We start from the raw sequence: 144,179 nt of genomic DNA on the forward strand, positions 1-144,179 counted from the left end.
CTTACATAGTAACATAGTTAGTAAGGCCGAAAAAAGACATTTGTCCATCCAGTTCAGCCTATATTCCATCATAATAAATCCCCAGATCTACGTCCTTCTACAGAACCTAATTGTATGATACAATATTGTTCTGCTCCAGGAAGACATCCAGGCCTCTCTTGAACCCCTCGACTGGGTTCGCCATCACCACCTCCGTACCAAGCAAATAATAATCTTTATTTTTATATTGCGCTAACATATTCCGCAGCGCTTTACAGTTTGCACACATTATCATCACTGTCCCCGATTGGGCTCACAATCTAGAATTCCTATCAGTATGTCTTTGGAATGTGGGAGGAAACCGGATTGCCCAGAGGAAACCCACGCAAACACGGAGAGAACATACAAACTCTTTGCAGATGTTGTCCTGGGTGGGATTAGAACCCAGGACCCCAGCGCTGCAAGGCTGTAGTGCTAACCACTGCGCCACCATGCTGCCCAAAAGCCATTTTGCTGGCGATGTTTTGAATTCACGAGACAAACTGGAGAAAAACCTTCTGGATGAGATAGGATAAACAAAACTTCCTTCGAGCCGGAATTGAACCAGCGACCTAAGGATTGATAATTTAGAGCTACAGTCCTCCGCTCTACCAGTCCTTCTGACTACATTTTGATTAATCTATTGATCAGTGATCAAATGTAATTTCCAGTGCTCATTATTACTAATCTGGTCCCTTCTATCATTTGTTTTTACACCATCTATGCACTCAGTAGCGCTTTGTGTCTGTAATTATACAAATACTGGCTTGTGACGGGTTTATGCAGCTTTAATGAATAGCCTATTTATTATACTGATGTCTGAACCTTAGAACACAAGCACTTTTTACCTACGGTGGCCTGCGAAAGTAATCACCTCCTTGGATTTTTACCTATTTTATTACATTACAACCTGTGTTGTTTCTGATGCAAGCAATTGCCTTCATAAGTCACATGAATAGTGAGAGGAAGTCCACCTGTATGCAATCTAAGTGTCACATGGGCTGTCAGTAGATGCACTTTACCTTTTCTAAAAGGACACGGAGGCTGCATCAGGATGAAGCAAGAGGCACCACTAACCAAACAACATGAAGACCAAGGAGATCTCCAAACAAATCAGGGACAAAGTTGTTTAAAAAAAGATAGCCCAATCTTTGATGATCCCCTGGAGCACCATCAAATGGAATGATCATCAAATGAAAGTACATGGTACAAGAAAACTGCCAAGAGAGGGCCAGCCACCAAAACTCTCAGCCCGGGCAAGGAGGGCATTAATCAGAGAGGCAGCACAGAGACTAAAGATAACACTGAAGTAGCTGCAGAGTTCCCAAGCAGAGAATGGAGTATCTGTCCATACAACCGCAATAAGTAGTGCATTCCATAGTGGTGGCCTTTATGGATGAGTGACCAGAAAAAAGCCTTTACTTTCACACAAAAATTGTAAGGCTTGTTTTGGCTTTGCCAAGAGACATGTGAGAGATTCAATGCAATGTATGTAGAAAGTTACTGTGGTTAAATGAGATCAAAATTGAACTGTCTGGTGCCAAGTCAACATAACTCATTACCCCAAGATCACCATCCCCACAGTGAAACATGGTGGTGGCAGCATCATGCCATGCAGATCTTTTTTGGCAGCAGGACATGGTCCGAGTTGAGGGGCAAGAAGGATAGTGCAAAATACAGGGATATTCTTGAGCAAAACCTATTTCAGTCTGTCAGTGATTTAAGACTGGGACGGAGGCAGGGACGGACAGGCCCACAGGTCGACCGGAGAATTCTTCGTTGGGCCCAGGCCCTGGCATCAGCTGGCACAGTGAACATTGCTGCATTTACTGCTATGTAATGATGACCATTGCCACTGACCTTCGTATTGCAAGGATGAAATCGGTAGTGAATCGGCATAAATTAACACATTGGTCATGTTAAATCTGTGTCAGTCATTTCACTCCGTGGATTTTCTCAGCGTATGGATGAGATGTCATGAAATCCCATCCTATAAAACATTGGCTTAGTGGTTAATAAACACCAGGGAACATTTATCATTGAGTTTGCACCAAAATGTGGGCGCCAACCCCTGATATATCATTAAGACGGGTACTACCTAATGTTATGCCCTGATATTAATGTGTTTTACAGCAAAATTGGGGGTCTTGTATTTATTTCTATGTAGCTATATATTGGGCCCCAAGAATGATTTTCTCTGGTGGGCCCAAGGTTCTCCAGTACAAAGCTGAACGGAGGGTCACCTTCAAACAAGACAATGAAAATGTTGGGAAATATGTAAATGTTTTGGAGTAGGCTAGTCAAAGCCCAGACCTTAGTCCAGTTAAGAATCTGGTCAGATTGTTGTTCACCAGAGGAAACCATCTAACCTGAAGGAGCTGGAACAGTTTTGCCTTGAGGAATGGGCAAAAATTCCAGTAACAAGATGTGGAAAGCTCATAGGGACTTATGCAAAGCGACATGCAGCTGTAATTGCTGCAATAGGAGGCTCTACAAAGTACTGACTTTTTCACTTATTTTGTCTAATTTGTTGCTTACTTCGCAATATAAAGAGCACCAAATGTTCACAGTTGTAGGACAGTCTTTACATGAACTCTCAAAAAGAAACAGTGAAATTCCAGGTTGTGAGGTAGCAAAGCATGAAAAATGCCAAGGGGGTGAATATGTTTGCAAGCCACTGTATTGTGTCCCTCCTATTTCTTTATAGATTGTAGCTTATCTTGTTATTTGTGCTATTATGTGTTATTTTGTAATGTCTTTATTATTCTGTAACATCTTTATTGTCTGCACAAGTCTCCTCTGAATTGTAAAATGCTGCGAAATATGTTGTATAGAAATAAAAAATATTATACTACTACTATGCAGTGATTTGAAGAAATAAAAGACATGATTCAAGAAAAAAAACTTTATTGACGAAAAGATCCAATTCACTGATACATTTACATTATTGTTTTCATAAAACACTTTAGTTCCTATTATAAGTTTCAAAAATGATGGTCTGATTAAGATATTTAGAATTCTAATAAGGATAAAAGTGCCCCATTCTGGCAGTCAGCCGGATTCCCAGAGGTTGGACCCCCATCAATCTAAAGGTTACGACCTATCCTGTGGATAAGTGACTACTTGTTCCAACCAGAATACCCCTTTAATGCTGACAATTGCCACATTCCTTCCTACGGATTCTGAGAATCTATAGATCTCTATGCCGGAAAACCACCGTGTGTAACAGCATTATGTGACATGACCATTGACCCAATCATGGCATCTGGCTAAAATATTGAGCCATTTACATATGGGCATCACAACTAAGAAAGAAAAAAACTGAATTTTAGGAAGGTCGGAAAATTGTCGAGGGAGACTGCGATAAATTATATTATAGTCTACTGTAGCTAGTGTGGGATACATTGTACTACATGGTAAAAGAGCCTAGAAAAACATCATAAAAAACAAAATATGCTGCAACTAAAAACGTCATAAAAAACAAAATATGCTGCAACTAAAAACATCATGAAAAATAAAATATACTAATTTTGAAAGAAAAATAAAAAGGGATTCCCTGTAATATATGTATGACTAATTATGAAATATTAGGAACATAATTTTCTATCTATAAATGTGATGCTGACGTATTGTCATGAGCGTGGAAACTAATAGTTCTAGAAATAGTAATAATTTGTGCTAAATACATGCTAAATATGTTACTGATTAATTTTTTATATCTTTATGGGATCAGAACTCCATTTTTTCTAAGAGCTGTAAATCCCCAGCATAGTCATAGAGTTTCTTGATAAAATTCCTACTGTCTGAAGTCACCAGTAGAGGGAGCTCCGGAGTTTACTGCATACTGTGTACCAGGGCCGGACTGGGACCAAAAAGCAGCCCTGGCACAAAAAAAATTCACCAGCCCACATACAATGAATTACATGCACTTCATATAGTCTCACACATCATACATGTACACCACACACATGCTGGACAACACAGGCTCATTACATACACATCAAATAGTCACACAGACACATCATACATGTACACAGCACACATGCTGGCAACACAGGCTCATTACATACACATCAAATAGTCACACAGACACATCATACATGTACACAGCACACATGCTGGACAACACAGGCTCATTACATACACATCAAATAGTCACACAGACACATCATACATGTACACCACACACATGCTGGACAACACAGGCTCATTACATACACATCAAATAGTCACACAGACACATCATACATGTACACAGCACACATGCTGGACAACACAGGCTCATTACATACACATCAAATAGTCACACAGACACATCATACATGTACACAGCACACATGCTGGCAACACAGGCTCATTACATACACATCAAATAGTCACACAGACACATCATACATGTACACCACACACATGCTGGACAACACAGGCTCATTACATACACATCAAATAGTCACACAGACACATCATACATGTACACCACACACATGCTGGACAACACAGGCTCATTACATATACATCATATAGTCACACAGACACATCATACATGTACACAGCACACATGCTGGCAACACAGGCTCATTACATACACATCAAATAGTCACACAGACACATCATACATGTACACCACACACATGCTGGACAACACAGGCTCATTACATACACATCAAATAGTCACACAGACACATCATACATGTACACAGCACACATGTTGGACAACACAGGCTCATTACATACACATTACTCATACATGTGCACAGCACACATGTTGGACAACACAGGCTCATTACATACACATTACTCATTATTACACACACACACACACAAGTATTACACACACGCAAACACTACAGATACCGCACACACATTACACACACTACAGATACCGCACACACATTACTCACACACTACAGATACCACACACGCTACACACTCACCCACTACAGATACTGCATACACAAGTATTACACACACTATAGATAACACACACACAAGTATATACACACACACACACACACTACATATACCGCAAACAAATTACACACACTACAGATACCTCATACACAAGTATTACAGTACAGATACTGCACACAAATTGCACACACACACACTACCGATACCTTATACACAAGTATTACACTGCAAATGCCGCACACACAAGTATTAAACACACCATACACACATGGATTACACTCAGAATACACACACCCCACACACACTACAGATATCGCACACACAAGTATTACACACACCATACACACATGGATTACACTCAGAATACACATAGCACACACACACACTACAGATACCGCACACACAAGTATTACACTACAGATACCGCACACACAAGTATTACACTACAGATACCGCATACACAAGTATTACACTACAGATACCGCACACAAATTGCACACACACACACTACAAATACCTCATACACAAGTATTACACACACCATGCACACATGGAATACACTCAGACTACACATACCACACACACTACAGATACCGCACACACAAGTATTACTCTACAGATACCGCACACACAAGTATTACACTACAGATACCGCACACAAACACACTACAAATACTTCATACACAAGTATTACACACACCATACACACATGGAATACACTCAGAATACACATAACACACACACACTACAGATACCGCACACACAAGTATTACACTACAGATACCGCACACACAAGTATTACACTACAGATACCGCACACACAAGTATTACACTACAGATACCGCACACACAAGTATTACACTACAGATACCGCACACACAAGTATTACACTACAGATACCGCACACAAATTGCACACAAACACACTACAAATACTTCATACACACACCATACACACATGGAATACACTCAGACTACAGATAACACACACACATTACACACACACACACACTGCAGATACCATACGCTCATGTATTACACACACATACACACACACACACTTCTGTGGTGCAGAGGGAGGCTGATGTCCATGTGCAGCTCTTCAGGTTGCAGTGCTCACAGCAGCTCTGGCCCGGCACCTCCCCGGTCTCCTCTGCTGCCTGGAATGAAAGTAGATCAGAGCAGGAGATAATGTCACTGCGCTAACTGTGTGCTTCCAGGGAGAGCTAGGGAAGCAGGCAGGTATTACCTTTAATCTTGCGTGCTGCTGGCTCTCTCCACTCTCTGACGCTGGTACTTGCCAGCATGCGCGGATCGAGTGGCCCCCTACAGGCAACGGCCCTTCTGGCATTTGCCAGAAGTGCCCGATGCTCAGTCCGGCCCTGCTGTGTACACATTGTGACAATTGCTGCTATGCTTCCCATAGTGGTGACCTAAGGCAGCAAAAATTTTGTCAATCAATTCAATTTCAATATTGAGATTTTTAGCTCCATTACTGAAAAACAGAGCTCAAAATGACCCCCAAAAAATCATGTTTTAAAATAAATCATAGAATATTGAACTTAAAGGTGATGATGATTTGTTTGAAAGCTTTATACACAATGGATGAGTCTCAATGTGCTCATGATTTAGTCTAAAGTACTTGCCAATGTAGAGTTCAATAGAATCTATACAAAGGACCATGACGTATGGAACCTATGGTGCCTTGCTGGTCATGTCTACCATATAACAATCTCATCCCTCGCATAGTCTTATCTATTGTGCATAAAGTTTATGATTTACTTTCCATACAATTCTTTTTTTTTTATTTCGAAAAGTGACAGTGGTGACTTTATGCATCTACACGGATTTTTCCATGTTCTCCATGGTAATGGTTTTCTGGTTCTTCTTCAAGGGGAACCTAAACAAAATCATATAGTTCCAATGAAAAACATGCAAAGACTAAGGTATCCAGGTATTATTTCTTATTTTCCAATTATTTGGGGTAATTTGCGCCTTTTTCATTTGCTTAGCTGAACTTATGGCAATTTTACACCCATAAAAACTTGATTCCATCTCACCCAGTTGCTCTACACTCATCCACCTGGGGCTCAGACAGACACCGGCCTCGCCCTGGCCTCACATCAAGGAAAGTAGAAAAAATTGGAGTCCGGCTCAACAGGACAGGATTTTCCTTTTCTTTTTCTTTTTCAAAAGAAATTGTGGTGCATACAAAAGAAAAATTTACATGGCCGACATGACCCGGTCGACGCGTTTTGACTGCACTAGGAGGTCTTACTCATGACTCCATTTTTTCTATTTTCCTCAATTTTACAATCATTTGCAACATTTTCAGTCTAATCTATTTTCATTAATGTCAGGACATTTTTGGACATATGAAGTGGTCGAGTATGCGGGAGAGGTGGTAAGGGGAGATAGTAGAGCGGAGAGGGGGAAAATTGAGAGGTTAGTAGTCAAGAACAGAGGGAAAACGGGATAGTTGAAGAAGAGTATGGAGAAGAAAGGTTGGAACCAAGCAGAGAAAAGGATAAAAAATAACAATAGAATGTGGATTAGTGAGGACAATAAAAAAAATAGAAGAAAGGTTAGAGAAGAGGTAAAAAAGAGGAGGGGTAAGATGGGGAGAGAAAAGGTGCAAAGGGGAGGAGAGAGGTAAGGGTGGTAAAGAAAAGGTGAAAACATCGGAGGAGAGGTAAGAAAGAGAGTGGAAAGAGAGGTAGAGAAAAGGTGAAAATGGGAGAGAAGAGGTGATAGGGGACAAAAAAAGGGAGAAGAGAGAGGAGTGGTGGGAGGTAAAAAGGGAGAGGAGAAATAAGAGAGAGATGTAAAAGGGAGATGAGTGTTAAGAGGTGGAGAGAAGTGAAAGAGTAAAGGGGAGGTTAGAAAGAGAGAAGTAAAAGAGGGAATGAAAGGAAAGAGGGTGAAGAGGTGAAAAAGTAGAATGGAAGAGGAAAAGAGCAATAAAAAGGTGAAAATGGAGGTTAGAGCTGAAGAGAGGAGGTAAGAATAGCTGATTAGAGGGAAGAGGTAGAGAAAAGAGATAAAAATGGATGGAGGGGTAAGTGGGGGAGACAACATGAGATAAAGTGTAGAGTGGGGGGATGGAAAAAGATAAGAAGGAGTGGGGAGCTGATGGAAAGGAATAACCTCATAATGAAGAGGACAGAAGAGATAAAGAGAGGAAAGGTAAGAAAGGGAGGAGAGGTATGAAAAAGAAGTGTAGAAAATAAAGATAAAGGGATGGGAATAAAAAGGGGGAAAAATAGGGGATGATTGGAAGAGAAAGGAGGAGGAAATAGAAGTAAAGAAAAGATGTGAAAGGTAGAAAGAAAGATGAAAATAGAAACAGGAAAATAGGTGAAAAAAGAAAAGGTGGAGGAAGAAAAGGAAGGGGAGTGGAGAGGGAAAGAAAAATAAGGAGTGGACAAGTCATCGGTGTATGTGTATATGCTGCCGTTTAATTCACAGGAAAGTTGCTGTGTTTTCTGGGAATGTGATTCTCTCTTAATTTACAATATCAGATTGCGGAACCAATATATTGTCCGAACAGTCCGGGGAAACCGTGAGGGAGATAACGAAGCCTTGATGTAATGCCTTTTATTAATGGGGTAACTCTACTTACTTCCCAGTACACGGTGTCATCGTAGCAGTTCTCATCAGGTGGTTGCCCCCAGAACGGACATTTTAGGATGAAGCCTATAAAATAGGGCACAAAATGACAGAGAAACGATGGCCTGAAAAATGACTTTAGATACACATTAGAACTCTTTATGAACAAAGCTGATTTTGGACTTAAATTGATAGCCCCAACATAGACATTTATGGAATATTCACGAGATACGCCATAAATGCATGATGGGTGCAAGGAAACGTGGCCTGGTGACTCCACTGTGCCAATTCCAGGCTGTCACACCGTCCATATACATCAATGGGGATGTGGCCTAACACAGACCCCCACTGTGCAGAGAACCAAGTACATCATGGTAAAAGGGTCCCATGGATCAGAAAATGATGCTGGAGCTATAAATCCCATTATATAAAAAAAGCCAATGTCATACAGTAAGGGATCACTTCATATGATGCTGTTACTCACCTGTGATGACGCCTCCAACAACAGCGATAGCGAAGGTTGCGGCTAAAGCAGCTCCTTGAGTAACAGGAGAAAAACTGGAAAATGTGGAAGATATTGTTAATATACAGCAATTGTATTTTTGTAGTATAAGAATTGTATGGAATGGTTATATGTACAGGCCTGACATCGGACCAAGGAAAACCTTGGTAGATTCCGTGGCTGATTGGGCTTGGAGATTCTAAGGAACCTTAAAGAGAACCTAGCAGCAGGTTTTTGCTGTTTAATCTGAGAGCAGCATAATATTAAGCAAGAGATCCTAATTCCAGGGGATGTGTCATTTCATAAGGTGTGTGTTGTACTTTCCATACAATTTATGTTTTAAAGGCAGGAAATTGCACAGGTATGCAAAATCTGGGCTTATGAAAATTGTTACAAATCCAATGACTGATTTTTATGATTTCTTTTTCCCAGATTTAAAAAAAAACAATTCTAATTTTAACCATCACTTATGGATTTTGTACAGAAAACGAGTGAAATTACGTGCAAGCAAAATGAAGAAAAATCTTAATACATATATTATCTTAATATTATATATCAAAAATGATTGAACATTCATTCTGCAGCTTTATAGGAAATGAATTATTGTGCCTTTTCCTTTTTTCTTCAAAGCTTCTCTTGATACCTTTTCTGTTATAGGAAGCCTGTGGATCTCCTCTGTGAAGCATCCAGCAAATAGTCCTCCATCATTTCAAGTTCCATCTACCTTGGTGTTGTCATTCCGTCTCCTTTATATCCAAATATTTCTCCTTACTTTTCACAAACCCCATCAATTTTTTCAGCAAAAATAGTTCAAATGAGAGCGTAAAAACTGTACCGTATTTTTTGGACTATAAGACGCACTTTTTTCCCAAAAATTTTTTGGGGAAAATTGGGGGTGCCTCTTATAGCGAGAATAAACTTACAAGTAGTGTGGCGGCAGCAGGAGTCGGGCGATTCTGAGGTGGTCCCGGTCTGACGCTGCAGGGTGATGATCACACTCCCTTCCCTCGCTGGTGCGGCAGATTCGGCAGTGCTTTGTGGTACGAGGGACTCCGCCGGCATTTTGTCAAAGCCCGAAAGCCCCTGCAAATGCATGGCTGCTATGCGGTGGCCTCTGGGAAAATGGCTGCCGGCGCGGCACATGGTCAGATTGAGATGTCAGCAATGAGATTTATCCCAAGATATCATGAGATGAGATCTTGGTGCAAAGATCTCGTTGCGGAGATCTCAATCTGAGCATGTGCCACCCCCAGCAGCCATTTTCCCAGAGGCCACCGCATCACAGCAATGGATATGCGGGGGCCTCTGGGCTTTCATAAACTGCCAGAGCTGCCCCCACACCACAGAGCATTGCAGAACCTGCCGCACCAGATTGAGATGGGAATCCAATCACCGGAACATCGAAAAACCCCTGTGACCATGCTCCACCGCGCTGCCGATATCCCCTGGTAAGCTGAATTCGAACTGGAAGATGGACCCCCATTTGACACATTAATTTTTTTCCCTATTTTCCTTCTGAAAATTTGGGGTGTGTCTTATGGTCCGGTCGATGTGTCTTATAGTCCGATAAATACGGTAACTTCAAATTGATCAGACAACCCAAGCTTTGAAATGTTGCAGCATGGTCTCCACGATGGACGTAAATTCTGGAACTTTGTTTTTATCTACAAATTTCTTCACATCTTCTATAAAAAATCTCAAGCCTTTTTCTCAACAGATTTCATTTTTGTTTCAAACATTTGGTCCTTCATGAGTTTCTGAAACTTAGTACACATGTACTTAAAAGACTCTCCTTTCGGTAAAGCTTCCACAAACTGCTTCATCAGTCCAAGCTTAATGTGGAGTGGTGGTAATGTGGAATCAACTAAACTTTCTCTTAAGTCCAGATGGCAAAGATCAACTTGTTGGCCAATTTTTGGGGTTTCAGTGTTGTGTGCTATCCTGGTTGTCCCCTTCATACAAAAAGCATGGACACTTTGTGTATCCTCTTTGCTGCCCAAGGAGCAAAAAGAGAACTGCCAGATCACCACATATTGACCTTCCTAGATCCTCGCAGTTACTTTTCTTGAGAATAAAGTTTAAATTCTCATAACTTTCCTTCAAGTGCACAGAATCCCATACAGGCTCTAAAAATATGTCTCTAATGCCAGCCACCTATTCATAGGTACACTTGAAGGAGAGCTAATTTGCATAGCTTTTCCCATAATGCTCTCAAAATCAATTGGATGTCAACAAAGAGAAGCAATACCTCCTCCTCCACGCCCGGCTGGAGAGCTTAGATAAAGGTTTTATAATTAAGCAATATAAACTTGAAGATTAAATACAATAAATTTTAAAATCATAATAAAAGAGTGATAATATGAAGAATAATATACAGTCATGTCCGAAAAGGGCTGCACCCTTGAAATTATTCAAGAAAATTATTGCAATTACACATGTTTTGTTAACCACATGCTTATTTCCTTTGTGTATTGGATCAAAACACAAAAAAAAAGGCTCCAGGTCTCTCATATTTGAAGGGTGCCTTCTCCCAACAGCAATTTTAAGATCTCTCCACAGGATTTAGATCCAGACTCATTGCTGCCACTTCAGAACTCTCCAGCGCTTGGTTTCCATCCATTTCTGGGGCTTCATGAAATATGTTTGGGATCATTGTCCTGCTAGAAGACCCATGACTCACGAATCACGACGCAAACACTGCTTTTTGACACTGAGCACTACATTGTGACCTTTAACCCCTTTCTGACCTCGGACGGAATAGAACGTTCGAGGTCAGATCCCCTGCTTCGATGCGGGCTTTGTACAGCTGACATGTGCCTGCAATAGGGACGGGTGGAATCGCGATCCACCTCCTGCTGTTAACTAGTTAAATGCCGCTGTCAAACGCTGACAGCGGCATTTAACTAGCGCTTCTGCCCATTGGCCAGGAAATGAGCACATCGCTGACGCCCGTCGCGTGATCAGGGGTCAGCGATGCATCGGCATAACAACCAGATGTCTCCTTGAGACCTCTATGGTTGTTGATGCCTGATTGCTATGAGCGCCACCCTGTGGTCGGCACTCATATCAAGCCTATAATTCTACATACTGTAGCAGCGATCTGAGCATTGCTCCTATGTAGCAGAGCCGATCGGCCTATGCCAGCTTCTAGCCTCCCATGGAGGCTATTGAAGCATGGACAAAGTAAAAAAAAATGTTTGAAAAAATATGAAAAAAATAAAAAAATATAAAAGTTCAACTCACCCCCCCTTTCGCCCCATTCAAAATAAAACAATAAAAATAAAATCAAACCTACACTTATTTGGTATCTTCACTTTCAGAATCGCCTGATCGATCAATAAAAAAAAGTATTAACCTAATCGCTAAACAGCGTAGCGAGAAGAAAATTAGAAACGCCAGAATTACGTTTTTTTGGTCACCACGACATTGCATTAAAATGCAATAGCGGGGGAACAAAAGAACATATCTGCACCAAAATGGTATCATTAACACATCAGCTCGGTGCGCAAAAAATAAGTGCTCATCTGACCCCAGATCACCAAAAATAGAGACGCTACAGGTACCGGAGAATTGGCAATTTCATTTTATTTTTTTAGCAAAGTTTGGAATTTTTTTTACCACTTAGATAAAAGAGAACCTAGATTTGTTTGGTGTCTATGAAATTGTAATGACCTGGAGAATCAAAATGGCAGGACAGTTTTAGCATTTAGTGAACCTAGAAGAAAAGCTAAACAAAAAACAAGTGTGGGATTGTACTTTTTTTTTTGCAATATCACCGCACTTAGAATTTTTTTCCTGTTTTCTAGTAAATGACATGCTAAAACCAATGATGTAGTTCAAAAGTATAACTTGTCCTGCAAAAAACAAGCCCTCACATAGCCATATTGACGGAAAAATATAAAAAGTTATGGCTCTGGAAAGAAGGGGAGCGAAAAATGAAAATGCAAAACCGAAGAAAGCTGCTGTCATGAAGGGGTTAATCCTTTGGTAATCTTCAGATTTCATGATAACTTGCACACAGTCAAGGCACCCAGTGCCAGAGACAGCAAAACAACACCAAAATATTTTTGAACTTCCGCCATATTTGACTGTAGGATCGGTGTTCTTTTCATTGTAGGCCTCTTTCCGTTTTCAGTAAACAGGAGAATGATGTGCTTTACAAAAATCTCTATTGTGCTCTCATTTGGGTGCAAGACGCATTCCCAGAGGTATTTTGGCTCACTCACGTACATATTATTGGAAAAATTCTTAATTTTCTGGAGCAATTTCAAGGGAGCAAACACTTTGGGCCATGACTGTTTTTATATTTACAGGAAAGAAATATATCTTGGTACTTTGGTAATTTGTTACCATCTTTTCAGTTAGCCACTAAAAGGGTATCAACCACTGAGGACTCTCAATTCTAAATATTTTTAAATTTACATTAATTTGATGGTTATGTGTGCTTGCAATACAAAAGCGCAAAGGGAAAGAAAAAATGGTATGATGAGCCAAAAATAATAATCAATATAGAAAATTAACCTTTATTAAATACAAACAATCATGAATATGGATCTCCAACAATCGAACTTCTCCCCTTGGCAGTCATGTGGCTTAATATGCACTTTGCAGTCACAAGTCAATTCCCAAACTGCCAGCTCTTTTGTGTTTCCCTATTGGTTTTCTCTATTCTTAGTCCTTTAATACATTCCGTTCCCTTAAATTGTATGTTATCAGATTTGATACTATTACTATAGTGTATTTTTTTCCAAGTGAGCTTATTTGATTCATTCAGTGTGCTTATAAATCCATGAGGAGCTTTGTCTGAATGCAGAAATTGTCAAAAATATTTGTTAGTAGTGGAAGGAGAATTACTCACTTGGGTTTAGCTCCGAGGGCCGTGGCCACAACGCCTGCGATCCCACCCATAACTCCTGGTAAACCGTGGAGATTGTGTACTCCGCATGTATCCTGAACCCTGAGCTTGGAAGCAAAAATTGGCTGAAAGAAATAATGTGGATGAGAACAGAGCTATTTTAAATAATGAAGAACTGTGCCAAACATTGTAGGGATTGGGGTAAAATTTACGTTCATAAATTGAGCTACACATTTCACCATTATTATGCTTTATAAGAAACCAGCCCCAGATTTAATCATTCAGGAATGAGAATTCAGATGTCAACTCACAGTTAGGAACTTGAACCCCAGGGTAGAGATTATTCCTGCAATGAAACCAATAATCATGGCGCCGAAGGGTCCAATGTTCATGTCAGCGCAGGTTCCTACTGCTACACCTCCGGCCAGGGTGGCATTCTGGATATGGACCTGTATGGACAAGTCAATGAGTATTAGACCTCCGGTTTGCTGATTGTGACAAATCAACCATGATATCTAAATAATTTATTTTTAAAACACTAATTTTATGCACATAAAAAGAGTGGAGAGGCCAAAATCCAAGCTGCTGGAGGTCTAGTGTGAAGTTTCCACAATCAGTGATGGTTTGGGGAGCCATGTCATCTGCTGGTGTAGCTCCACTGTGTTTTATCAAGACTAAAGTCAGTGCAGCCGTCTACCAGGAAATGTTAGATCACTTCATGCTTCCCTCTGCTTTTTAGAGATGGAAATGTCATTCTCCAGCAGGACTTAGCCCTTGTCCACACTGCCAAAAGTACCAATACCTGGTGTAAAAACAACAGTATCACTGTGCTTGATTGGCCAGTAAGCTCACCTGACCTTAACCCCATAGAGAATCTATGGGGTATTGTCAAGAAGAAGATGAGAGACACCAGACCCAGCAATGCAGACGAGCTGAAGGCTGCTATCAAAGCAACCTGGGCTTCCATAACCCCTCAGCAGCGCCACAGGCTGATCGCCTCCATGCCACGTCTCATTGATGCGGTAATTGATGCAAAAGGATCCCCGACCAAGTGTCGAGTGCATTTACTGAACATACATTTCAGTAGGCCAACATTTCGGATTTTAAAATCATTTCTTAATCTGGTGGTATAAAGTATACTTATTTACTGAGATAATGACTTTTGGGTTTTCATTGGCTGTAAGCCATAATCATCAACATTAACAGAAAAAAAACACTTGAAATAGATCACTCTGTGTGTAATGACTCTATATAATATATGAGTTTCATTTTTTGTATTGAAGAACTGAAATAAATTAACTTTTTGATGATATTCTAATTTTGTGAGAAGCACTTGTATATCCTTTATAGTCTACATTTAAGGAGAGACTAAGCCAGTGTGAAATAGGAAATGGTGGGAATATCCAGATGTTTTTTTGGATAAAAAATATCCAAAAATGTTATTGGTAGAATTGAATAAAATCAGAACATTACCAGGACTATAGAAAATTATATATGTCAAAGCTTTTCCTACATGTTTCCGACTGAGTTTCAGTCCTAAGGCCGGGGTCACACTTGCGAGTGCAATGCAAGAAACTTGCACAAGTCTCACGCATCGATACCCGGCACTGCCGCTGGCACTCTGGACCAGAGAGTTCAGCTGCATGGAAATATATGCAGACTCCGGTCCCGTGTGCTGGCGGCAGTGCCGGGTATCGATGCGCATATGTGACCCGGGCCTAACTCACATTTGATCCGATACATGTAGTAAAAGCTCTACACACAAAATAAGAGCAAGAATGGTTTATTTTTCTAAAATCGGAATGGGAAGGAATGATGATGGCCAAACAAGGGATTGGCAAACAGCTATTTAAGGTGCATATTTACACGCTATTAAACACTTATGACAGCGGCAAATCAGAAAGAGAACTAATAAATCAGGCATTAACATTCAAACTGCCTCAAACTTTATCTCCCCTGATGTTATTTGTTGGGAAAATTTGTTGATTTGGACCGGTTCATTAATCTCATCTGTATACGGTGCTTAAAGGGAACCTGTCACCCCGTTTTTTCAGTTTGAGATAAAAATACCGTTAAATAGGACCTGAGCTGTGCGTTACAATAGTGTATTTTTTGTACCCTGATTCCCCACCTATGCTGCTGATATACATTACCGGTGGGCGCAGCCATCTTCCTGAGGCCGCGCGTGCGCAGATGGAGTGCTAAGCTGCCCGGGGCTTCAGGAAAATGGCAGCGGAATGCCGCGCGTGTGCAGATGGAGATCGCGGTGGCCATTTTTCTGAAGCCGAGATGCGAACTCGGCTTCAGAAAAATGGCCGCCGCGATCTCCATCTGCGCACGCGCGGCATTCCGCAGCCTTTGTTTCTGAAGCCCCGGGCAGCAGAGCACTCCATCTGCGCACGCGTGGCCTCAGGAAGATGGCCGTGCCCACCGATAACCAGGGGAATAGCGCAGATCGCGCTTTTTTTCTTCACCTGCGCAGTGGATTCGGCAGTTGGACATGCGCAAACCACTATGCCACCAACGGAAAGCTAAGCAAGATCTGGGGGAAGAAACAGCGATGTCTCCACGCCCATCTGACCAGACCAGCCTGATTGACAGGCGAAAACGGCGACTTTGGTAACGTATTTCGGCAGCATAGGTGGGGAATCAGGGTACACAAAATACACGATTGTAACGCACAGCTCAGGCCCTATTTAACGGTATTTTTATCTCAAACTGAAAAAACGGGGTGACAGGTTCCCTTTAAAGGGAATCTGTCACCCGGTTTTTGTCACCTAATCTGAGAACAGTATAATGTTGGGGCCAAGATCCTAATTCCAGCAAAGTATTAATTGTTTGGCCTCTTGGTGTAGTTTTGATCAAATCACTGTTTTATCAGGAAAACAGTGGTTTTATTAAAACTGCAGCAAGCCACCCAGTAGGTTTGTCATAATCAGGGTCTCTGTGCCTGATGACCCTTTTATATAGCAAAAAACCTGGTGAAGGATTCCTTTTGTATGTTTCTCTGACTAAGGAACAATAGACTGTAATGGTGAAGGAAAAGTGAGCGTGCTCTTCTTCGGGAGTGTACACCTCGGGAGTGTGCGCTTCTTCGGGTGTGTACGCATACTGGCGGTGGATTCTCAGACATAGCTGGCTGTGTCTGAGTATCCGCCTGCTGTAGGTGTACACTCCCAAAAATGATGCGCGGCAGAGAGCATGTTCACTCTTTCGTCACCATTACAGTCTATGGCCCTGCTGGTGCATATGTTGGAACCCCATTTTGCATGCGTTTTGGACGTATGGCCCGATGGGGCCACTAAGTGGGCACAGAAACGCAATGTGAACGCATCCCAAGTATTGTGACATAACTTATGCAGTTTCTTACCATATCAAATTTTCCTTTGTGTTCAACCAAACTGGAGAAGGCATACGCAGTGAGCACACAGGCCGCCAATGAGAAGTAGGTGTTAATAATGGCCATTTCCTGATCTGCGCCATGTGCGGCAATAGCAGAGTTGAAGCTTGGCCAAAACATCCACAGAAACAGGGTTCCTGAGAATACATGAGTTTTCGACAATAAGAGCACATCCTTGTGAGTCCTCGAGGATTCAATGATTTAGTAAGGATTCATTGATTGATTCATACATTCAGTCAGTTAATGTATATAACAAAGAATTCAGAAGAGGAAGAGCCTGCTGATCTTGTTGGGACAGTGACCTTTCCCACAAATCTGGTTCTTTGAAGACATGGTTGAATATGAAAGGGAAAATTCCCAACAATATGGGGGTTACAATATAAGGTACACAAGCTACATGTGGCAGACACAAAATCCAGAAATGCACAGGGAAAACATATACTGTACCCAAGGAATTTCCTATGGAAATTATTGTAGCAGCGGGAGATTAGTGATCTGATCTTATAGAAGGCGGTGACCGATTCACTCAAGTGGCAATACGTGACAGGTATAGTCTAAATAAATGGTCAAGGAAAGCACATATTGCATTCAATAAAACTAATTATGGGAATTATTGCAGCATCTGGGGATGAGTTTTCCATTCTTGTGGGAGACAATGGAGGATAGCTAACAAATCTAAATACAGTTGCATGGCTTAGGAGAAAACAGTGTGGTTAAGCGAGAAAGGGACATGATTTTAATTTTGACTTTGTTCAGACTAGATTACAAAGGCAGGAGTCACACTATGGTAGTGTCATGATTCAGCCTGGAGTTTGATTTCTGTTATTCCCTCACTGGACTGGTCATGTAGGGGTTAACACCTTCTCCCTCATTTTGGAGCTGACTGGGCTTTTTCAATCCTCTGCAGTCTGCTGGCCAGCATCAGTGATAGTTCATGCTTCCAGGCTAGAGCAGCTGGCCCGTATACCCTGGTGATCCTCCTGTCTCTGACTTCCCACATTTGTGTGAGACGCATTCCCTATCCCTGACATAGTGTTCGTCTGGTGGTTTTCCTAAGAGTGTATGACTCGGCTTGATCTCTAAACCATGCCTCTTGCATTCCATCTCTGATACCTCGTTCCACGATCAGTTTTGACTTCTGGCTTGTACCCTGTCTTTGTCTTACGTCTCACATTTTGGATACCGTGCTCCCGTTTGGCTCTGACTACTGGCTTGTCTCTGACTTTGTGTATGCTGTGACCTCTGGTACCTCTGCTCCTGACAGTTTCTGACTCTACTCATCTGACCACTTTTTTTTTACCTGTGAAACCTGTGCGGCTGCTCAGTGTTGCTACGCTGTTTGTGTGCAACCTTTCTTCCCTCACCAGCACCCCCTGGTGGAGGTTACACTAAACTGCACTGCAGCCGCATCACAAGTAGAATAAAGCTGAGTGCTATGCAAGAAAACATTGCATCAAACTTTGCCCCGTGTTACTCTATAGGGCGGCTCAGATCAGCGTTTTTTTTGTCAGGCGTATTCGGTATGTGTGTAAAATTGCAGCAGGCTGCGATTGGCACTGAGACTTGGCTGAGAATCGCCAATGCAAGCCTATGGGTGAAAGAAAAAATCACTGCAATAGGACCTTGCAAGTGCTGTCCAATTTTTATGCACCAATCTCCTCTGAAAAGCCAGCAATTCATGTGCCACATACAGTAAAATCACAGCATGACAGGTTTGGATAGATAGATACATGTAGATAGATAGATAGATAGATAGATAGATAGACAGATAGATTTAAAAAAACACTAATTCAGCAGCCACATACAGTAAAATATAGCAGGACCCGTCGGGATAGAAAAGATGGATTACAAACAGTGTATACACATAGAATAGATAGATACACAGATGTCAGTAACATATACAATTAGCACAGTGTGTGTGCGCAGCTTATTGTACACATATTTCATTATTAAAAGATTATTTTTCAGAAAAAAATGGCATACGGTGAGAAAGCTGACAGCTGGGGTCTTATGTTTATAGCCTGGGAAGGCGGTAACACACATGGAGCTTCCCAGGCTATTAATTTAAGATCACAGCTGTATACTTAGTCTTTACTGGCTATTAAAATGGGGAACCCCCCAAAAAAATTACGTTGAACCCCCCTATAATTAATAACCAGCAAAGGCTAGGCAGAAAGCTGTAGGTTATTGCCCCCCAACCAGGCTAAAAACATCAGCTATCAGCAACCCCAGAAAAGGCGCATCTGTAAGATATGCCAATTCTGGCACTTAGTCTCGCTCTTCCCACTTGCCCTGTAGCGGTGGCAAGTGAAGTGATAGTTGGTGGGGCTTGATGTTATCTTTGTCACCTAAAATCTTTATATCTATGTATTCTATGTGTATAGATCTATTCTATCTATTCTATTCTAACCTGTCACTCTGTGATTTTACTGAACTTGGCTGCTGAATTGCTGGCTTATCTATGTAATATATATATATACATATACTGTATATGTGTGTGTCATGACATCTTTCTATCTATATATCTATCTATCTATCTAATCTATGTGTATTTATCTATTCTATCTATTCTGTTCTAACCTGTCACGCTGTAATTTTACTGTACGCAGCTGCTGAATTGACGGCTTTTCATCTCTATCTATCTATCTATTATATATATATATATATATATATATATATATATATATATATATATATATATGCAGTATGTGTGTGTGTTTTGACAAATATTTCCTTTGAAAACGATGTGTAAATGTCATAGAAAATGGCTCTAAATAAAAGCCAATCTGATAGCAATCGCACTGCATTTGGATGTAACTCTGATGGTACGATTGTACTCGCATGACACTCGCATGACACTCGCATTACACTTGTGTGACTCTCGGCAGTGAGAATCGGACCAATTTTTCATACATTTAGTGTGACTCCAGCCTTTACCTGCCTCTGTGACTTTTCTAATCTTTTGGTCATATGACATTGGCAGTTTCAAAAACAGGGCAGAAATAAAATATGCTGTAGTCAATTAGTTTGACTAACATATATAAACCTCTAACATAATATATCTTTATTAATTACTCTTTAAAAATGGGAGGGATAATTATTTGAAACAGACATAACACATATAAAGTAGATATCAATAGAAAATGAAGAAAAAAAAAAGATGTAGATTCGCTATCAATGTCCTAGTAAGGGACATGTTCTCAATGCCTGCCTACCAGCGGAGGTTGGTACCCTGTAATTTTTAGTAAAAGGTAAAATGTAAAGTTGATTTGTTTTGTAAGAACTTTCCGTTTTTACCCATTTATTAAGATGAGACAACCCCTTTAAAGACAAACTGTTCGCACAACAGAAAGTGATCGAATATGCTGCAGCCAATCAAACCAGAGAAATTATGAACGATCTGAACCTTCTGGGGATAGTGACCACAAGGAGTTTGTTAGTGAAGACAAGGATGAAGGTGATGTGTTGAAACAGTTCAGTGTTCACTTTGAATGTCCTGCGTCCTTTCATCAGACATTAACAGAACTCGATGACTATATAAACTTTAGCTTTCACAAATAATTAACATGTCGCGTTTACGATGACTGAGATTAATGCAGTCGGGAAAAGGCGAAAAATGCAAAGGTGTACAAAAACAATTGGCAAAACATCAAGTATTCAATTGTGACCTTTTGTATTACTTTCTCTGACTCTCCAGCCAAGCTTTCTGAAGAGCATGGTCCAGAGAGTTTATTTTTAAATTTTAACCCTGCTGTCGTCTTCGGTCAAAAACGACCGACCTTGAACTTCAATATTCTTTAAAATATTCAAGATACGGCTCTGAAACCCGTGGCCGACCGACCCATCCTCCAAGTTTCAGAACCGCATCTTGAACACCCCAAAAGATACCAAAGTTCAAAATCGGTCTCCCCCAGACCGAAGACAACAGCAGGGTTTAAAGGAATGTTCAATTATCCTCAAATAAATAACTCGTATTCATTGTATACTAAACATTTTCCAATATACATTTTTTTGGCTTTAATTTTTCATGGCATTGTACAGACTGTCATGATGGCAGCATGTCACAAATGTAAAGCTGCTGCCTGCCAAGCTACAGGTTGTGAGTTTGAATCCTGTGGAAGACTTTAAAAAAAATTGCAGAAATGATTTAATTGCTCGTACATTAAATTGCATGTGAATTGTTTAATTTTCCCCTACGTTGTATAGTAGAATGAATGGTGTCATTCAAAACTACAACTCGCCCTACAAAAAATACAAGCCTTCGTATGGCTATTGTGATGGAAAAATAAAAAATGAAGTCACTTTGAAGAAGGGGAAAAAATGAAAGCGTAGAAGATGAAAAATTGCCCCAACCTAAGAGTTAACATCTCGGTCTTTAAAATCCCTTTTTAAAGCGCTTTAGTTTTTTTCTCCCATCTTCCCAGTGCCATAGGTTTTACATTTGTATGTGCACATAGACATGTGAGGGTTTGTTTTTTTTGTCAGACGAGTTGTACTTTTGAATGACTCCATTCATTTTAACCACACAGTCTACTAGAATACAGAAAAAAAAAATCCCCCCCAAAAACGCCCCACAATTCCAACATTCTTTTATGAGACTTGTTTTACAGTGTACAGTGAGCATTGTATGGGCTTTTTTTAGATTAATTTAGTGATAAAAAAAAATCTGATTTTAAAAAAATTGGGCCGAGGGTTGTTGCCATTTTTCAAAACTAAATGACGTTTTCATCTTTCGATCAATTGAGCACATGACGTACCAGTCGTCATAGGTTAACAGAAAATCTAAAAAAAAAAATCAAATGGAAAAATTCCAGACTTTTGTACTTTTACTTAAAGCAAAAATCTTTCTCTTCATTGAATAAGTGTAAGGAGACATATTGGCCATGCAATGTTCATTTGATAAATTAAATATGCAGATTGCCTATTCAGAAAGGAAGAGGACTAGAACTCTAGCGCCACCCACTGATAGGAGAAGTCCTAAAAAGTCAATGTCTACCCTTTGACAAGTCTTGATATATGACTTAGGATAAAAAATAAACCAGATGCTCTACTTGCTGACACATGTTTTGGGGTGTTTGCCCTTCCTCAGGGCAAAGCAAGAGATCTGATTTGGCTTTATGAGAAGTCTCTGAACGGGACCTAAGGAGTAAACTCTCCTTGTGGAGAGTGACATGCCAGTGTAAGGAGACTTATAGGCCATGCAATGCTCCTCTGCAGTTAACCTTACATCCAATGGCAAGATTAACAAGCAACAAACTATACCATAACTTTAGCAAGTTTGTTACATTTTTGTCTCTTTCTCATGATATAGGAGGGTTTTTTTTTGTCTGTACAGTGCTTTTTGCTGATTTTAGGTGTATCCATGTAAAAACATTTTTCCAATATTTAAGGCTGGTTTCACACTTGCGTTTCAAAACGCATGCATTTTAAAAAAAAAACGCATGGTGAAAAACGCATGTAAATGCGTGCAAACGCTTCGTTTTTTTGACGCATGCGTTTTTGCATGTGGTGAAAAAACGCAGCGTTTTCACGCGTTTACATGCGTTTTTTCATGCGTTTGCGTTTTTTAAACACATGCTGAGAAATGTGTGACAGCTGCCAATCATCAAAATAAAGTAAAAAACCCACTATAAACAGAAATAGTTAGGGTTAGGGGTAGGGTTAGGGGTAGGGATCATAACCCTAACCCTAACCCTAAAGGGATCCTAACCCTAACCCTACCCCTAACCCTAAGCCTAAAGGGATCCTAACCCTAAAGGGGTTAGGGGTAGGGTTAGGGTTAGGGTTAGGGTTAGGGATAGGGTTAGGATCCCTTTAGGGTAAGGGTTAGGATCCCGTTAGGGTTAGGGTTAGGATCCCTTTAGGGTTAGGGTTAGGATCCCTTTATCACCTTTATGGTGGGGGGTGGCATATCAGTGTGTTTTCTGTTTTTTTAATAAAAACGCATGCGTTTTTAAAGCAAACGCATGCGCTTAAAAACGCACGCGTTTCCATTGACTCCAATGTATTTTTTTACACAAAAAAGCATGAAAACGCATGTGTTTTTATGTGTCAAAAAAACGCCTCTCAAAAATACTACAAGTTGCATTTCTGAAAAAGAACGCATGCAGCAAAAAAACGCATGCGTTTCAAAACGCGAACAAACGCGTACAACAAAAAACGCATGCGTTTTCAATGTTAAATATAGGGAAAAATAACGCATGCGTTTTTTGTGCAAAAAACGCTGCAGACAAAAACGCAAGTGTGAAACCACCCTAACTACATATTTTCATGTGGTACAAACTTAATACTGTCATTTTGATCAAGGACATATACAGTATTTTGAAGTTTTGTTAGTCTTTCTACTTTACACTTTCTTTTACATTATTTTTATTTAGTGATAAGTAAAGTAGGGATGATCATAACCTGCCCCTGTTCCTATCCAATAGTCCGACCATCTGTGATTACCAGGGTGGAGGGTGAGGAAGGGCTAATAAAATAAAGATTTGTACATTTTTACATTAATTTACTTAACCAATCATTGCAAATAAATCAGAGTGATAAACAGATCCTTCATGTTCATGTCCTCTTTTCAGTCCAGATCGATATAGTACAGCGGAAGCAGCCAGCCCGAAATAAGCTCCAAATGCATGGATGACCATAGATGCCCCAATATCTGTTGCCTGCAAGATAATAAGATTGAATAATGTTATGTTTAAAGGGAATTTCTACCGAGACATATATATACATATATATATATATATATATATATATATATATATATATATATATATATCTACTATATAAAGCTGAATGTGTGTATGTGTGTGTGTGTGTATGTGTGTGTGTATGTGTGTATGTCCGGGATTGGCATCTGCACCGTCGCAGCTACAGCCACAAAATTTTGCACAGTCACACGTCTGGACCCCGAGAGCGTCATAGGCTATATTGTGAGGCAAAATTTTAACCCCGCGCGTTCCAATTCACCAAACAATTTTGCCCCTATCTACATAATGGGGAAAAGTGAAAGGAAAAGTGTTGGAGGCAAATTGACAGCTGCCAGATGTGAACAAGGGGGACTTAAAGAGTGAGAGCGATGGCGCAAAAGAGTATATACCGTACAGTTGCCCCGACATGGGATACTCATCACACACGGGGATATGAACACACACACAAAATGCGCCACACACTACCACGTGCTTGAACACATATACCACCCTCAGCACACATTTCACCACACATACACCAACCTCGCCACATAAAAGTCAAAACACAAAAGTCGCCGCTCAAAACTCACCACGCGCAAAACTCGCCACATGCAAAAACTAGGCTCACGCAAAACTCGCCACAAGTGCAAAACTCACCTCATGGAAAACTCGCCACACGCAAAACTTGCACATGCGGAAAAATTGCCACATGCACAAAATTTGCAACACATGCAAAAGTTGCCTCACACAAAACTTGCACATACTCAAAAGGCACCAGACATAAAACTCACCACGCGTAAAACTCGCCATGCGCAAAACTTGCTGCACACAACTTGCTACACTAACCTGTCACATGCAACTCGACACACAAAAAGTTGCTATACGCATGTTGCCACACAAAACTCATCTCACAAAAGTCACTACATGCATGTCGCCACACACAACTCAACACACACAACTTGACAAACGAAACTCACCCTAAAACACACACAAGTCTGGTATTATCCTTCAAAAATAAAAATCTGATTAATAAGCAGACAAACTGGGGATTTATTATGATGGAATATAGGCTGAACTGGATGGACAAATGTCTTTTTTCGGCCTTACTAACTATGTTACTATGTTACTATGTTACTAACTACAAGAGCAACAAATGTACCATATAGGAAATACGGCAGCTGTCAGTCACATGACCTGTCTATTATGTGTATGTGTGAGCTAATATATACTGCCAGGGGGAGGGCTTCCTGTTGGCTGGGGATTTATCAGGCTGCCAATTTATCTTACAAATACTGAGGTATAAATACTGAGCAAATAACGTGTTAACGAGGTCTAATACAGGAGATCACACAGGTATATACTATATACAGGGGAGATGACACACAGATATATACTATATACAGTAGAGATGACACACAGGTATATACTATATAAAAGAGGAGATGACATACAGGTACATACTATATACAGGAGGAGATGACATACAGGTATATACTATATACAGGAGGAGATGACACACAGGTATATACTATATACAGGAGCAGATGACCTACAGGTATATACTATATACAGGAGGAGATGACATACAGGTATATGCTATATATAGAAAATGACATACAGGTATATACTATAAACAGGAGGAGATGACACACAGATATATACTATATACAGGGGAGATGACACACAGGTATATACTATATACAGGAGGAGATGACATACAGGTATATACTATATATAGAAGGAGATGACATACAGGTATATACTATATATAGGAGGAGATGACTTACAGGTATATACTATACATAAGAGGAGATGACATACAGGTATATACTATATATAGGAGGAGATGACATACAGGTATATACTATATACAGGGGAGATGACACACAGCAGGTATATACTATATACAGGGGAGATGACATACAGGTATATACTATATACAGGAGATGACATACAGGTGTATACTATATATAAGGGAGATGACAAACATGTATATACTGAGGTGAAAATGAAAAGGTGTGAGTGCAAAATGAGAGGAGTGAGGGAAAATAGTGGAGTGATCGGAAAATGACAGATGTGAGGTCGAAATGACAAGTGTTAGGCGGGAATGAGAGGAGTGAGGGAGAAAATGAGAGATGTGACGGGGAAAATTAAAGATGTGATTGGGAAAATGAGAGGCGTGATGGGAAAATAAGAGAAGTGACGTGCTATAACAAACCACAGATATTTACTATGCCCAGGCAACGCCGGGCTCTTCAGCTAGTATATATATATATATATATATATATATATATATAATGCACATAAAGAATATGTGTCACTATAAAAGCACTGTACATTATTGATCCGGAGATAGAACTTGTGTTGGTCTCCAGAGCTGCATTTACAATTCTGCAGTTTTTAGAAATGGAATCTCAGCGCATTCCCTGTTGGCTGCAGAGAGGTTTATCTGGTGCATTGTTGCATATATTAATCATTATTGAATATTGAAAAAATATTTATAGAAAAAGTTGAAAAATATAGAGAGAAATGTAGTCACAATGCCAAGTACTGAAGTACTTTGGTATAGATAGTACTGCCTCCAAATATCTGAATGATGTATAGATAGTATTGCCTCACTGATTTTCCGTGTGAATGATGTAGGCATAGATAGTGCTGACTCCCTGTATCTCCCCTCTCATATTAACACAAATAGTGCTGATTATTTGTTTCTTTCTATTTATCATATAGGCACAGATACAATTGCATTCCTGTTTCTATTTGTATATAATGTAGGCACAGATACAATTGACTCATTGTCTCATTCTATATACTATTTACACAAAAATATGGTCAACTGTATATATATATATATATATATATATATATATATATATATATATACTAATTGATATACTGTGTATCATTTAGGCACAGATAAAGCCAACTCCCTGTCTCTTTCTGTATGGAATATAGGCTCAGACACACCTGTCTATTTCAAGATAACATGTAGGCACAGATACAACTGTCTCCTTGTCTCTTTCTGTATATTATGTAGGCACAGACACTACCAACTCCCTGTCTCTTTCTGTATGTCATTTAGACACAGATAAAACCAACTCCCTGTCTCTTTCTGTATATTATTTAGGCACAGATAAAGCCAACTCCCTATCTATTTCTGTATAGAATATAGGCACAGACACAACTGTTTATTTCCAGAAAACATGTAGGCACAGACACAACTGTCTCCTTGTCTCTTTCTGTATATTATGTAGGCACAGACACTACCAACTCCATGTCTTTTCCTGTATATCATTTAGGCACAGATAAAGCCAACTCCCTGTCTCTTTCTGTATAGAATATAGGCACAGACACAACTGACTCTCTGTCTCTTTCTATGCTTTATGTAGGCACAGATACAACTGACTCCTTGTCTCTCTTTCTGTGTATAATGTAAGCACAGATATGAATGATTTTCTCTCTTTCTGTATATCATGATGGCACAGACACAACTGTCTATTTCCAGATAACATGTAGGCACAGATACAACTGACTACTTGTCTCTTTCTGTATATTTTGTAGGCACAGACACTAACAACTCCCTGCCTCTGTCTGTATATAATTTAGGCACAGATACAACCAACTCCCTGTCCCTCTCTGTGTATAATGTAAGCACAGACACAACTGACTCTCTGTCTCTTTCTATAAAACATGTAGGCACAGATACATCTGACTCCATGTCACGACATTGTATGAAATGTAATATGATTTTGTAGCTTTGCCTGTTAGCACCCATGCTGTGGGCTAAAACCCCCCTTCTCTGTGTATTTCTGTTTGCTGAGATGTGTATGTGTAGATCAAAAACCCCTCATGCCCCTACCAGAAGAATTTTTATGGCGCTTGGAGCTGTTAGCCGATCTCCCTACATTGCTCACTCTCCCTCCTCCCATTTAGAATCAGCTAGAACTGGTATTGAATTTCTCTAACGACAGGAAGTCCTTTGTTCCATTATAACAAGATATTGGGCCACCGATTTGGGCTAGGAAAATGAGAAGTCCATGTTGCGAATCTCCATCGGCGGATCTATCATCCACTGTAAGAGCGAGCAGCTAGGCCCAATGAGTGCAAAGTGCGGAACAACGGAATGAGTGCAACCGTGTGGAACAACTAGGACAAATTTGGTCTCATTAGAAAGCCAATTTTAAAATAAGATGAATGCTGGGTGTGTTATGATTCTGACACGTTCGGGAGCGAAAATACAAGAATTATAAGAATTGTTGGAGGAAACTGTACCGCTGAGGAGAGTGTTATGTTTGCTAATGACAGGTGTTATGAAGGCAATCCAGAAACACAGTGTGCTTAGCGATCAGAGCGCACACAGTGATCTGACAAATACCCAAAAATACAAGAACGAGCTCTGAGACGTGGAAACTCTGTAGACTGCACACCTGATCCTATCCTAAACACAACTAAAAGCGGCTGTGGATTGCGCCTAACAACTACCTAGGCAACTCGGCACAGCCTAAGAAACTAGCTAGCCTGAAGATAGAAAAATAGGCCTGACTTGCCCCAGAGAAATTCCCCAAAGGAAAAGGCAGCCCCCCACATATAATGACTGTGAGTAAGATGAAAAGACAAAACGTAGGGATGAAATAGATTCAGCAAAGTGGGGCCCGATATTCTAGGACAGAGCGAGGACAGTAAAGCGAACTTTGCAGTCTACAAAAAACCCTAAAGCAAAACCACGCAAAGGGGGCAAAAAAAAACCACCGTGCCGAACTAACGGCACGGCGGTACACCCTTTGCGTCTCAGAGCTTCCAGCAAAACAAAAGACAAGCTGGACAGAAAAAAAGCAACAAAAAAGCAAAAAGCACTTAGCTATACAGAGCAGCAGGTCACAGGAACAATCAGGAGAAGCTCAGATCCAACACTGAAACATTGACAAGGAGCAAGGATAGCAGCATCAGGCGGAGTTAAGTAATGAAGCAGTTAACGAGCTCACCAGAACACCTGAGGGAGGAAGCTCAGAAGCTGCAGTACCACTTGTGACCACAGGAGTGAATTCAGCCACAGAATTCACAACAGTACCCCCCCTTGAGGAGGGGTCACCGAACCCTCACCAGAGCCCCCAGGCCGACCAGGATGAGCCGCATGAAAGGCACGAACAAGATCGGAAGCATGAACATCAGAGGCAAAAACCCAGGAATTATCTTCCTGAGCATAACCCTTCCATTTAACCAGATACTGGAGTTTCCGTCTAGAAACACGAGAATCCAAAATCTTCTCCACAATATACTCCAATTCCCCCTCCACCAAAACTGGGGCAGGAGGCTCAACAGATGGAACCATAGGTGCCACGTATCTCCGCAACAACGACCTATGGAATACATTATGTATGGAAAAGGAGTCTGGGAGGGTCAAACGAAAAGACACAAGATTGAGAACCTCAGAAATCCTATACGGACCAATAAAACGAGGTTTAAATTTAGGAGAGGAAACCTTCATAGGAATATGACGAGAAGATAACCAAACCAGATCCCCAACACGAAGTCGGGGACCCACACGGCGTCTGCGATTAGCGAAAAGTTGAGCTTTCTCCTGGGACAAGATCAAATTGTCCACTACCTGAGTCCAGATCTGCTGCAACCTATCCACCACAGAATCCACACCAGGACAGTCCGAAGACTCAACCTGTCCTGAAGAGAAACGAGGATGGAACCCAGAATTGCAAAAAAATGGAGAAACCAAGGTAGCCGAGCTGGCCCGATTATTAAGGGCGAACTCAGCCAACGGCAAAAAGGACACCCAATCATCCTGGTCTGCAGAAACAAAACATCTCAGATATGTTTCCAAGGTCTGATTGGTTCGTTCGGTCTGGCCATTAGTCTGAGGATGGAAAGCCGAGGAAAAGGATAGGTCAATGCCCATCCTACCACAAAAGGCTCGCCAAAACCTTGAAACAAACTGGGAACCTCTGTCAGAAACAATATTCTCAGTAATGCCATGCAACCGAACCACATGCTGAAAGCACAAAGGTACCAAATCAGAGGAGGAAGGCAATTTAGCCAAGGGCACCAGATGGACCATTTTAGAAAAGCGATCACAGACCACCCAAATGACTGACATCTTTTGAGAAACGGGAAGGTCAGAAATGAAATCCATCGAAATATGTGTCCAAGGCCTCTTTGGGACCGGCAAGGGCAAAAGCAACCCACTGGCACGAGAACAGCAGGGCTTAGCCCTAGCACAAATCCCACAGGACTGCACAAAAGTACGTACATCCCGTGACAGAGATGGCCACCAGAAGGATCTAGCCACTAACTCTCTGGTACCAAAGATTCCAGGATGACCAGCCAACACCGAACAATGAAGTTCAGAGATAAGTTTATTAGTCCACCTATCAGGGACGAACAGTTTCTCTGCTGGACAACGATCAGGTTTATTCGCCTGACATTTTTGCAGCACCCGCCGCAAATCAGGGGAGAAGGCAGACACAATGACTCCTTCCTTGAGGATACCCGCTGGCTCAGATAAACCTGGAGAGTCGGGCACAAAACTCCTAGACAGAGCATCCGCCTTCACATTTTTAGAGCCCGGAAGGTACGAAATCACAAAGTCGAAGCGGGCAAAAAATAACGACCAACGGGCCTGTCTAGGATTCAAGCGCTTGGCAGACTCGAGATAAGTCAAGTTCTTATGATCAGTCAATACCACCACGCGATGCTTAGCTCCTTCAAGCCAATGACGCCACTCCTCAAATGCCCACTTCATGGCCAGCAACTCTCGATTGCCCACATCATAATTACGCTCAGCGGGCGAAAACTTCCTGGAAAAGAAAGCACATGGTTTCATCACTGAGCAATCAGAACCTCTCTGTGACAAAACCGCCCCTGCTCCAATCTCAGAAGCATCAACCTCGACCTGGAACGGAAGAGAAACATCTGGCTGACACAACACAGGGGCAGAACAAAAACGACGCTTCAACTCCTGAAAAGCTTCCACAGCAGCAGAAGACCAATTAACCAAATCAGCACCCTTCTTGGTCAAATCGGTCAATGGTTTGGCAATGCTAGAAAAATTACAGATGAAGCGACGATAAAAATTAGCAAAGCCCAGGAACTTTTGCAGACTTTTCAGAGATGTCGGCTGAATCCAATCCTGAATGGCTTGGACCTTAACTGGATCCATCTCGATAGTAGAAGGGGTAAAGATGAACCCCAAAAATGAAACTTTCTGCACACCGAAGAGACACTTTGATCCCTTCACAAACAAAATGTTAGCACGCAGGACCTGAAAAACCATTCTGACCTGCTTCACATGAGACTCCCAATCATCTGAGAAGATCAAAATGTCATCCAAGTAAACAATCAGGAATTTATCCAGATACTCACGGAAGATGTCATGCATAAAAGACTGAAACACAGATGGAGCATTGGCAAGTCCGAACGGCATCACTAGATACTCAAAATGACCCTCGGGCGTATTGAATGCAGTTTTCCATTCATCTCCTTGCCTGATTCTCACCAGATTATACGCACCACGAAGATCTATCTTAGTGAACCAACTAGCCCCCTTAATCCGAGCAAACAAGTCAGATAACAATGGCAAGGGATAATGAAATTTAACAGTGATCTTATTAAGAAGGCGGTAATCAATACACGGTCTCAGCGAACCATCCTTCTTGGCTACAAAGAAGAACCCTGCTCCCAGTGGTGATGACGATGGGCGAATATGTCCCTTCTCCAGGGATTCCTTCACATAACTGCGCATAGTGGCGTGTTCGGGCACGGATAAATTAAATAATCGACCTTTAGGGAATTTACTACCAGGAATCAAATTGATAGCACAATCACAATCCCTATGCGGAGGTAGAGCATCGGACTTGGGCTCTTCAAATACATCCTGATAATCAGACAAGAACTCTGGGACCTCAGAAGGGGTGGATGACGAAATCGACAAAAATGGAACATCACCATGTACCCCCTGACAACCCCAGCTGGATACCGACATGGATTCCAATCCAATACTGGATTATGGGTTTGTAGCCATGGCAACCCCAAAACGACCACATCATGCAGATTATGCAACACCAGAAAGCGAATAACTTCCTGATGTGCAGGAGCCATGCACATGGTCAGCTGGGCCCAGTATTGAGGTTTATTCTTGGCCAAAGGTGTAGCATCAATTCCTCTCAATGGAATAGGACACCGCAAAGGCTCCAAGAAAAACCCACAACGTTTAGCATAATCCAAATCCATCAGATTCAGGGCAGCGCCCGAATCCACAAACGCCATGACAGAAAACGACGACAAAGAGCATATCAAGGTAATGGACAGAAGGAATTTGGACTGTACAGTACCAATGACGGCAGACCTAGCGGACCGCTTAGTGCGCTTAGGACAATCAGAAATAGCATGAGTGGAATCACCACAGTAGAAACACAGACCATTCAGACGTCTGTATTCCTGCCGTTCAACTCTGGTCATAGTCCTATCGCACTGCATAGGCTCAGGTTTAACCTCAGGCAGTACCGCCAAATGGTGCACAGATTTACGCTCGCGCAAGCGTCGACCGATCTGAATGGCCAAAGACAAAGACTCATTCAAACCAGCAGGCATAGGAAATCCCACCATGACATCCTTAAGAGCCTCAGAGACCCTTTCTGAACAAAGCTGCCAGCGCAGATTCATTCCACTGAGTGAGTACTGACCATTTCCTAAATTTCTGACAATATACTTCTATATCATCCTGACCCTGGCACAAAGCCAGCAAATTTTTCTCAGCCTGATCCACTGAATTAGGCTCATCGTACAGCAATCCGAGCGCCAGGAAAAACGCATCGACACTACTCAATGCAGGGTCTCCTGGTGCAAGAGAAAATGCCCAGTCTTGAGGGTCGCCGCGCAAAAAAGAAATAATAATCAAAACCTGTTGAATAGGATTACCAGAAGAATGAGGTTTCAAGGCCAGAAATAGCTTACAATTATTTTTGAAACTTAGAAACTTAGTTCTATCTCCAAAAAACAAATCAGGAATAGGAATTCTTGGTTCTAACATAGATTTCTGATCAATAGTATCTTGAATTTTTTGTACATTTATAACGAGATTATCCATTGAAGAGCACAGACCCTGAATATCCATGTCCACACCTGTGTCCAGAATAACCCAAATGTCTAGGGGGAAAAAAAAAAAGTGAACACAGAGCTGAGAAAAAAAAAAAAAAAAAAATGATGTCAGAACTTTTTCTTTCCCTCTATTGAAAATCATTAGTTTGGCTCCTTGTACTGTTATGTTTGCTAATGACAGGTGTTATGAAGGCAATCCAGAAACACAGTGTGCTTAGCGATCAGAGCGCACACAGTGATCTGACAAATACCCAAAAATACAAGAACGAGCTCTGAGACGTGGAAACTCTGTAGACTGCACACCTGATCCTATCCTAAACACAACTAAAAGCGGCTGTGGATTGCGCCTAACAACTACCTAGGCAACTCGGCACAGCCTAAGAAACTAGCTAGCCTGAAGATAGAAAAATAGGCCTGACTTGCCCCAGAGAAATTCCCCAAAGGAAAAGGCAGCCCCCCACATATAATGACTGTGAGTAAGATGAAAAGACAAAACGTAGGGATGAAATAGATTCAGCAAAGTGGGGCCCGATATTCTAGGACAGAGCGAGGACAGTAAAGCGAACTTTGCAGTCTACAAAAAACCCTAAAGCAAAACCACGCAAAGGGGGCAAAAAAAACCCACCGTGCCGAACTAACGGCACGGCGGTACACCCTTTGCGTCTCAGAGCTTCCAGCAAAACAAAAGACAAGCTGGACAGAAAAAAAGCAACAAAAAAGCAAAAAGCACTTAGCTATACAGAGCAGCAGGTCACAGGAACAATCAGGAGAAGCTCAGATCCAACACTGAAACATTGACAAGGAGCAAGGATAGCAGCATCAGGCGGAGTTAAGTAATGAAGCAGTTAACGAGCTCACCAGAACACCTGAGGGAGGAAGCTCAGAAGCTGCAGTACCACTTGTGACCACAGGAGTGAATTCAGCCACAGAATTCACAACAGGAGAGGGGAGGGCAATGTTAATTCAACCCTTTTAGTGACGTCACCAGGCTGCAGCTATAAGTTTTCTGCAAGGCACCTAGCAGTTAGTCTTACCTGTGGAGCTCTTACTGCCAGCCCTGATGAACTGGGATATTAGGAGCTCCGCCCCCTAGCCTGGTTTTGCCTGAAATGACCTGAACACATGTAAGTGTTAACTTCTCATTTAATCCGTTATTTTATAATTACCTTTGGACATATTTCCAATTGTCTCTTTTGTAACATCCTTGTAATATTTTGATAAACACTGCCTAATCTTTCAGAGTAAAATATTTAAATTACTAGTTTTGTTTTTCCTGCTCTAAAACGTACCCCAAGTCTTCTGAAGGGAATTACGCTACTGTTTTGGGTTAGCTTCGGACCCGTTTAATCGAAGCTGGTGGCAGCGTACCTTGTTCTGTGCCTTTGGGAGTCGTTGTAGCGACGGCGGCATTGATAATTATTGTTCCTGCATGAGTGGGAGCCAGCACATAGCAGGCAGCCTTTCTGGCGACTAATTACCTTAGGTGCAGTACCTAATCTGAACTGAGGGTAAGGGGGGCGCCAGAGAGCTGCAAGTTTTCAAGCGGAACTGTAAAGCGGGATATACATAAATCCCTGCAGTTCGTCTTATATTGCAGAGCAGTGGGATAACTAAAATAATCCCCTGCTGTAAACTGATAGGCCAATAACCTTGTGTGTGTTTTCATCACATTGTAGCAGTGGAGGGATAACTAAGATAAGCGATGTGATAGCCATCTGTTGGCGTAAAGTCACCCCGATCCGTGACGTAGGGGTGACAGTCATGGTGTGAATCGTGACACTCCATCTCATTCTATATACTATATAGGCACAGATACATCTGACACCCTGTATATTTCTGGTTATCATTTAGGTACAGATACAACAGACACCCTGTCTCTTTTACATATCACGTAGGCATAGAGACAACCAAATCTCTGTCTCTACCTGTATACCATGGCATGTAGGCAGAAATACACCTTAGTTCCTATGTATTTCTGAATATCACATAGGCACACATACAGCTGACTTGCTGCCTCACCCTACATATAATATTGACCAGTTGTCCCCAACTCCAGGCCTCGAGGGCCGCCAACAGTGCAGGTTTTCAGGATTTCCTTAGTATTGCACAGGGGTTGGAATCATCACCTGTGCAGATGATCACATTACCACGATGCAATACTAAAGAAATCCTGAAAACCTGCACTGTTGGCGGCCCTCGAGGCCTGGAGTTGGGGACCCCTGATATAGACATAGGAATTATACCTTAATGCCTCTCCTTCCGCATTTTGAAGATGCAGATAGTACTGCCTTTCTGTATCTATATCCAAGTGGTGTAGACATAAATTATACTTACCCTTCTCTCCCTGAAAATGTTGAAAAGCAGAAAGTACTACCTACCCATCTCTCTAAATGATAATGGCATAAATAATCTTAATTGCTGTTTCTCTCTGTCCATATAAATCAAGTAGTCACAAATAGTACCTCCTGCCTGTCTTTGTCTGTAAATCAAGTAGGCACAGCTAGTACTTCCTCCTTGTTTTTTTTAATGTAAATTATGTTGGCACAGATATTACTGCTTCTGGGACAGACGGAGACAGCACTTAACTATCTCCATCAGTCTCATAGACATGATTGGGGCGGCAATGTTTATGAATGACCATACTGCTTCATTTAAACCCAACACATTGATAGACTTACAGTATAATGATAAACTGAAGACTCCTGTTAAGGAAATCTATGTCAACACCACTGGCCATTATTCTATGTGCTACTCATAAAAACTTGTATGGTTTTTCTTGAGAAAGAAGTGTATTTTAATTCCAAAAGTGGGCATTAGGTAAGTATAACTGTGTTTGTTATTTTTAAATAATAACGTAAAAGTGTGTTTTTTTTATTTTAAATAAAGGACTTTATTCTGGCTTTGCCTTTATTTATCATATCGTATCATACAATTATTAGGTTCTGTAGAAGGACGTAGATCTGGGTATTTATTATGATGGAATATAGGCTGAACTGGATGGACAAATGTCTTTTTTCGGCCTTACTAACTATGTTACTATGTTACTATGTTTATTTACCATACAACTATAGGATTAGTAATGGAGAGGTGTCTTATTGATGCCTCTCCATTACTAAGCCGTTGGCTTGATGTAACCTGACAATACAAAGGTGACATCAACCCCACAAATATGAACCCCACTAGCCAACGCTACATGGCAAGTGGGAAGAGATGGGCAGTGTGCCAGAATTGGAGCATTTAATAAATGCACCTTTTTTGGGCAGCTGCAGGCTGCTATTTTTAGGCTGGGGGGCCAATAGCCATGGCCTTTTAACATCCTGAGAATACCAGCCCCCAGCTGTCAGTTTTACCTGGCTGGTTATCAATAATACAATGGAAGTCACACTTTTTTTAATGATTTATTTAGAGTGCAGGCGCAGGCTGATGAATACTCCCATTAGCTACTCCTGCTCTAGGAGCAGTAGTTCCATCAGCCAACGCCAGTGACCAGAGGTAAACTTTTGTTCCTCTGGTCACAGCTGCAGGCTCATGCTATAATTTGACAGTGTGGGAACATCTGCTGTCTTACTGGCAGTAATGATTTTACCCCTTGATTCTAAGCAGTGTTTGCCGTGCTGTCACGCACATGACAATGTGGGAAACACTTGATGTTTGGGCCATCCATTCAACGGAATGGTGCCCTGGTTCGGGTCCAGGTACTGTTCTGGTACCCAAACCCAAAATGTTTGGCCGAACCAGCCGAACCTAAACATCGAGGTGTTCACCCATCTCTAGTGTCGAATAAAACAGTATGTCTAATTAATTTTCTGAAACTGGCATCTTCAATAAAGAGCAGCATGAACAGGTCGACAAATCCTTCCTAGTTTTTATTGCAAGTGGTTTGACGACCCGTAGATCCACAGCAGCTGAATAGCATTCTAAAGCACACAATTCAATGGATCAGGTTAGCATAATCTGCTATTCTTAATTCTGAATGTTTATCTGATAAAACCCTTTTGTGCTATTTTTCCTGCAGCCTATCTACTACTCACGAAGACGACACTTACCCCCAAGTAGTTTACAAGATGTTCGTTACATGCAAATATGGCAATTTCAAGGATGGCCATAATAAGCATCTGCAGAGGACTCGTCTTTCCCAGCACAGCTCCAAAAGAAATGAGAACGGTCGCAGTACTGAAGTCAGCATTAATCATACTAGAAAATAAAAAGGCAAAAAACATATTATAAAATATTCAGATTTACCTTAACTTATGCATCATATTATTACATTGTTACATAGTTAAAACGGTTTAAAAAAAGACTCATATCCCTCAAGATCAACTGTGAAATGGACAATTATAAAGGGATTGAAGAAAGAAACTGATGGGGTAACCGTACTGTAGAAGTGGCCATGTTGACCCTCTTGCTGCTTGCAAAGACTAAAATTAAATACTTTTCCACGTGACACTAAGATAGTTGTTTCAACAAGAACACCAATTTTTAATTAAGGCTTACCCTACAATTAGCAGGACACCAAAGATTCTGGCTTCTGGAGACTCTTAACAATTAAAACAATACATTTACCACTACTGCAACATCTTTTTCTGTGGACTCCCCGCTAACACCCTTGCACCTCTCCAGTCCATCCTTAACTCTGCTGCCCGACTAATTCACCTCCCTCCTCGCTACTCCTCCGCTTCCCCACTCTGCAAATCTCTTCACTGGCTCCCATTCCCTCAGCGTATCCAGTTCAAATTAGTAATAATGACCTACAAGGCCATCCATAACCTGTCTCCTCCATATATCTCTGACCTAATCTCCCGATAACTTCTCTCACGTGATCTCCGGTCCTCCCAAGACCTCCTTCTCTCCTCCACACTTATTCGTTCCTCACCCAACTGCCTCCAAGACTTCTCCCGAATATCCCCCATCCTCTGGAATTCTTTGCCCCAACACATCCGACTATCAACCGCATTCGGATCCTTTAGATGGAACCTGAAAACCCACCTCTTCAGGAAACCCTACAGCCTGCACTGACCCCGCTGCCTCCTCACCACTACCGAAGCTACCGCCTCACCAACACCGGAGCTCCTGCAACCTTCAACCTACTATCTCCTTCCTCACCATCCTCTTGATTGTAAGCCCTCAAGGGCAGGGTCCTCACCCCTCTGTATCAGTCTATAATTGTTAGTTTGCTTACTGTAAGTGATATTTGTATTTTGATGTAACCCCTTCTCATGTACAGGACCATGGAATCAATGGTGTTATATAAATAAATAATAATAATAATTTCAATGTTGTTTTACATGCCGACCATGTGATGTTGTTGTCCTCGTCAACCTGTAGGTTTCCTGCTGTTGGGACACTCCTAGGACATCCTTACAACCTGTGATCCTCAGGACATTTTGAAAGCTTAAGTTTTTTCAACAGAAAGAAAGTCACAGGTTTTGAGGCACACTGATTCATTTCTGGTCACCCGAAAGTACTGGTGAGGCTGTTCTTTTTTGGCAGCTCTCTGCTCTTACTTATAAGCAGAGACTTGAGTGAAGAGACATCCAAAAATTAAGAAGATTGTAAGTTTTGGGTGTGAGGGTCACCGGCTTAAGGTTGGCACACAGATTTACGTAGACATGAGTTTCAATTGGATCCAACATTTTCTCACCTTGAGCCAACGAGCTTTGCGGTTACAATCTGTCAACGAGGCTGTAAACTTGATGGTTATACGTAGTATTAGACATAGAGCTTGGTAGTTACTAAATAAGGAATTTCCTACCTTTTAAACATTTTCCTGCTGCATCAACTGAATCATTTTAGAAATATCAATCGCATTATTACTTATTTTCCGGCACACCAAAGCCGATTCTCCACTCCTTCCCACCGGACTTTGTAGGCATGGCAGGAGTGAGGACATCATGCTCAGAGTTCACCAGCACTTCAGGCAGTAGGCCCAGTGATGGTGGTACAGAACGGTAGACAGCACAAGAAAGCAAAGCAAAGCCTAGAGATTGGCTTCAGTGGTCACATGAAATGATTTCATCACTGCAGACAAGTCAAAAGAGATGAGTGGGAAGCAGCAGAAAGATGACAGGAGGTGAGTGAGGATGATCATTGATTGAGTGCTCTTTTCTGTAAAATATTCCTTCTCTGCAGCTGGCACACTATTTCCAGCCATCTCTCCCAGCAGCAAGTGTGCAGCATTGCTTCCATGCAGACCCTCTCAGCCAGACATTTTGACTTTTACCCACACCCCACAGGAGATAGGATGTTGGGTGGCGCACATACCTGAATTCCCCAAATGTACATATTTACAGAAGCAGGTCTCCCTAGATCAGCAGTGTAGTTCACTGACAAAAGGGGTCGCTCCACTACATTTATACCCAGCTCAGCTGACATGTGCCGGAAACCATGTATGGTGCATTTCATGAAGTGGTTAAATATATCAACATCCGGGATTATTGAATTGGCCCCTACGCGTAAAGTTTTTTCCAGTGTTTTATGGCCCGTTCCCTATGGCTGAGCTGTGAACATCTTCTTACTATTCAGATTTAGCACAAAATGACTGCTGCAATCCCTGCTTCTGCTTTTATACAAGCTATGATAGTGCATCCTCATTGGCTGTTCTATACCATGTGACGTGATAGCTGAAAGGCATTATGGGAAAGCCCATTCAACTGTATCTGAGCTCATGTGTTCCTCCTCTGGCTCAGTGGTTAGACTTAGGTTCATATCCCACCAAAGACAACACCTGCATTGAGCTTGTATGTTCTACTGGTGTTCTTGTGGGTTTCTTCCGGGCTCTCCGTGTTCCTCAGACACCCAAAGAGATAACGATAGGGAATATAGATCGTGATCCCCAATGAGGACAGTGCCAATAATGTCTCTAAGGCACAGTAGAATTAATGGTGCCATACAAGTGAGTAAAAAAAAATATTATAAGATTATTTTGGGCAGCGTTTCCCCTCCAAAATCTAACATTTAGTCTTCCATAGATCATGCGGCTTGTTTCCTTCACATTAGCGCAGATCAAAATAATAATATTCTATCTAACTCAGGCCACCACAAGGAGGCGCTTTACTTACACAAATTACCTTTTGATGCCGATTTCAATCTTTCCGCCATGTAAGTGCCAAAATCCCTGCATTAATGTTCCCCACTGAAGACCGAAAGCTGCGATAAGTAAGTTGATGCCGACGCTGCTGAATCCATATCTTTTCAAAAAAGTCATCAAGAACCCGAAACCAATGAAGATCATGACGTGCACATCCTGAAAAACTGTGTAGAGAAAAAGAAGACTCGATTATCAGATCATGATTACTACAGTATTTCCTTTTCATCCACTTTACTGATTAAACCATGTTCTACATTTTAGCCATTTTTTTTATTTGTCTCTGTTTTTTTATTTTTAATATCAATAATTTGCATCAAAGCTGTTCCATCCAGCATGTCCACATGTATATCCCCTCTCTGAACCCTGCTTCTACAGGTACTATACAGATGATCAGGTTTTTAAATACATCATATAGGGATTATATACATTAGATAGGACTGCTCTATTATGGGTATACCTTGACGATTGGTGGAGCAGCTTAATATACATTTTTTTGCAAAAAAAACGTATCAACTAAATACCCTGTTTTTTCCATCTTTTGACTAGCACTTGCTTATTACTTTGATTTTTTTTACGACAGAGTATTTTTGACCTCACTGTGCCCTTTTGTGTCTTCATAAACAATAGATTGTTAGGCACCGACTTCTGCCTCATCCACCAATCAGCTGATTCAAAGAGGTTGTCGGGTCTTAAATTTGACTGCAGACTTGTGAATCCTCGCATCATGCAGGGCAGGGGTGGATGCGTGACCAAAAGTGTGTGATTTACATTCATGAGGTCATTTGCCAACTAGATGGACTCAGTCTCACACAATGCAAGTGGTTGTAATTATGCAAATAGCGTACCTGTGGTCACATGAGCACCCGCTCCTGGCGACGGCATCAGACAATCCTCGCAGCTGTGCGCGATGTGAGAATTCACAAGTCTGCAGTCACATAGAGTAATTTTTTACAAATAAAGGACTTTCCAGACCCCACTCCATTACTAACCCCTGGGCTTGATGTCAGCGGATGTTACACAGCTGACATCGAGCCCAAAACCATTACTCCGATTGCCAATGCACCACGGCAATTGGGGAAGAGCCGAGGCGAAGCTCCAGAATTGGTGCATCTAATGTATCCGCCATTTCTGGGGTGGCTGAAAGACGATCATATTAGGCTGGGAAGGGGCCAATATCTATGGTCCTTCCCAACCTATAAATATCAAACCGCGGCTGTCTGCTTACCCTTTTCTGGTTATCAAAAATCGGGGAGACCATGCTTCATTTCTTTTGGGGGGGTTCCCCATTTCTAATAACCAGTAAAGGAAAAGTAGACAGATGGGGGCTGACATTAATAGACTGGTGATCTCTATGGTTTTTGGGCTCTTCCCAGATTAATAACACAGCTCACAGCTGTCTGCTTTCCCTTGGCGGTTTCTTAAAAATAATGGGGACCCCACGCCACTTTTTTCATTTTTTTAGCTAAATACATGTACTGAAAAGTACACATTCATTGCAATAATTATATGTCTCATGGACATCTATCTATTAACTATATTTTATCTATCTATCTATCTATTATCTATCTATTATCGATCTATCTATCTATCTATCTATCTATTCTCTATCTATCTATCCATCTATCTATTATTTATCTATTAACTATATTTTATCTATCTATCTATCTATTTATTTATCTATCTATCTATTATCTATCTATTATCTATCTATCTATCTATTCATCTATCCATCTATCCATCTATCTATTATCTATCTATCTATCTATCTATCTATCTATCTATTATCTATCTACACAAGTGCTCAGCCCCATAGATTTAAATGGATCAATGTGTGAAATTGTCTCCAGTACATGTGAAAACTGTCACCAGCCATACCAGAGACACCGATGTGTGACGGGGCCTTACATTGTGTAGTGGCCATTAATGGTATTGCAAGCTCTTTGCCACTCACATGATTAGGGGAAAGCCTCAGGAAAAAGAGAAGCATCAATGGCGCTGTATTTACTTTTATTACTGGTCACTAATAAAACCTTAGTAAAAACAATGGTGTTAATAACAATAAAAGATGAGTCTGAAGAAAAGCTTTTTCCCGTTCAGCACTAGGGTTTTCATTAAGCTCAAGAATTTATGAATATTGTGGTTTAGCTTCCCTGTTTCAATTAATTGTTTGGTGCTAACATTAAGGTGAAAGGTCATCCAATTTGGCTCTATTAAAGACCTATACAAACATATAAAATAACTTTTTTTTCTCACAAATACATATACTGTATGCATATCTGCTACAGTGCAAATGCTTCCCTATTTTAATTAATCTCGAGAATTAAGTGAATTCATTTATTTGTTCCTCGTGTGTCCATTCGGCGTCTGATGCACACGTGCTTGATGTGTATAGTTTGACGTATTATTTTTGTGGTATGCGCTGACATCACACTATGTAATATAAATGCCGTTCTCTTTTGGGTAATAGAAAAAATGGGTGAGACGGTTAGAAAATTAATGCGGATGTAGTATCTGTATTTAACCACTAGATGTCACTGTAACAATGGAAAACTTTTGCATGCTCCTGTATATTATTATTATTATTATTATTTATTTATTTATATAGCATCATTAATTCCAGGGTGCTGTACATGAGAATGGGTTACATCAAAATACAAATATCACTTACAGTAAACAAAACTATTGCATCTGTATAGATGCAGTGTTTGCTAGCAATCCCTAGGCAGGAAGACTCCAACATATTTTTCAAGCATGCAGAAGTCGCTTGGTTAGCAGCCGAGCATGCTCAGATACCACCTAATCCGAGCAGGTTCGCTCATCATCATCACTAATTGGAACTATACAGGGCAATGCATAGGTTTTCCTTTGTCATACAGACAACTAGTGGTCAAACACAGGTACTACACCCTTATTCATTTTGAAAACGTCTCACCCAGTTTTTCCGGATCTTTGCATGTTAACCCAAAAGAGAACCGCGTTTATATTACATAGTGTGATGTCAGCACCTCCGTAAAAAATAATTAGATGAACAATACCCACCAGGAACGTGTCCGTCAGGCGTTGAATAGATATGTTAGGAACAAATAAGTGAATTATGAAATTCAGTGAATCAAATTAAATGAATGCAATGAAATAGGGAAGCATTTATGTGTAACAGTTTATGAAAAGAAAGTTATTTTATATGTTTTCATGACCTTACTGTTAGCAAAAATTGAAATTAAACCAGGAAAAAATAACTAAACAGCAAACTTCATGAACTCTTGAACCTGACTAGTGAGGGATCAAAAAACATTTTTGCTCGGACACATCTTTTCAAATTGTATTAGTGACCAGTATTAAAAGTTTCAGTGATATTCCCTCCATAGTTTTACCATACACACAGGGGTGAACCTAGCCTCTCTGCTGCCTGAAGCGAACTGCAAAACGGCGCCCCCCACGTAGTAAAATCAGTACAAATAAGTCTTAGCAGGACCATATCTTACAACCTCTACAACCTCAGCTCATCCACATAGGGTAACACACACCAACTCTGCTATATCCCACTAGTGTCAGAGCAGGGATTACAGGGAGAGTCGGCACCAGGTGTTCTGACTGCCGCTCTGCTGCCCCCTGTCTTTATGGATGCTCCGCCGCCTGAGGCAAAGTATTCAACTTGCCTCATGATAGCAGCACCCCTGCATACACATGAAAAGAAGAGAGCTTGCAGTACCATTCACGGCCACTAAAAATGTGTGGCGCTGTGCCTCTTCTCGCTATATCAGCTGATTGTGGGGGGAGGGGAGGGTTGAAGGTCAGACTTCCACTGATCTGATACTGATGCCCGAGTTTGATGCGTTTGATTATCGCACTCGGTCATGCAAGTCAACGAGTCCGTGGAAACCATTGGCCCACACTCGCATGATATCTTAGTGCAGTCTGATTTCCACGCACTGACACAATGGAGAAGATGGAGAATTTTTTTTTTCTCCATCTTATTCTCATGCGAAAAAATTGGAGAACGCTGATCACAGCATGATCAGAATGTCTCTTGGAAGAGCCTTCAGACCCCGCCGTAAGAAGAGGTCATCAATATTAAAGTCCTAGAAAACCTCTTTAAGAATAGATTTTTGTTTTCCCGTTTGAGCGCCAAGCAAATTACGACTCAGATATTATATATAACTTTCCATTCTTGTATTCTGATAGTCCCTTTACTTTATTTTTTTAGCTTTTTTTCTGCATCGGGAGCCGTGTTTTGCTACTTTTATATTAGTAATTAATTCAATTTTAATTTAATATTTTGAAAAACTGCTAAAAAAAAAAATATTTGATTTGTGGTTTCTGTAAAGTTTTGAGCCAAAGGCACAAGTGATTTCAGAATGTATGAAAATATAAAAACTACGTTTCTTTTGCCTCCAATACTGCACAGGTTTGGGGAATGAATCATGATGGACTTTTGTGGGAATCCATCCCTGACTTTCCCTGTGGGGTTAGCCATCATATTTACTGGAAATAGTAAAAGACTAAACATTTAACCAGTTCCTGGCAGTTCAGTGTGATGCCATGGAGACCTGATGTATAATGATTCCGTGGCTTTGTCACACTGGGTCTGCTAGTTTCTCCATCTGGACAGTATTAAGGTTGAGAGGACATTGTGGAAACGTTGCTCACTCAGACTCCATGCTTTCTCTGCCTCCTACACACAGATAACATGGAGGAAACCTCAACGTTTTACATTTTTTTCACTCTTGTCTGGATCTACGTTGATATAAGAAAGTCAAGTAATGAAATTCCAGCTTCATGTTACATAGTTATTAAGGTTGAAGGAAGACTATATGTCCATCTAGTTCAACCCATAGCCTAACCTAACATGCCCTAACATGTTGATCCAGAGGAAGGCAAAAAAAAACCATGTGGCAAAGAGTAAGCTCCACATTGGGGGAAAAAAATTCTTCCCGACTCCACATACGGCAATCAGACTAGTTCCCTGGATCAACGCCCTATCAAGGAATCTAGTGTATATTCCCTGTAACCTTATACTTTTCCAGAAATGTATCCAGTCCCCTCTTAAATGTAAGTAATGAATCACTCATTACAACATCATACGGCAGAGAGTTCCATAGTCTCACTGCTCTTACAGTAAAGAACCCGCATCTGTTATTATGCTTAAACCTTTTTTCCTCCAGACGTAGAGGATGCCCCCTTGTCCCTGTCTCAGGTCTATGATTATAAAGATCATCAGAAAGGTCTTTGTACTGTCCCCTCATATATTTATAAAGGCACGGATGATTGACCTCGTGGAGACCAAAACATCCAACACCGTGGAGACACCATCACGTGTTTCTCAACGCAGTGATCCAGAACACTGCCCCCAAATATGCAAATGCAAGTAGAGGAGCTGCGGATACACCATCACATGTTTCTCAAGGCATGTAGTGAATAGCCAGGCCTTTCCCCGGGAAGGAACAACCAAGTGAAGGGCAGCATCCAATAAAGGAAAACCACCTATGCACATGTGGATGGATACCATGCTTGGCATATGTGCCTTGATAACAAGGCATAAAATGACTTAATCTCCCATCATTTTTTTTCATATTGGCCTTGTAACTTTTCACCAGCTAAAAACTTTTTCATTTTTCACTTGGCGTGGCTGCATGAGAGTTTGTTTTATCAAAGAAAAATTGCAGCTTTTTTAATTGTGGACTTTTTTGCATTTAGGACTACTAAACTTTTTACTACTTTTATTTTTGAATGTTTTATAGGTATTGGTGATGAGCGAGTATACTCGTTGCTCGGGTTTTCCAGAGCACGCTCGGGTGGTCGCCGAGTATGTGTGACTGCTCGGAGATTTTGTTTTCATGAATGATTTACAGCTACTAGCCAGGCTGAGTACATGTGGGGGTTGCCTGGTTGCTAGGGAATCCCCACATTTACTCAGCCTGGCTAGTAGCTAGTAAATAATTCAGCTGCGGTGATGAAAACTAAATCTCCGAACACTTACAAATACTCGGAGATCATCTGAGCGTGCTCGGGAAAACCCGAGCAACGAGTATACTCGCTCATCACTAATAGGTATATATATTTTTCTTAAATAATTTGTTGCTAAGAGTTCATTAAGCAAAATCTTTTTCTTCTTATTATTTTTTTCTTAAGTAATTGGGTATCCATAAGAGCTACAGTTACAATGAAAACAGTCTAGTGTAGATGCATAAGTCACTTGCAGAGCTGATCTGCATCTGCAATTACCAAAAATCTTTGCTATGCTGGTGGATACATGTGTTCATGTGATTGCCAGGTCTTACAGAAATATCAGGTTCATTGTAGCTTGCAAAATAAAAAACAGAAGCGGTAATGAACTGCTTCTGTCTTCTCCATGGGTTCCCCCGGCTATGTTTGACAGATAGATACCTGACCTGTTTCTGCAAGATTGCAATAGCCTCACCCCATGCTGTAAAAATTAAAATAGTCAGGTTTAAAGCCAAGGAGCAAGTGCCATATATTTAGAGATTTAGGCCGGTGTCCCACTTGTAACTGCAATGCAAGAAATTCATGCGAGTCTCTCCCCTCAATACCCGGCCGGCCGGGTATTACACTCAGGACCTGAGTTAGCAGCAGCATGCATTTCTATGCAGCTAAACGCATTGGTCCGAACCGCCGGCGGTAGTGGCGGGTATTGAGGCGAGTTTCTCGCATTGCAGTTGCAAGTGGTACACCGGCCTTATGCAAAATTTCTTCAAATAACGATGACCATTTAATAGCTGATGGTGGTCAATTCTCTTGTGAATACCAACAAACTACAGAACTGTGAAATTGAGTCACTTCTTGTGAAAAAGGCGAGAGTCAGGGAAGTCAAGGAGTTGAAGGTCAAAAACGAGGAACAGATGGAAGAGACAAATGGACGGTAAGAATGAGATAAAAGGTCAGGCAGCAAAAAGATACACAAGCAGAACACAAGGCACAGAGAGAACAAACCACACACATCTGAATATATGTCTGGCAGAGATGTGGGACTGATAGCTGGGCAATCACTTAGGACAGGGAACACCTGAAGGCAGCCCAGAACCTCCCAATATCAGATGGGCCAGACAATCTGTCAATCAAAACATTGACAGCTCAGAACGCCCCTGCACCTGAGTAGATGAGTGAGCTGTCAATCAAAGTAGTAACAGCTCAGCCCACTCCTACACCAGACTGAGCTGTTAATCAAAGTACTGACAGCTCAGCATGCCCCTGCAACAGACTGAAAAGCTGAGCTATCAGTAACTGCATCCCAAACACATTAAGGGGTGGAATGTTGACAAGAAGCATGAGTCAGTAGAGGAGACTGTGTGAATATAATTGTATATAGTCTAGTCAATGCTCTGTGAGCTAAACATGTCAGCCCGGCAGGCCTCGACCAATCAGCGTTCATAAATTAACTACATACATATACTAGAATGAGAATAAAGGTACCGTCACACTAGACGATATCGCTAGCGATCCGTGACATTGCAGCGTCCTGGCTAGCGATATCGTCCAGTGTGACAGGCAGCAGCGATCAGGCCCCTGCTGTGATGTCATTGGTCGGGGAAGAAAGTCCAGAACTTTGTTTCGTCGCTGGATCTCCCGCTGACATCGCTGAATCGGCGTGTGTGACGCCGATTCAGCGATGTCTTCGCTTGTAACCAGGGTAAACATCGGGTTACTAAGCGCAGGGCCACGCTTAGTAACCCGATGTTTACCCTGGTTACCATCGTTAAAGTAAAAAAAACAACCACTACATACTTACCTACCGCTGTCTGTCCCCGGCGCTCTGCTTCTCTGCACTCCTCCTGCTCTGGCTGTGAGCACAGCGGCCGGAAAGCAGAGCGGTGACGTCACCGCTCTGCTTTCCGGCTGCCTGGCGCTCACAGCCAGAGCAGAGAAGCACAGTGCTGGGGACAGACAGCGGTAGGTAAGTATGTAGTGGTTGTTTTTTTTACTTTAACGATGGTAAACAGGGTAAACATCGGGTTACTAAGCACGGCCCTGCGCTTAGTAACCCAATGTTTACCTTGGTTACCGGCATCGTTGGTCGCTGGAGAGCGGTCTGTGTGACAGCTCTCCAGCGACCAAACAGCGACGCTGCAGCGATCCGGATCGTTGTCGGTATCGCTGCAGCGTCACTTAGTGTGACGGTACCTTAACATGAAGGACAGTCTGTGAGGGAGAGGATAAAATGGAGGCAGTCTGTGAGGGAGAAAATAACATGGAGGACAGTCTGTGAGGGACAAAATAACATTGAGGACAGTCTGTGAGGGAGAAAATAACATGGAGGACAGTCTGTGAGGGAGAGAATAGCATGGAGGACAGTCTGTGAGGGAGAGAATAACATGGAGGACAGTCTGTGAGGGAGAAAATAACATGGAGGACAGTCTGTGAGGGAGAGAATAGCATGGAGGACAGTCTGTGAGGGAGAGAATAACATGAAGGACAGTCTGTGAGGGAGAGAATAGCATGGAGGACATTCTGTGAGGGCGAGAATAACATGAAAGACAGTCTGTGAGGGAGAAAATAACATGGAGGACAGTCTGTGAGGGAGAGAATAGCATGGAGGACAGTCTGTGAGGGAGAAAATAGCATGGAGGACATTCTGTGAGGGCGAGAATAACATGAAAGACAGTCTGTGAGGGAGAAAATAACATGTAGGACAGTCTGTGAGGGAGAGAATAACATGAAGGATAGTCTGTGAGGGAGAGAATAACATGGAGGACAATGTGTGAGGGAGAGGATAGCATGGAGGTCAGTGTGTGAGGGAGAAAATAACATGGAGGACAGTCTGTGAGGGAGAAAATAACATGGAGGACAGTCTGTGAGGGAGAGAATAGCATGGAGGACAGTCTGTGAGGGAGAGAATAACATGGAGGACAGTCTGTGAGGGAGAGAATAGCATGGAGGACATTCTGTGAGGGAGAGAATAGCATGGAGGACATTATGTGAGGGAGAAAATAACATGGAGGACAGTCTGTGAGGGCAAGAATAACATGGAGGTAAGTCTGTGAGGGTGAGAATAACTAGAAGGACAGTCTGTGAGGGAGAGAATAACATGAAGGACAGTCTGTGAGGGAGAGAATAACATGAAGGACAATGTGTGAGGGAGAGGATAGCATGGAGTACAGTCTGTGAGGGAGAAAATAACATGGAGGACAGTCTGTGAGGGAGAGAATAACATGAAGGATAGTCTGTGAGGGAGAGAATAACATGGAGGACAATGTGTGAGGGAGAAAATAACATGGAGGACAGTCTGTGAGGGAGAAAATAACATGGAGAACAGTGTGTGAGGGAGAGAATAACATGGAGGACAGTGTGTGAGGGAGAAAATAACATGGAGAACAGTGTGTGAGGGAGAGAATAACATGGAGGTCAGTCTGTGAGGGAGAGATTAACATGGAGGTCAGTCTGTGAGGGAGAGAATAACATGAAGGACAGTCTGTGAGGGCATGTACAGCACCATGGAATTAATGGTGCTATATAATAATAATAATAATAATGTTAAAAATAAGCTGCCATACAGCGATGAGTAATAAAGTTTTGACTCTTAAAATAAAGACAGGAGAAAAACAATAGCAGTGTGTCCAATGGGTTAAAACAAATGTAAGCACCAATGTTTATATGAACACTAGATGGTGGCGTGATTGTAACACATCGGTTATCTACTATATAATCGTCTAATTCTGTCTGTTTGTCCGTGACGGAAATCCCGCGTTGCTGATTGGTCTCGCCAGCTGCCCGCGACCAATCAGCGACAGGCGCAGTCCGGCCGCGAATTGGCATGGGATTTGAACCACGCTTCGCTGATTGGTTGCGCCCGGCTGGCCGCGACCAATCAGTGATATTGGCGTGGGATTTAAACACCGCTTCACTGATAATGTATATATTTTACCGGGAAAATCCTGTGTATTCATTGCATTGTTCTTAAATCTTCATAAATAAATTACATACATATTCTAGAATACCCGATGCGTTAGAATCGGGCCACCATCTAGTCTCCAATAAAGGGAGTAAAAGAGGATGAATCGGGGCCAAACTGTAGAAACCTGCAGAATATTTCATTACAAATCTTAAGGCTTTTTACACAACTGTAAAACCCATTAGATGACTGCGGTAATGACGGGGGAATGACACATTATCACTAAGTAAGCCGAGCCTTCTCCCACCTTGTTTCTAGCTGATAACTGATATCTTTGTTTATACAAAATCAAAATATTTTTCTTGTGCATTTGAAGTATGCAGCTCCCGCCATGTGCCAAACACTGGGAACGTCTCGTTCTCCTTTCTCAAGAACCAAAACCGGAGGGAGACACCATTGGATTGGTTTCTAACTAACAAGGACAAAACTCTAGAGGCATAGTTTTATTTTGTAGGTCTGTAGGCTACACCTTTACCTATCACATAACAAGCGGACTTGCTCTAATCCTGTTCCATAATATTCTGGGTTGTTGGGCAACGTTGGACGTGTCTCACTTGACCGACTAACACCATTCCCACTTTAGCTTTACCCCTGCTCAATGTGGGAGGCTCGATATGTCAGGGTAAGATGTTGGCAAAAACTAGAGGCATAAGAGGTGTAGACACAGCAGTCACCACAAAGGTATAAACAGATTGTACTTAACAAAAAGAACAGGATGAGTAATGTAAGGCATCTACACAGTGACTGCACCAGCAGAATAGTGAGTGCAGCTCTGGAGTATAATACAGGATGTAACTCAGGATCAGTAATGTAATGTATGTACACAGTGACTGCACCAGCAGAATAGTGAGTGCAGCTCTGGAGTAAAATACAGGAGGCAACTCAGGATCAGTACAGGGTCAGTAATGTATGTACACAGTGACTGCACCAGCAGAATAGTGAGTGCAGCTCTGGAGTATAATACAGGCTTAACTCAGGATCAGTACAGGATCAGTAATGTAATGTATGTACACAGTGACTGCACCAGCAGAATAGTGAGTGCAAATCTGGGGTATAATACAGGATGTAACTCAAAATCAGTAATGTAATGTATGTACACAGTGACTGCACCAGCAGAATAGTGAGTGCAGCTCTGGGGTATAATACAGGATGTAACTCAGGATCAGTAATGTAATGTATGTACACAGTGACTGCACCAGCAGAATAGTGAGTGCAGCTCTGGGGTATAATACAGGATATAACTCAGGATCAGTAATGTAATGTATGTACACAGTGATTGCACCAGCAGAATAGTGAGTTCAGCTCTGGGGTATAATACAGGATATAACTCAGGATCAGTCATGTAATGTATGTACACAGTGTCTACACCAGCAGAATAGTGAGTGCAGCTCTGGGGTATAATACAGGATATAACTCAGGATCAGTAATGTAATGTATGTACACAGTGACTGCACCAGCAGAATAGTGAGTGCAGCTCTGGAGTGTCATACAAGAAGAGGCGGAGCCTGTTTGCCGTGTGCTGCCTAGAGAGAGCTCCTGGGAAGGGAGGTAAAGTTTTCCATCCAGGACTTTTTGTCTGCCCCCTTCCCAGGAAAGAAGGCTCATTTTCGGACTGGCCTCAGGGGCTGGGCCCCCATCTCCCGGTCCAAGTCGGCGGGGGGTGGGAGGACTCCAACTCCGGCTAGGGTCACAAGATCTGGCCAAGGATCCAACATGAAGACCCGTAGGACCCCTGAGGCCGCGGCGGCTCCTTCCCCCGGAGGTAGGCCTAGTACGAGCAGGGGTGCTGCAGCGGTGCCTCTTGGTTGGGGCACCAAGGCGGCTAGAGAATCCGCCCTGGGCTATGGTTCCCGCGTCCATGCGCACCTCTGCGAGTATGAGGATGCCTCAAGGAAGCTAAAATCCCTCTGGGGGGAGTTGAGGGTAGCTAAGGAGAGGTCTGACAGGGCCTCCAGCAATAAGTAGGCCGAGCTATCCGCCGCGGTCAAGAAGATCAAAAAATCCATACAAGACCTGGAAAGCCGGAGATGTGAGATCCTGGATGGCAGCGGGCCCTTCCGTGAAAAGCTGGAGAACGATGACCGGTTCAGAGCCATGGCTGGTGGGGCTATGGAGGGGTCACGGAGCTCCGGCCAGGTGGTGGAGGAGGATGATGAGGAAGAGGAATGTCAGGAGGAGGTCGTGCCCTACCCACCCCCTGGTGGCCTGGTAAGAGATCTCCAGGCGTCGCATAGCGGGATAGCCCCCGAGCAGGTGGCTCTCCCGTCAGATTCTGGCCCTTCAGGGGACAGCGGGAGCGAGGGGGAGGATGAGGATGGTGGGAGTAGTAGCAGTGAGGGGGGCTGCCTCGTCATGCAGCAGATCCAGCAGATCGAGTCCCCGGTCCGTTTTAACCAGCTGAGGTTCGGGGATGAGATCTGCAAGGACGAGGCAACCAGGAGGGGGATGAAGAGAAAGGCTAAGAAGAGGAATAAGCAGAAAACATCTGTGCAGAAATTCGTGTATGTCCCCCTCTCTGGGGCCCCCCGGTCCCGCTGTGCGGCACCCGCTACCCACCCCGGCTCGGCCTCTGTTGTGGGTCCACAGCGAGGGAGCGGGGAGATTACAGGCCATGACACGCAGGGCGCTGCCTCTGTTTGTGGTAATGAAGGGGGTAGTGATGTGTCTGATATGGAGCATGATGTGGAGGGTGGCCCAGTGGTGGGCAGAAGAGTGACAGCCGGGACCGCATCTCCGGCGGTGAGCGCTGGGGTGTCTGGTTCCCGCACTTACGGATCCGTTAAAGCTGGATCGCTTCTGGGGACCCAGGCACCTAGTAAAGTAAAGGGTGAGGGGCCTGCGGCTCCGGCTGAACAGACTCATAAAAAGAAAATGGTGGAAGCTCCCTGGCGGGGTCTGCGGTGAAGTCGAGGTCTCCTGCATTGGGGGCACCGCCGCTGGTGGATGCTGAGGGGGAGTGGCCTAGCCTGGGGCCATCCGCTGGAGTTGCTGTGGCCAGGCTGTTTGTGGCCCAGGGTGTGGTGGTGGGGGGTGCTGTGCCTCAGGGGACTGGTACCGCTTGGGGGATTCCTGGGGGTGGATCCAGCTCTGGGTCGGCTCTGGGGGTCGCGCTGCGGCTGGTCTCAGGGGGCGTGGCCTCCTCGGCACCCGCTGCCCATGTAGGAGCAGCTTTGGATAGCTGTGCTGTGCGGCTGGAGGCTGGGGGCGTGGCTTCCCAAGCAAAAGGAAAAAAAAATGGTCTTAGCTGCGGTCAGCAATGGTGCAGGAACTGCAGCTGCAGCATATAGCAGCAAGGGCGCCAGCCTGGCGGGGTCCCCTGTGTCGGGGGGCTTACCTGCGGTGGGGGCTCTGGCCTCAAGGCAGGATGGAGCTTGAGGCGGGTCTGCTCCTGACTTCCTACCTGCCAGTGAGGGAGGAAGCTCTGTGCCGGCTGTGGTGGAAAGTAAGAAAGTGCTGCTTAAACCCAATGGCAGCAGGACTCTTAAAGGGACAGCAGCACTGTGTGTGCCAAACCCCCCAGCAGGGAAGATGCCACCAGTAGGTGGCGGTAGCAGTGGGAAAACAAAACCTGGAAATACCCAAAAGGTGAGGCAAAATAATACTGACCCCAGTGTGCATGTGAGTGAGAGTGGGGTGACTGATGGAGTGGATGAGGAGGGTGCGGGTATGGAAGTGTCTGTGGTTCAGGATGCGAGTGGCAGTGCGTCTAAGGTGGCAAGTGTGAATATCGTGGCAAGTGTGAGTACGGTGTCTGATGGTAGTGGGAGAAGGGGGGAGGGGACCGGTCCATCTGCCCCCCCAGCCACAGGTCCTCTGAGTTATTCGGGTGTGGTGGCTGGAGCCTCGGGGTCTAGTCAAGGGGTTTCCTCACCTCTGGACCTCAGGGATAGCGTCTTGCGGCGCCGTTTCCTGGAGGCCCTCAAAAAGGGAGAACGGACGATCGAAGTAGAGGGAAGAGTGGTGGACTTGGCCTTTTGGCTGGATAGACACGGCCTGGCTGCCTTCCAAGATAAAAGGGAAGGGGAAACTGTTTGGTCCCTCCCGACAGCCGGGCAGGGGGTGGCCAGGCGGAATGTGGTCCGTCTTCGGTGGAGGGGCAGTGAAGCATGCCCGCCAAGGGCGAGGGTTGTGGAGCTCCTTCTGAAGATGGACTTCAGGGCAACGGACATCTTTGCCCTGATTCATCCGTTTGGCACCGCCTTCTTCGATGTCAGTTTTGTTCGGCCAGAGGGCTTGGAGCTTTTATGGTCAAATTTTGAACTGGCAAAGGGGGAGCCCGGCTGGCGAGACTTTGCCGTGCAGGCGGTGTCTCGTCAAAATAGTGTAAAGAGGGTGACCGTTCTGACAAGTAATGAGTCACTCTCTGGGGTCGACATAATGACGTGGCTTTCCCGTTATGGGGAAATCTCCGAAGTCCCTAAGAAAAATAGGGACGAGTTTGGCATTTGGTCAGGGGGCTGGACCTTCTTGGTAAAGTTGAAGTTTTCAGGAGGTACGGTCACCCACATCCCCTCCTCAGCATTTCTGGGGAGGGACAGAATCCAGATATTCTACCAGAGGAAACCGAAAGTCTGCCACAGGTGCGGTGATCCCCGCCACTTCAGCGCAGGCTGCAAGGTGCAGAAATGTGCCTTGTGTGGCGGGGTAGGCCATCTTGCCGCGGCCTGTGGTGACATTAGGTGTCACCTGTGTGGTGACCTGGGTCACCCGTATAGCCGCTGCCCCCGTTCCTTCTCCAGCACCATCTCTGGCCCAGCGGGGGGGAGCCCCGGGGGGGTCCCTGGTGGTGCAACTTCTGCTGGGGCTGAGGGTGGAGGCTTGAGGGGAGCTGAGGGGTCAGTGAGGAAAGGCGAGGCTGGTACATCTGCCCACCAGTGGCAACAGGTGAGGCGCCGTAAGGGCAGGGGGCAGGATAAGCCTCAGGCAACTGGGGTGATGACTGCCCCCAGCCTGGACGCGGCAGCCGAAGCCTCTGAGGCCCTGGGGGAGAAGGCGGTGAGCGAGGAGATCCGGAGGATGGAGAGGGAGGAGTTGGCTGCTTCTGATAACTCTTCCCAGTATGAAAGTCTGGATGAAGAGGTGGTGGAGCAGCCTAAAAAAACGGATGACAATCGTACCGGTAAGAGTCGGAAGAAGAAGAAGAAGAAGAACAAGGCTAAAAAATCTAAGCCCCCCCCCCTGGCCACTGGGGTGCCTACGGAAGGGCTCACCGACTCCCCTCTGATCCCCCTCTCCAATCAGTTCCAAGCCCTCGATGACTCTGCTGTGTCGGAGGTCGGGGGTGAGGGGCCGGACGCAACATCTGGGGTGCCTTCGGGGAGTGGTGAGGTCTGTCCTCCGGGGGATTCACACTCCTCTGGAGGGGGGACTACCTCGGGGTCCAGGGGCGAGGAATCTATTTCTGGGAAGCCCTGTGCTGTAAAGGAGGGGTTAGTCGGGCTCCTCCTCAGAGGGGAAGAGGAAATCAGGGGGTACGGTTAAAAAACAGGCCATCTAACTCAATCACCCATGATGGCGGAACCTACCCCGTTGATTCTGGCGTCAATTAATGTCGCCAGCATAAAGTCAGATACGGCTAGATTTACGGCCTTTGATTTTTTCACCCGGGTTGAGGCTGATATTTTATTTTTGCAGGAGACCAGACTAACGGACCTGGGGTCCATCTATAAAGCAAAGAGGGAATGGAGGAGTGGGCCCTCATACTGGTCTCTTGCGGCCGAGCCGTATAGCGGGGTAGCGGTCCTTTTTAAGACCGCGGAGGTGGAATGCAGACGGGTGATTGAGGTAGAAATGGGGAGATGTTTGGTCCTTGACGTCTTCATGAGGGGACAGGAGCTTTGGCTCATCAATATCTATGGCCCGCAATCTAAGTGGGACCGTAAATGTCTCTTCCTGAGGATCAAGCCCTATCTTTTTACGAGCCGGCAGGTGGTCTTCGGTGGGGATTTTAATACTGTAACCAGACTCCGTGATAGGGGAGGCCCCGGAGATCGGCTGGCTTATGATAGCGTAGCCTTGAATAGCATAGTAAGAGAAGCTCGCCTGGTGGATGTCCACATCCGGCACACCCCAGGTCACGGGGGTTTCACCTTTTTTAGGGGAAGCAGTAGGTCTAGGATAGATAGGTTTTTTTAAAGGAGGAAGCCGTCTCTTCTGCAGTGTCTGCTGTTGAGGTGGAGTTCTCCGATCACTGTTTCATTTTCTTTACTTTGAATGTTACAGAGACCCCCCCCGGATGGGGAGAGGCCTATGGAAGCTGAATTCGTCCCTTCTGGAAGAGGCGGAAGTAAGACAGTCCTTTGAGGAATTTCTTTAGAGCCAGGTACCTCTCTTGGGTCTTTGTGGCAGTAAGTCTGAGTGGTGGGAGATCTTCAAAAGAAGGGTTGCGGGGTTCAGCTCTCGAGCCTCAGGGGCCTGAACAGGTACCGCCTGTATCGGGAGCTGGGGAGGAAACTCGAGCAGCTCATCTCGACTGGAGGGGACCGAGAGGAAATCTCCAGGGTGAAGACCTTGCTCAAGGGGTGCCAGTATGATAGGCACACATCCTTGGTTTTTGAGAGGGATTTCGGGAGGTACCGCTCGCCCGACCCTTACAGAAACTGCAGGTTGTCAGTGAATTGTAAGATGGTGAGAGGACTGATTGACAGTACGGGGTCCCTGAACAGATCCAAATCGGGGATTCTGGAGGTGGTCAGATCCTTCTACTTGCACCTCTTGGGGAGGAGGGATCCTGATCGAGATGAGATGTCGGCTTTCCTGACTGAAACCATCCCTGAGCCAGGGGATGACCCCTCTCTTCATGTTTTGACAGAAGCAATCAGGGAAGAGGAAGTGAGACGGGCGATTGAGGGGCTCCGGCCCAAAAAGTCGCCCGGTCCGGATGGCTTAACATCCGAGTTCTACAAGACTTTTAGGGACTCTTTGGTCCCCCTCTTGACTGAGATGTTTAATGAGTGTCTCTCCTCGGACATTCTGCCCAGTTCAATGAGGAAGTCAGCCCTGATTATCCTGTCAAAGGGTAAAGACTCGTCCCGTATTGAGAATTGGCGTCCCATAGCGCTTCTCAATACGGACCGAAAGGTTCTGGCAAAGGTGCTTTTTAATCGGTTGGTGCAGTTTGCGCCCCGGCTCCTTTCGGGGGCCCATCACTGCTCTGTTCCAGGCCGCAGTACATTTAGTGCTGTGCTCGGTGTCCGGGAGGCAGTGGAGCAGGGCAGGGCATGTCACTGGAAGGGGTACTTGCTGTCCTTAGATCAGGCGAAGGCCTTTGACCGGGTTAACCATGAGTACGTCTGGTCCGTCCTTCTGAGGTATGGTCTGCCTGGGAGGTTTGTTGATTGGTTGAGAGTTTTATACAATGGGGCAGAGACTTTTCCGCTCGTGAACAGTTGGGTCGGACACCCTTTTGAGATGAGGTCTGGTGTCCGCCAGGGCTGTCCTCTGAGCCCACTGTTATACGTGTTTGCGATCGACCCCCTTTTAAGGAGGGTGGAGCGTGGACCGTTGGTGGGAGTCAGGATGGACACGGCGGATCCTGAGGCCGCCTTGAGGGTAGTGGCGTATGCTGATGATGTTTCCCTTTTTGTATCCTCGAGAGAGGAGGCAGATTGGGTGATGTCTGAGGTTGAACGCTACTCGGTGGCATCCGGATCCATGATCAACCGGAACAAGTGTGAGAGTCTCTGGCTGGGAGGGGGAGATCCAAGTTTTGATCTCCCGGACACCCTTCCAGGGCCTCAGGCCACAGCAAAAATATTAGGCATCAGTTTTGGCCCGGGGGACTATCCCCAGCAAAACTGGGAGGGCAGACTTAAGATTGCCGCTCAGAAGGTGAATCAGTGGAAGGGTTGGTCTTTGACCCTAAGGGAAAGGGTTAAGGTACCGTCACACTAGACGATATCGCTAGCAATCTGTGACGTTGCAGCGTCCTCGCTAGCGATATCGTCCAGTGTGACAGGCAGCAGCGATCAGGCCCCTGCTGTGATATCGCTGGTCGGGGAAGAAAGTCCAGAACTTTGTTTCGTCGCTGGATCTCCCACTGACATCGCTGAATCGGCATGTGTGACGCCGATTCAGCGATGTCTTCGCTGGTAACCAGGGTAAACATCGGGTTACTAAGCGCAGGGCCGCGCTTAGTAACCCGATGTTTACCCTGGTTACCGGCATCGTTGGTCGCTGGAAAGCTGTCTGTGTGACAGCTCTCCAGCGACCAAACAGCGACGCTGCAGCGATCCGGATCGTTGTCGGTATCGCTGCAGCGTCGCTTTGTGTGACGGTACCTTAAGTCTTGCCAAGGGCTATTTGCTTCCTTTGCTAATATATCTGGGCAGCGTCTGCATCTTGCCAGAGCCTCTTTGGACACGGGTCTACAGCCTGTTTTTCCAATTATTATGGGGAAATAGGCTGAACCTAATCAAGAGAGAGGTCACGAGGAGACTAGGAGGGTTGGGTATGGTCAACCCAGTGGTGTTTCTAGTAAACACCTTTCTTAAGGCAAACATCGCCAACCTCTGGTTAGAGAGGGCTCCTCTGTGGGTATTCTCCTGTAGGGGGTGGTTTCGGCCTTTCTTCCAGGAATGGGAGACAGGAGGGCAGGTGAAGGACCTTCGTACACCTCATGGGCATCTTCCGGCTTATGCTACCCCGGTTCTGAAGGTGATCCGTCGGTGGGGTCTGGGAGTGTGGGAGATCAGGACCATGTTGAGAAGGTTTCTTGACAATAGGGTCCTGTTGACCCACTTTCAGAAGCCCCTGGCGCTCAGGGATTGCCCAAGCTGGGATCTGGAGGTGGGGCTCAGGTTATTGAACTCTAAGCGGATCCCCTTGAAGTTTTGGGACTTGGCTTGGCGCTGCTTCCATGGGAAGCTGTCTGTGAGGGACAACCTGAAGTGCAGACGCTCTGATGACCGGGATTGTCCCCGCGAGGAGTGTGGCGGCATGCTTGAAAGCATGGAGCATTTCCTGCTTCGGTGTCCCTTTAATACAGAGGTCTATAGTAGGGTGGGTGCTTCCATTGGCTGGCCCAGGCTGGCAGGCCTTTCCTATGCGGAGTGGGCCTATGGGGCATTCAGGTCCCTTGGTGGCCGAGATCGGGGCACTGTTTTCTTAGTTAGTTTAGTAACTAGGTTCCACACGTGGAATGCACGGTGTCTAGTGTCTACTCAGCGGAAAGTCCTCCCCGGGGAAGAGGTGATTAGGAACATCCTGGGTGACCTGGCAAAAGTGCGCGTGCTGGAGTTTGAGAGGCTGGGTGCAGGGAGGGCCTCTCTTCTATGGAGGGGTTTCTCCTTTAATGTGCCCTAGGGAGAGTTAGGTTCTGTGTGCCTGTGATAGGGTTGTGTTTTATCCTTTTATCTTTATTTTGTAGGGTCAGATAGATGTGTAGGGACAGATAGGGACAGTCTTTAGGGACAGGTAGTTAGTATTAGGTTGGTAGTGAGGGTCAGTGAGGGACAGGTAGGGGCAGGTAGGGAGAGATTGGTAGGGCTATAGGGACAGGATTTTCTCTTTTGTGTTGTTAGGGAGGGTCAGGGTGATGTGCGGTAGATTAGGGTGAGAGCCTCTATGGTCTCCAGTTCCTGGTGGTGGGCTGTAACCCTCACTTACAGATTTTTGTTTTGTAATTGGTAACCTGGGTATAGGGCTTGCAAGCATTGAACTTGGGCCTGTTCTTTGGTCATGGTTAAGGTGTGTACTGGTTATTATTATTATGTTATTATTGATATGTTATTATAAGGTTGTATATATATGTTACATGTGTACTATGATGCGTGTAGGGGGATTTAGTTTAGGTGGGGTGGGGGGTTTCTTGGGGGGTGGGGGAATGGGTTTTGGAGAATGGACGTCCGGCGGGATGCCAAGAAGAGGGAAAGAAAAAAAAAAAAAAAGGCCATAAACTTTTACGGACCTTGCTGTATAGGAAAGGCCACAAACTTTGGTGGGACCTGGTGTGATAGGCCACAAACTCTCGTGGGACCTGGTGTGATAGGCCACAAACTTTCGTGGGACCTTTGGGGGAATGGTGGTGGTATAGTTTAGGAGAGGAAAAAAAAATTAAAAAAAAAAAAATTATTAAAAAAATATATAAAATAAAAAAATATATAAAAATATATGATTAATTTTCGGCCAGGTGGCCTATTTACTTTGTTTAGGGCAGTTGGCCGACTTGTTTATTTTTCTAGGGATGAATGCGTGGGTATGTGTGTATGAGGGGGAAAAGGGATATAGGTTGAGGTCTCTTCCCTTGCTGGGGGTATTAATGAAATGGAGGAACATTTTGTTTGTATAAATCTGCTGGACATTGGACTTTTTGGGGATTGTAAATAATTTGTTTTGTTATTGAGTTTGTCTGTAAGCTTTGCCTGTAAGTTTTGTTTTGTACTTTTATAATAAAAAGAGATACAGGATGTAACTCAGGATCAGTAATGTAATGTATGTACACAGACACTGCACCAGCAAAATAGTGAGTGCAGCTCTGGAGTATAATACAGGATGTAACTCAGGATCAGTAATGTAATGTATCTACACAGTGACTGCACCAGCAGAATAGTGAGTGCAGCTCTGGAGTATAATACAGGATGTAACTCAGGATCAGTAATGTAATGTATGTACACAGTGACTGCACCAGCAGAATAGTGAGTGCACCTCTGGAGTATAACACAGGATTTAATTCAGGATCAATAATATAATATATGTGCACAGTGACTGCACCAGCAGAATAGTGAGTGCATCTCTGGAGTATAATACAGGATGTAACTCAGGATCAGTACAGGGTGAGTAATGTATGTACACATTGACTGCACCAGCAGAATAGCGAGTGCAGCTCTGGAGTATAATACAGGCTTAACTCAGGATCAGTACAGGATCAGTAATGTAATGTATGTACACAGTGACTGCACCAGAAGAATAGTGAGTGCAGATCTGAGGTATAATACAGGATGTAACTCAGGATCAGTAATGTAATGTATGTACACAGTGACTGCACCAGCAGAATAGTGAGTGCAGCTCTGGGGTATAATACAGGATGTAACTCAGGATCAGTAAAGTAATGTATGTACACAGTGACTGCACCAGCAGAATAGTGAGTGCAGCTCTGGAGTATAATACAGGATGTCACTCAGGATCAGTAATATAATGTATGTACACAGTGACTGCACCAGCAGAATAGTAAGTGCAGCTCTGGAGTACAATACAGGATGTAACTCAGGATCAGTAATGTAATGTATGTACACAGTGACTGCACCAGCAGAATAATGAGGGCAGCTCTGGAGTATAATACAGGATGTAACTCAGGATCAGTAATGTAATGCATGTACACAGTGACTGCAACAGCAGAATAGTGAGTGCAGCTCTGGGGTATAATACAGGATGCAACTCAGGATCAGTAATGTAATGTATGTACACAGTGACTGCACCAGCAGAATAGTGAGTGCAGCTCTGGGTTATAATACAGGATGTAACTCAGGATCAGTAATGTAATGTATGTACACAGTGACTGCACCAGCAGAATAGTGAGTGCAGCTCTGGAGTATAATACAGGATGTAACTCAGGATCAGTAATGTAATGTATGTACACAGTCACTGCACCAGCAGATTAGTGAGTGCAGCTCTGGAGTATAATACAGGCTTAACTCAGGATCAGTAATGTAATGTATGTACACAGTCACTGCACCAGCAGAATAGTGAGTGCAGCTCTGGAGTAAAATACAGGAGGTAACTCAGGATCAGTAATGTAATGTATGTACACAGTGACTGCACCAGCAGAATAGTGAGTGCAGCTCTGGGGTATAATACAGGCTTAACTCAGGATCAGTACAGGATCAGTAATGTAATGTATGTACACAGTGACTGCACCAGCAGAATAATGAGTGCAGCTCTGGGGTATAATACACGATGTAACTCAGGATCAGTAATGTAATGCACGTACACAGTGTCTACACCAGCAGAATAGTGAGTGCAGCTCTGGAGTATAATACAGGACATAACTCAGGAGTAGGGTTGAGCAAAACGGATCGGCCAATTTCAAAAGTCGCCGACTTTTGGCAAAGTCGGGTTTCGTGAAACCCGATCCGATCCGTCTGTGGGATCGGGTCGGTGGTCGGAGATCTTCACTCCAAAGTCAGGTTTCGTATATATACACACATTTATATACTGTATATATTTATATTTACTTCAGTGCGATATAGCAGAAAGCCGGTAATTCAATTACCGGCTTTTCATTTCTCCTTCCTAAACCCGACATGATATGAGACATGGTTTACGTACAGTAAACCATCTCATATCACCATTTTTTTTTGCATATTTCACACTACTAGCGTTACTAGTGTGTATGTGCAAAATGTGGGCACTGTAGCTATTAAATTTAAGGGTTAAATCGCGGAAAAAATTGGCGTGGGCTCCCGCACAATTTTCTCCGCCAGAGTGGTAAAGCCAGTGACTGAGGGCAGATATTAATAGCCTGGAGAGGGTCCACGGTTATTGGCCCCCCTGGCTAAAAACATCTGCCTCCAGCCACCCCAGAAAAGGCACATCTGGAAGATGCGCCTATTCCGACACTTGGCCACTCTCTTCCCATTCCCGTGTAGTGGTGGATATGGGGTAATGAAGGGTTAATGTCACCTTGCTATTGTAAGGTGACATTAAGCCAGATTAATAATGGAGAGGCGTCAATTATGACACCTATCCATTATTAATCCAATTGTATGAAATGGCTAAAAAAACACACACACAATATTGCAAAGTATTTTAATGAAATAAACACACAGGTTGTTGTAATCTTTTCTTAGACTCTTAATCCACCTGAAGACCGTCGCTCAGTAACAAAGGAAAAATAAAAAAAACAACAATATCCCATACCTTCCGATGATCTGTCACGTCCCACGCTGTAAATCCATCTGAAGGGGTTAAATAATTTTACACCCAGGAGCTCTGCTATAATGCAGCTGTGCTCGTGGCTGTAAAACCCCAGCGAATGAATGGAAAGTAGGTCTATGACCTGTAGTTACCTTCATTCACGGTGATGCGCCCTTTGCTGGATGTCCTCATATGAACTCGAGCCTGGGAACTTTTCTGAATGGATGTACACAGTGACTGCACCAGCAGAATAGTGAGTTTATCTCTGGGGTATAATACAGGATGAAACTCATGATCAGTACAGGGTCCGTAATGTATGTACACAGTGACAGCACCAGAAGAAATGTGAGTGCAGCTCTGGAGTATAATAGAGGATGCAACTCAGGATCAGTACAGGATCAGTAATGTAATGTATGTACACAGTGAATACGCCAGCAGAATATTGAGTGCAGCTCTGAGGTTTAATACAGGATGGAACTCAGGATCAGTAATGTAATGTATGTACACAGTGACTGCACCAGCAGAATAGTGAGTGCAGCTCTGGAGTACAACACAGGATTCAACTCAGGATCACTAATGTAAAGGATGTACACAGTGACTGCGCCAGCAGAACAGTGAGTGCAGCCCTGAAGTATAATACAGGATGTAACTTAGGATCAGTACAGGGTCAGTGATGTAATGGATGTACACAGTGACTGCACCAGCAGAATTGTGAGTGCAGCTCTGGAGTATAATAAACGCTGTACCTCAGGATCAGGAATGTAATGTATGTACACAGTGACTCCACCATCATATTAGTGAGTGCAGCTCTGGGGTATGATACAGGATGTAACTCAGGATCAGTACAGGATCAGTAATGTAATGCATGTACACAGTGACTGCACCAGCAGAATAGTGAGTGCAGCTTTGGGGTATAATACAGGATGTAACTCAGGATCAGTAATGTAATCTATGCATACAGTGACTGCACCAGCAGAATAGTGAGTGCAGCTCTGGAGTATAACACAGGATGTAATTCAGGATCAGTAATGTAATCTATATATACAGTGACTGCACCAGCAGAATTGTGAGTGCAGCTCTGGAGTATAATAAACGCTGTATCTCAGGATCAGTACAGGATCAGGAATGTAATGTATGTACACAGTGACTCCACCAGCAGAATAGTGAGTGTAGCCCTGGGGTATGATACAGGATGTAACTCAGGGTCAGAACAGGATCTGTAATGTAATGTATGTACACAGTGACTGCACAAGCAGAATAGTGAGTGCAGCTCTGGGGTATAATACAGGATGTAACTCAGGATCAGTAATGTAATCTATGCATACAGTGACTGCACCAGCAGAATAGTGAGTGCAGCTCTGGAGTATAACACAGGATGTAACTCAGGATCAGTAATGTAATCTATGTATACAGTGATGGCACCAGCAGAATAGTGAGTGCAGCTCTTGGGTATAATACAGGATAGAACTCAGGATCAGTAATGTAATGTATGTACACAGTGACTGCACCAGCAGAATCGTGAGTGCAGCTCTGGAGTATAATACTGGATGTAACTCAGGATCAGTACAGGGTCAGTAATGTGATGGATGTACACAGTGACTGCACCAGCAGAACAGTGAGCGCAGCTCTGGAGTATAATACAGGATGTAACTCAGGATCAGTAATGTAATCTATGTACACATTGACTGCACCAGCAGAATAGTGAGTACAGCTCTGGGGTATAATACAGGATGTAACTCAGGATCAGTAATGTAATGTATGCACACAGTGACTGCACCAGCAGAATAGTGAGTGCAGCTCTGGGGTATAATACAGGATGTAACTCAGGATCAGTAATGTAATGTATGTACACAGTGACTGCACCAGCAGAATAGTGAGTGCAGCTCTGGGGTATAATACAGGATGACGGGGACTGCCATGGGGACCCCGGCTGCATGTACTTTCGCTAATTTGTACATGGCGGTCTTTGAGGAAGATTACATTTATTCCAGTAATAATATTTTTTTGAAGCACATTAAACTACTGTTCAGGTACGTGGATGACCTGTTCCTGATATGGGACGGCACCGAGATGGAATTTCAATTATTCGTGGAATATCTGAATAACAGTAATTTGATGGGGATGTCCTTCACACACAAATTCGGAGGTCTCACATTAGAATTTTTGGACGTATGGTTAGAAGTGGTGGAAGAGAAGGTGTGTACTTCTATCTTTCGAAAATCGTTAGCAGTAAATTCAATCTTACACTTTAATAGTTTTCACCCGCACCACACTAAAAAATCCTTACCATATAGCCAGTTATTAAGAACACGACGTGTGAACAATACCCAGGAGGGTTTTAAACGACAGTCGGAAGAACTCTGTGGTAGGCTCCGAGAAAGAGGCTATCCGGAAGAATTGTTGAAATCCACGTTAGAGCGGGTAGAAGCTACACATTGTAGCCATAAAAAGAATAAGAAATCGCTGGATACAGCATCTCAACGTTTTTCTTTCTGTTTCGAATATAGCCCCTTAGATAGAGACATTAGAGCTACCCTCCGCAAACATTGGCACGTTTTAGAGAGGGACAGAGAACTCAGTGGTAGGAATAATGGAGGTCCCTTGGTCTTCAATAGGCGGGGGACACGTGTAAGAGATGTGTTAGTGCGAAATCGGGTTACCAGGGACAGATCAAATTGGTTGGAGCGGACTGTTCCGATGGGCAATCATCGGTGTGGTCATTGCCAGTATTGTAAATTTCATCTTTTGGGCCAAACTCTACATATTGGACCTGTGACACATCAGGTCAGACAATTTATCTCCTGCAAGACAGAGTTCGTAGTATACGTAGTCTTCTGCCCCTGCGGGCGATTTTATATTGGTAAGACCATTCGCAGGCTATACATGCGGTTTAGAGAGCACTTTAAATCGGTCACCTCGGGCAAAGGCGTACCAAGATTAATCGATCATGTTAAAGAGAGTCACAATGGTAACCCCGAAGTATTAACCTTTGCGGGTATAGAAAAAATAGTTTTACCTGTGCAAGGTGGCGACCTCCATAAAATATTATTAAGACAGGAAGCAAAATGGATTCTGCGAACGAAAGCTACCGGCCCAGCCGGGTTGAATGATCGAGTCGACATGTCGGTCTTTCTGTAGTTTTTTCCTTTTTTGTGGCTTTTTTGTGGCTTTTTTGTCGCTTCATGGATGTTTTTCATGTTTTTTATGTTCTCCATTTCTCTTAGTTCTGCTATATGTCTGCTTTCTCTTTTTGAGTTTTGTTACAATATTGTTTGCTGTATATTTATACAATTTATATGTAATTTTGGTAGATATGCGTATGCTATTATTTCTCCCTTCCCTCGGCTCTCAAAAAAGATTATGCGGGCAATGACTTTGAATATTCCTTTAGTTTTAAGATACGAAGTACTTGCCGCCGTATTTCTATGGTGGGACTGCATGTATATACATTTTTGTATAGATATATGTATATATATATATGTATTCGTCTGATATCAGTTATATGCGCTTGTTTTTAATTGGTTTTAACACACTGTGCACTTTTTTCTGTCCGACGGGTTGATGACACAGGTGGAGTTCGTATTCATTTACTTACTTAACCTGGCGTCACTTCCCGTTTGGTTATGGACCCGTAGAAGCGCTCTTGTGTAGCGCGAAACGGCCGTCGTCTGGTTTGCCGCACTCCCTTTGGTCATTTCCCTCTCCCCCGTGCCGTGAAGATGTCCTGCTTTATGTTTGAATAAACACCTTCAACTGCAGTTGGTGAGTGCATTTGCGATTCTTCTTTACTATTTGGATAATACAGGATGTAACTCAGGATCAGTAATGTAATGTATGCACACAGTGACTGCACCATGATCCGTTTGTGTGCTCTGTCTGACAGGTGTGAGCAGAACCATATCTAGCAAGCTTTTTTCATGGTATTTAATCCATCACTCGTGGTGTGTTTTTTTCTCTTTTTGGTTTCTGCTTTAAAGTGTTAATTATTCAAACTGTCTCTTCAGTGAGGAAGAAAACTAGAACTCTACTACCACCTATTTGAATGTAGCAATCCTAGCAGTCAATGTCGACCCTTTAACGAGCCTTGTCACATGACTTAGAACGATAGCCAAACCAGAATCTCAATTTGCAGACACTGTGTTTTGGGGTACTGCCCCTCATCAGTGCAAAGTGGAGATCTGGTTTAGCTGATTGAGATGCATCTGAGCAGGATCTGAGAAGTATTGTGTCTCCTTGTGGAGAGTGACATGATAAGCATGTCAAGGTGAGGAGACTTAAAGCCGCAATGCTCCTCTAGGAAATATGCTAATTATGCAAATTGTCTCTTCAGAGAGGAAGAGAACTAGACCTCTAGTGCCACTTATTTGATGGTAGCAATCTTAGGAGTCCAAGAACCAGAAAAAACAGGATTCATAAAAAATAACTTTTAATGGTATATAATACTAAAAACTCTAATCATTAAGACATAAACAACAAAAATGTACCTATATGATCCTAGAGCGACACTAAGCTTTGTCCTACCTGGCAGCGGGGGTTGGCACCCTAAATAACTTCTTGGCGCCCCCACTCCTCGGCGGCTCGCCCTCAGAATCCCTAGAGATCCCTACAATACAGGAAAACTGATACGACCTAGCATGTGCCTACTATACTCAGTGGCGTAGGAAGGGGGGTGCGGGGGGGGCGGGCCGCCCCGGGCGGCACAATGCGGGGGCGGCTATCAGCGCGGCTGCGCGCACTCATTCTCTGCTCCTTCCTCCCAGCATTATGAGGACTGGAGCAGAGCGCTAGCAGTGCGCGCGGCCGTGCAGAGTTGCTGGCTGCAGTGTAGCAGGGGCACACAGTCACACACGCTGTGACTCACCCCCGCACCTGCAGTCAGCAGCAGAAGCTCCGATCCCGCCCCTCCAGCAGCGTCACAGCTCTCACAATGTGAAGAGCCATGGAGGGGCGGGGCTAAATGTCGGGGGCGGAGCCACGGACAAGCAGGAAGAAGAGGCAGAAGGAAATATGAAAATCAGAGCGGGAGACAGAAAAGATGTGAGAACAGAGACAGAAAACAACAGAGAGGCAAGACACAGGTGAGAAGTATATATATATATATATATATATATATATATATATATATATATATTACATCATTGTCTAAGGGTCACACTTCCGTCTTTCTGTCTGTCCTTCTGTCTTTCTTTCCTTCACGGATATTCATTGGTCGCGGCCTCTGTCTGTCGTCGCTGATTGGTCTCGGCAGCTGCCTGTCATGGCTGCCGCGACCAATCAGCGACGGGCACAGTCCGATTAGTCCCTCCGCTGCAGTCAGTGCCCGGCGCCTGCTCTATACTCCCCACAATCATCGCCCGCTCCATAATCCCCTCCAGTCACCACTCACACAGGGTTAATAGCAGCGGTAACGGGCCGCGGTGTAACGCACTCCGTTACCGCTGCTATTAACCCTGTGTGTCCCCAACTATTTACTATTGATGCTGCCTATCCAGCATCAATAGTAAAAATATGTCATGTTAAAAATAATAAAAAAATGAAAAAACCTGCTATACTCACCCTCCATCGCCTTTCCCGCTCCTCGCAAAGCTCCAGTGCCCGCTCCATGCAAGCGGCAGCTTCCGGTGCCAAGGATGGTATGTGAGAAGGACCTGCCATGCCGTCACGGTCATGTGACCGCAACGTCATCACAGGTCCTGCGCTCATACCAACCCTGGGACTGGAAGCTGCCTCGTGCGATACAGGGCCAGAATTCATCGGAGGGTGAGTATATGTTTATTTTTTATTTTAAGTCTGTATACTACGTGGCTCTGTGCTGTATACTCCATCACTGGGCAATATACTACTACTTGGCTGGGCAATATACTACGTGACTGGGCAATATACTACATGGCTGGGCAATATACTACGTGGCTGGGCAATATACTACGTGGCTGGGCAATATGCTACGTGGGCTGTGCAATATACTACATGGCTGTGTTATATACTACGTGGCTGGGCAATATGCTACGTGGGCTGTGCAATATACTACATGGCTGTGTTATATACTACGTGGCTGGGCAATATGCTACGTGGGCTGTGCAATATACTACATGGCTGTGTTATATACTACGTGGCTGTGCTATATGCTATGTGGGATGTGTTATATACTGCGTGGGCTGTGTTATACACTACGTGGCTGTGCTATATGCTACGTGGGCTGTGTTATATGCTATGTGGCTATGCTATATTTCTCTGCTGTATCTGCATCATGAATCATGCTATGTGTTAAAGGGGGGGCCCACTGAGACTCTTTCGCCCGGGGCCCTCTAAAACCGCGGCCGGCGCTGCAGCTGTTTAACGCTATTGACGTGCGGGCCCGCGCCCGTACGTCAATAGTTAACAACAGCCACCAGCCATTTGGAGGCTGGCAGCTGAAGTCGGCCGCAGCGCACACGTCGACGGCTTCTGACGTCATTGTCAGTCGCCGGCGAGTGCACGCTTCAGCTGCGTGGAGAGAGCAGGAGCGCGGTCAGGTAAGCAGAACATGTTTTTTTTTTTTGCAGACCCGATCATGTGTGTTGTCCTATTTTTGGTAACCTTTGTGTGTATTGAGCCGAGGGGGGGGGAGGGCGCCAAACTCGGGAGCAGCCCCGGGCGGCAAAAGCTCTAGCTACGCCCCTGACTATACTAATGTATAGATCATAGACAAATTGCCCAGAACGCCCCCTCATATGGACACAAAAAAGCGCTATTGCATCAACCTCCAAACATATAATGCAAACGGCAATAATAAAGTGCAAGGTGCCAAATTGATCCTACACTCCTTGATAGAGGGTATAGAACTGATAATCACAGCAGCGTAGTAATAATCAAGTGCAAGGTGCCAACTTGAACTAACACTCATTGATAGAGGATATGAAACCGATAATCACAGCAGCATAGTGATTCAATAATTAACACGATAAGATCAGAGATTCTCATCTGTGAGCTGCGGCACACAATCCTGACATCCGGGTAACGCCGTTAGAGATGATGATCAGGAGATGAAAAAAAGCGCTCAATCAATATATTATCCTCAAAACAATGCCCCATTGTAGGGATTTTTGAGGGATCCTAGGGTGAGTCGACGTTGAGTGGGGGCGCCAACCGTTTCAAAGTAGGGTGCCAACCTCCACTGTTAGGTAGGGTTTGTCCGTTAGGCACATGCTAGGTCGTATCAGTTTTCCTGTATTGTAGGGATCTCTAGGGATTCTGAGGGCGAGCCACGGAGGAGTGGGGGCGCCAAGCGTTATTTAGGGTGCCAACCCCCGCTGCCAGGTAGGACAAAGCTTAGTGTCGCTCTAGGATCATATAGGTACATTTTGTTGTTTATGTCTTAATGATTAGAGTTTTTAGTATTATATACCATTAAAAGTTATTTTTTATGAATCCTGTTTTTTCTGGTTCTTGAGCTTCAAAGGGTTCTAGAGTATATATATTTTTTGTTGGTTTTTTCTTTGTAGCAATCTTAGGAGTCAATGTTGACCCTTTAACAAGCCTTGTCACATGTCTTAGGATAATAGCCAAACCAGAATCTCAATTTGCAGACACTGTGCTTCAGGCTACTGCCCCTCGTCAGTGCAAAGTGGAGATAGGTGGCACTAGAGTTCTAGTTCTCTTCCTTTCTGAAGGGATAATTTGCATAATTAGCATATTTCCCAGAGGAGCATTGCGGCTTTAAGTCTCCTCACCTCAACATACTTATCATGTCACTCTACGCAAGGAGATACGATACTTCTTGGATCCCGGTCAGACACCTCTCAATCAGCCAAACCAGATCTCCACTTTGCACTTATGAGGGGCAGTACCCCGAAACAAAGTGTCTAAAAATTGAGATTCTGGTTTGGCTATTATCCTAAGTCATGTGACAAGGCTCATTAAAGGGTCAACATTGACTCCTAGGATTGCTACGTGCCAATAGGTGGCACTAGAGTTCTAGTTTTCTTCTTCTCTGAAGAGACAATTTGCATAATTAGCATATTTCCCAGAGGAGCATTGCAGCTTTAAGTCTCCTCACCTCGACATGCTTATCATGTCACTCTCCGCAAGGAGAAACGATACTTCTTGGATCCCACTTTAAAGTGTTCAAAGTTATTTTTTTTTCCCCACTGTTTTATGACCTTGTTCAGCATTGGTTGTTTACCCTGCAGAGTAATGCTTGCTCTGACCTTATGCTAATTAATTGCTGATTGTGGCATTTGGTGCCTGATGGTAGCAGTAATTTCATTTCATATATATTTTGTCTGGCTGGGATAGCACACGTGCGGGGTGACGCGTGCAAGAGTATAAAGTGCTTGGCAGTTAGACAATAGCAGTTGGACAGGGCAGGAGACAGGTAAGGTGCATAAGTTTTCCATACAAGTGTAATAGAGTGCAGGGTAGAGTATGTCACCACGGAACAGACAGACCAACTGTTGAGGGGGGTTTATAAACAGGGGCAATATTCTCCTCGCAGGGAGAAAACAGTAGAATATAAACTGATAAAATAACTGCAAAAATATGGGGAGCAGAATAAGTTCCCAGACAGTCAAACAGTATAACAGTAATAAATGGAATTTCTGGGGAAACACTTATTAGTCTGATGAGGACTTGCTTTTAGAGTTGTCTTCTCCAACATAGTCATCGAGAAGCAGCGACATTTGTCATCCCTCTGTTATCCGTGGGCGGCGTAGTCTCTAGGAACCCGCAACCTGGGATTTAAGGGGTTATTGTGGTAAGCAGAGGAGATGCTAGGCAAATGGGGTCCGCTGTGTTCTAAGTCTTTTGCTTCAACAGTGCAGCCTATCCCGGGAGAACGATGCTCAGTCTATTTTTGGGTCTCCCAACAGGAATCAGGGGCTCTGCACTAATACCGTGAATACTAGGGGCGACTGTCTCTGCACGGGCCACTGTCTCTGCACAGGTCACTGTCTCTGCATGGGCATCAGGGCGCACCACTCCAGTCACAGCAGAGTCTGCTTTCCCGTACTCACAAGATGCAGTCTTTCTGGACAATCTCCCTGTATCAGTCCTCCGACCAGGAGCTCTCTCTCTCTTCCCAGGAGCGCAGCTGCGTGCTGTTCTGGCCACTGTATCTGCTGCTCTCTCGCAGCGTCTGCTGCTCTGTTTCACGCGCTGCTCTATGTCCAGTACACGCTCCTCTAACCCTGGAAAGTGCGCCCTTTCTCTCCCTCAGCTCGGCTTCCTTCCTGTCCTGGTCTCTAAGTCTGCCCCCAGGGAAACCTGCTGCACAGCTAAGTGGTTCCAGGCATGGAGCAGAGAAGGTAACCCCCCTTACACAAACATGCTTCTTGGGCAGTCATATTACATTATGCATTGATCATATCAATGCTTCTTATTTGTTTTAACTTCTGCTTTCTCACAAATCACCTGCCCTTTAACACATTCTGTGCACTCTCTCCATATCCATCCCTCCCTTCCCCCCTTCCCATGTATAACTTTGAGGCTCTACTGACATTTCTTACCCACTCTAAACCATCCAGTATCTCCATGCAGCACTCAAAACGTTCATACAAATCATTCCACCACCTGCTCTTTCTGTTTCTTCTCCTTTCACTAGTTACAGGTGACATCTTCCCCAACCCTGGGCCTCCCTCCACCAGCATACATTACTCTCCTCCAGCTGCATATTGAAACCCTGCTAATTTTATTAGCATTCAGTGCATGCCTTCTCCTATTGATTTCCTCTGTGCTCTCTGGAATGCACTGTCTGTGTGTAACAAACTAACTTACATTCAAGATTTTTTCCTCTCTAATTCCCTTAATCTTTTGGCTATTATAGAAACCTGGATCCAGCATTCTGACACCACCGCCGCTGCCGCTCTCTCATTTAATGGGCTGAAATTTTCACATACGGCCAGACCTGAGAACAGACAGGGTGGAGGTGTTGGTTTGCTCCTTTCATCACAATGTGCTTTCCAGGTCATCCCCCGATTTCCTCACTTACATTTCCTTCCTTTGAAGTCCACGCCGTCAGACTCTTTAAGCTCTTCTCCTTGTGAGTGGCGGTTGTTTATCGCCCTCCAGACTCCTCCTGCCAGTTTCTAGACCACTTTGCCACCTGGCTTACTCACTTTCTATGACTCACTTTTTCTGTGACATCCCCACCCTCATCATGGGAGACTTTAACATCCCCATCAATGATGCCCTCTCCCAATCTGCCTCTAATTTTCTTTCTGTAACTTCTTTATTCGGCCTCTCACAGTTTGCTAATTCTCCTACTCATGAGGAAGGGAATACTCTGGACCTGGTTTTCTCCCGTCCCGGCTCACTGCAAGACTTTACTAACTCCCCTCTCCCAATTTCGGACCACAACCTTCTTTCCTTCTCTGTCAAGAATTGTCTCTTCACCCGGGACTCCACCACTTACCACACTTATCGGACTACACGTACCATTAATACCCAGCAGCTTATGGACAATCTCCATACATCTTTAGCCCCCATCTCCTCCCTCTCCTGTCCAGACTTAGCACTGTCACACCTCAGTCATACATTGAAGAATGCAGCACCTTCTACACGTAGAAAGACCCGACACAGACAACGGCAGTCCTGGCACACAATGCAAACACACTTTCTTCAGCGCTGCTCAAGGTGTGCAGAGCGGCAGTGGAGAAAATTTCTCTTAGCAGAAGACTTCATCCACTATAAATTCATGCTCAAAATCTATAACTCTGCCATTCATCTGGCCAAACAATCCTACTTCACCACCCTCATCACCTCACTATTCAACAACCCAAAATGACATTTTGAAACCTTAAACTCCCTCCTGAAAGCTAAAGTACAGGCCCCCATCGCTTCTGCTCGGCCTACAACCTGCAACAGTGAGCCCATTCTTTCACCTCTCCTGCAGTCTCTCTCCAGTGGTCACCACACACCTGACTAAAATATTTAACTTCTCTCTTTCTTCAGCTATCTTTCCCTCCTCATTTAAACATGCAATCATAACCACTTTACATAAAAAGCCATCCCTGGACCAGAACTGCACTGCTAACTACAGACCTGTCTCTAACCTTTCCTTCATCTGTAAATTCCTGCAATGATTGGTCCACTCCCGTCTAATCCGCTATCTCTCAGATAACTCTCTTCTTGACCCCTTACAATCTGGTTTCCGCTCTTTACACTCCACTGAAACTGCCCTCACTAAAGTCTCTAATGATCTAATAACAGCTAAATCCAAAGGTCATTGATCCCTGCTGATTCTCCTGGATCTCTCTGCCGCATTTGACACAGTGGATCACCAGCTCCTCCCCACCATGCTCCGCTCCATAGTCCTCAAGGACACAGCCCTCTCCTGGTTCTCCTCCTACCTCTCTGACAGCTCCTTTACTGTATCTTTTGCCGGCTCCTCTTCCTCTCCTCGTCCCCTTACTATCGGGGTTCCACAGGGCTCAGTCCTAGGCCCCCTCCTCTTCTCTCTATATATACTGCCCCTATTGGACAAACAGTCAGCAGATTTGGGTTCCAGTATCATCTCTATGCTGACAACAACCAATTATACACTTCTTCTCCTCACCCCTAACCTAATTCAAAATACCAAGGATTGTCTATCTGCTGTCTCAAACATCATGCCCTCCCTCTTTCTGAAACTAAATCTCTCCAAAACGGAACTTCTTGTGGTTCTCCCTTCTACTAACCTCACTCTACCCAACATCGAAATTACCCTGGACAGCATGCCCGCTGTCTTGGGGTCATATTCGACACTGAACTTTCCTTTACTCCCTATATCTGATCACTCACTCGCTCTTGTCACCTGCATCTTCAGAATCGGACCTTTTCTCACCTTTGAAACTGCTAAGACTCTTACTGTCGCTCTTAACCATATTTCTGTCCAGCCGCTTCACCGATGCCTCCATCTCTTGCCAGTCATTACACTGGCCACTAGGGTTGAGCGACTTTTGTTTTTTAGGGTCGGGTCGGGTTTCACGAAACCCGACTTTCTCAAAAGTCGGGTCGAGTGAAATCGGCCGATCCTATTAAAAAGTCGGGGTTAGCCGAAACACGAAACCCAATGCAGTGCAATGGGATACTAATGATTCCCAGGGTCTGAAGGAGAGGAAACTCTCCTTCAGGCTATGGGGTCCATATTTATGTATAAAATAAAGAATAAAAATAAAAAATAGGGATATACTCACCCTCGGACGCGCCCTGGTACTAACCGGCAGCCTTCCTTACTAAGAATGAGCACGTGAAGGACCTTCGATGACGTCGCAGCTTGTGATTGGTCGCGTGACTGCTCATGTGACCGCTCACGTGACCAATCACAAGCCGCGACGTCATCGAAGGTCCTTCACGCGCTCATTCTTAGGAATGGAAGCTGCCGGTTACAGCGGTTAGTACCAGGGCGCGTCCGAGGGTGAGTATATCCCTATTTTTTATTTTTATTCTTTATTTTACACATAAATATGGATTCCGATACCGCAAATATCGGCCGATATCCGATACTTGCGGTATTGGAATGAAACGCGACTTTTGCGCGAAGATCGCCGACCTCATGGCCCACCCCACACAGGGATCGGGTTGGGTTTCATGAAACCCAACTTTGCCAAAGGTCAGCGACTTCTGAAAATGGCTCAACCCTACTGGCCACCCATTTGCTACAGGGTCCAGTAAAAATTCATCTCTCACCCACAAAGCTCTCCACAGTTCTGCACCGCCTTTTATCTCCTCTCTCATCTCTGTCTATCGCCCTACATGAGCCCTCCTCTCTACAAATGACCTAAGACTAACATCCCCCGTAATCAGAACCTCGCACCTCCGTCTCCAAGACTTCTCTCATGCTGCACCAGCTCTCTGGAATGCACTTCCCCAGACAATCTGACTGATACCTAGCCCCGACCTATTCAAGCGCGCTTTAAAAACCCATCTCTTCAAACAAGCCTACCACATCAACTACTCAGTAAACTAACTTTGCCCTGTTCCCTCCATCCAAATATTCCTCTGAATCTGCACCCTACTACTCATCTGTCTCCACACCCTCCATACACACGATAATTGCACTTGATACTTGACTATTGCACTTAAACACACGGGCTGATGACCGGATCATGCAGCTTTATATGAAAATTCCTATTTATTATAATTGCCAGACCTGAAATAACGAGCACTTTTCACCTATTGTGTCCCCCCATTTCCTTGTAGATTGTAAGCTTGCGAGCAGGGACCTCACCCCTAATGTCACTGTTTAAATTGTCCTAAATTGTATTGAATTTATTGTCTGTACAGTGCTGCGGAATATGCTGGTGCTATATAAATAAAAATGATTATTATTATTAATAGTGAGTGCAGCTCTGGAGTATAATACAGGAGGTAACTTAGGATCAGTGCAGGTTCAGTAATGTAATGTATGTAGACAGTGACTGCACCAGCAGAATAGTGAGTGCAGCTCTGGCCAGGTGTTGCTCATTGTGCTAATTGTGGGCATGGCTGCTGGAAAGGTTGATGTTAGACTCCTGAGAATAATCACCTTTCCATCGGGGTCTTGCTCTCTTTATTTTCCATGGAGGGCGTGGGTCTGTTTAGTGATCAAAAAAGCCAAGTTCCAGGCTTCTGTTTCCTGATCCAGGTCAGTGAGACTCAGGGATAGCCAGCCTCACTGGATGGATTGAAAGTTGACGAGATTCCCGTGTTTAACCCTTTCTCTCTGTAGCCAATATTAATTTTTTGCATTTTCGTTTTATGTTTCCTTTTTTAAACTGCCATAACTTTTTTTTTTGTTTTGCACTGATACACACTGACACACTGACACACACTGATACACACCTTCATGGAGGGAAAAATGGTAACAAAATTCTCATTGGGGTCTGTTACAAACCCCCAAATATAACAGAAACCATGGAAAGTCTACTTCTAAAGCAGATAGATGAAGCTGCAACCCATAATGAGGTCCTGGTTATGGGGGACTTTAACTACCCGGATATTAACTGGGAAACAGAAACCTGTGAAACCCATAAAGGCAACAGGTTTCTGCTAATAATCAAGAAAAATTATCTTTCACAATTGGTGCAGAATCCAACCAGAGGAGCAGCACTTTTAGACCTAATACTATCTAATAGACCTGACAGAATAACAAATCTGCAGGTGGTCGGGCATCTAGGAAATAGCGACCACAATATTGTGCAGTTTCACCTGTCTTTCACTAGGGGGACTTGTCAGGGAGTCACAAAAACACTGAACTTTAGGAAGGCAAAGTTTGAACAGCTTAGAGATGCCCTTAATCTGGTAGACTGGGACAATATCCTCAGAAATGAGAATACAGATAATAAATGGGAAATGTTTAAGAACATCCTAAATAGGCAGTGTAAGCGGATTATACCTTGTGGGAATAAAAGGACTAGAAATAGGAAAAACCCAATGTGGCTAAACAAAGAAGTAAGACAGGCAATTAACAGTAAAAAGAAAGCATTTGCACTACTAAAGCAGGATGGCACCATTGAAGCTCTAAAAAACTATAGGGAGAAAAATACTTTATCTAAAAAACTAATTAAAGCTGCCAAAAAGGAAACAGAGAAGCACATTGCTAAGGAGAGTAAAACTAATCCCAAACTGTTCTTCAACTATATCAATAGTAAAAGAATAAAAACTGAAAATGTAGGCCCCTTAAAAAATAGTGAGGAAAGAATGGTTGTAGATGACGAGGAAAAAGCTAACATATTAAACACCTTCTTCTCCACGGTATTCACGGTGGAAAATGAAATGCTAGGTGAAATCCCAAGAAACAATGAAAACCCTATATTAAGAGTCACCAATCTAACCCAAGAAGAGGTGCGAAACCGGCTAAATAAGATTAAAATAGATAAATCTCCGGGTCCGGATGGCATACACCCACGAGTACTAAGAGAACTAAGTAATGTAATAGATAAACCATTATTTCTTATTTTTAGTGACTCTATAGCGACAGGGTCTGTTCCGCAGGACTGGCGCATAGCAAATGTGGTGCCAATATTCAAAAAGGGCTCTAAAAGTGAACCTGGAAATTATAGGCCAGTAAGTCTAACCTCTATTGTTGGTAAAATATTTGAAGGGTTTCTGAGGGATGTTATTCTGGATTATCTCAATGAGAATAACTGTTTAACTCCATATCAGCATGGGTTTATGAGAAATCGCTCCTGTCAAATCAATCTAATCAGTTTTTATGAAGAGGTAAGCTATAGACTGGACCACGGTGAGTCATTGGACGTGGTATATCTCGATTTTTCCAAAGCGTTTGATACCGTGCCGCACAAGAGGTTGGTACACAAAATGAGAATGCTTGGTCTGGGGGAAAATGTGTGTAAATGGGTTAGTAACTGGCTTAGTGATAGAAAGCAGAGGGTGGTTATAAATGGTATAGTCTCTAACTGGGTCGCTGTGACCAGTGGGGTACCGCAGGGGTCAGTATTGGGACCTGTTCTCTTCAACATATTCATTAATGATCTGGTAGAAGGTTTACACAGTAAAATATCGATATTTGCAGATGATACAAAACTATGTAAAGCAGTTAATACAAGAGAAGATAGTATTCTGCTACAGATGGATCTGGATAAGTTGGAAACTTGGGCTGAAAGGTGGCAGATGAGGTTTAACAATGATAAATGTAAGGTTATACACATGGGAAGAGGGAATCAATATCACCATTACACACTGAACGGGAAACCACTGGGTAAATCTGACAGGGAGAAGGACTTGGGGATCCTAGTTAATGATAAACTTACCTGGAGCAGCCAGTGCCAGGCAGCAGCTGCCAAGGCAAACAGGATCATGGGGTGCATTAAAAGAGGTCTGGATACACATGATGAGAGCATTATACTGCCTCTGTACAAATCCCTAGTTAGACCGCACATGGAGTACTGTGTCCAGTTTTGGGCACCGGTGCTCAGGAAGGATATAATGGAACTAGAGAGAGTACAAAGGAGGGCAACAAAATTAATAAAGGGGATGGGAGAACTACAATACCCAGATAGATTAGCGAAATTAGGATTATTTAGTCTAGAAAAAAGACGACTGAGGGGCGATCTAATAACCATGTATAAGTATATAAGGGGACAATACAAATATCTCGCTGAGGATCTGTTTATACCAAGGAAGGTGACGGGCACAAGGGGGCATTCTTTGCGTCTGGAGGAGAGAAGGTTTTTCCACCAACATAGAAGAGGATTCTTTACTGTTAGGGCAGTGAGAATCTGGAATTGCTTGCCTGAGGAGGTGGTGATGGCGAACTCAGTCGAGGGGTTCAAGAGAGGCCTGGATGTCTTCCTGGAGCAGAACAATATTGTATCATACAATTATTAGGTTCTGTAGAAGGACGTAGATCTGGGTATTTATTATGATGGAATATAGGCTGAACTGGATGGACAAATGTCTTTTTTCGGCCTTACTAACTATGTTACTATGTTACTATGTTACCTTTAATGCTGTAGTTAAAATAACCTCGAATCATAAATCTCCAGATCAGTTTGATTGCAGGAATACCGAATGTGTAGTTTTTTGCTGCATTATTGGCTTAACGTGACATATAGCAGATGGTTATAACCAACTCAGTTTACAGGGATATAGTGTATTGGAATAAAGATTAACTTTTAATGAAGGTCTTTAAAAATTACAATGACTAACTTAAGGTGCAAGTGCAAGGACAAACAAACAAATAGTGGTACACACAAATATATACGTATTGGTCCCTTTAAGGAGACTCGGAGGACTCAGTCCTCTCTTTTGAAAGCGATATAACACTGCTGGTATCCAAGGACAGAAATATCTTAAATGATGATGTACCAGTGCGCACTAATTGAATTTAGACAAAAGTGAGTGATTATTTTAGCACAATCATGTGTCAGATCCGCCTCAGTACATATATAAGAGCTCTAGTATTGCACATCCGGTTAACTATCACAGAATGCAACTCTAATTCCAATTCAAACCTTTTTCAGCAGCTCAGTACTTTTGTACACGTTAGCATATTGGCTTACCACGGAATCAAATCTGCATGCCACTATGCAGACCCTTACTCAATGCTGCAGCATATGTACAGGTGCTTCTCACAAAATTAGAATATCATCAAAAAAAGTGAATTTATTTCAGTCCTTCAATACAAAAAGTGAAACTCCTATATTATATAGAGTCATTACACACACAGTGATCTATTTCAAGTGTTTATTTCTGTTAATGTTGATGATTATGGCTTACAGCCAATGAAAACTCAAGAAGTCATTATCTCAGTAAATTAGAATAATTAACAAAATACACCTGCAAAGGCTTCCTAAGCGTTTAGAAAGGTCCCTTAGACTGTTTCAGTAGCTCCACAATCATGGGGAAGACTGCTGACTTGACAGATATCCAGAAGATAGTCGTTGACACACTCCACAAAGAGGGTAAGGCACAAAAGGTTATTGATAAAGAAGTCGGCTGTTCACAGAGTGCTGGATCCAAGCATATTAATGGAAAGTTGAGTGGAAAGAAAAAGTGTGGTAGAAAAAGGTGCACAAGCAACCGGGATAACTGCAGCCTTGAAAGGATAGTTAAGAAAAAGCCATTCAAAAATTTGGGGAGATTCACAAGGAGTGGACTGCTGCTGGAGTCATTGCTCCAAGAGCCACCACACACAGACGTATCCAGGACTTGAGCTACAAGTGTCACATTCCTTGTGCCAAGCCACTCATGACCAATAGACAACGCCAGAAGCGTCTTACCTGTGCCACGGAGAAAAAGAACTGGACTGTTGATCAGTGGTCCAAGGTGTTGTTTTCAGGTGAAAGTAAATTTTGCATTGCATTTGGAAATCAAGGTCCCTGAGTCTGGAGGAAGAGTGGACAGGCCACAATCCAAGCTGCTGGAGGTCTAGTGAGAAGTCTCCACAATCAGTGATGGTTTGGGGAGCCATGTAATCAGCTGGTGTAGATCCACTGTGTTTTATCAAGACCAAAGTCAGCACAGCCATCTACCGGGACATTTTAGAGCACTTCATGCTTCCCTCTGCCGACAAGCTTTTTGCAGACGGAAATTTCATTTTCCAGCAAGACTTGGCCCCTGTACACACTGCCAAAAGTATCAATACCTGGTTTACAAACAACAGTATCACTGTGCTTGCTTGGCCGCAAACTCGCCTGACCTTAACCCCATAGAGAATCCATTGTAAAGAGGAAGATGAGAGACAGCAGACCCAACAATGCAGACGACAATGCAGATGAAGGCTGCTATCAAAGCAACCTGGGCTTCCATAACCCCTCATCAGTGCCACAGGCTGATCGCCTCCATGTCACACCACAGTAACTGATGCCAAAGGAGCCCCGACCAAGTTTTGAGGGCATTCACTGAACATACATTTCAGTAGGACAACATTTCAGATTTTAAAATCATTTTTCAAGCTGGTGTTATAAAGTATTCTAATTTACTGAGATAATGACTTTTGGGTTTTCATTGGCTGTAAGCCATAATCATCAACATTAACAGAAATAAACACTTGAAATAGATCACTCTGTGTGTAATGACTCTATATAATATATGAGATTCACTTTTTGTTTTCAAGAACTAAAATAAATTTGTCGATATTCTAATTTTGTGAGAAGCGCCTGTACCTTATAGATCACAATACAACATATTTTCACACGAGCCATAGCATGAGAAAGGCAGGTATAGGGAGAGATATCATCAGATTTAAAGGGCAGTATTATTCATTCACTCATCTCACCCATATTCATTCCTTAGTCAGCTTTCTTCCTTGGTCTTCCTCCAACCATCACATTGAAAAATCAGTGCGACATTAAGGCAATTAAAATAAAGGAAAGGTTTCATCCGATTCAGAGGGCGGTATATGAAACCAATTGCTAAGTTCCACTCTCAGTATTCGGTAGTGGAAGCTTTTCCCTTATAATTCCTTTCTCCAGACGTGTTTCGTTATAGCTCATCAGGGGAGTGCTTAAAGGCAGATGCGACCATGTCGCCAAGAGGGTTGCCGTCATATGGTTGGTTACTTGAAGTCCTTTTTATATTATCACAGCTGTATCTGCTGCAGATTTAGCAGTTCTCCGAACGCTGAGCTCCGTATAACTCCGCCCACATCACTGATTGGCAGCTCTCCGCCCATGTATAGTGTACACAGAAAGCTGCCAATCAGTGATGGGGATGGGGTTTTATAAAGCTATGAATGTTTAGGACTATCTGGCAGCAGGTCTACTGGTCCTCTATTGTTCATTTCCACTGATTTTATTAAAACTACAGCAAGCAGCCCAGTAAGTGACATAGAGCTGCGTCTTTGTCTCTATATTAGGCTGCACATATGTATAAGAAGCACGTTAAATAAATGGGAAAAGGCATAAAAGAACACAGGAAAATGCAGATAACATTTTTTTTTTACAATTCAGCATTTATCTTTATAAGTGTGAAAAGTTGACCAGCGATTTCTCATTTTTCCAAAAATTCACAAAACCAATGTTTTAGAGTCCACATCACATTTGAAGTGACTTTGACAGGCCTATATGAGAGAAAATACCAAAAAATCACATCATTCTTAGAACTGCACCCATCAAAGTGCTCAATACCAAATTCAAGAAGTTTATTAACCTTTCAGGTGCTTCACAGTTACTGAAGCAATGTGGAAGGAAAAAAAATAAACATTTAACTTTTTTACCAAAAATGTATTTTGGACTAAATTTGTTTTGTTTTTACAAGGGTAACAGGAGAAAATTGACCACAAAAATTTGTTGTGCAATTTCTCCTGAGTATGGCAATACCCTGCATATGGGGGAAAACTACTGTTTTGTCACACAACATGGCTCGGAAGGGAAGGAGCACCATTTGACTTTTTGAATGCAAAATTGGTTGGAATCAAGAGTGGACGTCATGTTGCGTTTGGAGACCCCTGACCTGCCTAAATAGTGGAAATCAGCTGACATGTCGCGGCTTTGATTTGGGCTCATCGCCAGAGCCCACATCAAAGCAGGGGATCTGACCTCGGACGTACTATCCCATCCGAGGTCAGAAAAGGGTTAAGGCACAACTATAGCATGATAAATGCCATTTAAAATGTCACTGTAGAAAAAAATTACAGTATTACAATGCCAGCAAAATGTGCCCACTTCAAATTGACGTATTTTGATACTGCAGTCAAAAAGATGCAGTCAAAAATATAGCAATTCAATTTATTTAGCAAACAATTTTTTGGGGGGGTTATGAGGCACAACTCTAGCATCATAAATGCCACATAAAATTTCACTGCTGAAAAAATTGCAGTATTGAAGTGCCCAGAAAATTTGCCCACTTCGGATGGATGTATAAGACTGCAGTTTTAATATAGCAATGCTAGCTGCAACCAAACAGTTTTTGGGGTGTTTTGAGGCACAACTGGAGCACAATAAATGATGAATAAAATTTCACTGCTGAATAAAATTGCAGTATTACTATTGCAGGAAATTTTGGACAACTCAGATGGATTGGTTACACTGCAGGAACAATATAGTGATGCTATTGAGATCCAATACTTTTGATGCACAACTAATGCATCAAAAGCTAAGCTAAAAATGCAAGGACTGGGGGAGACTACATGTAGATGGGTAAGGAATTTGCTAAATGACAGGAAACAAAAAGTCATCATAAATGATACGTTCTCTAAATGGTTTATAGTCAGTAGTGGGGACCGCAGGCATCTGTACTGGGAGCAGTAGGGACCACATAGATATGTACTGGGAGCAGTGGGGACTGCAGAGATCTGTGCTCGGACCAATTCTTTTTAACCTCTTTATTAATGACCTTGTGGTTGGGAATGAGAGCAAAATGTCAATCTTTGCTGATGACTCCAAACTATGTAGGATATTAAAATCTGACCTTGACATTACAATATTTCAAAATGATCTGGATAAGATGACAGGCAGTAATCCTATTGCTGCATATACATTAAATGGGAGACTACTCGGCACTAGTGTTGAGCATTCCGATACCGCAAGTATCGGGTATCGGCCGATACTTGCGGTATCGGAATTCCGATACCGAGATCCGATACTTTTGTGGTATCGGGTATCGGTATCGGATCCATATTAATGTGTAAAATAAAGAATTAAAATAAAAAATATCGATATATTCACCTCTCCGGCGGCCCCTGGACATCACGCTGGTAACCAGCAGGCTTCTTTGTTTAAAATGAGCGCCTTTAGGACCTGAGAATGACGTCGCGGCTTCTGATTGGTCGCGTGCCGCCCATGTGACCGCCACGCAACCAATCAGAAGCCGCGACGTCATTCTCATTCACTAAACTCCTAATTCTAGGAATTGAGGACCTGCGAATGACGTCGCGGCTTCTGATTGGTCGCGTGGCGGTCACATGAGCGGCACGCGACCAATCAGAAGCCGTGACGTCATTCGCAGGTCCTAAAGGTGCTCATTTTAAACAAAGAAGCCGGCCAGTTACCAGCTTGATGTCCAGGGGCCGCCGGAGAGGTGAGCATATCAATATTTTTTATTTTAATTCTTTATTTTACACCTCACTATGGATCCCAGGGCCTGAAGGAGAGTTTCCTCTCCTTCAGACCCTGGGAACCATCAGGATACATTCCGATACTTGATGTCCCATTGACTTGTATTGGTATCGGATATCGGTATCGGCGATATCCGATATTTTTCGGGTATCGGCCGATACTATCCGATACCGATACTTTCAAGTATCGGACGGTATCGCTCAACACTACTCGGCACTACAGAACCGGAGAAGGACTGGGGATTCTCGTTATAAGTAAGTTGAGCAGCAGCACTCAATATCAAGCAGCAGCCGCAAAAGCAAAAAAGATTTTAGGGTGTGTAAAAAAAAGAGAGAAACTCCTACAATTACAAAATTTGTTACCCCTTTATAAATCACTGGTGAGGCCACATCTAAAATATGGGATCAAGTTTTGGGCTTCACATTAAAAAAAGGACACTCAGAAATGAGAGTGAGTTCAAAGGCAGCAACTAGATTATTACAAGGGATGGAGGCCGCTCATATGAGGAGAGGTTGGAAAAGTCCAGCTTGTTCAGCTTAGAAAAAAGACATCTCAGAGGAGATCTCATTTACACATATAAATATACAGTATGTGTGGCAGTACAGAGGATGGCACAGGACTTATTCCTTCCAAAGACCGTACTGAGGATGAGGGGGCACTCATTACCGGTGGAAGAAAGGTGATTCAGATAGCTAAATAGGAAAGGGTTCTTTACCGTTAGATCATTCAGACTGTGGAATGCCGACCACAGGAGGTAGTAATGGCTGACACTAGGGTTGATCGAAACGGGTCGGCCACTTTCAGAAGTCGCCGACTTTTGGCAAAGTCGGGTTTCATGAAACCCGACCCGACCCCTGTGTGGGGTCGGCCATGAAGTCGGCGATCTTCTGAATGTGGTATCGGAATTCCGATCCCGATTTCCGATATGTTTGCAATATCGGAAATCGGTATCGGAATCCATATTTAATGTAAAATAAAGAATTAAAATAAAAAATATCGCTATACTTACCCTCTGACGCGCCCTGGTACTAACCGGGAACCTTCCTTCCTTCGAATCAGCGCTTCCAGGACCTTGCGGTGACGTCGCGGCTTGTGATTGGTCACGCAGCCGCCCATGTGACCGCTCGCGTGACCAATCACAAGCCGCGACGTCACCGTGACGTCACGCAAGGTCCTGCAAGCGCTGATTCGAAGGAAGGAAGGTTCCCGGTTAGTACCAGGGCGCGTCAGAGGGTAAGTATAGCGATATTTTTTATTTTAATTCTTTATTTTACACTTAAATATGGATCCCAGGGCCTGAAGGAGAGTTTCCGCTCCTTTAGACCCTGGGAACCATTGGAAACCGAATGCACTGCATTGGGTTTCGAGTTTCGGCCAACCCCGACCCCGACTTTTTTAAAGGATCGGCCGATTTCACTCGACCGACTTTTGAAAAAGTCGGGTTTCGTGAAACCCGACCCGATCCTATAAAAGTAAAGGTCGCTCAACCCTAGCTGACACTATAACAGTTTTTAGAAAAGGGATGGATGATTTCCTTAGTACAGATAACATTGTGGGTTATAGTTAATGTAATGACAAAATGTATAATTGGTGGAGAAAGGTTAAATTTAATGGGCCAAAGTCTTTTTTCAACCTGTGAAACTATGTAACTGTGCATAGAGTAAGTGAGATTTAGGGTGTAGCTCTGGACAGTGAGACAGCTCAGCCAAATCGGGACAGTCCCGATGAATCTGGAATGGTTGGCAGCTAGGCTTTAACTTTATAGGATGTTCAAGGCGTCCACTCCGGCGTATTTTCAATCGCAGCCATCTCATTGCAGGAGCTAATATCTATAACTTGTCTGTATACATCTGATTCTTGTAATCTATGAAACTCACATAACAATGTCATAATTCTTGGGCCTCTTGATTAATGTTTTTAAGAAAGACCTCAGTACAAAAGAAGTCATTGTGTCCCTGAAAGAGTTTCCTTCTCCTGGTGCCAGAAAGGGAAGGAAATTCATTTGTAAGAGAAGCAGCTTAATTTACCCCATTCATTCCATAAATTAATGATAAGAACCCAACAGCCTTACGACTTTATTGTTTTAGCAATCAAGGAATTCGGTGGATGGAAAATAACATCTCAAATCATTAACTTTGTGCTGTGTCCAATGCAATAAATTGCAATAAAATCTTCTGAGGAATATACTGTACATCTTAAAGAATAGGAAAAATAGGGGATCTTTTTGTTTTTACTCCCCCCACCCAACAATTATTTGAAGATACAAATATTAAGGTGCATGGTATAATCAAGCCAAGAGCCATTGTAAGGCTCACCGAGGGGCACATCCATCTCCCGGGCCATAGGTAATGACTATATGTCTACACTAACATATTAGTAAGAGAGATAAAGATTTTGTAGATTTCCCATTGGGAAACATTAGTATTTCCTGCTCTTACCCTGTATCAAAACACCCCAGTCCAGCGCCCCTCTATCACCCAGCATTTGAGTCAACAGTTGGGATTCCGATGTTCCCAACAAAAGGTATGCTCAATCTCTTAAAGAGGTTGTTTGAAGAATTTTCTTCAGTGGCACAAAGGCTTAATGCTTGCCAGAAAGGAATACTACATGATTGACAGTTCAGGCCAGCGGCACGATGGAGCCACTAAGCTGAACTGCGTGTGCTCTTCTCAACATCGGAGAAGCACCGGAAGATGGTCAGATCTAGAGCAATGAGGTCAAGTACCAAAGCAAATCTTTTAATTGTGAGCTCCATGCCTTGAAAACTGGCCACCAGTGGTTTATTGAAGAGGTGGTCGGTATCACAGGCAACAATGTGCACACTATAAATTAAAAATCCTTCTGTTCTTGAAATCGAAGGATTTTTAATAAGAGGTAAAAAAAAAGGTACTTATTTGTACAAGCACTTTGCAATTTTATTCATATATTGTTTTGAGAAAACTCTATACAGGGAACTGGTCATGTGAAAAAATATTATTAACCTACAGACATGAGGTTAATCCGCAGGTTATTAGCATTCTGAACCTACCCGGCACCCGTACTTAGAGCCCCACTGCCGGGACGAAATTAACTTTATAACTGCCAGTAGCATTTCGGTTTGAATCATGGGGGTGACACCAGCGCGGGATTAGTCAGCATTTGTATAGAGAGTGATGGCATTAATAGCTGGGTCTAATGCCGAACATACAAACACATACATATATACTGTATATACAGTACAGACCAAAAGTTTGGACACTCCTTCTCATTTAAAGATTTTTCTGTATTTTCATGACTATGAAAATTGTACATTCACACTGAAGGCATCAAAATTATGAATTAACACATGTGGAATTATATACTTAACAAAAAAGTGTGAATCAGCTGAAATTATGTCTTATATTCTAGGTTCTTCAAAGTAGCCACCTTTTGCTTTGATGACTGTTTTGCACACTCTTGGCAGTCTCTTGATGAGCTTCAAGAGGTAGTCACTGGAAATGGTCTTTCAACAATCTTGAAGGAGTTCCCAGAGATGCTTAGAACTTGTTGGCCCTTTTGCCTTCACTCTGCGGTCCAGCTCACCCTAAACCATCTCGATTGGGTTCAGGTCTGGTGCCTGTGGAGGCCAAGTCATCTGGCGTAGCACCCCATCACTCTCCCTCTTGGTCAAATAGCCCTTAAACAACCTGGAGGTGTGTTTGAGGTCAATGTCCTGTTGAAATATAAATGATGGTCCAACTAAACGCAAACCAGATGGAAAAGCATGCCGCTGCAAGATGCTGTGGTAGCCATGCTGGTTCAGTATGCCTTCAATTTTGAATAAATCCCCATCGCACAAAGACACGGTGGTTGGAACTAAAGATCTCAAATTTGGACTCATCAGACCAAAGCACAGATTTCCACTGGTCTAGTGTCCATTCCTTGTGTTCTTTAGCCCAAACAAGTCTCTTCAGCTTGTTGCCTATCCTTAGCAGTGGTTTCCTAGCATCTATTTTACCATAAAGGCCTGTTGCACAAATTCTCCTCTTAACAGTTGTTGTAGAGATGTGTCTGCTGCTAGAACTCTGTGTGGCACTGACCTGGTCTCTAATCTGAGCTGCTGTTAACCTGCGATTTCTGAGGCTGGTGACTTGGATAAACTTATCCTCAGAAGCAGAGGTGACTCTTGGTCTTCCTTTCCTGGGGCGGTCCTCATGTGAGCCAGTTTCTTTGTAGCGCTTGATGGTTTTTGCAACTGCACTTTCAAAGTTTTCCCAATTTTTCTGACTGACTGACCTTCATTTCTTAAAGTGATGATGGCCACTTGTTTTTCTTTACTTAGCTGCTTTTTTCTTGCCATAATACAAATTCTAGCAGTCTATTCTGTTTGACTATCGGCTGTGTATCCACCAGACTACTGCTCAAAACAACTGATGGTCCCAACCCCATTTATAAGGCAAGAAATCCCACTTATTAAACCTGACAGGGCACACCTGCGAAGTGAAAACTAATTCCAGTGACTACCTCTTGAAGCTCCTCAAGAGAATGTCAAGAGTGTGCAAAGCAGTCATCTAGCAATAGGTGGCTACTTTGAAGAACCTAGAATATAAGACATAATTTCAGTTGTTTCACACTTTTTTGTTAAGTATATAATTCCACATGTGTTAATTCATAGTTTTGATGCTTTCATAGTCATGAAAATACAGAAAAATCTTTAAATGAGAAGGTGTGTCCAAACGTTTGGTCTGGTCTGTACTGTATATATATATATATATATGGTGAGGCGGTAGCTCCGGTGTTGGTGAGGCGGTAGGTCCGGTGTTGGTGAGGCGGTAGCTTCGATAGATATATATATATACATATATATATATATATATATATATATATATACATAACATTTCATTTTTTGCTTTTTTATTTTGTTTTACCGTAAATTGTAAAAATTTGCTCATTATCTTACTACTAACCAAAGTCAGCAGCTTTTCTCGTCATGTAAATTTCAGATTTTGGAAAGTTATCATATAAGAGGAAATCCTGCTTCATGGATGTAATTAGACACAGTCAGACTATTCTATTCTGCAATACTTCCCGTGATACGATGTATTTTTTTTTCTTTTTGGCAGTCAAACATGATATATTAATTTTACCATCAGTAATAAAATAACAGAAGAAATTAAAATGAATGAATAAATAATGTAATCATAAATACAATATGTAATAAATTAATACAATATTTAATTAATGCAAACAATTATATAAATAATTAATTGTAATTAAACTGAAAAAAAACTTTTTTTCTGCTATATACAATATCAATATGTCTAAAAATATTTATTGTTTAGTTATTAAATATACTACCTGCGTTATTTTATTAATTTTGTTCATATGTCACATATTTAATTTTATAAAGGTTAATATCTACAAATAATCAACAATAATAGAAAATGATGAATTAACTACGAGCTAAAATATTTTAGAACAAAAATCCAAACTTTTTCACACATTTGTCAATAATCAAACAATATATTAAAGTGATACTTACATGGATATAAGTCAATGAATTCATCTTCCCTGTGCGTGGCGTTGTGAGAAGGTGAATGGCTTTGGGTGTCATATTGAACAAATATTCCAAATAATACAATGAGCAGGATCTGGAGTCCGATGGCCAAGATGGAAAATTTAAACCTCATATTAGTGTCATATGCCATGATGACGGTGACGTAACTTTGTGCTTGTCAAGTCCTGCAAGAAACTGATAAAGGGAGAGTGTGCAGCCTCTATTTAATGGGTTTCACTAGATATGGATGACACTGCAGAAAGAAAAGGGGTCTGGTCAGAGAGACACTCCCTCCGGTTTAGGACTTTCTGCTTATTCTCTTATTGTAAGTTAAGAAATGAAGAATAATGCAAAGAAAAGTAAGAAGAAAAGGAACAACATTTTCAACATAGAAAAAACGTCTTTAGTAGATATACTTCAAAAATGGCAACTCTCCAATCTCTAAGAAAAGAGTAAACATGCATTTATTAATTCATGACTTACAGGTGGAAAAAAGTTGCAGGAGATACTGAAAAATTTCTACACTAAGTCATGTATTAGGAAAGGCATCATCACCTTGATTTACTGACATATATCTGTAGTAATGATGGACTTTCTTACCCTGTTCCTTCCCCCGATGAGCGTCTTGTATCATGTGTTGTGGTAATGTACAGCATATAAGGCATGCCCAATGTGAGTAGTACGGGGTAAGCACTTGATTAGAATAGGGATAGCGTAAGTTAGTTTATATAGTAAGTGGTTTAGCAGTAGTATAGGGCATAAGATAAGGATGATGGCTTTAGTCTATCGGATAGAACAGATAAGGCAGCACTCTGTAGCGCCATAGTATCCAAACATAAAATATGAAAATAGAATTGCATTACTGCACTAGAAATATGAAAAATTGGGAATGCTTAGCGCATAAAATGGCCAATTCATCTGTACCTGGCAGCCACGTTAAGGCGATTCTCGTTGCCAGGACCTAATGCCAATCCTCTCTTAAACAGTCTACATTTCTCTGGGAACCTAATGTGAATCCATTCTTGGACTAAAGTCTATATCTCTGTGGAGGGGTAGAATCCTGCTGAAATTAAAAACACCTAAGGTTAAGGGGCAGCTTGCTCAGTCAGAAGGCTAATACAAATATAAAAAAAACTGACCGTTTTTAAAAAAAATTAAAAACACCAGAATTACTTTTCATGGTCGCTGCTGCATTGCAATAAAATGTAATAAAGGGCGATCAAAAGATCATATCTGCACCAAAATGGCATAATTGAAAACGTCAGCTCGGCACGCAAAAAATAAACCTTCACCCAGCCATTTCTCCAAAAGAAACATTAAAAACCCAGATTAATGATTGCAATGCATATTGTTAGGGTTGGTGGAACGCACCGAGTATATACAGTACAGACTAATAGTTTGGACACTCCTTCTCATTTAACCCCTTTCTACCATTGGACATACTATCCCGTCCATGTGGGGTGGACCCTACTTCCCAAGGACGGAATAGTACGTCCAGCGTGATCGCGGCCGGGTGTCAGCTGCCTATCGCAGCTGACATCCGGCACTATGTGCCAGGAGCGGTCACGGACCGCCCCCGGCACATTAACTCCCGGCCCGCCGCGATCAAACATGATCGCGGTGTGCCGGCGGTATAGGGAAGCATCGCGCAGGGAGGGGGCTACCTGCGGGCTTCCCTGAGACCCCCGCAGCAACGCGATGTGATCGCGTTCCTGCGAGGGTCTCCTTACCTCCCTCCCTGCTCCAGGCCCGGATCCAAGATGGCTGCGGCATCCGGGTCCTGCAGGGAGGGAGGTGGCTTACCAAGTGCCTGCTCAGAGCAGGCGCTTGGTAACCCTGCACTGCTCTAAGTCAGATCGGTGATCTGACAGAGTGCTGTGCAAACTGTCAGATCACCGATCTGTGATGTCCCCCCCTGGGACAAAGTAAATATGTTAAAAAAAAATTTCCACACGTGTAAAAAAAAAAAAAAAAAAAATTCCTAAATAATGAAAAAAAAAAATATTATTCCCATAAATTCATTTCTTTATCTAAATAAAAAAACAAACAATAAAAATATACATATTTAGTATCGCCGTGTCCGTAACGACCCAACCTATAAAACTGTCCCACTAGTTAACCCCTTCAGGAAACACCGTAAGAAAAAAAAAAACGAGGCAAAAAACAACGCTTTATTATCATACCACCGAACATAAATGGGAATAACACGCGATCAAAGAAAAGATATAAATAACCATGGTACCGCTAAAAGCGTCATCTTGTCCCGCAAAAAAACGAGCCGCCATACAGCATCATCAGCAAAAAAGTAAAAAAGTTATAGTCCTCAGAATAAAGCGATGCAAAAATAATTATTTTTTTCTATAAAATAGTTTTTATCGTATAAAAGCGCCAAAACATAAAAAAAATGATATAAATGAGGTATCACTGTAATCGTACTGACCCGAAGAATAAAACTGCTTTATCAATTTTACCAAATGCGGAACGGTATAAACGCCTCCCCCAAAAGAAATTCATGAATAGCTGGTTTTTAGTCATTTTGCCTCACAAAAATCGGAATAAAAAGCGATCAAAAAATGTCATGTGCCCGAAAATGTTACCAATGAAAACAACAACTCGTCCCGCAAAAAAGAAGTCCTCACATGACTCTGTGGACCAAGATATGTAAAAATTATAGCTCTCAAAATATGGTAATGCAAAAAATATTTTTTGCAATAAAAAGCGTCTTTTAGTGTGTGACGGCTGCCAATCATAAAAATCAGCTAAAAAACCTGCTATAAAAGTAAATCAAACCCCACTTCATCACCCCCTTAGTTAGGGAAAAATTTAAAAATTTAAAAAATGTATTTATTTCCATTTTCCCTTTAGAGTTAGGGCTAGGGTTAGGGTTAGGGCTAGGGTTAGGGTTATGGTTAGGGCTAGGGTTAGGGTTAGGGCTAGGGCTAGGGTTAGGGTTAGGTTTAGGGTTGGGGCTAGGGTTAGGGTTGGATTACATTTACGGTTGGGAATAGGGTTGGGATTAGGATAAGGGGTGTGTCTGGGTTAGAGGTGTGGTTAACGTTACCATTGGGATTAGTGTTAGGGGTGTGTTTGGAATAGGGTTTCAGTTATAATTGGGGAGTTTCCACTATTTAGGCACATCAGGGGCTCTCCAAACGTGACATGGCGTCCGATCTCAATTCCAGCCAATTCTGCGTTGAAAAAGTAAAACAATGCTCCTTCCCTTCTGAGCTCTCCCATGTGCCCAAACAGGGGTTTACCCCAACATATGGGGTATCAGCGTACTCAGGAAAAATTGGACAACAAATTTTGGGGTCCAATTTCTCCTGTTACCCTTGGGAAAATACAAAACTGGGGGCTAAAAAATAATTTTTGTGGGAAAAAAATGATTTTTTATTTTCACAGCTCTGCGTTATAAACTGTAGTGAAACACTTGGGGGTTCAAAGTTCTCACAACACATCTAGATAAGTTCCTTGTGGGGTCTAGTTTCCGATATGGGGACACTAGTGGGGGGTTTCTACTGTTTAGGTACATTAGGGGCTCTGCAAACGCAATGTGACGCCTGCAGACCATTCCATCTAAGTCTGCATTCCAAATGGCGCTCCTTCCCTTCCGAGCCCTCCCATGCGCCCAAACGGTGGTTTCCCCCCTCATATGTGGTATCAGCGTACTCAGGACAAATTGGACAACAACTTTGGGGGTCCAATTTCTCCTGTTACCCTCGGGAAAATACAAAACTAGGGGCTAAAAAATAATTTTTGGGTGAAATTTTTATTTTTTATTTTCATGGCTCGGCGTTATAAACTGTAGTGAAACACTTGGGGGTTCAAAGTTCTCACAACACATCTAGATAAGTTCCTTGGGGGGTCTAGTTTCCAATATGGGGTCACTTGTGGGGGGTTTCTACTGTTTAGGTACATATGGGGCTCTGCAAACGCAATGTGACGCCTGCAGACCAATCCATCTAAGTCTGCATTCCAAATGATGATCCTTCCCTTCTAAGCTCTGCCATGCGCTCAAACGGTGGTTCCCCCCCACATATCGGGTATCATCGTGCTCAGGACAAATTGGACAACAATATTTAGGGTCCAATTTCTCCTGTTACCCTTGGAAAAATACAAAACTGGGGGCTAAAAAATAATTTTTGTGGAAAAAAAATATTTTTTTTTTGCGCGGCTCTGCGTTATAAACTGTGGTGAAACACTTGGGGGTTCAAAGCTCTCACATCACTTCTAGATGAGTTCCTTAGGGGGTCTATTTTCCAAAATGGTAACACTTGTGGGGGGTTTCTACTGTTTAGGTACATTAGGGGCTCTGCAAATGCAATGTGATGCCTGCTGCAGACCATTCCATCTAAGTCTGCATTCCAAATGGCGCTCCTTCTCTTCCGAGCCCTCCCATGCGCCCAAACGGTGGTTCCCCCCCCACATATGTGGTATCAGCGCACTCAAGACAAATTGGACAACAACTTTGGCGTCCAATTTCTCCTGTTACCCTCGGGAAAATACAAAACTGGGGGCAAAAAGATAATTTTTGTGAATTTTGTGAAACGGTTCTGCATTATAAACTTCTGTGAAGCCCTTGGTGGGTCAAAGTGCTCACCACACCTCTAGATAAGTTCCTTAGGGGGTCTTCTTTCCAAAATGGTGTCACTTGTGGGGGGTTTCAATGTTTAGGCACATCAGTGGCTCTCCAAACGCAACATGGCGTCCCATCTCAATTCCTGTCAATTTTGCATTGAAAAGTCAAACGGCGCTCCTTCCTTTCCGAGCTCTCCCATGCACCCAAACAGTGGTTTACCCTCACATATGGGGTATCAGTGTACTCAGAACAAATTGTACAACAACATTTGGGGTCCAATTTCTTCTCTTACCCTTGGGAAAATAAAAAAATGGGGGCAAAAAGATAATTTTTGTAAAAAAAAATGATTTTTTATTTTTACGGTTCTGCATTATAAACTTCTGTGAAGCACTTGGTGGGTCAAAGTGCTCACCACACCTCTAGATAAGTTCCTTAGGGGGTCTACTTTCCAAAATGGTGTCACTTGTGGGGGGTTTCAATGTTTAGGCACATCAGTGGCTCTCCAAACGCAACATGGGGTCCCATCTCAATTCCTGTCAATTTTGAATTGAAAAGTCAAACAGCGCTCCTTCCCTTCCGAGCTCTCCCATGTGCCCAAACAGTGGTTTTCTCCCACATATGGGGTATCAGTGTACTCAGGACAAATTGTACAACAACTTTTGGGGTCCAATTTCTTCTCTTACCCTTGGCAAAATAAAAAATTGGGGGCAAAAAGATAATTTTTGTGAAAAAAACGATTTTTTATTTTTACGGTTCTGCATTATAAACTTCTGTGAAGCACTTGGTGGGTCAAAGTGCTCATCACACCTCTAGATAAGTTCCTTAGGGGGTCTACTTTCCAAAATGGTGTTACTTGTGGGGGGTTTCAATGTTTAGGCACATCAGTGGCTCTCCAAACGCAACATGGCGTCCCATCTCTATTCCAGTCAATTTTGCATTGAAAAGTCAAATGGCGCTCCTTTGCTTCCGAGCTCTGTCATGCGCCCAAACAGTGGTTTATCCCCACATGTGGGATATCGGCGTACTCAGGACAAATTGTACAACAACATTTGTGATCCATTTTCTCCTGTTACCCTTAATAAAATAAAACAAATTGGAGCTGAAGTAAATTTTTTGTGAAAAAATGTTAAATGTTCATTTTTCTTTAAACATCCCAAAAATTCCTGTGAAACAGCTGAAGGGTTAATAAACTTCTTGAATGTGGTTTTGAGCACCTTGAGGGGTGCAGTTTTTAGAATGGTGTCACACTTGGGTATTTTCTATCGTATAGACCCCTCAAAATGATTTCAAATGAGATGTGGTCCCTTAAAAAAATGGTGTTGTAAAAATGAGAAATTGCTGGTCAACTTTTAACCCTTATAACTCCCTAAAAAAAAAAATTTGGGTTCCAAAATTGTGCTGATGTAAAGTAGACATGTGGAAAATGTTACTTATTAAGTATTTTTTGTGACATATCTCTGTGATTTAATTGCATAAAAATTCAAAGTTGGAAAATTGTGAAATTTTCAAAATTTTCACCAAATTTCCTTTTTTTTTCACAAATAAACGCAGGTAATATCAAAGAAATTTTACCACTATCATGAAGTACAATATGTCTCGAGAAAACAATGTCAGAATCACCGTGATCCGTTGAAGCGTTCCAGAGTTATAACCTCATAAAGGGACAGTGGTCAGAATTGTAAAAATTGGCCCGGTCCATAACGTGCAAACCACCCTTGGGGGTAAAGGGGTTAAAGATTTTTCTTATTTTCATGACTATGAAAACTGTACATTCACACTGAAGGCATCAAAACTATGAATTAACACATGTGGAATTATATACTTAACAAAAAAGTGTGAAACAACTGAAATTAAGTCCTATATTCTAAGTGCTTCAAAGTAGCCACCTTTAGCTTTGATGACTGCTTTGCAGGCTCTTGGCATCATGAGAAAAGAAGATTATGTGGTAATACTGAAGCCACATCTCATGACATCAGCAAGAAAGAAAAAGCTTGGACAGGAATGGGTCTTACAAATGGACAATGACCCAAAGCATGCAGCCAAAATTGTAACAAAGTGGCTTAAGGATAACAAAGTCAATGTTTTGGAGTGGCCATCACAAAGCCCTGATCTCAATCCTATTTAAATTTTATGGGCAAAGCTGAAAAGGCTGGTGTGAGCAAGATGACCAACAAACCTGGATCAGTTACACCAGTTTTGTCAGGAGAATGGGCCCAAATTCCGACCAACTATTGTGAGAAGCTTTTGGAAGGACCTCCCAAATGTTTGACCTAAGTCATTCAGTTTAAGCGCTGTGGTACCAAATAATAATGAAAAGGATGGATACTTTTAATAATATTCACAAACTTTCAAGCATCATTGCATACATCAGAGGACACAAATTACTCATAGTCTTTATTAGTATTTTAACTAAAGTCTTATGAGCCTAATGGCAAAATTCCTACCAACATGTTGCTCAGATATATGAGCCTCAGTAATACTTTTAGAGCCTATAAAATACATATATTTGCCACTCCCCTGTTAAATTTATTTTTATCTCTACTCATATAGTATAATGCAGCCCCTCCACAGAATATAATGCAGCCCCCTCAGAGTATAATGCAGCCCCCATTGAATATACTGTTGCCACCTCCCCTCATATAGTATAATGTAGCCCCCCAGAATATAAAGGAGCCCCCTGAGAGAATAATGTAGCCCCCACACAGAATATAATGCAGCCCCCACAGAATATAATGTAGCCTCCTCATAGGCTAAAATGCAGCCCCAGTCATATGATATAAAGCATGAAATCAGCAGGAAGCTAAGCAGGGTCAGGCCTGGTTAGTACTTGGATGGGAGACCGCCTGGGAATACCAGGTGCTAAAAAAGACAGTGAGGCTCCTCCTCCCTGGCTTATGAACCCCCTGACATCGGGGCCCTCCAGATCACAGGGGCCACATACCCCAGTAAGGTAAGAATGCCCTGATGGCGGCCCTGTGTATACCGCTGCTGGAGGTGAGGTGAACGCTTTCTCATCAGCTGCTGCGGCTTCTAGTGATCTCAGTGCGCTCACCGCTCCCTCAGCCGCTGAGCTCGACCAGATCCATAGAAGCCGCAGGTGATGACAAAGCGCTCACCTCACATTACCGCCGACACGGGTGTGGAATAACGCGCTCACCTCACATTACCGCCGGCAGCAGGTGTGGAATAACGCGCTCACCGCGCAGCACAGTTGGTTCCATCGCAGACTGTAGACTGCACCGCACGGGGGCGTCAGAGTCGCCTCTGAATCTGAGGTGATTTTTGGAGAAAATACTGTGACCGGAAGGGGCGGGGCCTCCTTCAGTCCAGTGAAGAGCCAACAACAGGAATTAGCAATGTGCTGAGAAGAGGACTGAAGGGCCGCACCATGGAGCTATATGAGGAGAGGACTGAGGGGCTGCACCATGGAGCTATGTGAGGAGAGGACAGAGGGGCTGCACCATGGAGCTCTATATGTCAATCTTTTAGCGGACTCGATATAGGCTAGATTTTTATGATCAGTGATGACTGAAATGACAGCCCCCTCCAGAAAATGCCTCCATTCTTCGAAGGCCAATTTAACCTCCAACAATTCCTTGTTGCCGACATCATAATTTCTGTCGGCCGAAGATCATTTTTTAGAGAAAAAGGCACAGGGTTTAAGGTTAGTAATGGTGGACGGACCCTGGGACAACACTGCTCCCACCCCCACCTCCAAAGTGTTGACCTCCACGATGAAAGGTCTTGACGGATCAGGTTGTACCAACACGGGTGCTAAAGTAAAACATTTCTTCAGTGTCTGGAAAGATTGTTTTGCTGCCATGGACCAATTTTTAACATCCACCCCTTTCTGAGTGATGTCCTTCCAGGTTTCACCACCTGTGAAAACCCTTTAATGAACTTCCTATAGTAACATAGTAACATAGTTAGTAAGGCCGAAAAAAGACATTTGTCCATCCAGTTCAGCCTATATTCCATCATAATAAATCCCCAGATTTACGTCCTTCTACAGAACCTAATAATTGTATGATACAATATTGTTGTAGTAATTAGCGAAGACCAGGAATCGTTGCAATCACTTCAGGTCATGAGATTGCACACCAATCAGAAATGACCTGAACATTCCCCGGTTCCATGCAGAATCCCTCCCCTGATATAATTAAACCCAGAAAAGGCAGTTCTTACACACTTCAGCTTAGCATATAAATGGTTCTCCCTGAGTCTCATGAACTGAACGTAAATGGTGTAAGTGTGATTGACTGTCCTCTGAGTATATCAGGATATCATCCAGGTAAATGACCATATAGCGTCCAATCAAGTCAGAAAAAACAACATTAATGAAATTCTGGAAAACATCAGGGGCATTAGTGTGACCAAAGGGCATAACCAAATTTTCAAACAACCCCTCAGTCGTCATAAACGCTGTTTTCCATTCATCTCCCTCCTGGATCCTTATAAGGTTATAAGCCCCTCGTAAGTCAAGTTTAGAAAACCATTTGGCCCCCATGAGTTGATTACATAAATCGGGAATCAGATGAGGAGGGTATGTGGTCTTCACAGTAATCTTATTAAGTTCCCGAAAGTCGAGGTACGGTCGCAAACCACCATCTTTTTTCTTCACAAAGAAAAACCCTGCTGCTACGATTGAGACAGAGGGCCGAATGTGCCCCTTGCAGAGGCTATCTGAGATGTATTCTTTCATGGCTTGGTGCTCAGGCCCGGAAAAATAGTACGGACAAGCCTTGGGTAATTTGGTTTCTGGGACTAAATCAAAAGCACAATCACAAGGTCAATGTGGTGGAAGCGCCTCAGCCTCACTTTCAGAAAAAACATCTTTGAAGTCCTTCAGGTTCTCCGGAATACCCTCCAGACCGACAGACAACACAGAAAAAGACTTATCCGGGTTAACAAAAGGTCCCAGATTCCAACACAGAAAATTATCCTTACATTCTCATTGAGTGATTTCCCCTGCCACCCAATCAATCACAGGATTGAGGCATTGCAGCCAGGGCATCCCCAATACCAGTCCTGCAGGCAGATTATTCATAATGAAACAACTTATTTTTTCCACGAGTGTGGAACCCACTTTCAGAGAAAAGACATCAGTCCTGAAACAAATTCCATCTCGGGTAACGGGATGAATCATCAGCCACAATTTTAGCAGGGTTTTTCAGCCTGACTCTACCTATCTAATTAAGTGTCACAACTTGGGCATCAATCAAATTAATCAAAGAACCGTAGTCAGCAAAGTGGGTGGTCACCACAGGACCGCCAGCAAGTTCCAATACCACTGGAGCACAATTTTTGCAAGCAAGAAAAAAATATTCCTGGGAGTCTGGACAACCTCCACGATTGTTGCCCAGACTCAGTCGTTTCTCTGACGGTTTCACTGAAGGACAGGAGGGGCAGTTCCTTTTCCAATGTCCAGAGGCTCCACAGTAACAGCATAGTAGGATATCTCTATGATGGCTTCTCTCTTTCGCCACAACCGACACTGACCCAATCTCCATGAGTTCAGATACAGGTGAAATGTCACACAAGGGAGTCTCTTGTTGCATCACTCCTCTTGCATGGAGTCTCTGGTCAATCTGGACCACCTGTGTCATGGCATCCTCCAGGGTATCAGGAGGAGGATGAAGTGCCAGAGCATTCTTTAGATGGTCAGATAGCCCCTTGCGGAACAACCCTCGCAGGCGTTGTCGTTCCAAGATTCTTCGGCTGCCCAACTTCTAAATTCTGAGAAAAACCATTCAACTGAGTGCCTCCCCTGTGCCACACTCATCACCATATCCTCTACCAGATGCACTCTATCAGGCTCATCATAAATGTGCCCCAGAGTCTCAAAGAACAGATTCACAGACATACGTTCAGCACCAGAGGAAGAGAGAGAGAAAACCCATGCCTGTGGAGCCCCCCTTAACAAAAACATTACGGTCCACACCCTCTGCCTTTCATTTCCAGAGGCCCGGGATGCAATTCGAAAAACAACTCGCATCCCTCCTTGAAGACTCAACAATTTTTTATCTCCGAAAAAATTGTCGGATAACTTTACCGGTGGCTCGGGATCTGCTAAAGATGCATCAGTGGCGCCCCCTGTTGTGAATTCCGCTCTTGGGCTCCCTCCCGTGGTTGTAAGTGGCACTTTTGTGAGTTCTGCTCTTGGGCTCCCTCTTGTGGTTTCTAGTGGTATGGCTGCTCCTTGGAGTTAGCTGTCTTCAGCTGCCTCCACTTATCGTCTCTTCTGCTCGGCTATTTTAGTCTGGCTCTATCTTCAGCCAGTGCCACTTGGTTCCTGGTTGGATTCACATCTCTTTGGAGTTCCCTGTTATCCTGACCAGTTCAGCTAAGCTAAGTTTTTGCTTGCCCTTTTCTGTCCATAGATTGTGGGCTTATCCATTCTGTGCTTTCTATGTTTGTCCAGCTTATCAGTGTGAATTAATTCTGTCTTGCTGGAAGCTCTGGGAGGCAGATTTGCCCTCCACACCTTTAGTCAGGTGTGGAGATTTTTTGTAAACTCTGCGTGGATTTTTGTAGTGTTTTATACTGACCACACAGTATTCCATCCTGTCCTATCTATTTAGTTAGACTGGCCTCCTGTGCTCATCCTGGTTTCATTCTGTGTATGTCTTTTCCCTCTCCACTCACAGTCATTATTTGTGGGGGGCTAATCTATCCTTTGGGAATTTTCTCTGAGGCAAGATAGCTTTCCTGCTTCTATCTTTAGGGGTAGTTAGCTCTTAGGCTGTGACGAGATGCCTAGGGAGAGTTAGGAGCATTCCACGGCTACTTCTAGTGTGTTGAGCTTAGGGACTGCGGTTAGTACAGTTACCACTTCCTTCAGAGCTCATTCCATGTTGCTCCTAGACCACCGTATCATAACAGCCCCCCTCTCGGAACCCCAAAGAATCAGACCCCTGTAAAGCACCTGCCACATCTCTCTGCACCTGTTGGTGTGAGTGGACCAGGGTTTGCTGCTTCATGGACAGCTCCTGCATAAGCTGGTAGAGCTCATTAACCTGCCCTGTAAGAGCCTGTACCAGATCCATAATATACTAACACCCCACCACCAGGGAAAGACTGTAAGGTCATCTATAATTTCATGACTTCCGGGTAATACTGCAGAGAGAGCCGCACACAGCAGCAAGAGAGCTGAGCAGAACGCCAGGTTCTAAACAACCAGGACCTGAACCATGTGACAAATTGGGAGGTGGCTGGGGGTGTAGCCAGATGCTGCAGTGCAGAGAAGACAATACACACAGGAGAATGGTACAACAAGCTAAGATCAGAACCAGGGGATAATGAAATACCAAAGGGCAGAGACAGAGGATTGTCAGAAGAGAAGCGAGAGTTCAGAAATCCAAAAGAACAAAAGAGCAGAGTAACGCACGGAGAGAAAAGAAAAGAAATGCAAACTGAACATACACTCCAGAGGTCAGGCACACAGACAAGACGTAAGTATAGCTGACAAGGAGTCCTAGTCTAGAGTGTGTAAAAATACCCCTCCCAGATCCAACGGGAGGCCAGCAAAATTAACCCTGAGAGAACAGGACATTAACCATGTCCTAACCATGACACCACCCTTATCATTGCCCTTTCCACCACCCCATGATTGCTTTCTCCTCCACTACCCCATGTTGCTCATTCCACCGCCTCCATCATTGCCTCCTCCCCCACTACCATCATTGTCCTTTCCATCACTATCATCATTTTATCCTTTCCACCAAAACCATCATTTCCTTCTCCCGCACCACCCCATCATTGCCCTTTCCACCACCTATATCATTGGTTTCTACCCCACCACTCCCATCATTGCCCTCTCCATCTCCTCCATCATTGCCTCCCCCTTCATCACCATCATTGTCCTTTCCACCACCTCCATCATTGTCTCCTCCCCCACCATCCCATCTTCCTTTCCCCCACAACCAACATTGCCTTCTCCCCCGCCACCCTATCACTGCTCTCTCCATCACTTACATCATTGCCATCTCCAATACACACACAGAACCACTCTCACACACACAGCACCACGCACACACAGCAACACACCACTCTCACACACACACGCACAGCACCACACACACACAGACAGACACACAGCACCTCTCACCTCTCTGAATGTTTCCCGCAACTACAGCACATCCCAGCAGCATCTTCATCACTGGCTGCTTTCTTGGTTGTAGCTAGAATGTATGGGCTCCTTCCAGGTCCAGACTACAGCCCATACATTCTAGCTGTCTCCCGGAAATGACATCATATCTGGAAGCAGGCCATACATTCCAGTGTTCACTCTGCAGGCAGTGTTAGCCTCAGCCTGCGGCTAACACTGCTCGCTATTAAAGTAAAATGAATATTCACTCCTCTACATGCCCATGAAGGCGTGGGGAAGCATAACTTTTCATTTCTCTTTAGCAGCGGGGAAGGGCTCCTGTCTCCAGCTGCTGCTCCGCTGGCATCGGGCGGGCTCCATGACTCAAGGGCCCCATAGTAGCTATGTGTGCTGCTATTAGCAGCATGCCACTGGCAGGGGGCCCCTGGAGCAGTGTGGGGCCCTAAGCAGCTGCCCGCCCTGTATGCCAGCAGATGTAAGTGCCTGGGCCCACCGGAGAATCCTCCAGTTCCTCAGTGGGCCAGTCTGACCCTGGACAGGGAATAGTTAGAGGCATTGGTTCGCATAAAAAATGGCATGCACAACGCCCTTCAGGATTTGTTCCTTTCTTGAAAGATGGGAGGTCTGAATAAGAATTTCCACATTTTAGGATGAAAATTACTCTGTAATTAAGAGATAAAGATATCTATAGTGTTAGCTTACTTTCTATCTTACTCTAAGTGTTTTTTGCTTAGACACTATAGGACAGGCCATGAAAATACCATTAGCCAAGACATCAAACAAATCTTACTGAGTCTGAAGCCAAAGTATGTTACCAAAATAGGAAATAAAGGAGTAAATAAAGTAATAAAACACAGTAGGAAATGATTTCTACTTTCCACAACTTCAACATTGTATTCAAAGCACTTAACAGGAAAGGATGCTTCACCCAACATGGAAACGTGTCATAGTTTCTGATGGGCCTCTAAATCATCTCAAATCTACAAGTGGCCACTTACAAGTTTCTCCCAGCTAAAACTTTTAATCATTTGTTTCAAAAATAGAGGTCTAGAGGTATTAGAGTAATGAGCCTGCCAAATCTCACATTTAGGATGTGAAAGTTCTCATGAGAAATACTAGAACAAAGAAACAGACAAGGGATGTGATGAAGCTGGGTTGACAGAGGGAGAGTCTATTGCTTTATTATGAATTCTGCTATTTGATTTCATGTATGAATATCCTCAATTTATGTTCAGAACAGCTATGTTCATGAAGGGTATAAATATAGGAACACACCGCGAAGGCAATGGAGATTTTTGAAAATCACATTGCGTATATCCTCTGTTCCAGAAACTTCAGCCTCTTACTACCAAGTTCCTTATAGGTATCCCAGGGGTAGAACAAGGAGTTTTTAAAAGTTTGTAATGAAACCTTGAGCTTTAAAAAAGTTTTAATATATGGAGAGGGATTAATTTCCTTGTGATAAGAGACATGAGTTCTCTCTGTCTTCCATTTTAAGTAGGGAAATCTAGGATCCTATTTAAGTTGACAAACATCTTTAGTTTCAGTTACCCTTAAGATAATAAAATATCTAGCAAAATGGACCCAGATGTAACGATTTTACTTCTCAAGCCATTGGTATTGTTATATAACTTCTAACACTGTGATAAAAATCAGATGTACCAGCAATGAAAAATAAACCTTTGAATTATTGGGCCAACTAGCCTTAAAGTGCATTTTGGACAAGGATCAACTTTTCCCCCAAGCCCTTCTAGGTCTAATTTTTTATTATCCAACATAGTTTTGTGTCATAAGCACAGACGTCTTAATCCCACTCACAACATCATTCATAAACAGATAAAAAATAATTGGTTCTCAAACAGATCAATATGGCAGCTACTGCTGCCAGAACTGATATTTGTGGCCCCTATGCTGACTTTAACCTGTTCAGAGAATGTACCAATTATGACCCTTTGTTTCCTATGCCTTAAGGTACCTTCACACATAACGATTTTGTTAACGATATTGTTGCTTTTTGTGACGTAGCAACGATATCGTTAACAAAATCGTTGTGTGACAGCGACCAACGATCAGGCCCCTGCTGGGAGATCGTTGGTCGCTGGGGAATGATCAGGACCTTTTTTTGGTCGCTGAACACCCGCTGTCATCGCTGAATCGGCGTGTGTGACGCCGATCCAGCGATGTGTTCACTTGTAACCAGGGTAAATATCGGGTTACTAAGCGCAGGGCCGCGATTATTAACCCGATATTTATCCTGGTTACCATTGTAAAAGTAAAAAAAAACCACTACATACTCACATTCCGATGTCTGTCACGTCCGCCGGTGTCAGCTTCCCGCACTGACTGTGTCAGCGCCGGCCGGCCGTAAAGCAGAGCACAGCGGTGACGTCACCACTGTGCTCTGCTTTACGGCCGGCCGGTGCTGACACAGTGGACGCCGGGGGAAGTGACAGACAAAGTGAGTATGTACTGTTTTTTTTTTTTTTTAACTTTTACAATGGTCACCAGGGTAAATATCGGGTTACTAAGCGCGGCCCTGTGCTTAGAAACCCGATATTTACCCTGGTTACCCGGGGACTTCGGCATTATTGAAGACAGTTTCAACGATGGCGAAGTCTTTCCCCTGATCGTTGGTCGCTGGAGAGAGCTGTCTGTGTGACAGCTCCCCCAGCGACCACACGACTTACCAACGATCACGGCCAGGTCGTATCGCTGGTCGTGATCGTTGGTAAGTCGTTCAGTGTAACGGTACCTTTAGCCTGTTTTTTTTCCCATCAACATGTCCCAGCTTCTGGAGCTTCATTACAATTTGTGTGGTAATGGATCAAATGCCTTTGTTAAGTCTAGATATACCACATCATTTCCATGGCCAACATTTAGATTTGCACTGATCTCCCCATAGAAACCCAGAATATTGGTTAGACACGACCTAGCTTTCATGAATGAATATTGTTTGTCAACTATAATATTCTCTACAACATATATTTGCAGTTAATATCCTATCAGGCACTTAAAAATTTTGCACTCCACTAATGTCAAACTTACCTGAGGGTCGTGGATTGGATCCATGTTCTTACCTATATTGGTGCCAAATCGTCCAACTTTGTGGCACCGACCCTGTTACAAGAGAGTCTAAGAAGATGAGATACAGCGGTGTGTTAAACACTGAGCTAAATTTGCTCAATAAGTTGAGCAATATTACTTGAGAGGAATTAAATTCTATTCAAATGAAAAAAAAAATCTTCTTCAGAATGCAATTTTTTTGGAATTCATTCAGGTCGAATTCAGCAAATGCAGCTACCACCCATTTTGCTGAAGCACAGAGGGCCAGCAAAAGGTTAAAAAAAATCTAATAGTCACTTCACCAGTCATCTATCTGGTTATCTCCATCTAGTTGTGGCCAGATATCTTGTCCTAGAGTAAACATTTTAAGGTTGTAGTGAACATCGTGATGTCAAGATATTCTCGCGACCTGACAGTCCTGGGCTTTGATGTAGCGGAAAGCCGCACTTGCCTAGAGAGCGCAATGAGGCCTTGGAGACATTTGTACATATGTGTTGTAAGGTTATTGTAACATGCACTCTAAGATGTGCACCATTATGATGAACACCCTAGGCTGGGACTTCCGGTCATGATTAAGGATGTTCCACACCTAGTTGCAGATGGAAGTCCTGGCCTAGCTCGAAGATGTTCAAGGTTTCATCTGTAAGAAAAGGCACCAAGGATGATAAGTGTATTATGATCTGGAGTCTTTCCAGACACCTAAAAAAGGGACATTCAATTCTCGGAGAATGAATTAGCTGCCAATCAAATTTTCCTGTTAACTTTGCGTGATTTGGAGTATTTGAATCTCATCAGATCTGCTCATCCATCTCGAATATATAACTTTATGTATTTGGCATGTGTTCCTATAGTTCGGTTACGAGTCTTGTGTGTTAAGTACAGCATTTCGGGATGTAATTGAACCCTTAGTGAACATACATTTGAGGATTATAGCTTCACATGTTATCATTCTCTAAGTCATCTGGAATGTCTTTAGATAAGGAGATGGTGAAATACGCTGACTAAAATCTAAACCTTTATAGACCTCAATCCGTTTGTGGCTGATTAGTAATAGTTGTGCCGGTTTGCTAATGAAGCCTACAATCCTAATCCTAATTCTTCTGCATATCTAGTAAGAGGCATTTGATGTGAGAGGGTAGCCATTAAAGATGAGACATGGTAGGCACAGACCTGTTAAGTCAACCACTCACCACCGCTGTTCACCCGGACTGTGTCCATGGGCCTCAGGTTGGGGATATTTCCCGCAATGCTTTCCAATAGGCAGACAAAATGTCCTAGAAAATGTTACAAGATTAATATATTTTGTGGCCTTCAATGTGTGGTAAAAAAAGACATGGACACTTTACAGTGACACCAAATGCATACACTTTTTTTTAGATATTGCTGCTTTTAATAAGTGCTGTTGTTTTTTGAGACCCATAACTTTTTCAATTTCTTTTCATTTGATTGAGTGAAAAATGCTGCAGAAATGCTGAAAGAATTGAAATGTTGAAGACTTGAAAAAAAAAAACTGTAAGAGATTTCAGAACATTAATTCACTTTGCTGATAAATGCTGCGTTTTTTTTTTTTTCCATTACAAAAGCATATGGAAAAATAAAAATGCCAAAATGTGACAAGTGAACGAGCCCTAAGTGTGTGTATTTCTGCACGTGGCACTCATGCTCTACTCTGAATAAATAAATGATGTTTTTTTTTTTCCATTTTTTCTATCATATGCATATCATTAGGGTTTGTGCACACGCTGCGGATTCGTAGCAGTTTTCCATGAGTTTACAGAACCATGTAAACCTACGGAAAACAAATTCCGCAGTGCACATGCTGCGGAAAAAAAACGGCAAAAACGCAGCGTTGATTATTCATCAGCATGTCAATTCTTTGTGCGGATTCTGCAGCTGTTTACACCTGCTCCTCAATAGGAATCCACAGGTGTGAAACCGCAGGTGGAATCCGCACAAAATCTGCAAAAAAAAATTGCGGTAACTCTACGGTAATTCCGAAGGATTTACCAATATCATTCTGAAAAAATCTGCAGAGTAATCCACAGCGTGCATAGCCTTAACCTGCCTGGAATTTCCAAAATTCCATAAGAATTTTTTTAAAATAATTGGGCTATAAAAGGTTCTATAAAAGTATTGCTGAGTGTGATAGAAAAACAGTTAATATCATCATAAGAATTTATTTTAAAAATATATGGGCTGTGAACATAGAGTGTAACCCTCTTTTGCCTGGCCTGAGAAAGACATCAGTTCCATGTTGAAACCCGTCGTTTTAACTCCTTCCTGCCGCGGCCCTTTTTCGTTTTTTGCATTTTCTTTTTTCACTCCCCTCTTTCCCAGGGCCATAACTTTTTTATTTTTCCGTCAATATGGCAGGCTTATTTTTTTGCGGAACGAGTTGTACTTTTAAACGACATCATTGGTTTCACCATGTCTTGTACTAGAAAACGGGAAGAAAATTCCAAGTGCGGTGAAATTGCAAAAAAAGTGCAATCCCACACTTGTTTTTGATTGGCATTTTTGCTAGGTTCACTAAATGCTAAAATTGACCTGCCGTTATGATTCTCCAGGTCATTACGAGTTCAGAGACACCTAACATGTCTAGGTTATTTTTTATCTAAGTGGTGAAAAAAAATTCAAAACTTTGCTACACAAATTTTTTTTTAAAAATGGGCCATTTTCCAATACCCGTAGCGTCTCCATTTTTCGTGATCTGTGGTAAGGTGAGAGCTTATTTTTTGCGTGCCGAGCTTACGTTTTTAATGATACCACTTTTATGCAGATACGTTCTTTTGATCGCCCATTATAGCATTTTAATGCAATATCGTGGCGACCAAAAAAACGTAATTCTGCCGTTTCACATTTTTTTCCCGCTACGCTGTTTAGCGATCAGGTTCATTCTTTTTTTTTATTGATAGAGTGGGCGATTCTGATACCAAATATGTGTAGGTTTGATTTTTTTTTTTATTGTTTTGTTTTGGATGGGGCGAAAGGGGGGAGATTTAAACTTTTATATATTTTTTATTTTTTTCATATTTTTAAAAACTTTTGCCATGCTTGAATAGCGTCCATGGGAGGCTAGAAGCTGGCACAACTCGATCGGCTCAGCTATATAGCAGGGATCATCAGATCGCTGCTATGCAGCTGAATTGCAGGCTTGCTATGAGCGCCGACCACAGGGTGGCGCTCACAGCAGGCCAGCATCGCGAGACCGCTAAGTCATCTGGGTAATTTCGCAATGAATCAGTGGGAACGTAAGCTGACGGCAGCATCGCGTGCATTGGTGGACGTCGGAAGGTGAAAATAGAAGGTTTTTTTTATTTATTTAATTATTTTTAGCATTATATCTTTTTATTATTGATGCTGCATACGCAGCATCAATAGTAAAAAGTTGGTCCGGGATGGTGTGACACTGCCACTGACTGGAGGGGAGTAGGGAGGGGGCACTGACTTGAGAGTAGGGAGGAGCCAATTCGCGGCCGGACTAAGCCTGTCACTGATTGGTTGCGGCCTGCCGGCCACGACCAAACAGCGATGCGAGATTTCCGTTACAGACAAACAGACAGACAGACGGAAGTACCCCTTAGACGATTATATAGATAGATATCAATCACTGAGTAAGAAAATTGATAGGATGAGATATAAAGCCAAAGCACTCAGTATATAATTTTTAGCTGATGGAATGAGTAAAAGACAATATGTCCATATATTTATTAATCTTAGAACACAAGAAATTGCCACATATATAGAACCAGGGTATCTATATATATATATATATATATATATATATATTTATCTTAGTACACAAAAGGTTGCCATATAGATAATTTGCAATCTAGAAGTATAAATGGACAACCATCCTTAAATTGCCCATAAATGGCAACATTAGATCCTATTCAGAGAGAGTCATACCAACCACGTGCCATCTTGTATGTAATTACACTGCCCAGTACTCCAACGCGCGTTTCGCATTCAACTTCATCAGAGGTATTTCTGGTACTTTCTAAGGCCGGGGTCACACAAGCGATGCTTCTCTCATCTGAGAGAATCAGATCAATTATGGTAATGACAATCAGCTCAAATTATTATCTGAATTTCATTCGAGTGTCAGCATAATGTCGCATGAGGGAATCGCAACACAGATGCAGGGAAGATAGGGAAACCTAATTTCTCCATCTTCTCCATTATGTGAGACCACGGAAATTGGACTGCATTTGATGGTTATCCAAGCGCAGTTTGATGATTTCCATGCACCTGCAGACTTAGGCTACTTTCACACTGGCGTTTTTTTTAATACGTCGCAATGCGTCGTTTAGGGGAAAAAACGCATCCTGCAAAGTTGTTTGCAGGATGCGTTTTTGCCCCATAGAGTAACATTACCGACGCATTGCGACGTATTGACACACGTCGCAACCGTCGCGCAACGGTTGCGCCGTGTTGTGGCGGACCGCCGGGAGCAAAAAACGTTAAATGTAATGTTTTTTTGCTGCCGAAGGACCGCTTTTTCCGACCGTGCATGCGCGGCCGGAACTCCGCCCCCACCTCCCCGCACCTCACAATGGGGCAGCGGATGCGCCGGAGAAATGCATCTGCTGCACCCGTTGTGCGGTACATCAAACGCTAGCGTCGGAATCTCGGCCCGACGCAATGCGATGGGCCGAATCCGACGCTAGTGTGAAAGTAGCCTTAAATGGGTGTCTGTCAACCGATTTGAACTGCCCTAAAGCTGCTGAGGCCCTTGACTGCCATGATGCCGTCAATGATGTACGTCATCCCTTATGTAACCACATAATGCTCAGTGCTGAAAAAATGGAGAGCTATGCATAGGATCAGGAAACTTTAGTTAAGGCAGCGTAAGGAAAGGTCTAGGACAAGTGAGTAAAATGGGTTTTTTGCTTTCCCAAAAGTAGACAGCCAAATGGTGGGGGTGGGCTGTTATGTTGACTTATTAGTGGGAATAAAATTCTAATAATTTCAGATTTTCCAGGATAAGAAACTGGGTAAAGGTACCTTTACACTGAAAGATATCGCTAGCGATCCATGACGTTGCAGCGTCCTGGATAGCGATCTCGTTGTGTTTGACACGCAGCAGCGATCAGGATCCTGCTGTGCCATCGTTGGTCGGCGCAGAAAGTCCAGAACTTTATTTCGTCGCTGGATCTCCCGCAGACATCGCTGAATCGGCGTGTGTGATGCCGATTCAGCGATGTCTTCACTGGTAACCAGGGTAAACATCGAGTTACTAAGCGCAGGGCCACGCTTAGTAACCCAATGTTTACCCTGGTTACCAATGTAAATGTAAAAAAAAAAAAACACTACATACTTACATTCCGGTGTCTGTCCCTCGGCGCTGTGCTTCTCTGCACTGTGAACGCCAGCCGGAAAGCACAGCGGTGACGTCACCGCTGTAATCTGCTTTCCGGCCGGCGCTCACACAGTGCAGAGAAGCACAGCGCCGGGAGACAGACACCGGAATGTAAGTATGTAGTGTTTTTTTTTTTTACATTTACACTGGTAACCAGGGTAAACATCGGGTTACTAAGGCCCTGCGCTTAGTAACCCGATGTTTACCCTGGTTACCAGGGGACTTCGCATAGTTGGTCGCTGGAGAGCGGTCTGTGTGACAGCGCTCCAGCAACCACACAGCGACGCTGCAGCGATCGGAATCGTTGTCTAGATCGCTGCAGCGTCGCTAAATGTGACGGTACCTTAAAAGTTCCTATCAAATTCAATTAATTAAGGAACAATTATCTTACCTGTAATCTTCACCATTTATAGGTAACGATGACATTTTGTTTTTGACTAAAATTGTTAAAAAATAAGAGCCGTTTACTTTTTCACACTTACAGCATTGAGAAGGTGAATCCATTTATTACCGGAGCTGATACTATGTGACTATTATAAACACGGCCTCTGATATTTCAGGGTTTGTAAATTGCGTGCCACCAGAAGAATTTGGGAAAATTAATGTTGATATCCAGTAAATAGTTTCTTGATAAAATAAACACCGCACTGCTGCCAACATGCTGTGCAGCCTTCAGAGGTTAATACTTTGTTTTAATGAATTTTTCCCATATTTCCTTTTAATCCATTCACAAGATAATGTTTATACACAAAGATGGCAGTTTTATCACTTAGGCTCCTGGATTGTGTTAATTTCTGCAGTTATGGCTACCTTGGCTGAACTCTCTGGCATTATCTACTCTACTCCTGTTTCTCGGTACACGAATAGGTTCCTTATCAGGAAGGTTCAAAAAGTGTATTAACTAGATGGCTGTGGTTAATGGCTTCATACTAGTGCACTGCTGGATTAAAGGAAATGTTAAAAGGGATAAAAATCTCCATCATGTTTAGGATTTCATTACCCTTCATAGCAGATTCTAACTACTATATAGCAGGGTATCTTTAGAGCACTATGTGGCACATTTTTTATTACCTTGATAAATCTTGCGAGAGAATCAGATGCTATATGCAAATAACAAAGAGTATGAACGGCACTAGGTGGTCTCGCAGCAGGCGGTACAATCGCAGACGTGGGATTCCAATTAAGACTCCAATAGCACGTGTAAAATCATCAGCATAAGGGTGGTGCTCAACACAAAAAGTACTGAACGAATATCCAAAAAAGAAGAGGAAAATGTGGCACTCACCCAAGCGGATTGTAGATCAAAGTCCTTTATTCATTGTAACCGTGGAAGCGCACGAGCGCGAAACGGCCGTTGTCCTTTTCTCACTCCCCGCACCGCTGTTCTCTCCCAGCCGCCTCTCCTTGTTATGTCCGCTTTATTGTTACGATGAATAAAGGACTTTGATCTACAATCCGCTTGGGTGAGTGCCACATTTTCCTCTTCCTTTTTGGATATATGCAAATAACCTTCGACTCAAGCTCTGCTGTGAGCGTGAGCCAAGTGTCATTTCACTTTGATCCGATTCTCTCGCATGCAAGAATTGGATCACAGGTGCAGAGCAAAAAAATGTCATCTGAGTGCAGTCCGATATGCGTCGACTCACACAATGGAGAAGATGGAGAAATGAAGTTCTCCATCTTCTCCATTGTGTGAGTGGACATATATCGGACTGCTATCCGATCTTTTGCATGCACCCTTAGCATTATATGGGTGCCCGCCATCCAATATGCGCTGCCAATCACAGCAGGCAGTGAATTTTTTGGGCTAGTCAGCACTGCTCCATAGATTAAAATTGGCATGAGTGCTATCTGATGAGACATCGAACAGCACTCGTCTGGTTATACTATGACTACTCGCCAGTGTGAGCAAACAATTAATGGAACTCTCCGAAAGGAGTTATGCCTAGTCAAGGTCTAATGGCTGGGGTGTTTCACACTGTGCATCACTTTTGCTCTGATTGTTGTCTTAACAAACATATTCCTCAATGGCAAATTAATATTTGTCTACAGTTCTGAAAGTGAACCTTTCAAGTGGAAAAAAACACTGTTAATGCAGTTACGGGATTAATCTGCAGGTTAATAACATCTGATAAACTCCTATGAAACTCCACGTTTCATATTTTTATCAACTTGCCAGGATGTATGGGGTTACGTGGGTGTACGAGAAATAATAAAAAAATATTATCAGGAATGGCTGGATGCACTTACAGAATGCAGCTCAAAGGAATTTCCTTTCTGGGGAAAGTGATGAATGTTATAATTTGCTTAAATAAGTCCTGAGAGAATTAAGAATAACGACTGTCCACCATAAAGAGGAAATACCACTGCCCTATAGCAGAGATTGCTTTTGTTGGGAGAGAAAACCCCGAGTCTGTAGGAAACATTGTTTCACTCTTTATCACAGAAATATTTCTGTAATTGTGTTATTACTGCTGTGTTATGGTTTTTTTTATTTGAGTTTTGAGGTTTTTTTAATATAAGTCACCTCCAAGTTTAAGAATTTTTAAGGGGCAATATGCTGTAGCTTTTTTCTTTTTTTACGTTTTAGATTGCAATATTTACTGGGTGTTTAATATCTAATTGGCAGATGTAAATGAATAGACCCTATTATAGTCAAAGATTACATCCAGCAAAAGGTAGGTGGTAAACTTAAGTTTTAATAACTTATTAAAAATACCCTGTTAGGTAAAATATATATAAAAAATATTAAACATTACTAACACCAGTTCAAAGAGTGCGTTTCGAACTTGATGAAACCATAAAGACAAAAACACACAAACACAAAATGTCATATCATATAATGAAGACTAGGAAAAATATCACCAATGTGTCATCAGACAATCCCAAGTACTTCCATTAAAAAGGTCCTCAAGTGCTATGAAGAACATATTTCCATGTTTGAAGCTCCTTTTTTTTTCTCCCGATGCGTTTCCTCAAGAAACTTGATTCATCAGGCTAGATATTAGATGCTACAAACTCTAGCCATCAGCTTAGCTTCAGCATGGACACTCACAGTGGTGATAGAATCCTATAGTCTAAAGGCAAGGGCATCATGTTGTCTTTTATCCTTGCCCCTTAATCTGTATAATAGCGAACCCTGGGGGATGCAATCCTCTCCCTCCATATGCTTTCATCCATCTGGAATGCAAACCAGCAATACGCTGGAATGTAAGACGTCACTTCCGGTGGGACACTGATGTCATTGGTCAGCGTCCCATATTAGTAGATTGCAAGATAGCATTTCTGGACCACAAACTTCACTTCCAGTTAAAGGTTGCCATCATCTATCAGCGTCCTGTATTCAGTGGAATGCGTAGAGGTGTTCCTGGAACTTATATGTCATCAAGATTGTGGTCAGAGGCCATACTGAATGGGGGAAGCTCATTGCATAACATACAAAGGTCCAGAGGAACAAAGGAATTGGTGCTGTTGGTCACCTACCTGGGCCGTGGGGTACTCAATACCGGATCTGGTACTCACAGGGGGATGTCACGGTGGCGGCGACCCAATCCATGCCCTGGGCACCCATGTTAAAAGGGAATTGTGAATAAAAGCTATGTTCGTGACGCCACCTGTGGTTCTTGGTAAGTGGGGACCGAAGCCCCCCACTAAAAGAGGCCCTCTGGGGAGATGGTATGATGGCTAGTTGGCGATGCTTCCCAGAGGTGAACGGGGTCACCAGGGCTCGCAAGGTGTATGGCAGAGATGGTGGGTTGCCGGTAAATAACGGAGAACACACCTGGTTTACTGATGGCAGCAGTCAATCTCAGTCCTGGTACCAGGTACGGTGTAGCTGTGGTCTGGCCGGCTTGGAGGCAATAGGCAAATCCCTTTCCCAATTGCGGTCCAGAAGCCTTTCTTACTTGCGCCGTTATATGAGGTCCCTGCTGTCTGAAGCTTACTGGCAAAGTCCTCTTTCTCCTGTTTTGGGACAGGTACCTGTATGGCGGCAGCTTGAGCCATTTTACAGGGTCTCTATCACGACCTGGGCCCTTCAGGTGCTGCTTTGCCTTCAGGTGTGGTGTGGGCAAATCACATACAGTTCTCAGCCCTCCGATACTGTCATGCATCCTGGAGTACAACACAACCTCGGGCTCCCGATGCCCGGTTCCTGCGCTTCGGCTCTGAGGGTACCCAGTCACAGTTCCCCTCTGAGCCCCTTTCCTTCCACTGTGCTCCTTTCCTCCACCACTTTCAACCCCTCGGGTTCTCTTTCTTTCCTGGAGCTGCAGCTCAATTCTGGCTGCACGGCTCCGCTGTCTGCTCTCAGTTCCAGACTTCCTTCTCTCTGCTCTCCCTCCAACTGACTACTCTCCTTGGTCTCCCTGGACCAACTACCTAACTCCTCCTCCAGACCAGGATATAGCTATTTGAGGGAAGCTCCCCTGGATCTGGGTTCAGAGCTCCTCCTTCTGGCCTAGATTTGGAAGGTGCTGAATGTGGGTGCCTTACCTGGTAAAGGAATTCCTCCTTGCCTCCAAGCATGATATTACCCTCCCCGAAAGGAAGGCAATATCACTGTAACAACCAATTACCTGGGGTGTTACACTATTATCAGGGAATTATAACATCCCAAACTTATTTTTATGTGCAGTGGCATTCAAGTCCTAATCCATATGCACAGAACCAAAGAGAACAACAGAAAAGAGTCAGGTATCACAATTAGGCACGAGCAGACCTGTGGATGTTTCGGTTTCTTTGGGTTCACCCAAAATGTAGTTCATAATTCAATTCGGTATCCGAATGTGATTCTGAACCTAAACCCAGTAGAATTAAATAGGGACCCAAATTTTGGTGCTTTAAAATGGCTGCAAATTGGTCATAGTAAGGGCTCGGGGGCTGAAAAAGGAAGCTCAATGGGGTAAGAGCAGGACAATTGCTCCGCAAACAAATGTGGATAGGAAAATTACTTAAAATAGCATAGAATGAAAAAATATAATCTTGAACCAGCCAGCAGAGGTCGGAAGAGGTTGAGAAGGAGGTGGAGGTGAACATGGTAGTGTATGTGGAAGAGGCGGAGGAGGAGGTAGCCAACACTGTTTTTGTATTTTGCTTTTTTTTTTTGTTTGTGGGTACTCTTAAAACAGGCTCTGGGGGGGCACTTTGTGTATAGGCAGTGTAATAATCTGCTGGCCACTTTCTCTCTGTATACAGGCCATATAATACTCTGCACTTTTTAGAAGTACAAAGAATGAGGAGAACATCATGGCCATGTTGTTGCTTGTGATGGTGTAGTTGCTTCAGTGAGAGAGACAACGTTATCGATCTGTGCTTGCTAAGCTCCCAAATGAAACACCTTCCTCTGGTTCACGAAAGCGACAGGTTAATATGTGTAATTTCATAAACCAGATTACCGCTGGATGAATGATAAGGCCTGAACAAGTAGTGGTAGTTTTAGATTGGTTGGCTGAGAGTGCCTTCAGTTCCTTAGATTTGTCTTCCACTTGGACCCTAACTGAAAATGCAGATTTTGCACCTGCGGCCCATGGGCATCTGTCTTCCTTCTCACCCCTTGCAAATCAAGCAAGCTGTCTGAGCCCCAAGTCATGCAGCAGTCACTTCTGCTTTTTGCTTATATTCTACAGGATAATGAGGTGTTGATGAGGTGACATCTCTGGTAGTGGTGAGGTGGCAGCGGGGTTATTGCAGGCTGTGAACTGTTAAGAACATATGGGTTTTTATTTTCTATTTGAAAGTTTTGAAGGTTGGGGATAATCGGACATGTTGGGCCAAAGAATTCTGCAGGATAGGGGAAAATTTGTGAGAAGTCTTGCGGGCGATTGGATGAGAAACATACGATTGTGAAGGAAAGAAGGAGGTCTTGGGAGGACCAGAGATTATGTGGTGCCAGATATCTTGGGATTAGTTCAGAGATATATGGAGGAGACAGATTATGGTCAGCTTTGTAGGTCAGTGTTAGGCTTCTTTTACACATACCTTTGTTTTGTGGCCCGTTTTTGCGGCCCCAATAGATTTCTATGGGGCTGCAAAAACGGGCTGCAATAATTTCACGGTGCACCGTGTGCTGTACAGCCATACTTATGGCCGTCAAAAAGATCAAGCCTACTGGATCTTTTTCACGGCTTACGGACACGGCCCCCATTGAAAATCTATGGGGCTGCAAAAACAACGGAAGCTTGTTTTAGCGGTGGACCATGACTTCCGATTTTGCGGAACGCTGTTTTTTTTACAATACTATTTCCATAGTATTGGAAACCAAAAAAAGATGATCCGCAGGTTTTTTGCGATCCGTTATTGCAGCAGACCTTGAAAATTGCGGCTATACAGCCCGCAAAAAAGGTCCGCAATAAGGGGGCACAAAAAAAACAGTATGTGTAAAAGAAGCCTTAGTAGCTTGAAGTGGATATGTTGTGGAATTTGGAGACAATGAAGGGATTTACAGAGGGGGAAAGAGATGTAGCAAGAACAAAGGTGGACTAGCAGGGCAGCAAAAACAATTGAAGCTTGTTTTTGCGGTGGACCGTGACTTTCAGTTTTGCGGAACGCTGGTTTTTTTCCAATACTATTTCCATAGTATTGGAAACCCAAAAAACGACAGCTGCACAACAAAAGAGGGAACAAAGTGAAAAAGCGCCAAGACCTGCCAATAGCCATTAAGCTGGCTTCTACTGTGCACCACAGCCATTCCCTAGCCATAAAGTCAGCTGCTCTTTAAGCAGCTCTTATAAATTTTTTTAGGCTCATTACTCCTACAGACACAGCTACAGAGTATAATTATGTATTAGGTCCACTACTTGCACATTCATGGCTGCAACATATAATTATTTGTAGGCTCATTACTCCTACAGACACAGCTACAGAGTATAATTATGTATTAGGTCCACTACTTGCACATACATGGCTGCAACATATAATTATTTTTTAGGCACATTACTCATACAGATACAGCTGCAGAGTATAATTATTTTGGCACTGTACTCCCACTGAGACGCATGCAAAGTACACACATAGGCTTCTTGCCAAGGTGCCCCCACAGGCAGCAGAGCAGAGTACACACAGAGACTTTTTGGCAAATGCCTCCCAAAGGCAGGGGTACATAGTACACACAGATACTTAAAGGCACAGTACTCCCACAGGCAGGAGTGCAGTGTCTTTTTTGTTTTTGTGGAGGCCACAATTCTGGCATTTTTATCTTTTTTCTCAAAACGTTGTTTACCAGTTGGATTAATTTATTTTAGTTGAATGCACACCCTTGGCGCTTTTATTTGAATTTTCAATCTGTTAAAGTCTGCATATGCAACTCTATGTTACTCCTGTGGGTTTTTTTTAGAAGAGGTTGGATGACTTCGAAATGCGTAGAAAATAAAACCATATTGCTATTATTCTTCTTTCACAGATTTTACGTTTCGACCTATACAGTAACATTGGGAACCCTTCTTTTCTTGCATACCAAATATCACATAGTTTTTTTTCAACCCGTGGTGCTGCAGCAGTAGGAATTCCTATTGTCTATACCATATCAGTGTGGAATATGCAACCAAAGCAGATGAACCTAACTACCGTAACGCCATCACTATTATCCGGATAATACCCTCCTGTGTTATCTTGTTCCATAGCTAATATTGCCAGAAGTCCTGCTCTAGTGTGAAGAGGCCCAGTGATTTTGTGGTTATGAGATCAAAATGCGTAGCGGACCAAAAGTGTGACAGTGAAGAACAGAGGGACCTCAGATGTGAGCGGTAAAGTGATTATAAGTATTTATTTTTTAACCTTTTGAAGGCCCTTTAGGCCAGCAGCTGCAATTTTACAGAATCCACATTGAAGTGTATTAAAAAGTATTCCCATTTTGGCGAATGCAGATTTTTGTAGTATTTGAATAAAATACAATTCCACTTGCTCATACTCAACTTTTCTTTAATATGGATAAATCTGACTTAACCCGGAAGACCAATAGTAGCAGGAAACAGAAACATCCTTGAAAGGCTATGTGAAGTTCTTGATTTTATTTCTGAAAACTGCTACTTTGGCCTTTTCACCAAAAACCAAAGTCCATGTTTTTGTAGGAGATGGGCTTTATGAAGAGCAATGGTAAGTAAAAAGAGGAATAAGAAGCAAGAATTGATTTTGGCCAAAATGGAAAGGTAGTCAATTAATTGACAAGGTCTAAAGTCATACCAGTCATACCTCTTGATGTACAATGAGATGGTATCAAATGTGCGTGAGGATGGAGAAGGTTTCTAAACACTTTTGTTCATAAAACCATACAGTATATCCACAGAATTTGTGACATATTTTTGCTGATGGTCCAAGTTTTAGGATCCAAAATTTTCATGACAACAGGGTTCCAAATATATTACGTGCCTCTCTTATGGGGTCCAGTAATTTACTTTCTACTTCCTGGGATTCGGTGTTAGCTTTTTTGTTTTTGTAGATTGACTTTATTGATTTCTTTTGAAGGAAGGTCCTGACCTGATGGAGAACATTGTAACCAGATGAGATCATTTTTTGTTGTTGTTTTTTTTTTAGAATTGTTATGCAGTGATACTTTCTGACATTAAAAAACAGGTCTTGCTCCCCCAATACAGCACTATAACATAGAAACATAGATGTTTACCCCTTAAAGGCCAGCGACTAAAATATCCCCAGCAGATAACTCCTGGAATCCTTCCTGTCTCTGCTTAATGACTAATCAACAATGCAGTTCGGAAACTTGTTTTGATTGTCGAACGACATTAACTTGTATAAAAAACTATCTTTTCAGCAGATGCAAGTGACGCCCAATTTAGTAACATCAAGAATCATGTTTAAATCAGGAAATTGCTGTAACAGACCGCAAAGGAGTCAAAAAGGCAGGAAAAGAAATTAAAGAAAAACACAGAAAATACAATGAGACCGGAGGAGAAAATGTCTTTTGGAGTTTGCATTCGTAGACTTGAACTTCCAGCCGTTGAAATGCGTGCATTCAATTCCACCATAATTTGTGCAGTCTTTACACTCTGTGTGCTGATTGTGGGACCCAATATTTCGTCATATCCAAAAATAGACTTTAAAAATTTCCCTCTTGACTTGACTTTGTTTTCAGCATCTCTTAGGAAAACTCTGTTTTTCCTTTATAAAGGAAGAAAATATGGGCAGGGCATGGCTCAAACACAATGCAGGCATGTAAAAAATGCTTGTGAATATCTAATGGAATTACGTTCATGCTACAACAATGGTTCCTGGCCAAAACTCAAAAAACAAAAATCTAAAGTTTAACCCAATAGTACGTCAATGTATTTGAGCATAGGTACCATAAGTTTTTAAGGTTGAACTGTTTTCACACATCAAATTTGTTTCAAAATTTTGCAAACAATTTTGCTTCTTCATAACCCTATTTTTTTCTTGAATCAATCAAAATGACAGCCACATTTTTGTTAGAACCAGAAAAATGTAAAAAAAAACAATTAGAAGGATGTCACACTTGCGAGTTCAATGTGAGAAACTCTCGCGAGTCTCTCGCCTCCATACCCGTCACTGCCGCCGGCACTCGGGACAGGAGTGTGCGGCTGCATGTATTTCTGTGTAGCTGAAGGCTCCGGTCCAAACCACTGGCGACAATGCTGGCTACTGAGGCGAGAGACTGGCATACGTTTCTCGCATTGCACTCCCAAGTGTGACACCGGCCTTACGCACACTTCACCTCTTACCTTTCCTGATACTGCAAATCTCCTTTTGGTCCTACGCGGGCTTGCTTCTTCGCTTGGTTAACAATGTTTTCTTTCATCTTTAGTCTTCAATGTCTTAGGTTCTGAATAAGCCTCAAATGAAGACGTGTTGAGTGACAATGTTGTGTATGATCAAGTGAACCTCTGGAGGTGCCAAAGAGTCAATATAGAAGAGTAGACCAGGCAAGGAGCTGTGTTATCAGGACAGATTAGGGCCCAGGTGATTTAAAAGGTTTTTATTCTCTAACCCACCTATTTATTAAGCTTCTCAAGGCATAATATACAACTTTACTCATGTGTATCAAATTGAATTTAGATAGATTTCCTCATCTCTCCTCGGTGTTCATGATTGGCTTGATCATTTAAACAGTGTGTATTCAGACCCCTTTACATTTTCCACTCTTTGTTTCATTGCAGCCATTTAGTAAATTCAAAAAAGTTCATTTTTTTCACATTAATGTACACTCTGCACCCCATCTTGACTGAAAATATACAGATATGTAGAAATTTTTTCAAATTTATTAAAAAAGAAAAACTGAAATTGGTCATAAGAATTCAGACCTTTTGCTCAGACACTCATATTTAAATCACATGCTGTCCGTTTCCTTGTGATCCTCCGTGAGATGGTTCTACTCCTTCACTGGAGTCCAGCTGTGTGTAATTAAACTGATAGGACTAGATTTGGAAAGGCGCACGCACACCTGTCTATATAAGACCTCACAGCTCAACAGTGCATGTAAGACCAAATGGAACTCAGAGACAGAATTTTGGCAAGGCACAGATCTGGCCAAGGTTACAAAAGAATTTCTGCAGTACTCAAGGTTCCTAAGAGGACAGTGGCCTCCATAATCCTTAAATGGAAGTAGTTTGGGACCACCAGAAGTCTTCCTAGACTGGGCCATCCAGCCAAACTGCAATCGTGGGAGAAGAGCCTTGGTGAGAGAGGTAAAGAAGAACCTCAAGATCACTGTGGCTGAGCTCAAGAGATGCAGAAGGGAGATGGGATAAAGTTCCACAAAGTCAACTATCACTGCAGCCTTCCACCTGTTGGGCCTTTATGGCAGAGTGGCCCAATGGAAGCCTCTCTGTTATGACCTGGTGGTTAGGAGCACCTGGAGTGACCTGATAATTAAACCTCATACAGGACGAGCTCTGGGATGTGGGAGCTCTGCTGACCGCAAGCCCTAATCCTATCACACACTAGAAATAGCCGTGGAGCGCTCCTGACCAGACCTAGGCGCCTCGTCACAGCCTAAGAACTATTTAGCCCTAGAGATAGAAAATAAAGCCTACCTTGCCTCAGAGAAATTCCCCAAAGGTAAAGGAAGCCCCCCACATATATTGACTGTGAGTAAGATGAAAGTCACAAACGCAGAGATGAAACAGGTTTCAGCAAAGGGAGGCCAGACTTACTAAATAGAGAGAGGATAGGAAAGGTAACTTTGCGATCAGCACAAAAACCTACAAAAGACCACACAGAGTGTGCAAAAAAGACCTCCGCACCGACTCACGGTGCGGAGGGGCCACTCTGCATCCCAGAGCTTCCAGCTAGCAAGACAAAATCATGAAAACCAGCTGGACAAGAAAACAGAGAACAAAATAAGACTATAAGGAACTTAGCTTCTGCAGGAGAAGGCAGGTCACCAGAGAGATCCAGGAGCGAACTGAACGAATGCAAAAACATTGACAGCTGGCATGGAGTAACGATCTGAGAGGAGTTAAATAGAGCAGCCAACCAAAGGATAACCCACGTCACTTGTGTAAGGAACCTCATAAGCAGCAGTTTCACTCAAAGCCACCAGAGGGAGCCCATAGACAGAACTCGCCGAAGTACCATTCACGACCACAGGAGGGAGTTCAACAACAGAATTCACAACAGTACCCCCCCCTTGAGGAGGGGTCACCGAAACCTCACCAGAGCCCCCAGGCCGATCAGGATGAGCCAAATGAAAGGCACGAACCAGATCGGCAGCATGAACATCAGAGGCAAAAACCCAGGAATTATCTTCCTGACCATAACCCTTCCACTTGACCAGGTACTGGAGTTTCCGTCTCGAAACACGAGAATCCAAAATCTTCTCCACCACATACTCCAACTCCCCCTCGACCAACACCGGGGCAGGAGGATTAACGGACGGAACCATAGGCGCCACGTATCTCCGCAACAACGACCTATGGAACACATTATGGGTGGCAAAAGAAGATGGAAGGTCCAAACGAAATGACACAGGATTAAGAACTTCAGAAATCTTGTATGTCCCAATGAAACGAGGCTTAAACTTAGGAGAGGAAACCTTCATAGGAACGTGACGAGATGACAACCAAACCAAATCCCCAACACGAAGTCGGGGACCAACACAATGCCGGCGGTTAGCGAAACGTTGAGCCTTCTCCTGGGACAATGTCAAATTGTCCACCACATGAGTCCAAATCTACTGCAACCTGTCCACCACCGCATCCACACCAGGACAGTCCGAAGGCTCAACCTGCCCTGAAGAGAAACGAGGATAGAAACCAGAATTACAGAAAAAAGGAGAAACTAAAGTAGCCGAGCTGGCCCGATTATTAAGGGCGAACTCAGCCAAAGGCAAGAAGGACACCCAATCATCCTGATCAGCAGAAACAAAGCATCTCAGATATGTCTCCAAAGTCTGATTAGTTCGTTCGGTTTGGCCATTAGTCTGAGGATGGAAAGCCGAAGAAAAAGACAAATCAATGCCCATCTTAGCGCAAAAGGACCGCCAAAACCTCGAAACAAACTGGGAACCTCTGTCCGAGATGATGTTCTCTGGAATGCCATGCAAACGAACCACATGCTGGAAAAACAATGGCACCAAATCAGAGGAGGAAGGCAATATAGACAAGGGTACCAAATGGACCATCTTAGAGAAGCGATCACAAACCACCCAAATGACCGACATCTTTTGAGAAACAGGGAGATCAGAAATAAAATCCATGGAAATATGCGTCCAGGGCCTCTTCGGGATCGGCAAGGGCAAAAGCAACCCACTGGCACGAGAACAGCAGGGTTTAGCCCGAGCACAAGTCCCACAGGACTGCACAAAAGAATGCACATCCCATGACAAAGAAGGCCACCAAAAGGATCTAGCCACCAAATCTCTGGTACCAAAGATTACAGGATGACCAGCCAACACTGAACAATGAATCTCATAGATAACTCTACTAGTCCATCTATCAGGAACAAACAGTTTCTCCGTAGGACAACGGTCAGGTCTATCAGCCTGAAACTTTTGCAGCACACGCCACAAATCAGGGGAAATGGCAGACAAAATTACCCCTTCTTTAAGAATACCCGCCGGCTCTGGAACACCCGGAGAGTCAGGCACAAAACTCCTTGACAGGGCGTCAGCCTTCACATTCTTAGATCCCGGAAGGTATGAAACCACAAAATCAAAACGGGAGAAAAAGAGCGACCATCGAGCCTGTCTAGGATTCAACCATTTGGCAGACTCGAGATAAGTCAAATTCTTGTGATCCGTCAAGACCACCACGCGATGCTTGGCTCCTTCAAGCCAATGTCGCCACTCCTCGAATGCCCACTTCATGGCCAACAACTCTCGATTGCCAACATCATAATTGCGCTCAGCAGGCGAGAATTTTCTAGAAAAGAAGGCACAGGGTTTCATCACCGAGCCATCAGAACTTCTCTGCGACAACACAGCCCCTGCTCCAATTTCAGAAGCATCAACCTCAACCTGAAAAGGGAGCGAAACATCTGGCTGGCACAACACAGGGGCAGAAGCAAAACGACGCTTCAACTCCTGAAAAGCCTCTACAGCCGCAGAGGACCAATTGACCACATCAGCACCTTTCTTGGTCAAATCAGTCAACGGTTTAGCAATACTGGAAAAATTAGCAATGAAGCGACGATAAAAATTAGCAAAGCCCAGGAACTTCTGTAAGCTCTTCACAGATGTCGGCTGAGTCCAATCGTAAATGGCCTGAACTTTAACAGGGTCCATCTCGATAGTAGAAGGGGAAAAAATGAAACCCAAAAATGAAACCTTCTGAACTCCAAAGAGACACTTTGACCCCTTCACAAACAAGGAATTCGCACGAAGGACCTGGAACACCATTCTGGCCTGCTTCACATGAGACTCCCAATCATCCGAAAAGACCAAAATGTCATCCAAATATACAATCATGAATCTATCCAGGTACTCTCGGAAGATGTCATGCATAAAGGACTGAAACACAGATGGAGCATTGGAAAGCCCGAATGGCATAACCAGGTACTCAAAATGGCTCTCGGGCGTATTAAATGCCGTTTTCCATTCATCACCCTGATTAATTCTCACAAGATTATACGCACCACGAAGATCTATCTTGGTGAACCAACTAGCCCCCTTAATCCGAGCAAATAAATCAGACAGCAGCGGCAAAGGATACTGAAATTTGACTGTGATCTTATTAAGAAGGCGGTAATTAATACAAGGTCTCAAAGAACCATCATTCTTGGCCACAAAAAAGAACCCTGCTCCCAATGGTGACGACGACGGACGAATATGACCCTTCTCCAAGGATTCCTTTATATAACTCCGCATAACGGCGTGCTCTGGCACAGATAAATTAAACAGACGGCCCTTGGGAAACTTACTACCAGGAATCAAATTAATAGCACAGTCGCAATCCCTATGAGGAGGTAGAGCACCAGATTTGGGCTCTTCAAATACATCCCGGTAATCTGATAAAAACTCAGGGACTTCAGAAGGAGTGGATGGCGAAATTGACAGCAATGGAACATCACCATGTACCGCTTGACAACCCCAGCTGGACACAGACATTGATTTCCAATCCAACACTGGATTATGGACCTGTAGCCATGGCAACCCCAAAACGACCACATCATGCAGATTATGCAACACCAAAAAGCGAATATCCTCCTGATGTGCAGGAGCCATGCACATGGTCAATTGAGTCCAGTACTGAGTCTTATTCTTGGCCAAAGGCGTAGCATCAATTCCTCTCAATGGAATAGGATACTGCAAGGGCTCCAAGAAAAAACCACAGCGCCTGGCAAACTCCAAGTCCATCAAATTCAGGGCAGCGCCTGAATCCACAAATGCCATTACAGAATAGGACGACAGAGAGCAAATCAGAGTAACAGACAAAAGAAATTTAGACTGTACAGTACCAATGGTGGCAGACCTAGCGAACCGCTTAGTGCGCTTAGGACAATCGGAGATAGCATGAGTGGATTCACCACAGTAAAAACACAGCCCATTCCGACGTCTGTGTTCTTGCCGTTCAGCTCTGGTCAAAGTCCTATCACACTGCATAGGCTCAGGCCTATGCTCAGAGAATACCGCCATATGGTGCACAGCTTTGCGCTCACGCATGCGCCGATCGATCTGAATGGCCAAAGACATAGACTCATTCAGACCAGCAGGCGTGGGAAATCCCACCATGACATCCTTAAGGGCTTCAGAAAGACCCTTTCTGAAAATTGCCGCCAGGGCACATTCATTCCACTGAGTAAGCACAGACCACTTTCTAAACTTCTGACAGTACACCTCCGCTTCATCCTGTCCCTGACACAAAGCCAGCAAGATTTTCTCTGCTTGATCCACTGAATTTGGTTCATCATAAAGCAATCCAAGCGCCAGAAAAAACGCATCAACATCACGCAATGCAGGATCTCCTGGCGCAAGGGAAAATGCCCAGTCTTGAGGGTCACCACGTAACAAAGAAATAATGATTTTTACCTGTTGAACGGGGTTACCAGAGGAGCGGGGTTTCAAAGCTAGAAACAGTTTACAATTATTTTTGGAATTCAAGAACCTAGATCTATCCCCAGAAAATAAGTCAGGAATAGGAATTCTAGGCTCTAACATAGGATTCTGAAACACAAAATCTTGAATGTTTTGTACCCTTGCAGTGAGATGATCCACACAAGAGGACAGACCTTTAATGTCCATATCTACACCTGTGTCCTGAACCACCCAAAGGTCTAGGGGAAAAGAAAGACAAAACACAGTGCAAAGAAAAAAAATGGTCTCAGACGTTCTCTTATCCCTCTATTGAGATGCATTAATACTTTGGGGCAGCTGTACTGTTATGACCTGGTGGTTAGGAGCACCCGCAGTGACCTGATAATTAAACCTCATACAGGACGAGCTCTGGGATGTGGGAGCTCTGCTGACCGCAAGCCCTAATCCTATCACACACACTAGAAATAGCCGTGGAGCGCTCCTGACCAGACCTAGGCGCCTCGTCACAGCCTAAGAACTATTTCGCCCTAGAGATAGAAAATAAAGCCTACCTTGCCTCAGAGAAATTCCCCAAAGGTAAAGGAAGCCCCCCACATATATTGACTGTGAGTAAGATGAAAGTCACAAACGCAGAGATGAAACAGGTTTCAGCAAAGGGAGGCCAGACTTACTAAATAGAGAGAGGATAGGAAAGGTAACTTTGCGATCAGCACAAAAACCTACAAAAGACCACGCAGAGTGTGCAAAAAAGACCTCCGCACCGACTCACGGTGTGGAGGGGCCACTCTGCATCCCAGAGCTTCCAGCTAGCAAGACAAAATCATGAAAACCAGCTGGACAAGAAAACAGAGAACAAAATAAGACTATAAGGAACTTAGCTTCTGCAGGAGAAGGCAGGTCACCAGAGAGATCCAGGAGCGAACTGAACGAATGCAAAAACATTGACAGCTGGCATGGAGTAACGATCTGAGAGGAGTTAAATAGAGCAGCCAACCAAAGGATAACCCACGTCACCTGTGTAAGGAACCGCAGAAGCAGCAGCTTCACTCAAAGCCACCAGAGGGAGCCCATAGACAGAACTCGCCGAAGTACCATTCACGACCACAGGAGGGAGTTCGACAACAGAATTCACAACACCTCTCCTCATTGCAAGACGTATGAAAGCCCGCATTGAGTTTGCTAAAATACACATGAAGGACTCCCAGACTATGAGAAAAACTATTCTCTGGTCTGATGAGAGTAGAAAACCAGGCATGTGTAGAAAACCAGGCATTGCTCATCACCTGCTCAATGCAATCCCAAGAGTGAAACATGGTGGTGGCAGCATCATGCTATGGGGGTGTTTTTCAGCTGCAGGGACAGGACGACCGGTTTCCATTGAAAGAAACATGAATGCGGCCAAGTTCAGAGATACCCTGGATGAAAACCTCTTCCAGAGTGCTATGGACCTCAGACTTGGCCGAAGGTTCACCTTCCAACAAGACAAAGACCTTAAGCACACAGCTAAAATAACAAAGGAGCGGCTTCAGAACAACTCTGTGACCATTCTTGACTGGACCAGCCAGATCCCTGACCTAAACCCATTTGAGCAACTCTGGAGAGACCTGAAAATGGCTGTCCACCAAAGTTCACCATCCAGTCTGACGGAACTGGAAAGGATCTGCCAGGAAGAATGGCAGAGGATCCCGAAATCCAGGTGTGAAAAACCTGGTGCATCATTCCCAAGAAAACTCATGGATGTACTGGGCTCAAAAGGTGCTTCTACTCAATACTGAGGAAAGGGTCTGAATACTTATGGCCATGTGATATTTCAGTTTTTCTTTTTTAATAAATTTGCACATATTTCTGCATTTCTGTTTTTCTCAGTCAAGAAGGGGTGCAGAGTGTACATTAAAGAGAAAAAATAAACTTTTTTGAATTTACCAAATGATTGCAATGAAACAAAGAGTGACAAATTTACAGGGGTCCGAATACTTTCTGTACCCACTGTATTTGCTTATATTTCTGTGTGTGCTACAGGTGCTGGTTTATAGCTTTTAGGTTTTAGTCCCCACTCATCACCTCTGTAAACTGTAGTCCCCACTCATCACTTGTAAACTTCAGTACAATTACACATACTATCTTTTTCAGTTTTAGATGATTCTTTAATGAAAAAATAATTTCATCGTATCGTAATAAGTCAATCTCTAACTTAAATGTGTCTACTTTGACAGTGGGGGGAAAAGGAAGTCCTTTATTAAATATAGAAAGTTGATCATTACTTGTGTCTATATTAGAGATGTTTCCCACTAGGCATGGGTATTCTACCTGTTGTTCCATGGTGGATTTCTCCTGGGAGTTAGGTAGCAACATTTGGTTCCTCATGCAGCAGGAGCTCCTCTTACCAACCCGCCTCTTCCTCTTCTAGCCATGGTCGTTTGTTGCGCCTGCTGCTCTAAAAAGACCCCTTTCTTATGCTTCAGAGTCAGAGTTGGTGTTTTATCGGATGAAATGTGACACACCTCGTGTATTGCGAGATATGTATGCGGGGGCATATTTTTTAGAACTTTTATATTGCCACTTAGTTACCCATCCTGTAATATAGTCATCCAAGTAAGTCCCTCAGCCATTTATTCCTTTGAGTGACTTCATCGACATGCGGTGTTCCTTTAATGTTGGAACCTGACAATCTTTCATTTTTGTAAATTTATCAGGTGACGTCATACTTCATACTACAATATGCTACAGCAACGTGATCATGATTATGGTATCCAGATGACAAGGCGCTGCGCATCACTGATACTCTTTTTATTTCGCTATGTGATTTTATGTAAGTGTTGTTTTAAAATTGTAATTGAAACTCTATATCTTTTAATTGTATTTTTCTATTTCCATGGCAGGGACCTGCGGGAGGAGTCGGAAGGAGCGATACAAAACTTCTCAGATCTAAAATGGCTCTGTGCACTGCATATATCTTAGCTTCATCTGCCATTTTGATTACAATGCAAAGTATTCGGCTCCCCGGAACTTTTCAACCTTTTCCCACATATCATGCTTCAAACGTAAAGATACCAAATGTACATTTTTGGTGAAGAATCAACAACAAGTGGAACACAATAGTGAAGTTGAACGAAATGTATTGGTTATTTTAAATTTTTGTGTAAATTCAAAAACTGAAAAGTGGGGCGTGCAATATTATTCGGCCCCTTTAACTTAATACTTTGTTGCTCCACCTTTTCCTGTGATTACAGCTGCAAGACGCTTGGGGTATGTCTCTATCAGTTTTGTACATCGAGAGACTGAAATTCTTGCCCATTCTTCCTTGGCCAACAGCTCGAGCTCAGTGAGGTTTGATGGAGATCGTTTGTGAACAGCAGTTTTCAGCTCTTTCCACAGATTCTCGATTGGATTGAGTTCTGGACTTTGACTTGGCCATTCTAACACCTGGATACGTTTATTTGTGAACCATTCCATTGTAGATTTTGCTTTATGTTTGGGATCATTGTCTTGTTGGAGGACAAATCTCCGTCCCAGTCTCAGGTCTTTTGCAGACTCCAACAGGTTTTCTTCAAGAATGGTCCTGTATTTGGCTCCATCCATCTTCCCATCAATTTTAACCATCTTCCCTGTCCCTGCTGAAGAGAAGCAGGCCCAAACCATGATGCTGCCACCACCATGTTTGACAGTGGGGATGGTGAGCTCAGGGTGATGAGCTGTGTTGCCTTTATGACAAACATATCGTTTGGCATTGTTGCCAAAAAGTTTGATTTTGGTTTCATCTGACCAGAGCACCTTGTTCCACATGTTTGGTGTGTCTCCCAGGTGGCTTATTGCAAACTTTAAACAACCCTTTTTATGGATATCTTTGAGAAATGTCTTTCTTCTTGCCACTCTTCCATAAAGGCCAGATTTGTCCAATGTACGACTGATTGTTTTCCTATGGACAGACTGTCCCACCTCAGCTGTAGATCTCTGCAGTTCATCCAGAGTGATCATGGGCCTCTTGGCTGCATCTCTGATCAGTCTTCTGCTTGTTTGAGATGAAAGTTTAGAGGGACGGCCGGGTCTTGGTAGATTTGCAGTGGTATGATACTCCTTCCATTTCAATATGATCGCTTGCACAGTGCTCCTTGGGATGTTTAAAGTTTTGGAAATAATTTTGTATCCAAATCCAGCTTTAAACATCTCCACAACAGTATCACGGACCTGCCTGCTGTGTTCCTTCATCTTCATGATGCTCTCTGTGCTTCAATCAGAACCCTGAGACTATCACAGAGCAGGTGCATTTATACGGAGACTTGATTACACACAGGTTGATTATATTTATCATCATTAGGCATTTAGGACAACATTGGATCATTCAGAGATCCACTATGAACTTCTGGAGTGAGTTTGCTGCACTGAAAATAAAGGGGCTGAATAATATTGCACGCCCCACTTTTCTTCACCAAAAATTTACATTTGGTATATTTATGTTTGAAGCATGATATGTGGGAAAAGGTTGGAAAGTTCCAGGGGGCCGAATACTTTCGCAAGGCACTGTATGCTTGGAAAAGGCCACTTGTTGGCCTATACATTGCTTTTTTTTATGCACTTTGGATGAATAAAAAAATTGAAACATCTCTGCTGCCTTGGAAATGATTTGTCTATGCCCTTGGTAGTATTATTGCCCAGACTTTTGGTGTTGCTTTTGCAGCTGTTAATGGCTCCTACATTCTTAGATTTTTCTTTTATGCTATTATATTCATTTCCAACTCCAGTTTTTTCTTTCAGCATACAAAACTATAATTAACTTTGGACAATCTCTTCAAGCCAAATTATTTAAACTTTCCCAGAGATGACATAATAAGAAATTCTAGGTAGGCAGATACACATACACAAGGCAAAATGTGGTGGCAGGCCTCAGTATAATGTTAGAGATGTTTGATTCGCCGAGAAGTTATTCACCATGAATGTAATGTATTTTATTATGCTCTGAAATCTCGAGAGACCCCCTGAGTATAGTAAAATGGAGATGTCAAAAATGAAAAAAAAAAAGACTTCTAGTCATCTCATCACTGACCTTTTCAGATCCTCTGTCCCTCAATGCCACCTATCAGATCTTTGTAGTATCTTCATATCCGGTCACTTGCACTAAAATCCCTGGATCTCTCAGAGCTTGATGAACTTCTGGCTGTGATGGAGCCTGGGTGGGTTCTGTGCAAGGGCACGAAAGATCATAGCGTGTAATTGTAATGGAAATGAAGTAGGACAGATTCCAACTATACTGCTTATCAACCACATTGAGTCTGCCACTGCTGCTGATGCCTCTCCTATCTCTTTTCTCCCCTATCAATTGAATCTCTGCAATTATTTCCCAGCTGCTAATTGCAAAACGGCTGCTTCATTCCCTACCTTGGCTTTCATACAGGCTTTGATACTCTCTCACAATATGCTTCACTATGCCATGTGAAGTGATCTCTGAAAGGCATTATGGGAAAGCCCTCGTTGATGCGCCTTGGGTCATGTGAGCCTTCTGTGTAAACTGGAGAAGCAATTTTTTTATTTTGCGATTTCAATGCTTTGAATAGCAAATTGTTCAAATTTTAACTGGAACATGCACTTTTCATAAAATTTGCCTTTCGTGTAATTGGCACCGAATCAATTTGATCATCGATAAAAGAGACCCTTTTAAGGCTACTTTTACACTTGGCATTGTTTTTGTGACCCCAATAGATTTCTATTTCTATAGATTGCTCGATCATTTTCACGGCTCATGGACACAGCCCCCATTGAAAATCAATGGGGCCCCAAAAATAGCGGAAGGTTGTTTTTGCGGTGCGCCAATACTTCCGGTTTTGCGGAATGCCGTTTTTTCCCAATAATTTTGCTCTAGTACTGGGAACCTGGAAAAAGGCAATCCGCAGGTTTTTTGCTGTCTGTTAATGCGGCATACTTTGAGAATTGCGGCAATATGGCCCGTGAAAACGACCCGCAAAAAACACAGTATATGTAAAAGTAGCTTAACAAGAAGGACTTGTCTAGAACAGAGATCCCTTTAAGGCCATGCCATGCGTAACATACATCACAACTCACCACAATGGATAAAAAGGAGGGAGTAGACAAAAAGGGATTCTTGACGGGGGAATGAAATGAGAAAAGGATTAAAAAAGGATTTTACTTGTCCATTAAAGCAATTGCTTTATTCTCATGGTTATCGTCTTGTTCTTCAATGATAAAAATAATGTTGTTTTTTTTCAAAAATGTCTTCATTCTTATCTATTGGCTGTGCTTGGCACTTGAGCATAGCCACATTCACTTAAACAAGTTTCTGCAATATGGGACCAACCTATGTATAAAAGTTACAGTATTTTTATCTTTTTCCATTTATCTGGCAGCCTTTTAAAGGGGTTGTTCAAGACTATAACATTGATGTCTTATGATTAGGATAAGTCATCAGTATCAGATTGGTGGGGGTCCAACACTTTGCAATCCGTTGATACGCTGTTACCAGGTCCTGCAAAGGCTGGAAGTTCACAAAGTGCATAGCCTGTTCATCATTGTTCCATACTTTACAGTATGCAAATTGCCTTTTCAGAAAAGAAGAGCACTTGAACTCTCCAAAAGTTGCCATGGTGAACCGATGTCGTCATGACGAAATCCGAGTCGCCAGAGCTAGGAAAGTTGCTTGATCATACGGAGTGCATGATCAGCAACTTTCTCTGTCAGTACAGCGCTAACAGTTTGCGTAGCCTGACAGTTTGCATAGCATGGGGATGCTGCTGCATCCCCATGCTATACAAGCGATCAGCCTGAAAAAAAATGATAGTCCCATAGTGGTACAAAGTGAAAAAAGAAAAATACAACAAGACATGATGTCCGCGAATGATGCCAGGAAATTTTACATTCAAAAAGTCAAATGGCGCTCCTTCACTTTCGAGCTCTGCCATGCTCTCAAAAAGTGGTCTTCTCCCTCATCTGGGGTATCGGCGTACTCAGGAGAAATTTCACTACAAATAGTATGGTGCAAATTTTCCTGTTACCCTTATGAAAATGCAAAATATGGGGCCAAAATAACATTTTTGTAGTGAAAATGTGATTTTATTATTTTCACGGATCAACATTATAACCTTCTGTGAAGCACCTGGAACCCCCACACACATCCACATACATTCCATGAGGGGTCTAGTTTCCAAAATAGTGTCGCTTGTGAGGGATTTTCACTGTTTAGGCACATCAGGGGCTCTCCAAACGCGACATGGTTTCTTCCCAATTGTTCCAGCAAATTTTGCATTCAAAAAGTCTAATGGCGCTTCTTCCCTTCTGAGCCCTGCCATGCGCCCAAACAGTGGTTTTGTCTCTCATATGGGGTATCGGGATGCTCAGGAGAAATTACACAACACATTTTTGGGTCCATTTTTACCTTTTACTCTTGTAAAAAGAAAAAATTTGGTCCTGAAATTTTTTTTTGTGAAAAACCTTAAATGTTCTTTTATCTTACATATTCTCAAAAATCCTGTTAAGCACCTGAATGGTTAATAAACTTCTTGAATGCAATTTTGAGCACCTTAGGGGGTGCAGTTTTTAGAATGGTGTCACTTTTGGGTATTTTATATCATGTAGACTCCTCAAAGTGACTTCAAATGTGAGGTGGTCCCTAAAAATTTTTTTTTTGTAAATTTTGTTGGAAAAATGAGAAATCGCCGGTCAACTTTTATCTCTTATAACTTCCTAACAAAAAAATGTTGATTCCAAAATTGTGCTGATGTAAAGTAGACATGTGGGAAATGTTATTTATTAAGTATTTTGTGTGACATATCTCTGTGATTTAAAGGCATGAAAATTCAAAGTTTCAAAATTGTGAAATGTTCAAAATTTTTGCCAAATTTCACAAATAGTCGCAAGTTATATCGAAGAAATTTTGCCACTGAAGTACAATGTGTCACAAAAAAACAATCTCAGAATCACTGAGATCCTTTGAAGCGTTCCAGGATTAATACCTCATAAATAGTGTTGAGCATTACGATTCCGCAAGTATCGGGTATCGGCCGATACTTGCGGTATCGGAATTCCGATACCGAGATCCGATACTTTTGTGGTATCGGGTATCGGTATCGGATCAATAGGGATGTGTAAAATAAAGAATTAAAATAAAAAATATTGATATGCTCACCTCTCCGGCGGCCCCTGGACATCACGCTGGTAACCGGCCGGCTTCTTTGTTTAAAATGAGCGCCTTCAGGACCTGCGAATGACGTCGCGGCTTCTGATTGGTCGCGTGCCGCCCATGTGACCGGCACGCGACCAATCAGAAGCCGCGACGTCATTCTCATTCACAAAACTCCTAATTCTAGGAATTAAGGACCTGCGAATGACGTCGCGGCTTCTGATTGGTCGCGTGCCGGTCACATGGGCGGCACGCGACCAATCAGAAGCCGTGACGTCATTCGCAGGTCCTGAAGGCGCTCATTTTAAACAAAGAAGCCGGCCGGTTACCAGCGTGATGTCCAGGGGCCGCCGGAGAGGTGAGCATATCAATATTTTTTATTTTAATTCTTTATTTTACACATCCCTATGGATCCCAGGGCCTGAAGGAGAGTTTCCTCTCCTTCAGACCCTGGGAACCATGAGAATATCTTCCGATACTTGATGTCCCATTGACTTGTATTGGTATCGGATATCGGTATCGGCGATATCCGATATTTTTCGGGTATCGGCCGATACTATCCGATACCGATACTTTCAAGTATCGGACGGTATCGCTCAACACTACTCATAAAGTGACAGTGATCAAAATTGTAAAAATTGGCTCGGTCGTAAACATGCAAACCACCTTTGGGGGTAAAGAGGTTAACCAGTCTTGCAATATGAGTTAAGATAAAAGTCATATCTGTATCTCACTTTGCAGACACAGTGTTTTGGGAGTATTACCTCTTGTCAGTGCAAAGTTTGAGAACTTATTTGGATAGGGGAGAGGCTCAGTACTGAGGTCTAATGAGTAAAGTTTATCCTTGTGGAGAGTGACATACTGGCTCTGGCATGCCAATGTAAGGAGGCTTATTCGCTGTACAATGCTCCTCTGGGAAATTTAATATGCAAATTGCCTCTTCAGAGATGAAGAGCACTTGAACTTTGCCCCCTATTTTAAGAAGCGATCCTACAAGTCAGTATCAATCCCTTAATGAGTTTTGCAATATCACTTAGGATAAAAGCTAAATCAGAATCTCAATTTGCAGACATGGTGTTTCAGGGTATTGCCCCTCGTCGGCGCAAAGTGTGAGAACTGCTTTGGCTAGGTGAGAGTCATAGTACAGAGGTCTAAGGGATAACTTGCGGAGAGGAACATACCGGCTCTGATCTCAGGTACTGCAACTCAACTATCCTTGATTGAATGATATGATAATACATAGACTTGTAAGAACCTTCTGTAGAACAACACTTGCTTTCATGGAGCAGGTGTAGGAAAGATGTAAAGGACATGGAGGAAATTTTTTGTGAGTTGCTTGCTTTACGGTTGCTAAGTACATCATAACATGAAAAAGTGACAATAGCCCAGAATCCAGCCTTGCACAACCTAATTATTGCTCTGCACATCATAGAATGTCATAGAGGCACCCTCATCAAATAATTTTTTGGCCTATTGGCCAGATTTTCTCCTAAAAACCTATATAGGTACACAACCGTCTAGTTGTTTCCCAATGTCTTGTATCAGGGATTACTTTACATAAGCACGAAGGTGTCAAGGTGCCGTCAATTGTGCCTCCTAACAGGCCCTATGGATCTGGTACAAGTCCACCCACTTGGTAATTTTATTGATGCCCTCCTGTAAAGTGACTCTTTTTAATCACACAGACCAGTCTTTAATTGCAGGGCGTCCAGTAGACCCTTTTAAGTTCATTACTACACATGATGCCACCATAATCTCAAGCAAATGCTCTAATTACTCATGAGTTATAGAAGTCTGGTAATGTATGGGAAGGGAGGGAGATGGTATTTCCTTACTTTAATCTCATGCACAAATGTTGTTCTTTGCCTGAAATGTTTCATACAATTAAATGAGCTCTTGAAAGGTGTTGATCCGGATGGTAGGCTCCAGCATTTGGTGACCACTACATTATGTGGCGCTTTATTTTATTGTCTGTTAGACAATTAGCTGGAGAGAAAGAGCTCATGGTTGCCGCCGTATTTAGATTTCTAGTTTATTTTATCATCAGCTGCTAACAATACTTCCATATAACTTAATGTCACTGGGTTAGCACGACAGCGAGGAGCCAGAAGACCACAGAGTCTTAATTCTCCTGCGCTGAATAGACGCACTTCACCTTCAGATTAAACAGTGTAAATATATTTTGGAAGTGCATGGGGTTAAACTTAGTTGAGAGCTCTTGGAAACTTTCCTGCATTAAGGCTGTGCACTGCTAGCCAAGCCCATCTGCTATATAATCTGGGCCCTGGCTAGCACTCATTGTCAGAGTAGCTTTTGCTGCTTGGCTTGGAGGTTGTTGTTGGTTACTTTAATAGGAGTTTGGTGGATTTATCTGTGACTGTTGCTAGGTTTTGAGTTTGTGATAATTCTCTTTCGTCTTCTACTTTGGTTTAACCCCATCCTCAACTCCCCGGTGCATAGCTCTGTTATATGTGTGTGTATATTTGTATGTTTGGTATTTTCCCTTTACCCCTGTTCATATTACCTTGTTAACTGGTTGGTGTATTGCGGTACACTACTACACCCCCTTCCCTGAGTGGACAGACCAAGGGCAGATTCAGGAGCTAATGCAAGGTACGTAGCCCTGGTGTCTTCACCATCAGTAGTCATCTGGGGGGCAGGGCAAGCTAGAGCGCCTCCTAGCGTTAGCTACAGGGAAGGAGCCTATGTTGCTGACTTGACAATAAGCCTCATGTTATACATTCCTTCTTCGGCCAACCTCCTACACTGTAAGGGTAAAAAAAATGATGGCAGGCTCTATAACATGGCTCTCGAGTTCTAGAATTGTGTAAAGCAGGAAAAAAGCAATTTTTAAAGTAACAATGCTGGCAAAAAATTTGCCTGAAAAACTTTGATACTCTTTAGGCACTCTCTAATTTGAGAAATCATGAGTTATATATCTTGTATGTATACAGTGTATATATATATATATATATATATATATATATATATATATATATATATATATATATATATATATATATATACTCCTGATTTTTGCCCAACAAATATTGTCAGGAGACATAAGTATCATGCAATTACAATTCAATTTCTCAATTCTTTGTGTTTGGAGGAGAGGAAAGCCCCTGCCAAATAATTCTGGCAACGGCTCACCCATAGATTAGACAGAAACACTCAACTGAGCTCCTGTGTAAGGGAAGAGTCGAGACAGATAGGCGTTGGCCAAACTATAGTTTAGGATACTACTATCTAATGTGTCTCACCAGCGTTAGTCACTAACAAACTAATCTGGAATTGGCTTACCTGCCTGTACATCAGAGGTATAACAGAGCTGTGCATTGCGGCTTCGTTCAATGTGTTTATATCCGGGCATCGCTAGAGATGATATCAGTTTAGGATAGGTTGTCAATATTTTAAGACCAAACCGCCTCTTCAAGTCAGGCGCTACACAGACACTGGGGCAGTCAGATGATCACTGCTAGTCTTCAAACTTAAATTTTATATTGCATAAAGCACTTAAAATGAAAGCAACAATGTCATATAGATTTATGTGTGGCATCCCTGAGGGTCGAGTCGCCACAGAGGCATTGCACCTCAGCCAGAGGTGTATAATCCCACTCTTAGGTAAGGAGAGGGCACTACCCAGGACTGTAACACCAGCTTCAAACACCTCACCACTCCAGTCAGGGCACCTGGGCATACCTTATGGGAGGATGGCCTCATCCCAGGCTGGAGAGGGCAACTAGGCATAGGGTTTGGGTGGAGCCAGTAGTTAGGGGAAGAAGTAATTAGGAGGGAAAGTGAAGGAGATGCTAAGAGGAGCTGAACGGAGTGAGACATGCAAAAAAGAGCTCCCCGTCAGATGGAGCTAAAGAAAGAAGAGTAAGGAGAGGGAAGCTCCATGAAGAAGAAGGGGTCCTAGGGGCACAGGTAGTGAGTAATCCACCCGTGGGGCCCCCATCCACGCTGACCATCACCAGCTGGAGGGACCAGGTTGCACTGGGGAACCGTGCCCCCAAGACCAGTGGAAAACTGCAAGGCTCAGCTAGCCAGCCGGAGGCTGTGGTATCTGTACATGCCACAGCCACATCCACACATATTCACTGAAAAGGCACCCACATAGGACCCACGAGACTAGAGAGACATCGCCCAACAAGGTCTGGGGTTGGTGGCTTGGGACACTATGTGTGAAGGCACAGGGCAGGAGAGGTGGGATCCATTACAGTGAGACAGCCAGGAAAGGAACATGAGAGGAGTCCTGGAAAAGTGTAGCCCAAATCTTCTGAGGGTTGGCTGGAGCACAGACCTGGAGGACACAGCACACGACTGGAGATAGTAACATGCAGAACTGTGAGTAAAGCGTTGAAAACTGCACCCAGCTGTGTCGTCTGAATTATTCCTGCGCACAGGTGGCGTCACGAACAATACCCCTATAAACTTTATTTCCCCTTTCAATTCATGGACTCTTTCATTGGACGCCCAGGGCCATGGACCGGGTCACTGCTGCCGTCACCACATCCCTTTAAGAACCGGCCCAGTACCGAGTATCCCCATGGCCCTGTCGGGGGCTCCACATATAGCGAACCTTCGTTTTTGTATAGCTCAAGAACACACAGTTACCACAGCTATATCTGCAAACTCTGACACTGAGAGAGCAAGAACCATTTTTATTGTGTTTTTTCATAAGGAGAGGACAGTCCTTTAAGATTTCTTTAGACCTTTAGCAGAGATAGCAGACTCACTCAGAACCCGATTTATAACGAGGTCTAAAAGCTCTTCTGGCACATAGGAAGACATTAGCATTAGTGAAGAGCGAGCAGAAAACTGCTCGGGTGCTCAGTTCTCAAATCAAGCAGGTCGCTAGGGCTGGCTCCAGGTTTTTGAGGGCCCCTGGCGAAAGAGTCTCAGTGGGCCCCCTCGGGTCCCCCTTTAACACATTCCATGATTCATGATGCACAGATACAGCAGAGAAATATAGATATAGTACAATGCCAGATTTCACTTCTTACATGAGTGATAGGTATTGTAAATTCTACAATACCATACAGCAGAGGGGCTTTATATAAGTCAGCAAAGGGGTACCACAGTGAAGGAAGTGCCCTATAACCAAAGGACAGAAAAGGGGGGGTTATTAAAAAGTTACTACTGGCCTCCCATGACCATAGTTGCCCATAAAATATGTCCTCCACTTGCCCAAGTAAGTCACAATAACATGTATGGGTATAACATCCTTTTCTTATAAGCACCACTTATTCGTACCATATAAATGAGATCATGTATATACTGTTCATCCTATGGGCAACTATAGTCACTTTACTCTCAGGTCAGAATAATATTGAGGATCTGGGAGGCCAGTAGTAACTTTTTAACACCCCCGCCCCTTTTTCTGTTTGTTGGTTATAGGGAAACGAAGAACAGAGAGAGAGGGAAAGAAAGGAGAGAGAAAGAAAGAACAGAGAGAGAGAAAGAAAGAAAGAAAGAAAGAAAGAAAGAAAGAAAGAAAGAAAGAAAGAAAGAAAGAAAGAAAGAAAGAAAGAAACAAAGAAAGAAAGAAAGAAAGAAAAGAACAGAGAGAGAAAGAAAGAGTGGAAAGAAAGAGTGGAAAGAAAGAACAGAGAGATAAAGAAAGAAACAAAGAAAGATAGAAAGAAAGAACAGAGAGAAAGAAAGAACAGAGAGAGAAACAAAGAAAGAAAGAACAGAGAGAGAGAGAAAGAAACAGAGAGAAATACAGATTTTATAAAGATACTACAGCAGCCTGGCTCCCATTGTAATGCCAGTCCAGGGCATATCATGATCCGCTCACATGGCTGGCATCCCCGATTCCAAGGCGATCCCGCTATCTGAGGAGGACATGGTGATGGATCTGAAGCATTCCCTGAAGTGCCTCCATGGTTCTGTCATAATCTCCTCCTAAAATTACCTAATTTCCAGTTAGATCCAGCACGTCACTTCCGGTGGAACGTCACGTGTGAGTTTTAACGTTCTCCTTGGGGCTCCGCCGTGTACTCCTGTGTAAAAGTAAGCTCCCGGCCGGGATAGCGGGGCAGACTCTCAAAATTCGGGACTGTCCCGCTGGATCTGCGATGGTTGGGAGGTATCAAATTTGCTCCCCACCATACACCGACCTCGTACACCCACGGCTCCGCACACCTCATACACACACGGTTCCGCTTTGTATGCCTCGTACACACACGGCTCAGCTCCATACACCTCACACACACACATGGCTCCACTCAGTACACAAATGGCTCCACTCTGTAAACCTCGCACACGTGTTTCTGCTCCGTACACTTTGTACACACATGGCCAGGTTATGTACACCTCGGAAACACATGGCTCCACTCCGTAAATCTTATACACATGCGGCTCTGCTCCATACACCTTGTACTCATGCTGCTCCACTCTGCACACACACGGCTCAGCTCCGTATACTTCATAAACACAGGGCTCCATTTCGTACACCCCGTACACACGCAGGCTCCGCTCCATACACCCCATACACACACGGCTCCTTTCCGTACGTCAAGTACACACATGGCTCTGCTCCGTACACTTTGTACACACATGGATCCACTCTGTACGCAAAGTACACGCGCGGCTCCGCTCCGTACCCCTTGTACACTCGCGGCTGTGCTCTGTACACACGCGGCTCCACTCCGTACACCTTGTATATATGCAGCTCCGCTCTATACACCGGCAGAATCTGCCGCCCCTCTCTTAACCCCTTAGTGACAGAGCCAATTTGGTACTTAATGACCAGGCCAATTTTTGCAATTCTGACCACTGTCACTTTATGAGGTTATAACTCTGGAACGCTTCAACGGATCCCGCTGATTCTGAGATTGTTTTTTCGTGACATATTGTACTTCATGTTAGTGGTAACATTTCTTCGATATTACTTGCGATTATTTATGAAAAAAACGGAAATATGGCGAAAATTTTTAAAATTTTGCAGTTTTCAAACTTTGTATTTTTATGCCCTTAAATCAGAGAGATATGTCATAAAAAATAGTTAATAAGTAACATTTCCCACATGTCTACTTTACATCAGCACAATTTTGGAAACAAAATTTTTTTTTGTTAGGGAGTTATAAGGGTTAAAAGTTGACCAGCAATTTCTCATTTTTACAACACCATTTTTTTTTAGGGACCACATCACATTTGAAGTCATTTTGAGGGGTCTATATGATAGAAAATAATGAAGTGTGACACCATTCTAAAAACTACACCCATCAAGGTTCTCAAAACCACATTCAAGAAGTTTATTAACCCTTTACGTGCTTCACAGAAACTGAAACAATGTGGAAGGAAAAAATGAACATTTAACTTTTTTTTGCAAACATCTTAATTCAGAACCATTTTTTTTATTTTCACAAGTGTAAAAACAGAAATGTAACCATAAATTTTGTTATGCAATTTCTCCTGAATACGCCAATACCCCATATGTGGGGGTAAACCACTGTTAGGGCGCACCGCAGAACTTAGAAGTGAAGGAGCGCCGTTTGACTTTTTCAATGCAGAATTGGCTGGAATTGAGATCGGACGCCATGTCACGTTTAGAGAGCCCCTGATGTGCCTAAACAGTGGAAACTCCCCACAAGTGACACCATTTTGGAAACTAGACCCCTTAAGGAACTTATCTAGATGTGTGGCGAGCACTTTGAACCCCCATGTGCTTCACAGAAGTTTATAACGTAGAGCCGTGAAAATAAAAAATCGCTTTTGTTTACACAAAAATGATCTTTTTGCCCACAAATTCTTATTTTCACAAGGGTAACAGGAGAAATTAGACCACAAAAGTTGTTGTGCAATTTCTCCTGAGTACGCTGATACCCAATATGTGGGGGTAAACAACTGTTAGGGCGCACCGCAGAGCTTGGAAGAGAAGGAGTGCCGTTTTACTTTTTCAATGTAGAATTGGCTGGAATTGAGATTGGACGCCATGTCGCGTTTGGAGAGCCCCTGATGTGCCTAAACAGTGGAAACCCCCCACAAGTGACACCATTTTGGAAACTAGACCCCTTAAGGAACTTATCTAGATGTGTGGCGAGCACTTTGAACCCCCATGTGCTTCACAGAAGTTTATAACGTAGAGCCGTGAAAAAAAAATTGCATTTTTTCTACAAAAATGATCTTTTTACCCACAAATTTTTATTTTCACAAGGGTAACAGGAGAAATTAGACGACAAAAGTTGTTGTGCAATTTCTCCTGAGTACGTCGATACCCAATATGTGGGGGTAAACCACTGTTTGGGCGCACCGCAGAGCTTGGAAGAGAAAGAGTGCCGTTTTACTTTTTCAATGTAGAATTGGCTGGAATTGAGATCGGACGCCATGTCGCGTTTGGAGAGCCCCTGATGTGCCTAAACAGTAGAAATCCCCCACAAGTGACCCCATTTTGGAAACTAGACCCCCCATGGAACTTATCTAGATGTGTGGTGAGAACCTTGAATGCCCAAGTGCTTCACAGAAGTTTATAATGCAGAGCCGTGAAAATAAAAAATATTTTTTTTTCCACAAAAAAGATTTTTTAGCCACCAAATTTTTATTTTCACAAGGGTAACAAGAGAAACTGGACCCCAAAAGTTGTTGTCCAATTTGTCCTGAGTATGCTGGTACCCCATATGTGGGGGTAAACCACTGTTTGGGCGCACGGCAGAGCTCGGAAGGAAGGAGCGCCGTTTTGGAATGCAGACTTTGATAGAATGGTCTGCGGGTATTATGTTGCATTTGCAGAGCCCCTGATGTACCTAACCAGTAGAAACCCTCCACAAGTGACCCCATTTTGGAAACTAGACCCCCCAAGGAACTTATCTAGATGTGTGGTGAGAACTTTGAATGCCCAAGTGCTTCACAGAAGTTTAGAATGCAGAGTCGTGAAAATAAAAAATATTTTTTTTCCACAAAAAAGATATTGTAGCCCCCAAGTTTTTATTTTCACAAGGGTAACAGGAGAAATTGGACTGCAATAGTTGTTGTCCAATTTATCCCGAGTACGCTGATGTGCCATATGTGTGGGTAAACCACTGTTTGGGCGCACGGCAGAGCTCGGAAGGGAAGGAGCGCCTTTTTGGAATGCAGACTTTGATAGAATGGTCTGTGGGCATTATGTTGCGATTGCAGAGCCCCTGATGTACCTAAACTGTAGTAACCCCCCACAAGTGACCCCATTTTGGAAACTAGACCCCCCAAGGAACTTATCTAGATGTGTGGTGAGAACTTTGAATGCCCAAGTGCTTCACAGAAGTTTAGAATGCAGAGTCGTGAAAATAAAAAATATTTTTTTTTCACAAAAAAAATTTTGTAGCCCCCAAGTTTTTATTTTCACAAGGGTAACAAGAGAAATTGGACCCGAGAAGTTGTTGTCCAATTTATCCCGAGTACGCTGATGCCCCATATGTGGGGGTAACCCACTGTTTGGGCGCACGGCAGAGCTCAGAAGGGAGGGAGCACCATTTGACTTTTTGAGCACAAAATTGGCTGTCGTGTTTGGAGACCCCCTGATGTACCTAAACAGTGGAAACCCCCCAATTCTAGCTCCAACCCTAACCCCAACACACCCCTAACCCTAATCCCAACCTCATCCATAATCCTAATCACTAA

General features: G+C 43.1%; 1 protein-coding gene across 1 annotated transcript; it reads right to left on the reverse strand.

Moving 5' to 3' along the window:
* Positions 1-2,908: 2,908 nt before the first annotated feature.
* Positions 2,909-90,110, reverse strand: RHAG (Rh associated glycoprotein). Its single transcript, XM_069728343.1, has 10 exons — positions 89,884-90,110; positions 40,153-40,336; positions 37,132-37,279; positions 23,809-23,956; positions 17,265-17,431; positions 14,206-14,343; positions 13,898-14,019; positions 9,022-9,095; positions 8,551-8,624; positions 2,909-6,828 (listed from the first exon to the last, which is right to left on the reverse strand). The coding sequence occupies exons 1-10, from the start codon at positions 90,047-90,049 to the stop codon at positions 6,760-6,762; spliced, it is 1,290 nt and encodes a 429-aa protein (XP_069584444.1). The 5' UTR covers positions 90,050-90,110; the 3' UTR covers positions 2,909-6,759.
* Between the last annotated feature and the right edge of the window lie 54,069 nt (positions 90,111-144,179).

The sequence above is a fragment of the Ranitomeya imitator genome, chromosome 5 (assembly GCF_032444005.1).
Source record: "Ranitomeya imitator isolate aRanImi1 chromosome 5, aRanImi1.pri, whole genome shotgun sequence".
Classification (NCBI taxonomy): domain Eukaryota; kingdom Metazoa; phylum Chordata; class Amphibia; order Anura; family Dendrobatidae; genus Ranitomeya; species Ranitomeya imitator.

Coding starts and splice junctions, on each gene's coding strand:
- RHAG (XM_069728343.1), bottom strand. CDS start 90,049: ATGGCATATGACACTAATATGAGGTTTAAATTTTCCATCTTGGCCATC. Junction 23,957..37,131: donor ATCTTGTAAACTACTTGGGG/GTAAGTGTCGTC, acceptor ATTATCTTGCAG/GCAACAGATATTGGGGCATC. Junction 14,020..14,205: donor TGGGGTTCAAGTTCCTAACT/GTGAGTTGACAT, acceptor TATTTCTTTCAG/CCAATTTTTGCTTCCAAGCT.